The 118,427-nt window shown below is 44.2% G+C and overlaps 4 protein-coding genes across 5 annotated transcripts; all 4 read right to left on the bottom strand.

Annotated features, from left to right (window-relative positions):
• Window positions 1-1,953: 1,953 nt before the first annotated feature.
• Window positions 1,954-24,084, bottom strand: cacng8b (calcium channel, voltage-dependent, gamma subunit 8b). Of its 2 annotated transcripts, none has more exons than XM_069656867.1 (6): window positions 23,814-24,084; window positions 12,770-13,053; window positions 10,620-10,844; window positions 6,685-6,768; window positions 4,550-4,690; window positions 1,954-4,242 (listed from the first exon to the last, which is right to left on the bottom strand). In XM_069656867.1, the coding sequence occupies exons 3-6, from the start codon at window positions 10,840-10,842 to the stop codon at window positions 3,449-3,451; spliced, it is 1,242 nt and encodes a 413-aa protein (XP_069512968.1). In that variant the 5' UTR covers window positions 10,843-10,844; window positions 12,770-13,053; window positions 23,814-24,084; the 3' UTR covers window positions 1,954-3,448. The 2 variants fall into 2 exon arrangements, with proteins under 2 accessions (XP_069512968.1, XP_069512969.1); XM_069656868.1 differs by having other exon boundaries at window positions 12,770-13,050; window positions 23,814-23,832.
• A 2,240-nt stretch (window positions 24,085-26,324) lies between these two features.
• cacng7b (calcium channel, voltage-dependent, gamma subunit 7b) lies at window positions 26,325-39,008 on the bottom strand. The gene is made up of 6 exons (XM_069657061.1): window positions 38,786-39,008; window positions 34,495-34,690; window positions 34,024-34,110; window positions 32,970-33,110; window positions 30,166-30,311; window positions 26,325-29,536 (listed from the first exon to the last, which is right to left on the bottom strand). Exons 2-6 carry the CDS (start codon window positions 34,688-34,690, stop codon window positions 29,090-29,092), a joined length of 1,017 nt encoding a protein of 338 aa, XP_069513162.1. The 5' UTR covers window positions 38,786-39,008; the 3' UTR covers window positions 26,325-29,089.
• A 2,697-nt stretch (window positions 39,009-41,705) lies between these two features.
• prkcg (protein kinase C, gamma) lies at window positions 41,706-60,675 on the bottom strand. Its single transcript, XM_069655470.1, has 17 exons — window positions 59,609-60,675; window positions 58,383-58,629; window positions 54,786-54,817; window positions 54,589-54,671; window positions 53,562-53,673; window positions 52,278-52,406; window positions 52,023-52,179; window positions 51,586-51,787; window positions 50,911-51,105; window positions 47,614-47,787; window positions 47,251-47,342; window positions 46,696-46,758; window positions 46,391-46,529; window positions 45,268-45,348; window positions 44,989-45,096; window positions 43,686-43,826; window positions 41,706-42,905 (listed from the first exon to the last, which is right to left on the bottom strand). The coding sequence occupies exons 2-17, from the start codon at window positions 58,622-58,624 to the stop codon at window positions 42,744-42,746; spliced, it is 2,112 nt and encodes a 703-aa protein (XP_069511571.1). The 5' UTR covers window positions 58,625-58,629; window positions 59,609-60,675; the 3' UTR covers window positions 41,706-42,743.
• Window positions 60,676-70,833: 10,158 nt separating this feature from the next.
• LOC138584185 (glutamate receptor ionotropic, NMDA 2D) lies at window positions 70,834-102,724 on the bottom strand. Its single transcript, XM_069656360.1, has 16 exons — window positions 102,514-102,724; window positions 101,959-102,165; window positions 100,709-100,951; window positions 96,639-96,967; window positions 95,382-95,496; window positions 89,746-89,951; window positions 88,996-89,164; window positions 87,488-87,641; window positions 86,896-87,021; window positions 85,775-86,004; window positions 85,271-85,431; window positions 82,729-82,798; window positions 82,507-82,624; window positions 78,145-78,380; window positions 76,646-77,210; window positions 70,834-76,537 (listed from the first exon to the last, which is right to left on the bottom strand). Exons 1-16 carry the CDS (start codon window positions 102,682-102,684, stop codon window positions 73,998-74,000), a joined length of 5,640 nt encoding a protein of 1,879 aa, XP_069512461.1. The 5' UTR covers window positions 102,685-102,724; the 3' UTR covers window positions 70,834-73,997.
• Between the last annotated feature and the right edge of the window lie 15,703 nt (window positions 102,725-118,427).

Raw genomic sequence — 118,427 nt, 5'->3', positions numbered from 1 at the left:
AAAAACAATGTTTGCTCACCAATGACGAGCTGTGTGTCAGAGCCCAGTGTTAGGAGATCACTTTACAACATGCGTTTACTCAAGTAGGGTGTACTTTGGTCAAATCTTCTCTCCATCCCAGAGATAAGTATCTTACATTTATTAGATACAAAAGGCTATAGTTATTCGCAGTTGAAGATTTTACATAGATAAATGATAGATTAAATTTGTATCTTAACTAACAATGGTTAATATTCAATTTAAATGACTTAACAAGGGTTGTTTCCTGCTTCACTATGTGCCATATACAGTATGTGCACTTGCAGTTTTAGACTTAAAGGAGCAATTAGCCCCTGAAAAAAGCCACTGCCAGTCAAAGCTGGTGTTCTCTGTAATCGATAGAAGCAATAATATTTGAAATTGACGCCATAGCTGTGAAGAAAGTTGTACAAACAGCTCGTGGTTTTGCCCATTCTACAGTCCTACAACACCCAGCGTGCTTTGCGCCCCTCCCTCTGAAAGGAACGGCCCAGCGAGAGACACTGCAGTGACATACTACCATTTTTCAGTCAAGGACATTGATCACTGCAGGCAATGGCTCAGAGCGGTACAGAATCTGAAATACAATGAGAATATACCGGTGGATCGTCTAAAAAAATCTTCGGGTCTGCAGTCTACATCTCAAACCTGATGATTTACAACGGGACGTGACATCAGAGGCGGGCGTCCTAGATTGAGGAAGTGTAGTTTAGCAAGCTCCCTGGCCTCCGCCAGACTACATAAAACGCGTCATCTGGCGGAGGTTTTCCAGGGCCCATTGGAGAAGCGGATAGCCTCCTCCAAAGGCACAGAGCCAAAGTGCATTTCTTTCCTACCATAATGGCATAAGCTCTCCATAATAGCATGATAGGACTGAGGTTGAAAATCGGCGAACTGGCCCTTTTTCCCTTTTGCCCCTTTTCGTCCATGTTTCAAACTCAGATTAACAGCGAGCTTTAGCACACAAATCATTCTGCATTGTAAAGGTCAAACATCCACGAGATGTAACAACAAGCAGAACACATTTTTGAATGCAGCGGGGGACTTGAAGTAACATTTTAAATGCTGGGCTTCTTATAAGGGAGCATTCGCAAGTGTGGTAAAGTGCTATTTTGACTAAAAACAACAGTGACATCTGCTTATAATCCAGCTGTGACGGAGAATCATTATCATTCAATAGGAGACATACTGTATGTGTGTGTACCTGACATTGTAAGTCAAATACTCACTCTTGTTAAGCTTCTTCTTTAGTCTCTACCACATTCTGAGGGAAATATGTAGCTTGTTAGCAGCTAAAAGCTTCGCTATGCTAACCAGCTAATCGCTAAGCTAACGCTAATGTCTGTCTGTTGGAGCAGGTAGTGTACACTGGGTTTTAGCACTTCTTTTTAGCTGCCTGCAATGCCGCCAAATGTCATTAAGAGGAAAGTTTTGAATCAGAAAGCAAAACAATGACCTGAAACTCACTTTTAGCTTAAAGAAGCTGATGGGAGTTGTAGTTTTTTCTTGCACCACTGACTCACAAACAGATCTCGCTCTGCACTTCAGAAAAGACCCCCTCCTCTGTCTCGGTAAAGAAGAAACAAAAGACAGCAGTCTGTAAATACGTCTGTTATTGTTTTTTTTATAAACTTCGTGCAATACAGTGTTTAAGTTTATCACACATTTAGATAAACCATAATCATTTGTCTAGATATATCTATTCTCAACTACATACTATTCATATTGCCCACATAAATGCTATCTGTGTGCAGTTTGATCACATTATTCTTTTTCTCAAACGAAATCAAAGAAATGAAAAAACGTAGAGAGAATCTGGAAGCGTCTGGTTGTGTTTGTTTTGTTTCTTCGTTGTATCATGTAGCGGTGTGTGTCCATGTTTTCCACCCGGATCTGCAGTCACTCGGGGCAGGTTAGGGGAGAGAGAGAGGGGGGAGAGGGAGTTTACATGTGTTTACATTCTCATCAACATAAACAGATCAGAGTTCAGACTCAGCGGTCACGGGGGGCGGGGGGGAAGCACAGTGAAAAGAATCTTTGGGGAGGTTAACATGTTGTCTCTGTGGTCGATCTTTTATTGGTCGAGTGATAAAGGAAGGGGACACTGATCATGTGACCAAATATGGTCGCAGGTTGGGTGGACGTAATGGTGGCGCGGCAGGTGAAACCACCCACTAAGAGTCCATGGGGGGCACCGGGAACAAAACACTTGAGCCGAACCTGCCCCAAAATGCATCTGAACAGTGGTCCCGAAAAACATATCTATAGACTTTACAAATATATGTATGCGTAAATTACAATGTACATGTATCTTTTCAAAAGTTGTTCCACCGCAGTGTTTTTTTAAACCCTCAGAACCCACATATACATATTTTTTTGCCTTTGAAAATGATGAGTTGCATGTCTCACTTTGGGACTCTTCATAGAAAAAGATGATCAGGTTTCTTGTTTTTTTTTTTTTGCTCAGGCAGTAACTTGAACCTGAATCTGTACAAATGTATTATTCTATGTCATCTTTTTTCTGCGTCCTCCTGTCAGAGGTTTCTGTTAATGCCCAAGAACAAACATCTTCAACACGACTATAGCTACAAGTACTACTGTTACACTGATTAGAATGGAAAGAAGACTAACAGAGGCCCATAGAAAACTCAGACTCAGAAGAACAATGAAGTTGGACAGTTGTCTCAGTCACTCACATTATTGTTGCATTTCTTTCAGTATCAATATTGGAAGACAATTTACAGTATTCAAATCTGACTTCATGTTACAAATGGAAATCATATCATATGGGGGTTATAAAATAATCGTAACACAGGCCCTCATTCTCCCACATATTGTGCACACTCATGCTTGACACCTTGACACAGTTACACGCAGCTCACTGACAGTCCCAGCTGCTCTGCATGGAAGATTTTCACAGTAAAAGTCGTCGAGATCTAAAACCAGAGTGAAAAAAACAAAAACATGAAAACTTTATTCTGATTCCAAACTATAGTGTTTGCGAAACGGCTACGCCTGTAATAACCCTAAGAATAATCACAACAACAATTTAACACTAATGATGGTCGGGTTAAATTAGCAGTAATATTGCACAAGAAAAAAAAAGTATGTGAAACATTTTTCAGAATAGCCCAAGGTTAATTGCGTTTGATCATTAACAAAATAAATCATTTCTAGCACATTAAAATATCAAAATAGTTTTATTGTGAAAGTTCATTGTTGTTGTTATTATCACTCTGTTATTACTCTTCTTCTTTTTGCTCTCAGTGAGATCGAGTCGACTAGATAACAGTGAACATGGAGGGAGAGATTTAGCATTCTTTGCTACTTCCTGTTGAGCCTCACAAACACTGAGCTCCTCTCTATCTATTATTTCTACCCATCATCCTTCTCTCCCTTCCTTCTCGCCTCCCCCTGTCTCACCCTCTCTCTACACAGGCGTCGTCTTCCTATTGAGGGTGTTAGAGTTACTCTCCCTGTCTCCCTTCAGCCTGTCCAGAGTCCCCATCCCTCGCTCTCTGTCCACAGTGGATGAGGTGAAGGGTGGAGGGCCCGAGCCCACCGAGTTGGGCATCTGCGCGTTGGAGTTGGAAGAATTGGAAGGGTTGTGGGACTTAAGCGAAGGAAGTGTACCGCTCATCATCACCCCCCCTCCACCTCCGTCCTTTGGGAAGCAGTTGTGGAGCTGGTAGAGCGTGGCCCTGTCCACCGTTCCGTACATGGGCGGCAAACCCCCCAGTTTGGGGTCTCGGGACAACGTGTAGAGGGAGATGTCGCCTCCAGCCAGGGCCGTGTGCGAGCGAGAGTGGGGGTTGGGTAAAGTGGACACTGAGATGGGGCCCTGGGAGAGCAGCGCAGAGGGGGGCAGGCCGAAGTTCTTGCCCCCACCGCCCACAGGTGAGGGGTCTCGGGAGCGGGAGGGGTCCGTGGAGCGGGACGAGGAACGGGAGCGACGCCGGAAGCGGTAGCTGGGCAGACGCAGCATGGCGTGCGTAGTGCTCTTGAAGATGTCGGTGCGCGAGCGGCAGCGCAGCTCCTTGTTCTTCTCGATGTAGATGTTGACAGCCAGCACCCCCACCATCTCGGCCATGATGAAGGACAGACCTCCAAAATAAAAGGACCAACCGTAGGAGTACTGCCACTTCTTGTCCTCGTCCTTCTTAGGAGAGATGTCCCCCAGCGCAGCAGAGATATACACGATCACACCAATTATGTTACTCAGACCTGAGAAAGCACAGAAAAAGCCGGTATTTACAAAAGAGATAAATAAACTGCGACAGAACAACGTGCAGTACTAATAAACAAATCTGCCTGACATGATGGCTGATGACATTCATAGAAAAGGCAGCTGCCAAGATGAGGGTTGAATGTAAAAACCTCCATTAAACTGAGAGAACAGTCTAAACACCACCAGACACTCCCAAACAATACATAAAAACTGTTAGTAATATTCTCCAGACCACCTCTCACACAGGCAGACACACTCATCACATATCTACACACAGTTGCACACACAGTATTCCTACATTACCTGCAGCCACAAAGAGAATTCCTGCCCCCAGGATGATGTTCCTTTTGCTCTTATAGAAACGACTAGCAGCGATGCAGACCCCTCCCATCAGCAGCAAGATGGCACTGAGGATCGGGAAGATGTTGGAAGCCCTGACTACCCCTACACACAGGAAAAAACAAAGGTACACAAAAAATAGAAAATTAGAAGAGTACAAATATGTGTGGAATTAGAGTACATGGAACTTCTGAATAGTTAAAAAAAATATAACCCTCAAAAATTCTCATGAAATCAAACTCTATTTTTGATTATTTTCAGAAAAAGTATTAAATATATTTACACTCTATAATTGCCTCTCTAAATATAAGTGTTAGTCGTGGAGTCCCCCATTCCCAAAGAGATTCCAAATGCCTCCCAAAGCACGAGGATTCACAGGAAATTATGATTGCATTCAATCAAGTGTTTTAATTTAATACTACTGCTAATCCAAACATTTGAAAATCATAGCAGTTATTAAAGTTATTAAACTGAAAAAAACAGGGTGGCTTTTACTGTGAATAAAATGCATTGAACTTCATTCATAAAAATGCACCTAAAAAAATCCACACATAGTATGACCTAAATTAGGAACATTGTTAAAAACAGTTACAGAGCCAAGGGAGGAAGTAATAATTGTAAGAGAAAACTGTTTCTTTGACAAAAAACAAATAATTTCCCCTTGTAAATCTGTAACATGGTAATTGAATTTATTCTTGAAAGCTAACTTTGGTGTATCTCAAATAAAATCCTCGATTGTTCTCTTTTAATGTGGGTCTAGCAGGATCTTAAGCCCATCTTATGAAGTTCCAGTGACGCGAGTGATGATGAATGTTCACTTTACCTGCATGTTGTTCGATTAATAGGTTCGTATTGTTGCAAGTCTCGTTGATTTTGTGTTATAACATGAACAAACGTTACTCTAACACCGTCTTGTCCAATCATTTCCGTGAAATACAATAAATTAGCGCTAATCAGCTGATTATGGACCGCGTTACTTTTGTAATCGATAACAAACGAGGGAGAGTGAATGACGTCGGTGACAAACACAAGTGCTAATTGCAGCAATAAGCCTTCTAATGCTAACGAGTTGAAGGACATTGTGATGGAAAACTTTGGATGATAATGAGGACGACGAGGGGGACGGTGAGTACCAGACTGACCTGCATTAATACTGTAAGTTATTGTCGTGAGCTGAATTAAACTTCTTTCGCTGTGTGCTTCGGGGTAACGTTAGCTACAGCTTGCAGGCAGTTGCTAGCTAGCAGGAGTTTCCATAGTAACTTGAGACGAATCTGCTTTACTAAAAACTAAAGCAGCGCTGCAGTCGTGTTTGCCCAAGTATTTTGTAAATCCACAGATGCTTTTGTGGTGGCTTTGATTCAGATTCAGATTATTTGTGGCTTTTCCTGTGTACTTTTTGTATGCCATGATTTTTTCATTTATAATGTACGGAATCAGCTGTGCTTGCGTTGTAAACGTTCATATTAATTTTTGTCAACTCAACTAAATGTAAGTTGTGACACTGCAGTGAGGATGCAGATTATTAGCACAACGAAAATAAAAGGTTAAAGCTTCTAAATTTAAAATTAAAAAATATAAGTCTTATTAAAGAAATGTATTACTCAGTTCTAGAAACAGGATTGAATCAAATCCTCTCCATGTAGCCTTCAGTGCTTTAAGCAGGACTCTAACCACACACACACACACACACACACACACACACACACACACATTAACACTCCTCTCTCATCTAGAACAACTAGGCCACGGGAGAGAAAATGCCACCTAAATGCCAGCAAAATGCCTCTGCAACATAATAAACAGAACAGAAGCTTTGCTTTATGTATGCACGGGCACACATGAAGCATATCATAGAGCAGAAAGATATCACTGCAGGGCACTGAGCACAAACTAGGGCACCCCAGCTCCCCTCATATTCTGCACACATTGTCACATGTTTGTTTCTTGCAGAGAGAGTCTTCTGAGGAAGGAGCAATGAAAGCACAGATTAAAAAGTAATGTAAGGTTATTTTACACTCAAGCCTTCTCGCTCTTTTTCATAAGAAGACTTTCTTCTCATTCATCATCCATGCCAAGAAGCGCTGGTATTGACTTACGTAGGACGTACTCTGCACCATCATGGTCAAAGTCTGCATCCTCTGGGAAGTGGTTGATCTGAGAACACACTCCTCTCTTTACTCCTGAGATACGAGAGAAGACACAGGGGAGACCAGACACAACAAAAGTCACGAACTCATAACTGCAAGAAAAAAAAGAGCAAATATCCTCCTGAGAGACACACTGACTGACACTCGAGCAGAGTCGAGTCTTTGTTAGAAAATCCTAGCAGATGTTCCCGAGGATAAACTTCACAACAAAGGGTTCTTCCAAATGCATGTTAGTAACAACACATAAAGTAAACACATACACATGTAGATAGATACAAGTATGTGGACACACAGGCAGACAGATAACTACCCGCCGGGGTCTTGCATGAAGACAGACAGACGAACGGAGGGATGCACGCACGATGATGACAGCACATCCACTGTTGCTGATGGATGGACTGTGAGAGAGATGGATGGAAGTGATGGAATGAAGAGACACAGACGGAGGGAGAGACGGACAGATGTGGGGTGAGCTGGTCTCTTTCTCACAGCTCTTATAACTCCACAGGTTGGTCTGTAAAGAAACAGATGGAGGTACAGAGGAGGGGGGACGTCAGTTGAGCCACAGGGATCAGCGTTATCATCGTCAGACACAGGCTCAACAAACTCGTTTATACATTCAGGGTGCTTAGACATTACAGGGAGTTGCATAATTGGAAGATTTGGGTGCAAAGTAGGCAAGGTGCAAAGGCTTTGCATTAAGTCCCTTAAGTAGTCATAGGTGTGTTTTGGGGGCAACATGTATTAAACAAATAAGAGCCTGCACCTGGCGCATTGCTATTTATAACGCAGATTTGAGCCATTATATAAATAGATGGGGCATGGGTCACTTGACTGTATACCGGAAAAAGCTCTAATATTTAACTCAGAAGTACGAGGGCTGCTGTGTGTGACAAGCAGATTGGATGCACAACATACACTGCCAATCTTGATTTTAATAATGCGCCTTTTAAATAGCAGCGTAACACTGGTGAAAACGCTTTCTGCTGCCTCAAGCTAGCACCGATGCACCAAACCACAGCTCACTTTAGCACCAAGACATGCACGGCCGCTATGATAGGTGCACGTACATTAGCTACACATCATGGGCGCTGGGCCTGAAAATGAAAACTGTGTCTGTAGAAAATACCAATGACACTAGCTCCTCCTCCCGAAGTGCCTAACATTTTACTAAGTTGCCATATTATTTAGCTTGTTCTGCGCCACCTTAAGGTCCCGATCAGACAGAGTGCGTTTTAGCAGCTGGGAGCAGCTTTTTTTGTAGTTGTTTTCAATGAGAGGAAAGCTTTTTTGCGCCCTGTGTTTTTCCGCTCTTTGCGCCTTGCGTTTTTGGGGAAACGCTCTGAGCGCCTCGATGTTGAAAAACTTCAACTCAAAGCAGAAAAGCGCTCAACGTCATTGGCGTTTTTTCTGAAACGGTCATCATCCAGGCGAAGCTCTTGGGCCAGCTGGAGGTACTCGTTGTGATCTTACCTCTTTCTGAGGGTCTCATGTACCCACACGGATCTCCTATTTGGGAACAAAGCCAGAGCAAGTGCCCTCCGCCTGTCCATTTTTTTAATGTAGATATAACTGATCTATTGAACACAAAGTTATTTTTTTAACCATAGGCTTCAACAGAAAAGGCAGTGCGGTGCGCCTCGCGTTTTACATCCTGCAGAACGTACTCTGTCTGATCGTGTTCTGTTGTTGCTAGGTGGTACAAGGAAAGCTTTGGAGCAGCTCAACCAAACAGAAAAAATTAAAAGTAAACTGTAATTGAAAAGAAATTTTAAAAAAAATCCCCAAATGAGTCAGCTTAAATATATATGCACCACGTGTTGCGGTTCAAAGTGTAAAAAGTAGTTCACAAGTGGATAGAATCAGCTACAAGTAATAGTTAATCATTTAATCACTTAACAATAGAAAAGCTTGATAATGTATTAAAGTTGAATGAACAGTATTAATTATGATCTTATGATAATCTATTGAATGAACAATTTTATTTAAGATACTTTATGATGATAAACAGGTGCTTTTTAAGAGCTGTAAGAGCCTGACTAAAAAGGTAAAGAACTTCTGTGCAGTTGTATATCAACAAAAAAATCCTACAATAAAACATCATTGACAGGTTATTCAGAGCAGCCCCACCTTCAGTAGACCTGCAGAAGAGCTCGAGAGGAGGACAGGATGCATTCAGCATAATATGCCACCCACCCACAGGCATAAATCTTTCAGAGCTAGCATGTCCTGCATTTCCACCCCAGCTTCACCTCACTGCATCACTGCACGACTACTGAGCATCTTTTTCGGCCCAATACTCCAAAGACATCAAGGATACTTGACCTCTAAGCCATGCCAAGACACTGACATCAGCTTTACTGCAGCATAGTGGGAGAGAAAAGAGTGAAAGAGAGGAAGCTCCGAGGAGGGGAAGAAGCCAGTGAAAGATTAAATGTTTGGGGGAGTGAGACGAGGGGTAGCAAGTGGGAGACTGAAAGAGTGAGGCGATGGAGGGAGTGGGTGGGGGTGCACTGCAGCAGTGCTGCAAGGGCTGGAGCTTATCTCTAATTGGCTGCTTTGCTATCAGGAAGCTTGGAGATGAGGACAAATTAGCTTTGTACAATGACCAAGCACAGGATGGGCCTGAATGCTTTATAAGGAGAGCCAAGAGGTTTTCCTGGAGACTGAAGTCTGTATGGGAGCAAAGGCACAGATCGCTAGCTCGCACCAGCCCTTTGGCTGTAGCTGCTTCACTGTTAACTCCATCCCAGCCTTTACTGCTCGGTGTCAGCCAGGCAGTGTAATGTATTATGAATTAGCAGCTTGTGTTGCAGTGACAAAGCGAGGATTGAGAGATGGCCACTGCCAGTTTCTGTAGTTTCCTGCCAGTTGGAGTGAGAAGTCGTGTGCGAGGGTGAACGTGTGCCTTTTGTTTCAGCGATTAAATGACCACAGCCTGAATCAAACAGTGATTAATGGATTATTTTGAAACGAGGGTTTCGCTTCAGTTTCATGTTATTTACTGCAATTATGCACAATTGTTGCACGGTCTAACCAACACAAATGGAGGGTTTATATGTTAATGCTAATATTGATTACTGGTATAGAAGCAATAGTGCAGAAAACTACACATGGTGATCATTGGGAAATACGTTTTCTGATAGCCAAGTGATACAAGGTTTTAATTCCAAAATAATGAGCTTGCTTGTGTTAGAGCTGCTAAATGACATTACTCACTACCTCAAGTGACAAACAGACAAGTGTTAGGGATTACAATTAGGGGCCTAAGTCTAAATAGAGAAATGTCTCCATTAATGCACGCTCAATCTGACTTAATTCGAAGGAAACATTTACAAATATTATTCTTTATTTTATTACGCGACATTAGAAAATGAACGCTTGAAAGATCATTTATAGGGAATAGGCCAACATCAAACCACTCTCATGTCTGTATTAAAGCTTCATCCATCAGCAGAATAGTTTAGCTAAGCACAAAGAATAGAAAGAGGGGAAGCAGCTAGCTAGCTAACTGTCTCGGACAATTTGGGATTTTATCCCTCATAAATTCACATCCAAGTTTTTGGACGATCTTGGTAGTTGTATTCCGTTACCTCAGGACGGAGCCAGTCTAACTATTTTCTAATTTTTCATATCTTGACGTTAAGCTAACTGGCTGCTGGCTTTAGCTTCATATTGTTATTATAAATTTCCCTCATCTAAAACTTGGCAAAAAAATGAAATCAGCACTCCCAAAATGTTGAACTATTAATTCAATCTTCAGTTGCAACCTCGGGTCCTGAAACAAAGAGCTGCACCATTTCCCCTGAATTTTACAGCCTCAACTAAAGCACCCCCATCAGTCCAAATCCCACAACAGACCCATGAAGTCTCCAAGAACTTACCTTCAAGGCAGCATATCCTCCATAGTCCAGAGTGGGTGAGCGCCCCAGGATCCTTCTTGTCCTTGTTATGGGGATCATCCTGGGTGACGTTGGCTGTGCTGTTGCAGATGAGGGCACGGGAGTACAGCCAGTAGTCCGTCCCTATTGCCACCGTCATCAGGCCGAAGGCAGCGAATGCCCCCACGGTGGTGAGAAGGATCTGGATCCCCTTCTCACACACCATGCCTTCACAGGGAAAGGAAGGAGGCGAAGGAAGGGGAGGAAGAGGAGGAGAAAGATGGGCATTAGGTGTGCTGTGTGCTTTTATTTTGGGAGTTTCAGAACAAGACAGAATTGAATAACCGAGCAGAAATGTGTCCACACTCACACACAGAGTGCAGTTTATTGAAAAAGACAGCGAACATTGAGGTGTGATGATGAGGGGCAAGAGGAGGTGAGGCAGAGGGGGGACGAGGCGGATGTGGGAGGTGCATAAGTGGGTTGTGATGTGTCCTTGGAGGAGAGTTGGATGACTCTGCTGACTCCGCTTAACAAGACAGAATTGATGTGAAACACAATAGATCACACCCTCCCAATCTCAATGTACTCCATATTCATGACCCTGACACTGTTCTCCCCCTCAGAATCTGCAGGGCTGGAGATGAATACATAAACAAACCCACACACACACATAGAGGATGTAACATGAGATCACCCTGTACCTGTTGTAATTGTTAATAGTGTAGAGCTTTTCCGCTACCGATACCAGTATCCAAAATACCTGAAATTTTGCGTAAAAATAAAAAAAAATCTACGGATTTTTTAGGCCTTTGCCTTTATATGATACAGTGAAGGGTGGGGAGGAGAGAGTGGGGTAGAAATGCACCAAAGGGCCGCGAGTCGTTGTCAAACCGGGGGCCGATGCGTCGCGGACCTTGTCTCTGACAATGGGATGCCTGCTCTACCAATTGAGCTAAACCTGGGCACTGAAAATCAGCTTCTTTGAACAAAAATTCCTCCTCGCGCTCCAGAGCAGTAGCCTACACAAGTTGCACTTGTCTGTCACCATGGATTTATTATATCCATTTATAGCGTCCACTCGCAACTGGCAGCAAAGAAGAGATGATATTGGTTATTTTTAATCTGACAATGGCTAACAACAACAGTGCGGTGCTAGCAAACAACGTCATGTTAGTCAGAGCTAGCAAACTGTCATACATATTTTTGTGGGAAAGCCCACCAGTAAAACAAAGATGTGTACAGTTTGCAAGGCTTAACTTTCTGAGGGTAGCACTAGTGTCGCAGTCGAGGGATAGTAGTATAAGTCTAAAATGAATGAGTGTTTCACCAACAATACATTCCTCTTCACTCCAAAACAGTAGCCTACACAGCAAGTTGCACTGCTCAGCCATCAAGGACTTATTATAACTGCAGCTACAGTTTCATAGCAGCAAAAAAGAGCTGACCTGAGGTCTTTTGTCATGTATTTTTACAGCAAACAACAACAGTGCGGTGCTAGCAGAGAAGTTAACATTAGTCAGAGCTAGCAAAACTAGCAATCCTGGCAATATTTCCAATGAAAAATCCACTAGTAAAGCCACAATGTGTGCAGGTGGCAATGACTCAGTTTAAAGGGGTAGCACTAGTGGTGCCATACAAGAGTTTAGGCCGACAAATGTTAGATGATGAAATGTAAAAAAGTTTTTCTTTACTCAGATTGGAACTTGATAGAAGCCGATACAAAGATTTGGTATCAGAATCGTTATAGGGAAGGAAAGAAATGTTATCTCTAGTTTTAAGGAAGGTAATTTCTATAATCAGATTCTGCATATGAAAAGCAAAAGAGGCGCAACACATCGGCTGTAACTTCATCCCACAACTCATAGGCTATCATCTGACAACAAGTTAGCTGTTTATTAATCTTTATAACCAGACAAATACATACAAGTGCAGCTAACAACCCATTGTAGCTACTCAACTCCAACTCCATTGTTGCGTCTCAACTTGCAAGTCGGACTGTAAACAAAGAAAAGAGGGGGGTATGGAAAAAGAAGTCTTGGCCCCGAAATTCTTTGTTGCTTATCCAAATAACGCGCCCAGAACATAAGGAACATAATGTAGGAGAGGTCTCACAAACAGCTTTGCATAATTCACCAAAAGTTAACACTTACCTGACGGCGAGTTTCTATCCTTCGACTCAATTTTGAAATCTTTCTTTTCCTCGTCAGTGAAGAACGTGCTGTCCCCTCAATCCGGACAGCATCCATCGACTGTTTTCACCTGCTCCCCTCTCTCCTTCTTGCACTCGTTTTACTCTCTTTTGTCTCTCTCTCTCTTTCTTTCTTTCTCACTGGAAGGCTGTTGCTGGTGGAGGTTGTGGCTCGGACGGTTGTCCCGCTCTCTGTAGGTCCGCTGTTAGCAGAATACTCGCACCATGGTCACTGCTCTGCTGCTGCTGCAAAAAAGTCAAGAAAAAGACGAAAAAGATGAATATGCATGTTATTGACTAATGTAGTCGTACAAGGCTTCTAAAATACAGATGAAGCTAGAAGAGCCACAAAAAACACAACAGCCACAAGTTCCTCGAGTGGCTGCTTGTGACTGGCTCCAAACGCATCTCAATCCCCACGAGGCACCTTGTTAAATGTCCAACTTTACAGCATAATTAAACATGTTTACAGCCTGGTACAAACACAGTGTAACATGAACAAATATCAGATGCATGGCCTGCTGCTGGATTATTGTACTCACTGACTGCCCAAGAAGTTTGTGTGTTTTTCAGTAAGTGAGAATCTAGTTTTGTATTATAGAAATGCTAGCACTAATTAGCAGCTATATGTTTCAGTGCTCACAAACAGCTGTTCAAAACAAGTGGTTCACGTCACAATGGCTATGTCCACTTTTTTTTTTACAGTGTATGTGTTTTCCAAAATCTAACCCTGTTGTTTTGTGTTTAAGGACCAGTGTCTACTAACAGCGTATTCTGCACTGGCAGTGCATATGTTCTGTACAAAACCAATGCAGTTCATCATCTTCAGCGCTCAGCTTAACGCGAAAATGAACTCGGCATCAGCTGTTTTTGTTGCTGCGCTCACAGCGCTCTCAGTTTAAAATATTTCAACTTTTGGAACACCGCCGCGCTTGTCAATGTCACTTCTCACTCACTGACCAATCAACATCAAGAAGGGGCGGGACTTACAATATCATTTTTGTTAACAACAATGGCGGAAGAGAAGCTAATCTTTTCACTTTTTCGAGGGTACAATTTCCAGGTGTCGAGCTGCTGCTAATGCCAGGACTAGATTCCTTAACAATGTTTTACGTTTTCTTTGTAAAATTTCTTTGACTCAAAGTAATAATTAAAGACACAGAGCAAATTAAAACACACTTAACAGTCACTACTAAGGGAAGAGGAAGTGCTGCCAGACAGCTTTGATAACCTAGCAACAGTAAGCGCCGGTAAGAAGCGCTTTGAAATTGAGGCTGTGGATGCTGCCAGCGAAAAAAACACAGTTAGTGGACACGGGTCCTAAACAGACCTCTTACTGTTTCTCAAAAATCCCCTGACTATTGTTTCCATGAGGAGGAAGTTCACCTAGCTAAAAGTCAGCTAACCAACTCCTTTCTTGCACGTCCAAAACGTGTTAAATCTAAAAGCCTTAAATGACACCTGGGTAACCTTTCCAGGTAAAGTGTGGTATTTGGACGCATCTTCTATACGCAGTAGTTAATGGTAAGGATTGTGGTTTCGCCTGGGTGCAAAGCAGGACTTTAGTTTATGCAGTGCACACAATTTGACCCGTTAAAGTTTAGTTATCTTAACTTAGATTTATTAGACGGGGTTTCCTCACATTTGAAAAGATTCTATTGTAACCAGTTCTCGTCTGTCAGACTGAAATATCTCAACTATTATTCGACACATTGTTTTATAATGTTTTGCAGACATTCATGGTCCTCAGAGGCTCAATCATAGTAACCAGACTTCTTCCAAGCACGAATAATACCTGCCATTTCAGCTTTAACTGGAGTAGCTCAACCACTGTCGGATCAAATTGCCATTAAAAATGTGTTGCAGAGATTCATGTCCGCCTCAGGATTATTAGTAATCACTTTGGCGATTGCCTAACATCATCTTCATCATCATCAAGAATTATAATTTGTCTTCTACTAATTAGCAAATGTCGATGTACTCATTTAAGAGAGTGAAGATGTTATACATTAAATCTGCTTATAATCCAATGTGAGCATGTTAGCTTGGTGAAGTTAGCATTAAGCTAAAAGCACAACTGTCCCTAAGTGAATCCTCACAGAGCTGCTAGCATAACTGTAGACTCTGTGTTGTATTTTAAAATACACATACAGTAAGTAATTGAGCCTTTGTGACAACAGTTCCAGATACTTTTCTCAGGACTGACTGAATGAATCATCTCTTCATTTTAATCTACAGAAGCTTTCTTTAAAGGCTGTAGGACCATATTGCAACAGTGCTAAAACAGATTAGAGTAATTACAGAAGTGACAGCATTGCAGGCTAAAGACAGGATGACTCCAGAGCGAGTTGTGCTGCATCTAGCCTGAATAAGAGGAGCAAGAGGGGGAGGCAGAGAGGACCAACCCGACATTGTTACCATAGCAACATTGAATTCCAAAGTCTGGATCAGCATAGAGCGAGAAGGGGGGGAGGAGCTGGGGGGGGGGAGGAGGCAAGAGATAGAGGGAGAAAGAGGCAGAGAGGAGAGAGAACAGAATGAGGGGGAATATTTCAAATCACCAGCGTGAGGATTGACTCGGAGACCCAGACTGAGAGACAGACAGATAGACAGACGGACCAGTGCGGTAATGCTCTATCAATAGATTTGTGTGTGACTGCGGCGACACAGTTGCTCCCAGACACACACAACACACACAACACACACAAACACACACAACACACAACACACAAGACAACAGTTAATGTAGGGAGAATAAAAAGTATCCGCTCTGTCGTTTCCTTTCCTTGATGAACAAAGTAAAAATAGGACTATACGATAAAGCAGCACACATTATTCCACAAACATTATTAAGCAGACATAATGCAGTGCAGTCAAGTCTCTTAATATTTCATGATGCAATATGGCACCGTGATCAAAATAGGTTACATCCTGTTTGCATTGTGAGACCCAAAACAGAGCCGCCTCACAGACAGACGGAGAGATGGAAGGAGCGACGGTGTGTTTGTGTGTGTTTTACGTGTGTGTGCAGATTTGCTCTCAAGTGCACATGAGGATGGGTCTAGTCCGATCGTATTGAATCCCAGTAATGTTCCCCTCAGTGAGACAGTCAGCCTCGTATCTCTGCGTTCAGGCTCCTTATTATGTAAACTGTCAACGACACCACAGCAGTGTGGCTTATTTATACAGTGTGTGTGTGTATGCGCGCGTGTGTGTGTGTAGAGTGACCTTCCAACCCTATCAACATACTGCCTTTCCCTGAGGAAAGTACGTGTCCAGAAGGGATTAAGCTATCTCTGAGGCCTGAAACGCAGTATCTAAAGTGTGTGTGTGTGCGTCTGTGTGGTCTTTGACTCCAGTATTTAATGAATGACCTTAACAATAACCTACTAAGTTATTCCCCCTAGCAAAAAGTCCCCTGTGTAGGAGATCATAATTGTCATTTAATTATCTGTAATTTCTATTTTCCACCAATAATTAAGAAAGAGGGGAACGAGGGGAGCGAGCGCAGGAGAGCGTGAAGGAACAAGAGGGCAAGAAGAACGGAGGAAAGTAAGAGAGTTTAACTTTATCCATTAAACTAAGGAACTGTAGAAATATTATACGGGGGAAGGGCAGGTCAAAGGGGTAATATAGTCTTTTAAAGGAGGCTAGTCTGGCCATGTTGATGAAGCAAGAGAGGGTCTTTATATCAGCCCTTCTTTGCAGTGTAGTTAATGCTAAATGTACGTAGTGTGTAACACCCTGGGCAAATACTTAAAGTTTCTTTCAGGTAATAAATGAGGCACACTATAAAACAATATCATGATTAAACCGTGTATTATTATGTTGTGGTTTATGCTCATTTTTCCGTGTCTGTTTAAACACCAGTCTGATCCGTCACTGTGTATCTGTATTTGGGTTGATAAAGGAAGTGGGTGCAGTTTATACCAGACGACAAGTTAAATTGGGCAAATAGTTTTTTCTAACCTAATATTAATCGACAATGCTATTGTTATGCCTTCAAAGCATCAAATTCATTTCACACTGGCATAAAGTTCTTACTTGTACTTCTGTACTTTTCATCTCTCTCTCTCTTTTTAAACTTTATTTCAACTACACTAGGTTTGATTAATGTCTGAACCCTGCCAGTTTCAGGCTCACTGGTTTAGTTTATATTTTTTTTTGTTTATAAAATGTGTATGTATCAGGGACCGTGTGTAAAATACCTTTATATCATAAAAGAGAAAAGATGCTCTCTAATAGTATAGATACTGGGTGATTTCCATCCTTAGTCCCTGGGCAGGTAAACATAAGACACCATCACCCCTTTAACTGACGGAAACCTTTTTTTTAATGGAGGACAGATAAAAACTCCTGAGCTTCATTTGATGTAAAAGTTTGGGTTTGAAAGACATCACGTTCAGATAGCAGGTTTTTGTCTCACCTGACTCGTGGGTGACTACAGAATATAGAGATCACTTTTCAAGACTAAATAAAACAACACTGTAATGAAACCAAAGTCCAATGTTGCAAACAGAAAGGGCATTTTTATCTTGTGGCCTCCTCGATGATGTGAATCGATTTGAAGAAACATAATGTCCAACACACAGACATATCAATAATTGAGACGACTTCTTTTACCTTAAAGACAAATCTACCATTGCGTTATTTCCAGAATAACATATTCCAATGCAGTTACTAGTCTGTTTTCAGGTCTCGGGTTGTAGCACATAGGTGGGAGAATTTGTATAAAACCATTTGTGTCTCGAGAGTTCAGGTTGATAGACCTCTGCAGATCTTTCCGCATCTCTGCATGAGACAAGCAGCTGGAGACTGCATTAGCACATAACGCAACAGAATCTGCAGCTAAACTAAAACAGTCAAGTTGCTTTGTGGGTAATGTAGGCAGTCAAGTTGTAGGCAAGACTTTTGCAAAATTTTTGTAAACTGTCCATCTTGAACTTGACGATGTTAAAAGTGCAATAAAATCTGGTCAGTAACCTTTAACGACCTTTAACGTGCAAGACGTTGCTTTTTTGCAAAGTGACACCTTAAGCCACAATAATTGTTGTAAACTCTTGAATAGCAATCAGATCTGCAGGACGGTTGGACCTGATTCTATATGTCAGACCTTCCCCGAGCTAACGTACCCTTGCTGCAATAGCTTCGTAGCACGTTTGCACTAGTCATATGATTGTGGTCCAGCCGGAGGCCGATTAGCTGCAGCTGGATGTACCGCAGCTTTAGCTTTTGGAGCTAACTGCCAGAGGGACCATTACGGGACCAGGCCCTCACTTGTCAGAAAACTTCAGCTGTAATCAGATCTACCTGTGTGACTCATTCCCAGCGTGACAGAACACCTCGTATAAAATACAAGCTCACACACTGAGTTGTGGCTCCAATAAGCAGCAATAAATCACACGGGAGATTTGAATTTTGTAGCAGCTGCTCCATTAGCTATTCATTGCATAAATCAACTACCAAACTGCTTGTTGAATAAATGATGACATCGGTAATAAGTTTTTCCACACATGTGAAGGCAGTGGTCCTGTGTGGGCATGAGGGACTATTTTCACTGTAGATACACTAAACAGATCCTTCAGCTGCTGGATAACCAGGAGAGGAAGCAAAGTGAAAATGACATAAGCTAATGCTGATTGCTTGACCAGAAGGAGAAGAAGCTGCACTGGGCCTACTTATGATGACAGCTCTAAAAATACAAGCAGCGTATTCTATTCTGAGTGCTCGACGGCAGCATTAAGAAAACACGGCTAAATAATCAGAGCAGCAAGTCTTCGTAGCGGAGATGATTTCTCTCCTTAATCATGAGAGGCGGCTGCACACCTGAGCTCATCGCTGACATCCCACAGCTGCCACACACACACATGTGCTACTCCACACATGCACATGCATGCAAGCCCAGACACACGCAGGTGCACAGAAAAACATCAACATGCAAAAAAAACCCTTAGCATGCGGGCACACGCGCAGCCTCAAACCGCCACAACTGTCAAAATGATGATAATAAAATCATAAAATAGGTCATTTTTTTAAAAGGCACTTTAAAGAGCAGCAGCATTTCCATTAAGACCTTGTGAAGAGTCCACAAAGATCCACAGACCGCATGTGAGCGTGTCCCTGCCTGTCTGAGCAGAGCAGCCGGAGGAGGCAGTGACAGTAACACCTCCGTCTAAGAGTCTCTGGATGACCTGATGCTCATGAAACCTCAAACATATGCAGAAACACACGCGCACGTGCAACCATGCACATGTAGAAAGTCCTCTCTGACATCTAACTCAAGATCACCCTTAAAACTTTCTTACACAGAAAGTAGTGTGCTGTCTGTTTATTATCCTGCCATGGAAGTGAAGCAGAAAAGAAACTCTTGCCCAATAACAGCTGGGACTGGCTCCAGCCCACTGCGACCCTGAACAGGATAAGCAGTATAGATAATGTATGGATGGAATTGAATATTTGCAGATATCAAAGCTACTTAAAAAGACAGAAACCCCTGATACAGACAGTAAAGCTGTAACAAATTGTTATTTCATAATGATTAATAAGATAATTAATATCATAATCTGTAATTGCTTGTTTTGAATGAAAGTTCCAAAAGCGACAGACTGAGAACGACAGCAAATCTTCTTACATGAGAAACTGAAACCAGCAAATGTCTCACAGTATTGCTTGAAAAACGACCAAATAACAAACATATATAATTTAAGTATTTTGACATTTTTGAAAATACATTTTGTTTACTTGTTGTGAAAAGATCAGAAGATCAATGTCAATCTAAGCTAGCAGCCACTTAGCCGTAGTTTCTTAAGTCTTGGCTGGGTGCAGTGACTTCATGGAGACTTCAACAAAAGTTCTCCATAACGGCCGCTGGTTTAGCTCGGTGGTTAAATCAGCCGCCCGTGCACAGAGGCTACAGTCCTCAATGGGGCAGCCCTGGGTTCGGCCCTTTGTGGCATGTCATCCCCTATTCTCTCTTCCTCTTTTCCCAACACTATCCACTGTCCTATCAATAAAGGCAAAAAAAAAATCTTAAAAAAAGAATGTCTTTGTGAAGGTTCTCAGTCATCCAGGTCATGGTAATTTGAAGCTAAATGGACTTGGTTGAAGTTTTTGGGTCATTAGTTTACATGTAGTTTTATTTACTTGTTATTCAGTTGTCACTAATGACCTACAGAGGCTTATATTTCTCGTTCCGTCCACCAGTCAGTTAGAACTGAAACCTTTGGGATGAGAGGTGCAACGTCTTCAACCAAGTCCAGCTGCCCTTTGGGACTTGGCTTCGGACATAATACGCCATTGTTTTTCAAGTTAAACATAATATGAAATACAACCTGTTAATTAGTGAGCAAACGATGTGCTGGTAGGTTTCAGTACCGCCCTTAGAGTTCGGCGCATTGCTTCACATTATGCTAAGCTGAGCGAATAAATGCTCAGCAAGAAAGTGTTTTTTATAGGGATGCACGATATTGGATTTTTTGCCGATATCCGATATGCCGATATTTTAGAACTAAATTAGCCGATTAACGATACCGATATTTTTTTCCTGCACACCTAATTGCAGAGATCATCAACTCTCTTCTGTATTGGAATTAGCGTACAGTATAATGGTGATACTTTTATCACATTTGTTACAACGGTCGGGGTGACGGGTCTTGAGATGGTTAATCAAGTTTGTAGTGTTGAAAGACTTTGCCTTGGCTCCTCCTCGCATCACCGAAGCTGAGCAGTCATTGCAAATAGCAGCTTTGCTATCTATGTCGGACACTTTGAAAATCTTCCACACCGCGGACGTTTTGGCTTCTAACTCTCTCATGCTGCAGGTAGACACACGTGACGTCATCACGCTGCGCCGCGCAGGTCTTCTTCGCTCCGGGGACATTGCGCCGAGGTCGGGCATTTAATCAATTATGCAGCAGCCCATTATTTTATCGATTAATTATATCGGCTCATTTTTAAATCATAGTTCATTTTTAAGCCAATATCGGCCAATACCGATAACGTGTCAATAATATCGTGCATCCCTAGTTTTTTATCTTTCAATTCAAAGATCACTTATTAGCTTTCAACCCCATCCTAGGTTTTGTTTATGACCAATGACATCTGAGCAAGTCCTTCTGGGAAATGTGGTTTAAAGGAAGTGTTAATTTGTTATCTGTATTTTTATCAAATCAAATTGCTGTAACTTTCTTTTGGTCAACTAACTGCTCAGTCCACTAATCTCATCACTGCCGACACACATGTTCACAGCTATGTCATATTTATCATCTGTCCCCCATCATTTTCTATGATGCACCTGCAGCTCAGATGTGAATTTCAGCACTATTCCTTTAAATGTCAAAGATGCTAAAGAGAGTGTCTGATGAAAACAGTTTTCTGATACTGTACACTTCTCTGAGACTCTCTCCCACACACACCTCCAGCCTGTTGTGATGACTGTAGCAGCTCTGGTCACAGGTCTCACATTGTGTATCATCAGTCCAGTGTGCACACGCTCCTCTCAGACATTGTAGCACTGCTGTATGTTTACGCTGCACGCCTCTGCACAGACAGGTTACCTTGAATACATCACTGACACCATACAGTTCAATCGCTCTTACACGCCGGCTCTCTGAGGCTGCCGCTTACTTAAACGAAACACTTAAAAAACACCAAAGCTGGAGGCTAATGGATGAAGGGGTCACCGCCATGGAGACGGGAGTCAATTAGAAGACTTGGATGAAAGCATCGGCTCGCTGGAATTATAGGTAATGTTGATAACTGAGTCAGCAAAGGCCTGAGCTTGATCTGCATTCCTTTAGGTACAATCGCAGGTTCTGATTTACTCCATTAAACAAGCGCAACAAATAAGTGTTTTAACCTGTTTTAATTGATGTATCTGTGTCTGCTGTTTTCATATAACTTTCCCCCTGAGCGCCGCCTGAAAGGAACAGTGTAAAGCCTTACTGTGGACCATCAAGAAATGTGCAGCAAAGGCATTGATCCTCAGAACAATAGCTCCACGACAGAAGTGATGATGGCTGCAGAATTGTTCCTCCTCAAAGAGAAACAAGTGAGAAACAGATGAACAGTCCTGACCGCCAAAATACGAGGGAAATATCATCCCACAACAAGAGGAAACATTCAGAAGTTGCAGACTGTTTTTGATTATTCTGGACCGCTCGTGTCTATTAGATGATTATGATTTGGCCAGCGCTAAAACAACAACTACAGCCTGTGTGGGCTACGCACCAGTATTGACTGCAATGAGTCACCTTACAGCGTAAACAGCAGATCTTAGCGCCGGCTGAGGGGTTTTGAAAGTAATCCAAAATCTACAGAGACGATCATCAAGGCCGCGCACACATCACACACATAGTACAGACGGTGTTTACTAGGAGGGAGGCGGAGGGGCTGAGGGGGCGTGGTCAACAGATGGAGGGGCCGGCCACACCTCCAGGAAAGATTCACTGATCATTGATGAAGCCTGTGGCAGAATTATGATGCTACAATGCTACTTTTTAAGTTAATGTTTGGTGTATCACTGCACATATGTTTGCCTTGTATAACCTTTAACCTGTATGCTTTAAACTTATGATTTATTCTGTCATGAAAAGTCATAAACCTGCGGGTGTTCAGCAAACTTAAGTTGATGATTTAATCAACTCCACATGCTTTACAATGCATACGGAGTTGTGCCGAATAATAATGTGGAATTACAGTTCTTATAAATACTTTAAATATGATGAAATAAACAAACTTATATTTTACTATCAACCCCAATCCACAGATTGACACCAGCTCTTTACTTGTAAGTGAGATGATGCCCACGTCAGGAGAAAGTTCTGCATCACAGCCGTAAAGGAGCAGCTGCTGATGGACAGCTAAAAGCTACAGACCTGCACCCCTCCTGAAGAGATGCAGCACCTATACTTACAGCTCAGCTCAGAGGGGGAAAGCTTCTCTTACTGCAAGTGAACACATCTCGTTATTTTCACACGGGATGACTAAAGATCTCTGAGTAAACATCCTGAGTTGTACTTGTCGTGGGCTGCAGCCCCATCGCAGACAGATATAACTCACTATCTTGTTTTTTAAGAGTGCACAGGTAACTCCTGAATGCTGCAGTGCTCACTCCTTTAGCATCTCCATCTCAGCACATTTCTACCTTTCGCCCAGCTGTGATCTGAGCTGTGATGAAAAATGAAAGATTGATCGGGCGCCAGATGTTCGGTGCCCTTTTACCTCTGGATCTGCGAGAGCACAGAGCCCAGGTTGGCCGGTGAGAGGAGACAGCGGGCTGCATAGAAAATGAACCTCATAAGATGACATGATGATGTGGCTCAGGTCCAACATGGAGCTAAGACGCTGGCCCTGCACTGAGAGGAGTCCAGCAGCAGAGAAGCAGCAGCTGTGCAGACATACGAGCAGAGATAAGGGGCTGAGCGCGTGCAAAGGCTCGAGTATAGTGATGCAGACTGCGGTGCATTCATTAATAGAGGAAGCTACACACATCAGCCTGCCTGCAGAGGCTACACGGTGGAAAATGGACGCCTAGCATCAAGCGGCCGGTACAGAGGAAACTCAGTGGACTGGGACGCAGATGCACATGAAGACACGCAGAAATAAGTCCTGATTGTGGGACCATTTCAGCACATACAGTAAACATTTTAGTCCCTACACCTGCAGTTAGTGTGCAGGAAAAGCTTCAAACGAGCTATTATAAGGCTTTCATTTGCATAATAGACGTTGCAGACGCTAATTATAGGCCCGCGGAAATAGGTGGGAAAACAATCATTCAGCATTTAATCAGAGAGGAGGCAGAAGACTGAGAATGATTATTTTTGTTCAGTTAATTCCCCACTCTGCTCTGTCAGTAGTGGTCTAAGTTACAGGCAACGTGAAACAAATCAATGTGGCGTGTAAATTACACAGGATGAACGGTGATCCGTTAAGCTGCAAAGTGAAAACAACAGTGACACAGTGTAATTATGATCATTAGAAAAAAACAAAGCTCGTGGAGGTCTTACCTGCAGGCTTTTATCTCACTGATTCGCAGCGCGTCGCACTCCCATAGAGGAGGAGATGGAGGGAAAAAAAAGAAGATAGGGGGGTGGACGGTGGATGGGCTGAATAACGGGTCGATCGAGGCAGAAAAATAAATAAATAGAAAAAAAAGGGATGATGGGAGTTGATGGCAATAAGAAGCACGCGAGGGACTGGAGTCTCAATGATAAAAATCCAAATCAGCCACTTATGGAGAAGGCTTGAACGTGCATGAAAGGAAACGGGCTAATAGAAAACACGTCACTGAACACGGATTTGTCTACAGAGGATGTGGCCGCTGCTTGTGTGTACTCGGGGAGAATGCGTCTCCCCCCCTCCTCCTCCTCCTCCTCCTCCCCCCTACCCTCCCCTCCCCTCCGGTTGGACGAGCGCTCGCGCCTGTCTGCTCCTCTGTCTATATTTCTTCCACACTGAGCGCGCGACGCAAGCAACTTGTCGCATCCCACCAAAAAAAGCTCCTCGCTGATGTGAACGATGACGGATAATGTCAGAATCGACATGAAATCTACCAGAATATGTCGCGCTACGAGATCACGGCGAAGGTTTAACCCCTCACCCACCTTACCCTCCCTCCCCCCTCTCCCTCTTTCGTATTGAGGGAATTGGTCTGGATGTGCTTATTGGAGCGTGTGCCGCGCGCGCGGGGGGCTGCGCGTTTGTAAGTAGCCTATTAGCCATGACCAGGTTAGATATACAGTATGTGTGTGCGCGAGCGTGTGTATGTGTTATTGATGCGGATGTATACTTTTTTTTTTTTACTCGATAGATCGCCAGTGGGACACGTTTCCTCTGTGGTGTCGGTGGTGGTGATGATGCTGATGATGATGATGGCCGCGCTGGTAGTTCTGGGAAATGCAGCACGAGCGCAGCCCTGCAGAGAGAGAGAGAGAGATGTTAAATCATGGAGTCAGAGATCCACAGGTCAATATTTATGTGCCTATATAGACAAATATTCAGCCGGGGCTGTATAATAATTATGATAATTGACTATCATTACTATCTTTATTTATTGCCATGACTTTATAGATGAGTGTTTGTAATATAGACTGAATGAATGATGTCATCACAGATCTATAAACATGGAGCTGAGCTGCTGGTGGCACAGAGCGGTCAGGGTGCACAAAACTGAGCCGACAATGACCTTCAATAGCTTTAAAAGTGGCTTTACTGCCCACTTCACCTCTCTCTCTCTCTCTGTTACACACACACACACACACACACACACACACACACAGTGAGGGGTGAGCGAGAGCTGCAGAGAGCTAATACAGAGTGACAGGTCTTTCATGCAGTAATGGTGATGGTGAAAAGAGAGATCCACTCAACCCACACTGACACACAAACACTCATATAAAGTCAAACACAGGCGCACACACAGACAAACAAAAGAAGGAAACAGAACCAAACAAACAGACACACACACACACACACACACAGGCCCGCACGCACGCACGCACACACACACAAACACACGCACGCACACATTATTAAAGAAACGTGTTCACACAACAAGCACAAGTCTCAACTCAATCTCAATTGTTTACACCAGCAGTCAGGATTCATTCATCAGGAGAGATGCTCACATACACACATCGCACACACACACACACACACACATCTCAGTTTATGAAGTAAGACAGCTGAGTGCTCACGCTTTTTATTTTTATTGTTATTGACCTGTGGATGTTTGATTTACAAACGCAACACCTCTCACCCCCAACTCTCTGCCTCGTACACACTGACACACACACATGCACAAACAGACACACGCACATTGTTTCCTTTTTGCATCGTTGCTCTCAAGTTCTGATTAGTTCTTAAAGTTAAATTTCAGATTTTAAAAAAACATATTTTTATGATGTATTTATGTTTTGCAGAACGTTTGAATGTCGCCTCTTTTTACTGTCATTGCTCTCTTTATGTATTTCTACATGAGGTCACCTACATGTCTCTTTTTTGTCTCTTTTTGACCTTGACCAAAAACACAAGATATTTATGGAGCCTTGTAGACAAAACTTTCAGAGACAACTGCTGCATTTACTCCCCTTAAAGTGACATTACCTTATCCCACAATTCAACCTCTTATTTCAAAGCTATCTGGAGTCAGGCGAGTGATTGTAAACAATATAACCTCTAATACAGACACATATAACATCAAATGCAGTCATGCACACATATGCACATATACAGACTGATCAATAGTTGCCCTCCGGCTGTGGTGGCTCTCCGTGACTGAGGAGGGAGCTGGTTAACACCCAGTGGTTCACCGCAGTGCAGTGTGCACCCACTTACAATGTTCCCTCCATCACAGACCAGACAGAAACACACACCACGATTCCACATGAGGGCTTATTATTCAATTATGTCCTGATTGTGCTTTTTTTTAATAGTAAATTAGATTAAAAAAAAGATTTAAAAGCAAGAAATAAAAGGATGCAAAGTTAGACTCAGGTAACCAGAGAGGGCAAACAGGGTGAAATGATCCCATGTTGGAAGTTTTATTCATGTTTAGAGGAAAGTGATCGACACATGTCAACACTTTCAAGAACAGTGATCTTATCACAATTTCTATGTAATTATATAACTCAAGATTATACAGCATCAGTTCCATTAAAGCATCGAAAAGCATTTGTTTTGTTTTTTTCTCTACAAAGATGGTCGTCGTCATGTGCAAGAAGTCTGGTCTTTATGCAGAAGTGAGCGCAGCTACACCCCTTTTTACGTGATCATGTCGAGGCAAAGGAAGCCGGGGGTAGAGAGGGAAAAACAGAGAGGGACAGAGATGGAAAAGGAAAGATCTGCCGCCGTTTAAGAGGCACTAAATGATGATTGAACAAGTGAAAAATGGAAATGAGTTAGTAAATGGAAGCGCCGTCACAAAGGTCATGATGGAGTCGGCCGGAGTCTGAAGGTCAGAGAGCTGCATGTACATTTAGATGTCTACCAGTTGGAAAAATATAAAGCGGGAAATTCATCTTCTTCAACAGCTGCTGCCGAGATGCCGTCGAGCAAGGCACTTAACCCCCAAACTGTAACAGCAGAGCCAACATTGAAGGCCGCAGTCACACCGGGCTTCACCTCAAAAATGAACACATAAACAAAAAGCAGTGTGGTGCACGCTCAACAAAAACCCTGCGTGAAAATATGATGATATCTGCACGACATCACGCTAAATTCTCCCCGCGAGTCTTTATGAGCTTCATCCCACAGCAGCGTGTTTCCCTCTCTGCAGCATCACAGTGATAATGAAAACCAGCCAACAGAGATATACGTCGTATCTCTGCGCATGATGTGCTTTAGAAACAAACAAAAACAGTCAAAGTTAGAATATGAGTAAAGTTGATTTCACACTGAAGAATATTCTGCAGCTTTTAGATACTGCAAAGTATTAAAGAGTAACTGTATTAGGGGCATTATGGTTCTAGAGCATCTGAAAATATAGTCTTGTTTAAAGTGCACAAAAAGAAGGATTAATCATCCTGTTATATCCTGCAGCCTGCTACATTGTGATGTCGGAGGACGTGCGACTCTGACCCACCTGATACCTGCACAAACAGTTATTCAGATGCACTAACTTTACTGTGCAGGATCTTTTTCTGTGCACAAACATTTAGAATTGCAAAATACTATCATTTCTCTATTCTATTATTGGAACACTGGCGCTATTTTGCTGATAGATTTATTATTTTAGTCATTTTCCAGGCACAACGCCAAACACTTGCTGGTTCCAGCCTCTCCGTTCTGAGGATCTGATGCTTCTCTTTGTGACATATTGTAGAAAACTGAATGACTTCGGACAGCATGCCAATTAATACAAACATTTTGAATGCATCACTTTACCTTTAAGACATTACGACAGGCATTTATTACTTGACTCAAGTTATAGATAGAGAAAGAGCAGATAAACTAAATTGTTAGTTGCAGCCCCAAACACAAAGGAGCTCTGTATCATATTTTCATGAGAGGATTTTTCAGATACTCTAGAAACCTTTGTTGTGATGCACTGACACAGACTGTGAATGTTGGAACAAAGCAGCTGCTCTACTTTAAAGCAGGAGGACCTGCACTTCACAAACAGTGGTATTTCCCTTTGAGCACTAAGTGCAAACGTAATTTAAACTTTTCTTTAAAAAATACTTCTAACCCGTCTTTAAAGCATATATTTTTGTTCCTCCTAGCGTCCCCCATCGCTCCACCTCTGGATGAGCAGCAACCTCAGTCCCTCATCTGTGCTGCACCACCGCCCGACACCGCAACGAGGAAGCGAGAGTGCAGGAAAAGGTAGTGAACTGGTGGTGGGTTCAGGGGCTGGTCTAGGGTCAGTGCAGACCAGCGGCCAGTAGGGGGCATCAGACCCCTGCGTCAGTGTCGGGTGGTTCCTCCTTTAAACCAGCGAGCTGCTGCATCCAGGGCGGTGTTGTAATGGTCGTAGTCGGCCTGTTGCGGAGTCTTCGTCAAAAGCACAATGAGTCAGTCTTGATGTGATTTGTGCCAAAGCTTCATTCATAATTTACAACAGCTATACACGAGTCATCGTCATTATGTGCAGGTTTCTGTACAGGAAGTTAAAAATCTGTCTCTTAAACAAATATGTAAAACATCATTATTTTCTTATGATATCACAGAATATCATCCACTTCTGTCTGTTTTTTATATAAAGGTTAACAACATTCACATACAGTGTTCTCAATTCAGAATGACTATATTGTTAACTTATAATTAATATTATTAATACTACTTTGACATTGCGAGTTATGAAACTGGATTGATGATGTAAGAAATTGAGAGAAGACAAGAATATATTTTACCGTCTTTGGTAAAAAGGAACACAGTCCACGTACTGGCATGAATTATGGATGTATAAAACTATGTGCATCCTCAGTCTTCAGTGATCAGTTTGCATACAAATTTCCCGCAGCACTGCAGCATCTTGGTTTTATACCGCAGCACCTCGCTCGCCCTGCCTCCCTCTCCCTCCCTTATATCTCCTCTGTCACTCAACCTCACACAAAGTCTTTCTAGGAAACACTTTTTCCCTCTTTTATCACCTGAATTCCTCTTTTTCTTCTACTCTCGTTCTGTCCGTCACAGTTTCTGTAACATCGCCTCTTAAATCTTCTCTTTCGGTGTTCCAGAGCTACATTTTATTAACGTTTGATCCCCTCTCCCTCCTCTTCGTCTCACGCCATAAATGTACAGTTTACATGATAATGAGGAGTCAGTGTCTCTCCGTCCCTTCCTAACAAGGGGAGGCGCTCATGTGCATGTGTGTGTGATAGTGAGGTGGAGGTACAGGTGACGGAGGCATGGCCATGGGGAGAGCCTGGCCTTGTGGGTGTGAGGAGTGCGACCTGGGCAGGGTGTGGGTGGAGGGGTATCCGGCTGACTGCGGGTAGCTCCCTGCGGAGGAAGACCCAGACGGCGGGCTGCCCGGGCCGCCCTTCTGGAGGTTGCTTTTAGGCGGTGCAGGAGGCGCCTGGTTGAGCTGGATGGAGATGTCGCTGGAGGCCTCGGAGGTGCTGCGGCCTCGTTTCGGCGGGGGCCAGGAGGATTCCGGGTGGAGGAACTGGCCGCTGTAGTCGCTGCTCTCGGACAGACGGGGGCGGTAGAGCGCCGGGTGGGGGCGGTACATCTCCTCCTCGGCGTAGCGCTTCATGAACAGATAGACGGACAGCACGCCGGCCCCCTGAGACGGCGAGGAAGAGGAGGAAGCAGGAAGAAGAGGAGGAGGAGATGAGGGGGAGAGAAGATGCGACGGAGAGAGAGAGAGACAAATATATTTTCAAAGAAATAGATCCAAGTGATGTCAGGGGAAATTAGACTGAAATGACTGATAAGCCAGAACAAGGTGGAGAGGTGTAAGTGTGTGCGTTTGATCACTGAGGATTTACAAAGATGAAGGTGAGCTTTAAATTCTTTCAGCTCAAATAAAACAGATTGAACAGGAAAAAAAGAAGGAGGGGGGGAGCTGGGTTCACACTGAACTGTCCACTGCACCACATTAAGAGCAGCGCTGCTGATGAGGGGAAAGAGGCAGAAGGAGCAGGGGGAGGAGAGGGATGAGGAGCTAAGGACTCACATGATACTGCAGCACACATGGATGCACACACGAACACGCACACACCCTGCAGTTCTGCGTCACAACCGCTGCTACCTCACATCATCGACTAATTATCTTACCTGCTTGCACACACAGCATGCAATACTCCAGGGGAAAGAGACTTATGCTATAAAAATTAAAATATAATCTTTAATTCTCCCAGCCTAAGTTTTTATCACTTACACACACACACACACACACACACACACACTGACCTCTTTGAGTAGGAAGGACGAGGCAGCGAAGGCGAAGGACCAGCCGTAGTGATAGTTGAAGAACTGCTCGGGCTCTCTGGGTCGGTTCATCACCTCGTCATTAATACTGGAGATGTAGAGCACCAGGCCCACCACCAGACTGAGGCCTGCACACAGCACGGTGACACGACAGCGAGTCAGAGAGAGGAAAAGTGACAAGGTCGATATACAGCAGTGTGACCAGGGAGAGTGATGGGATGTGGAGTGAGCAGGAAAAAATATTATAAAGTGGTATCATTGATAAAAAGATGAGAGAGAGAGAGAGAGAGAGAGAGAGAGAGGTTTGCTTCATAGTAACAGATGGAGATAAAGATGAGTGGCCCTAAAACGTTTCCCTGAGGATAAAAGAGACGTCTTGTTTTAGAAGAGTTTTTGAGTTTTTGAAAATTGGACATAATACCTTCTATAATCAGGATAACAAAACATGTGATGTGTTGTATGTTTGTCAGCCTTTTATTCTCCTCTAGTTGCATCTCATGTCCCTTTTTTAATGTGTTTGTAAGTTTGGAGGGAACGACTCTGTAAAATGTGTCGTGGCTTCCTCCGACTCCCCAAAGCAACTTTCTCATGCAAAAAAAACCAACACATTTTACTTAAACTTTACTTTCAGTTTTTTTTTTTACTAACTTTTTTGTTTTGCCAAATTAACTTTTTAAAGAAATCTCTGCTAATGTTCAGTGGCAAATTATTTCAAGCATAGGAAGCAGAACTGCACAGAAAGTGTAATTCAGGCACCATTAGCACTTACACTACTACTACATTACTACATTACTACATTTAATCGTCAGTGAAGTGATCTCATCCTGCCTCGTGCTTCATGTCACCCCTGAACTGAAGCACCTGAAGCGTTGAACAATATCTAACCAAAACTATTAGGATTTCTTCAGCTAAAATAAGCGCTGTGAGGGCTCTGACATGACTACTGAAAGAGCTAAGTGCTGGATATTAAAGGTAAAACAAATTACATTTTCAAACGTGAAACATTTTGCAGGTTCTGATTTAACAGTTTGTGACTCAATCGCAACAAAAAAAATCAATAATTTTGACAACAATAAGTTGTCAGACGCTAAAGTCAGTTTGCTGTTTGTAATTAATTGTATACAGTATACTGTACATGTCATTTCCACAATACAGCGTTGCCTGCAGATATCCATTCATCTTCTAAACTAACCTCTTCTCTTCAGGTAGCTTTAAAACAATTGTCATATTATCGTTTAGGTAATTTGGGTCCTTCCTGAAAATAACATGAGAGACACGTTTAATGAAAGGAAGAGATTAAAATTGAAAGGCAGTAAAAGTGTGACTGATTGGTTTTGCACAGTTTTTATGACAGTTAAGTAAAAAGCTTCATGCAGCGTTCGCTGTTAGTCAGTGAGTTAAGTTAATCAGCTTTTAAAAACTGGAAGAATGACCCCGTTCACCCACAAGCATCACATCCAACATTAAAACCCCCTCCTTTAAGTACACTCTTATGTTCTCCACTGCCTCAGAAATAATAAATGCATGAGATACGACATATGGCCACATCGAGGAATCAATATTCAAAGAAGGCTTCATGCTGTACACAGCAAATATGATTATTTTTAGCTTTCACTGCAACACTCAAACGCACCGCAGCGCTGTAAAGGGCTTATGTCCTGAGAGGTTATGTTGTCGATTTTAAAATTGATAAGCGCGCATGATGCAGAAACCATGCTGCTGTCAATCACGCAGCGGAGGTACATCTCTATATGAATAAGTAATACCAGGAGGACGAGGGAAACAGGCATGTGAGAACACCGAGCGGAGGTACAGGGAAAGAAAGTGTGTTAAGAGGAAGAGAAAAGGAAGGTTTGCTTTTTGCTGCTGCGGTAAATTCTGTAATATTACCAGAACATGAACGACACAAACTACTAAATATTTACAAGACCGCAGCTTCAGTGAATCAGCTCGTAGTCCACAAACACTCCCAACAGTGAGAGATTATACTCTGAATGAAGGAGTGAGTGGGAAATGAGAGGGAGGAGAGCTACAGAGAAAGAGAGGGGGAGAGATGGGGGGGGGGGGGGAGGAGGGTGAGGAAGGCAGTGTTAGAGCGAGAGAGGCTTAGTGCAGCACAATATCCAACCGCAGAAAAGCAATTTGATACACTTGGCCCTTGTTATCACCCTATTATCAAAATACCTCATAAAGTAAAACACTGCGACACTTTCAGCACCAGCTATAAACATTACATAACCCCCACCGTTACATAAGGCTTATTATTCTGCTACACCCTTTATCAGCTAGTCCCCGCTACAGCGAGTCAGATCCGTCGCAGCAGAGTCTGTTTGATGTTTCCTCTGAGCTCTGCAGCGCTGCTTCCCTCTCGAAACATGTCAGTGAAACCGCCTTCAGAGGACGGGAGCGCCAGTGTGGCTCCTGACAGTCAGCAATGAGGCCGAGAAACGGGAGCGTTACAGCCACCTGCTGTTCAAGGAGGTGTACTGCACAGACGCAGGGAATCAAGCTGAGAAGCCTGCTCATACTACTGCAAAAGAAATCATGTATCCTCTTCATAAAATATCTTTTTCATATCATATACATAAAAAAAAAACTAATGCAAAGTCAAAGAATCAGAAACTCTCCCCTTACAGCCTTGAAACCTCATCAAGTCACTTTTCTGACACCTGCATCGCACACTAAGAATAGAGCCGTGATGGAGCGACTCCATGTGTCACACAGGTCACATCAGGCAGCGGTAATCAATCACAGAGTGACAGCCGGACATGAGTAATGGGTCCCACCTGAGAGGATGAAGAAGATGCCGGAAACAAAGGCCAGGATGGTGCGCTGAGGCCGGATGTGTCCGATGTTACTGATGACGAAGGCGGTGAAGACGAAAAGCAGCGACACCATGGGGAAGGGCGTGGCTGTCCGCACCATCTCTGCAGGGAGGAGAGGTCACAGAGTGAGATGAGCTGAAGGTGCAGGGAGAGGTTTCCGGACTTTAAGTATGATACGGTATCTTTTCTGACAACAGTCTGGTTTCACAATGTTTAGACTCATTTCTTACTTTACTTTTTAACCATTGAAGCTTTACTTTAACTATGTGATGCAAAGCAAAGCAACATGTCTGACAACCTAAAAGAATCGAGAGCTTCTCGGTTATTATTTCATAAGTGAGCTTCATTGTAAGCATGTTGCATGAAAGAAAGCAAGTGGGAAACTTGATTCAAAATGTTGTTTGGTTCGTAAAGTCCTTATTGTTCAAAAGCAGAAGATGCTGAGGAGGAAAAAGTCAGTGAAGTAACTCTTGTGTTTTGAACTTAAGCTGCTCTTTTCCCTCCTAGACAAAACTATTTTCTGAAATACATTTTTCAGTTTACCTTTAATTTAATCAGGCTATCACTGAAAAACCAGTCGTTTTATATGAGCATGATCCTGCTCTTCTTAATGACGTATGACTATACTAACAACTGTAATTAGATTCTGTAATCAGCTGATCTGTTGATTATTAGTTTGGTCTATGAAACAGCAGAAATGAGCTTCCTCCATCTGTTTCCTTCAGTCCTAGTTTTTCTTCACACACCTTATTTTGCTTGACACAACCCAAAATCCACAGATGAGCGATTGACAGTCAAACAAATCACAGCTGAGAAGCTACAACAAGAGTTTTGGCTCTTTTACCTTTAAAAGTGGCTTCAGTGGTTATTTGATAACAGTCCGCCTGCTAGTTGCAGCTCTCTAGTATTATGTTAATATTTCAGTACCCGCAGTCAGCCAGCAGGGGGCCTCTGCAGTTACTCTGAACTGCAGCTCTAACACAGTCGATGATCTGCTGTTACATGTTTTACTCACTGAGGATGTTTGCAGTGTTTTCCGTGGTGATCTCTATTTCGGGTTCAGTGAAGTACTCTGACGCAACACATCTCCCGTTTTCTGATCCTGTGAGGAAACACACACACACACACACACACACACGCACGCACAGAGAAAGAGAAAGAGAGAGGATGAGATGTTGGGGTTTGATTTCAGATCCGAGTCAGTGATGCATGAAGAAAGAAAACACAACAGAAAAAAGCGTGAGGGTCTGTGCCGTCGCGCTCACAGGTAACGATCATGTTTTGTGACAGCTATGATTCTCGCTTTCTCTCTGTCCTCCTCTCGCTGCTCTCTCACTCGCCTGGTTAATTCTTTATTTCTGTGTGTGTGTGTGTGTGTGTCCCTGTGATGATGTGGACACACGCTCTTACATGTAGCAGCACTATTTGCAGTGTGAATCTATCCTTCAATTTTTGAATATTCACACATGTCGTCGTGTCGTCCTACCTGCCACAAAGCAAACTCTCCAGAGGCCCGAGTGCAGCGCCATCTTCACCTCCATGCTCTGGTTCTGCTGCAGGATGATGCCCTCCACCATGATCAGCCAGTAGTCCGTGGACACGGCCACCCCCACCAGCAGCAGCCCGCAGGCTCCAAACACCGTGGACAGGATGGTCAACGCACGGCTGCTGCACGAACTCATCTGCAGGGCAAAGGGAGCGAGGGAGGGAGGAAGGGGTGTTAGTAGGGAAGAGAAGAAGAGTAACGCGTGAAAAAACTGCAGAGAAGAAGACGTAGGGAAATACAGAAGGGGTCATGGAGGGAGGTCATTAGAAAAATGGGGAGAAACATGTGATGTGCACACATGCAAACAGCTACAGGCCGTCCTCCTGTCTTTTTTACTGCTAAAGATAAGTGAGTGACACATCCAGTGGCATCCAATCCTGTTAAAGGTTAGAGAGGAGCAATAAATGATGACTTCACAGTAAGCAGCTGAACTTAAACTAAAACTGAGATGGATCATAATCACACACACACACACACACACACACACACACACACACACACACACACACACACACACACTTTGATCAGGACAGGGAGGAGGGGTCGTGTGTGACTCACACATGGTCTTTCTGTGACTTAGTTCTGGTTGACTGGGAAAGACTTCACAGCGGATCCTCTGAACGTGCCGCCTGCATGCTAAAGTTAGCTTACCGTGCACGTGTTTGTGTGATTGTTCAGGAACCAGCTTGGCTTAATTTGAAGCGGTAATGGAGAACAAAGGCAAACAGAGAGCCGGTTCTGTGTTGCCTTAAATCACCCCACTTCGTTGAGGTATGCAGCTTATCGTGCATTAGACGGAGAGGAGGAAAAGGATGCGTGAAGTTAAGCATCACTTAACTGTGTTTGTCCCCCTTTGTCTGAGGTTTACAAATGTAGCACACTCATACGTAAAGAGGTTTAACCTAGTGTACTAATCTTAAATGATCAACATGTCTCTTGTATGCTGTGGCTGGTCTGTCTGTGTATAATTATCATGCTGTTCAAGATAGCTCCCAGTTGTGGTTGTAGCTTTAAACGTTATAAAAAGGGTGAACATTTTTTAAATAATTATAAGATAGAAATGATCTTGGCCCATCAAAACCATGCATGTGCAGCATTTAGCATGTCGTCAGTACATAGACTGACTTTCTCTCTGCATCTAAACTCTACAGGGTTCTGCAGGAGGATCATTCATTACTGTAAATGTCACCTCATATCTTCCTCTCTACAAGTGTTAGCTTCACTCTGTCTTTAGTTGTTTTCAGGATTTGTGTTTGTATCTGAGTATAACTGACTTTTTATTTCTCTTATGTGCCAACTTATCCAGGTTTATACACCTGGTGCTCTTTTAATTAGGCACTACTTGCATAAACAATATGGCAAACTCCAAAGCTTGGCCTCCGATGATAGCAGCTCTCCGTGGCTGTTTTGTGGCTGCATGCTCGCTGTGACCATCACATTGTATCTCCCAGTGTGTGCAGGTAATTAAAGTACACTAAAGTCACTTTAAATGAGATGTGACACTGCAACAACTGGCAGGAAGAGCCCAATTAGGGTCATGAAGCACCGTGCCTGCTCTGCAGCACACACTGACTTTCAGTCCTCACTCTTTCAAAACTACAACCAGCAGATTTAAGACAACTTTTCCAACATCACACACACACTGAGCCGTGTGAAGAGGCAGAATGGAGCTCTTACACCAACATGTGACCCAAAGTTGTGTATATTTGTTGTGGCAGGCGACATTTTTCACTCCTCGCTCGTCCAGTCGAGGTGATCATGCAACTACTCGAGCTTGACCGCCTTTTTCTTACAGTCACTGAGACGAGTGAAATCAGGCGTGTTCTCCTGCTGATGTAACAGCTGCTGCAAAACGTGTGTGTGTGTGCGTGCATGTCACTGTGTGCTGCGCTGGTATTTGCATACTTGTGGCCTGCTGGTTTGTGTGTCATTAATAAAATGCTCACAGGGCTGCGGACGAAGATGAAATGTGTTGTAGTTTCTGGTATCATTGTGTGTAAATCCAGGTTCTCCACATGCTTTGTCAATGCATCATTTAATCTAACAGACATTGAAGTTCTGTACCTTGTAACTGTCTCATGGATTGAGCATTCTCATGCTTTCTTTTATTTCCTGTATACCAAACTTTAGATTCTTTGCCGCGCAGATTTTAGTAAAGTAGCAGATGAAGTAAATCTAGTGGATTAAGCATGGCCTCATCGTATCTGGACAACCATTGTGCGACCTCTGACCTCTCTAAAGTTGCTCCAGTTTTGACGCAGCACGAGGAGAAGATAGAGCTTCTTTTGAGCTAGCTGGTGTCAGAGGTTAACACGTCAGAGAAGTCCTCCGAGATATGACAAGTTGGGCCATGGCGAGGCTAAAAGACGTCAACAAAGAACAGCCAAAGTCGCTGATGGGTCGAGCAGATGCGAGGGAAGAGCCAACCGACCAAGAAGCAACCACCAAAGATCCGGTCAGACAAACAGGACAGACTAAAGATGTCAAATCCGAGCGATCGAGGGGAAAAGTTACAAGATTTACACATTTCAGGAGACAAAAAGCCAGCCACATCTGAGACACAAGGGGACGACGGAAGATTTGTTTTCAGCTTGTTGCTGCTCTGACTCCAATCTCCCTTCTTTCCCCCTGCTTTAATCAGAGGTTGTGACCGGCCCAGAAGTGCCCATTTTGCTGTTGACACTTGGCGGCTGCTGGTGGCGGCTGAGAGTTTGATCCAGCGTGATTGAGAGACTTTGAAGTAGTCTCCCGTAAAATCAAAAAAAACAACCCGCTGAAATGAAAGAAGGCACAAGAGGGGAGGATACAAAGCTGACCGGGGGAGCAGAGCGGAGGAGAGGAGTGGGGCTCGGGGATGAACAATCACACCTCACAGCGGTTGGAGGACGTGCCGGAGATGTCAGGAAAGAGTGTGAATCAATTGGAGTTGCAGCACAGCAGAAATGAGTGGATGTGCCTGAGTGGCTCTTCTTACTCGTTCAGCACCACGGACAGCTCCCTCATCTCTCTCACAGAAACACAGATGAAATGCAGGCTGCAGGTTTATAAAATGGATTTGGACTCAAGTGAGAGGAACAAATCCACCTCTAAAACGCTGCTCAAATCATCCCGAAAGGTTCTCCAAAGATCGGTGGCCACTTTCGGAAACGACTCGGAATTGAGATTGAGCGAAAAAATTCGGTTAGCCTGATAGATCTGTGATAACAGTCCCATTTTAGCACTCCGAGACAGGCCCCTCAGCTCCCTCACCCAGAAAGTAATGAGCCAATCGGATGGGTTAGATAGGAGCCACAAGGGGGACAAAAGGTTTAATTCTGTGTAATCTGTCACAATCTGCAGACTGACATCACCTCCAAGCCTCACAGGGAAGAAGACACAGTGAGAGAAAGAAAGGAGGGAGTGATGGATAAGAGGAGAAAAGGAAGCAGCAGGAGGACAGAGGATGAAACTATGTTAGGAGAGGCTGGAAGAAGACTTTGCAGGGAAAGACCTTGGCCCAAAAAATGGAAGGAGTACCCAACATGGACGCGCATGCGGGACGGGGACGCGCCCACACCTGTGCTAAACTAACCAACCTTGACTGTGCAGCGTCTCCAAAATGAGCCTGAGAGGACGATGGAGTCACTCAGTGGGAAATAAATGACTTCATAACGACTAACGTGGATATCGTGACTCAATGGGTGGGTTTGCTCATCGTTTCTCGGAGCATTTCAGCTGCGCAGACACACTCCGGCTAACTCGAAACCATTTTAACGGAGCAGAGCGGAGAGTTGAGACATTTTTCTGTGAACTACATGTATGTGAAGCTGTGGAGCCTCCGTCTATCACAGGGCTGACTGAGGCAGAGATGTGCGCATAGGGTTGTTTAGAGCCCCCCCTCACTGTCACACACACTCGCACGCGGAGTTTGGAGATGATAAACAGAGCAGGGAACATGTGAGCGACTCACACGGGGACAGAAATGAGATAAAATGGAGAAAACGAAGCTTCCAGGTAACATGTTAACGTGATATTTCTGAGCGTTTTTCAGACGTGGACGAACGAGCTGTCTTTACGCTAACACGACATGAGGACACGTTATGAATGCTGCTCATTTTTACAACACGTTAAACACACACACACACACACACGTATAATAATACATGACTGAGTTAGCTTGAAAATGCGTCATTGCTACAGTAACAGCCAAGTAACACACACTATAGTTATTTAAGAGGGGAAAAATACTCACCCTGCCACGAGAGTCGTGCGCACACGTCAGTAGCCAAGAAAGCTCACAGCAGGGAGGCTCGCTGGGTTTTGGTTTCTCTCCCTCTCTCTCTCCCCTCTCTCTCTCGCTCTCTCTTCTCTATGTTTTCCCTTAAGCCCCCTTACCCATCCTCTAAATCCCTCACTCTCCTCTCTCTTTCACTCAATCTGTCCCAGGCACTGCGGTGGATCGGTTTCAGCAGCGAGCTACTTTGGCTACAAGAGAGACACAGCGAGGAGAGCAGGAGGGAGAAGTGCTGGAGAGAGAGAGAGAGAGGGAGAGAGGGAGGGAGAGAGAGAGAGAGAGTTGGGGGGAGAGAGTGTATGAGAGATGGAGGGGGGGGGGGGGGCGTGCTAAAATCATTTCTCATCTTATATATCTTAAATTATTTCATTATTATATGCAGCATTGTTGTATAATGCATTTTGTGCATTACATATATTGTTGTGTAGTGCATATACAGCAGTGCAGTAATGTGCAAACACAATTTAACATCATTTTATTATTAAATTCTCTTCATTTTTTTCTCTCCATTTACTTGTGTCTTATTATCAGCCTGTCAATCATCTATAAGAGACAATTAATTAATTATTTATAACCATTTTATGTCTTTTTCCTTACAGTTTATAGTAATTTAACTTATTTTCTCGGGGTTATATGATGCTTTGGCAATACTGTACTTACTAATGATCATGGCAATAAATAAAATTCAACTTGAATAATTCATGAGGGAAACAGAGTTTAAAGGTTGCAAACTTCAGCCCACATGGCCGAAATATTTACAGCATTAAGTATGAAATAGAAGAAGTAGATTGTGTGTTCTCTTGTTGGAGTTCATTCAAGTTTGACATTCTCCTCTAACCTCACATTACTGCAGAGTACAGAAGAGAAGCAGTAAAATGGCACAGATAGTAACCTCGCTGTCTTCTTCTCTCTTCTTCTTCCTCTTGCCCCCTCCTCCTTTGTCTCCTGTGGTCCATGTCCCTCGCTCTATTTTTAGCCGGCTGGTGGAGGGATCCTATATTTTTAGTAACGATATCAATAGTCTACAGCACACTCTGACCTCAGGGCATGAGCGAGAGAGAGAGAGAGAGAGAGGAAGAGGGAGGAGGGAGGGAGGGGGGGTGAGAGTGAGACAGTGAGGCGAGATAGGAAGAGAAGAGAGCGAGAGGAAGAGGAGGCAGCAGTGAGGAAGAGGGATGATATCATGTCACAGTGACAGTGAGTGATGGGCTGTGCGCACACACACACTAACACACACAGGAGTGGAAGCTTCAGTTACACAAAGGCAGATACTGTCAAGGTTGGAGTAAAGGTTGTGTTGAGGAATTCAAAAGAATCAGGAAGTAGAAGAAGAAACCCAGTAGAGATTTATCCTTTCAAAAAGAGAGGCTTTTATTTTCCTAAAAATACCATATTTACGTGTGGAAGCGCTCACAGACTATTTAAGGGCCTCATCTTGCATTAAAAAAAGTTGTCTACTTTACTTTAGTCATCACAGGCATAAATATGAATCTCATTAAAACATTAAAAAGTCACTTTCTTGACATGATTAGTTACTTAAAAATACGAGGCGAGTTTTATTTTGAAAATTTGGAAGCGATGTTTGAGAATAAACATCTATATCAGTTGAAATCTGTTTAATTAAAATGTGTGAAGACTAAGCTTAAGTGCTTCTGCCCTCTGTTACATCCCTCTCACACTTCCCCAGCCTGAACGCCACCAGCAGACACATATAAATAAATATATAAGTGATATAAAAGGAATATAAATATGAGCGTACGATACATCATCATCCTGAAGCAGAAGCAGGGACAAGACAAGACATGATACTGTTATCAACAGACACCAGCGGGGGGTATATCAGAGAGATAATAGCAGCGGCAGTAAATCCTGACTGTATGATTTATAGAGTATGACATAAAACAATGCAGTAAAGGATTTACAGTGCGGCACAGACAGGAAGTACAACCACAGAAGAAGAAGAAGAAGAGAGATGAAGGGCAGATAGAGAGGTAGAGAGAGAGAGGTGGAGAGGAGTTGATGAGATTTTAATGTGAAGGTCAACTTGTTATAACTGAGATCTCTGTGGGGATAGTACTCCCATCATGATGGTGGAGGGGGGGAGGGGGGCGGAGCTGAAGGGGGGGAGTGAAAGTGAGATGCCTGAGAGGTGGTTTTGCTGGTTCGACAACTACAGTACCAGAGTAGAGGGGTCAGCATCTTCTGTGTGTGTGTGCGCACATGTTTGCACTTCAGAGCGTGAGTATGTGTGAAAGTGAGGAAGAGGGAGCGAGCGTGACAGGGAGGCGTGTGGAGGAGACAAAGCGAGAGGCTGTGCATGTTTGTTTCTCAGCAGCTTCACACAAAAACACTTGGCTGTCGCTGTTTCATGATTTTTTCAGTAGAGTTTATTTCGATGCTCGTTTTTTTTTTTCCAGCACATGAAAACAGGAAGTTAGCTCCAGTAACAGATACATAAATGCATAAATCATCTATTGTGTTATCTATTATTGATTTTTATCATCTTTCCTATTGAAGTGTTGTGTGTTGTGACATTTTGACGTTAACTGCTCTGACCTTTTAGAGTTGGCCGCTATTAAAGGGACACACACGTAAAAATAGATGTTGCTCCTCTGGATGGGAAATAGTTAACAAAAGAATCATTAGGAAAACAAATCATAAAGATGCTTTAAAGGAAGTCAAACATATTACTGAGTGAAATGACCAGCTGGTTTGTGAGATAAAGGAGCTGAAATGGATTATTAAACTGGACGTCTGCAGCCACCTGCGCTGCTCAGATAATGTTTAATGACAGCGCTGCTATTTTTTTTTCCATGTATTGAACAGTCTCAGTGAGCCTCGCTTTTAATTACCCCCAATCAATGCTGCGAGGACGTCATTACACAGCAAAAAGCTTTATTGTATACACCAAAAAAAAAAATCAAATTCCTGTGCAAGCTTCTTCTTTCAGCTGGATAAAAACATCATTAGGAGGCATCTTCACTCAGACTGCGGAAACATATTTCAGCGCTCATTAAGGAGCACAATTTCAGCACACTCAAATGTGGACAGGCCTGATTTCACAGCTTGCTCAAGAATTATAGAGAAAATAGTAACACGTGAATTAAAATGATGCAGCTCAATCTGCGGCAGTAATGTGATAATAGAGTAGAGCGGAGTGGACCTGGGCTGGGGGGCAGCGCTGCTGCCTGCATTAACTGTCACATTAACTGTGCAGGCCGTGTTGTTTCAGGCTCTCAGCTGGTCATCTGGGGTCACTGGTGTGACGTTTTAAACGATAGGTCGGACCAGGCCAGAGGAACGTGACTGAGCTGCTACTCTGATACAAAAAAAAAAAAGGAGGCTACTCACTCAGTTTGCTTGATGCTGAATCACTCTACTGTGTAGAAATTCAATGTTAGACTGGAATAAACCTGCTAGGAAACATTTGCAGTCACTATGTAGATAAGAGAAAGCTGACTTCAGAGGGGTTCAAAGTAAAGGAAAGAGTTGTAAATAACCTGGTTGTATAGGTATACAGGTATATTTTCTTGGGTATTCTACACTATAGAAAACTAGTGTGTCAGAGCAAATCATTCTACAAACATTGCATGCAGAGAGATTCATTTACCAGGTTCAAACTACAGAACTCCTCAAGTCACTCTATTAAGTTAAGGAATGTCTTACAAAAAACTCTAGGATGCAAACCTACAGAATAATACCTGCTGTGTTGAGACATGTTCGGTGACTATCAAGAGAAAATACATACATCAAAGAGAGTGCATGGATAGAAAGGTGTCTTGGCATTGTCATGTAAACAGGATTTGGTTATGAGAGGTGTCTTTAATAGTCAAATTCTTTGTTATAAAACTACTATAAAGGGAGACAACATGGGGGGGTCAGGGTACACTTGGAGCAGGGATGGTTGGAGCCGTTTTCAAACAGCGGTGAGAGGCGACGGGGCAAAGTCTGGGTTCAGGAAGGTGAAGCCCTCAAAGTCTTCCTGGTTCATAGCTGCTAGTATATCCGGGTCGGAGGGAGTGAGCGCCGACGGAGCTGCGGTGAAGAACTTGTCGAAATTTTCCCCCTTTTTCCCGCCCTGAAGAACAAAGAGAGAAGATTAACATGCATATCCACCACACATGAATACAGATTGTATACACACCATCATCTTCCCACAGAGTAAAATAAGAAGAGTCAAACTATAAAAAGACTCCACCTCCGTTTTTCTCTTTCTCACCCACACCCTCGTTCTCTCTCTCAGGAGCTCTCTACCACACCTACTGTAGGAAGAAAGCTGCTCACGTCTCTTTTCCTGCTCCTTTACAGTGTGTGACAGCCGTTCTGCTGGATGATATGAATCTCATTTGGCTAATGGGCCTGGCCTCTAACCCCTGAGCACACTCCGCTCACCTCACCATTGGCCAGCAGGGCTGCAAACTGGTGTGTGGCGGTGCTAATGATGACATACATTTGCATATGGGAGGAGTAGGCAGGGACCCAAGGCCAGCGGGTCCTGTCTATTATGACTGCTGTGTCTCTGTGAAGCAGCAGAGGTGATGAAAGAGAGAATACAGAGGGGAACGAGGGAAAGAGAGGGCCATTTGAACAGAGAACAGAAGAGGGGATGAAAAGGCCAACATAGTGTGGACAGCGGAGAGAGGGAGCGTGCAGGGAAATGAAGGAGAGCGTGGGAGTGCGAGAGAGAGGAGACAGATGGAAGAAAGTGACAGCTTCAACTCCCTAAAAGTGTCCTCGGAGAGACAGAGACGGAGAGAGGGGGAGATGGGGAGCAGAGAGGAGAGTGACAAAAAGAAAGAAGGAGATGGAAAGAAGGAAAACAAGTCAGAATAGTGTGTAGTCCATCTGTTCCACTGACAGTTCTGGGTTTGAAGGGTGTCTGCAGCTCCAGTCTCTCCAGACGGTCCCAGTCAATCCAGCGGAAGAATGGATGTTCCCTGATCTCTCTCTCTGCGTCTTCTCCTCCACCCAGACGCTTGGCCGGGTGCTTCGTCAGGAGCTTGGAACAAAATGAGAGAAAAAGTGGGAAAAGAAAAGGAAAATATTCTGTTAGGCACCGGTGAAACATTTCTGCTTATGATCTGTTTATTTTAACGTTAAAGTCAAGTAATTTCAGTCAGTAGAATTAGTTATGTGTGCACTTAAAAGGAATAGCTTGACAGATTTGGAAGAACACTTAAAGGCTTTGTTGCTCAGAGTTAGATAAAAGAAGTTTGTATGATAAATAACCAGCAGCCTGTTAGCTTAGCTGAGCATAAAGACTGGAAACATAGCGAGCCTGGCTCTATCTGAAGATAAAAAACTAGGCCTATCAGCCAATCTAAACTACTATTTGTTGTTTTTTAATGATGTTAATTGTCAGGAGTATTTCTCAGTTAAGACTTGTGCCCCTTTCCCACTACAATTAGCGCGTTGATGCAGGTTTTTCAGACCTGTGAAGACCAGCTAATAACTGCTGATTGTCTCTTTTCCCATTGCCAGTGAAGTAAACTCCTTTTAATCTCTTTTCTGCTGCGTCACCGTCTGACGTCACAAACGCGCCAGGAACAGGGTTAGTAAACAATAGTACGCACAAAGCGTGTCGACACAGGTTTTGTGTTCCCATCAGTGCCGAGGCGATGATTACCCGGGTGTGCTGCGGAGTCATTTGACCCGGGCCTGAATGCCGATTGTAGCCGAGCCCATTAAGCAAAAAAGCCGGGTGTTAGCTGGTTTTTTTGACCAGTGGGAAAGCGGCTTTAGAGAAGTCAGGAAGTAGTCTGGCACCTAACTGAGAGATAAAGTGTCAAGTAGTGAGCCTCTGACGTGTTGGGAGAATGATTCTTCCTTAACACAGGGCCAGGCTCGCTGTTTCTCCTTTCTTCCAGTCTTTATGCTGAGCTTAGCTTATAGCCGTTAGATTTAACATCAGATCCATTGGTCAGATATGAGAGTGGTATCACTCTTCTGATCCAACTCTGGGCAGGGAGCTAAAGAGACACATTTCTTAAATTGTTGAAATGTTCCTTTAAGTAGTTAACAGTTTGCTTGGTCAGACTTTGCCCTCTTTTTAAATATAATTAAAGTATATTTTACAAATTGAATACATATTAATTTCACTTATCTTAATTGTCTGCGTGCTGGAGTTACACGGTTTAGAGGAAAAACGAGTGGTGACTTACTCCCTTGCAGATAGCGACGGCTTCACGAGAGAGGCTCTTGGGGTACGAGACGCTCTGCTCCATGATGGACTGGAACAGCTCCTCCTCGTCAATGCCATCAAACGGTGGCTGGAAGGGAAAAGACAGAGAGAGACGGAGAAAAGAGGAACCGTGAAGACCTGAGAGCAAATTGGAAGCAAATATATTGAAATTAAATTCTTTCTGAAGTCTTTTGAAGTGATTACAAAGGACGAGTACTGGAGGCTTACGCTGTAGGTCTATTGTTAGGAGGAGTGTTACCTGTCCTGCCAGCATCTCATACAGCAGCACTCCATAGGACCACCAGTCGACTGCTTTATCATAGGGCTGATACGCCACAATCTGAAAAAGAGGGAGAGAAAAGGTGAGGAGATACGGGGGGGGGGGGGAGAATGGCAGTGTGGAGATAAGGAAGTAAATGTAGACGAGTTTTAGCAACCGGCTGCTCGGATGATGTGCAGCTCGCAGAGACAGCAGAGAGAGAGGGAAAGGGACAGTCAGGCATTAGGGAGGGTTAATGTTCAAATGAGCTCATAATTATCAGCACATGACTTTGGATTTGTTTGGGTTTGTTTGTTTCCCCGGCGTGTGTGTGTGTGTGTGTGTGTGTGTGAGCAAGGGGGGTTAGGGGGGGGGAGCACGAGGGAACAATTCCCAGCCCCTGGGGAAATATATTGTATCTCTTCCAAAATGGCAGATGCAGGAGAATCAATGGGTGTTTACATAAGAGAGTCAATACCCAGGGGTGCCATAGCAAGGTTTACACATTCAAAGACGTGCACAACACCACGCCACATCCTCTGTTTCCCTCTCTCTGCTGGCTCTGTTCAACACAAGTCCAAAAAAAGCTGAATGTCTCCTTTTCTCTTTGTTTGTGGCTTTAACACAGAAACACAAACATAGCTATTCCAAAGATTTGTAATTTAAACATTATACAGCATACAGTGTTATATTTTGCACCGCCGCTGTTTTCAAGCTGAATTTGCAGCATCATCGATTAAACCCTTTTGAAATTCCTGAGTTAGTTTTCATTGGTTCGTGCTCCTCTCCGAGGAGTTGTTCACCTTAAGTTACACAAAACTGCCAATACAAGGTCTCTGAAGGACAATGGAGATTACTATGCAACGTTCTGATAGCAAGAGCACACACACTGCTGCTAATAGAATCATGGGAAGTTAATTATTCAAAAATGCTGACAAGGTCAAAGAGGACCGAGGAGCCGCAGCGAAGCAACGCGGCGTCTCACAGCGATGCAGAGCAGGTCAAGCAAATGAAACGGGGAAGACAGGGGTGAAACGAGAGGAAATGAGGGATCTGAGGAACAAATGAGGGAAGTTCAGGAGTTAGTCTGGACCATGAAGGCAGAGCAGAGGGGTCGGGGTACCTCAGGGGCGATGTAGTCCGGGGTGCCGCAGAAGGTGCGTGTGGTGTCACCCTCTAACATGCCCTCCCTGCACATCCCGAAGTCGGCTATCTTTATGTGGCCATCGCTGTCAAGCAGCACATTATCCAGCTTCAGATCCCTGAGGAGGAAGCAGACACATCACAGAGGTATGAATCATTCTGATAGATAACATCTTTATAACAGTCATTAGCTCCAGAAGACATGATAAATCTGTGTCACGTCTGCATGCTGCACTGTGACAGAGCCAAACCAGGCCGTGGCAGACGAGCGGCCCACTTCTCTACCTGTAGATGATGCCTTTGCTGTGGAGGAAGAAGAGGCCGACCGCTATCTCTGCTCCATAAAACCTGGAGGGAGAGAGACGGAGAGGAAGAGGAGAGAGAGAGAGAGAGACAGATGGGGGGCTCACAACTGGTTGCTTTATCTTTCAGAAAATTGGCTAAGGTTTTCAGCGAGCAGGGAGGGAACGGAGCTGAAGAGGGTGATGAAAGGGAGAGTAACCAAATAGATGAAAGGCAGAGTGATGAAGAAAGAGATGTGGAAATGAGCAACAGGGTAAGAATTAGTTTTAGATGATTGATCAAAGATTATTGATCAGATGAACAGCCAGGGGGAGGGAAAGTGTGGATGAAACGATGAGATTAGTGGGAGGAGAAGTCGGGGGGGGAAGAGAGGAGGGCTGGTACTTGAGTTGATGACTTTTTATGCGTCACTGTGTATAATGAACAAAGCAAAGAGATGAGTGTGTGTGCGAAGAGAACACAAGAAAGGCAGGAAATGAGACGCCGCAGATGAGGAGTGTGATTAAAGGAGAAAGAAAGGGGCTTTTGACTACATACGCTGCGTGAGGCTCTTTGAACTTGCCGACTATCTGAATGTGAAACATCAGGTCTCCTCCGTTGACATATTCCATCACATAATACAGACGGTCCTGCAGAAACACACGCACATACACGCTCTCCATACATAATCACCTCTGTGTCCGTATTAAAAAAGCAATCTGTTAAAACCTCTCCTCCAGGACCGAGGGCCTTGTTAAAGAGAGCGAGCTAATTATTTAATTTTATTAATGAAAATTCAACTCCTGGGAGGACTACGCAGCCAAAATGTCAGGCAGGTTTATGGACATTTTAATGGAAGTTATCTCTCTCTTACCCTCTACACACACACACACACACACACACACACAGACCTACACACACCTCGGTCTGGAAGGCGCAGTAGAGCGATGTGAGGAAGTGAGGGCGAGCGGAAAGCGCCAGAACCCTCCTCTCCACCAGGGCGCTCTCCGTGTCCTCGTCCTGGAAGAGAACGTCTTTCTTCAACACTTTGACGGCGAACAGACGCTCGCTGCCTCGCTCCTCCGCCAGCAGCACCTGTGCAGACACGGGGAGAGGAGAGGGAGTCACTGTAACAACAAAAATAAGCAAGAGTTTTAGAGGAGCTTCTGCATGTAATTAAGCTGCTATAAATAAACACACTGTTTATTTATAGACAACACACACCGACTGTTTGGCGTGCGGAGAAGAAGATGACGATGAACTGCTAAAAAACTTTTTTTAAAGTGACAAACAGGGACACTTCTTTATCCATTGCTTTGACAGAAAGTGCATTTAAAACCACTCCAGCTTCTTTTCTAACTCGAGATATAATTATGCATGTGCTGTACTGTAACTCTGCCAGTACAGAACATTTTTTAGGTCATTGTGTTATGAGTGACAAGGTGCTCTAGTTAGGGAACATTAGTTCTGCTGTTTTAATAAAAGTGCTTTTGAGGCACATTTGCAACACTTAGGGATTAAGTGTCCCCAAATTTAAGCCCTCTTGGCCCTACCCCTGGTTCTGGAGCGCCCTTGACTTGGCAGTGGCCCTTTAGACTTCATACATGTGACATGGAACAAACTGCACCGTCACTCCCACATCAGTGCTTACACAAAGTTATCCTGACATATTCATATATCTTTGCATTAATATTAAACAAATATATTCCAGTACATTTATGTGTAGATTGCTAAGACAGCTGCAGAGGGACGGGAAATACTGGAAGGAGAGCGTAGGGGAGGAGGTGCAGCAAAGGACTTGGGTTTCCTATGACGTGCGTGCAGTAGTAGTGTAGTTTATTCACACTGCAATTATTCATGATTTGGGTAATCCCAGTAACATTTGCATTCTTGAAACTTGATGAGCCCTACAGTAGTTGCATTTATTATGCACTTTTTTCTGTTGGAAAAAAAGGCTGCTAATTGAATGAACTGCAGAGGGAGTATTTCCCTCTGATGCACTGCTACCTGCTGGTCATTTAGCTCTACTATCATACTGTCGGGTTTTGTGATGTTGACATGCTGTGATGTTTTGATCCGTCTCAGGTCCAAACTGCACCATTCATCATTAAATAACTGGTTAAAGTTGTTAAAACATTTTGGGTTGTGATTTGTCATGTAGGAGGCGGTGGTGGGTCCTGAGGCGAGACCAGTTGAGAACCACTGATCTAGACTTGGAGCGCCTGCTCAGCGTCCTGTCCCCATCAATCTTAAAACGCTACATGATCATTTGCGATGATATGGGTGTCTTCTTACGCTGCCTCTAATCACAAAGCATTATGGGAGTTTTCTTCTGACACCTCATTTGGACTGTGAGATGACCACTACACCTCTATTTGCAAAGAAATAGGACGCCCTACCCTCCGCATGAGCTCTCAGAACGGAGGGGTAGGGCTAAGTGGGAATACTGAGATCCCACATTAAGACTTGTATTACCGTAAAGTGCGGTGTATAAGACACGTTTTTTTTTTCAACTAAAAAGTGGGCTGCGTCCTATATACCAGTACTTCCAACATACCAGTATAAAATGCAGAGAGAGGTATTTTATTGTCAGATGGCTACTGCTACTGTAGCTGCAGCACCGATAGCTAGCAGGACTGCAAACTCGACATGGTGCAAACAGATGGTAGGCTGTAATTTGTGTGTGTTTTTAATGTGTTTTAAATGCAAATAAATGAAAATAGTGTTGAAATAACTTATACACGTTTTTATTTATAGCGATAGAAAACCTTTTTCCCTCTAGGATACCCCCAAAACAGACTGCGTCCTATATTCTAGTGGGACTTATATTCCAGACTTTACGGTAAGTGCTCAGTTTGAAAAAATACATACGAAAAAAACAGTTAAATAGTTCAGTAAAAGAGTCCTGTGCACATTTGACCAAACTTGGTGCAATAACTCAAACAAAGTTTAGCCGCTTGGTGCCTGAAGGTTCCAACAAACGTCATGAATGGACGAGTGAATTGTTTTTATCAAACATTAAAACACATTCAGTGGTTATTTTAACACGCCTTTGAAACTGGCTGTGTAATGACACTGTGATTTTCCACAATGATAGCCATACGACCCAGGTTGTACAGTGGGAAGATACGGCAAGGAGCACAAAGAGCACAGAAAAGTGCTGATAACGCCGCTGCTTAAAATTGCCCGTCCAAACTGCAGCGCTGTGCTGTAATGGTCACTCGCTTGCTGGGGGGATCTCATTTTACTTTCAAATGGTGATGAATAGAACAGAACGTTACACAGTTTCATTTTTCAGAAATCAATGTGACTACACAAAGGTGCAGGAGGCTGTGTGCGTGTGCGTGCGCCGTGTGTATTGATGAACTGCCAGTCACTGTGAGAAATCCTGCCGTCCTCTGCGTCTCCTGCTCTTCCTCGTGGTCTCAAAGTAGCTCACATAAAAGTGGGACCCATCACCCTCCAGAATATTACAAATCTCACGAACACAGTCACATGTACTGTCTCTTCTTTTCCGCTCATGTTATCCCATTTCCTTTTGGTCATTTTGTCACTTTCTGCAGCACAGTAATCCTCTCCCTCTCTATCTCTCTCTCTCTCTCTCTCTCTCTCAATCTCTGACTGTCTCTTTCTCACTTCCCTTCAGTCAGCAGCCCCGGGGTCTGTCTCTCCTTTCTTGGGTCCTTTTTTTCCCTCATCTTACGTAAGTCGAGTCTATTTCTCCTGTCCTCTGTAGACTCCTCTGACAGTTATGAAACAGCACAGGGGGATTTCAGAGGAGGAAGAAGGACTCAATACTCCATTCTCTTCATTATGCCTCATCTGCTGGGGAATTAAAGAGAAAATGGAGACCAGAGGCTTGCTTGAAATGAACACCTCGCAGGAGGACTGTCTGCGCCTGCCTGTGTGGCATGTAGGAAGCCGGGCCGAGCTCACGACTGCTGACAGCGCTGAAGACGCTAAGGGTTAAATGAATCATTTGTAGGAGAGACAATGAGCATGTTAGTAAGAAAGAGGATTCTTTCCCCTGCCTTGCTCTGCCCAGGAGCTGCTGAAAGAAATGCCACATGAAGGTCAAGTCCATCAATAGAGGAGATCATTTAAAGCCAGGAATAATCTCTGTTGTTTCAGCATGAATGGCCTCTTTGATTTCACAGATGTTGGATGAGAGGTGCCGATTGTGTGTAGAATAGATGACATTTGGTCCGCTGTGTTTACCTTGCCAAAGCTGCCTTTGCCGAGCACCATGAGGAAGTTGAAGTCGTGGATGCCCACTTTTACTTTGGCGGGGCCCGGGGCGTGGACAGCTGGACAGGTTGGCACGGGGGTCGGGGACAGGGCCACGGGGAACCCTTCAGGGAGCGGGACGGGTATCACCTGAGGCAGAGGGATTGTGCCGTCCGGTTGAGGCTCCTGGAGATGCAAGGTGGGGGAGATGAATGGTTGGATGCGCCTCAGTACACACACACAAGACCTGAACACCTCACGTGCAAACTTCCTACCCCTGGTTTATGATTAAAGTCAGGCAGAACAATCCTGCACCCTGGTGGAGACAGAGGGTAACAGGGACAGGAGGGGACTCTATATAATTTATTATCTAATTATTTAGCTTCAGCACCAGGCATTCATCTTCGGGTTTTTTCCCCTCACACAGAATTGTAAGTTAAACATCCTCTCTGACCCGCTGTGAGCAGTGGCAGCTGTTGTTTATTAGATGTAGATGGAATTATAAGCTGATAAAGGTCGTGCCAAGACCTTAGAATAAATGGTCAGTCTCAAGGTAGAATAAAGGGCTGCTCCACTTGAGTGAATAGAGATATAAATATTCCCACTGATGCTTTTTTGTCACCCTGAGGACCGACTGAAGGCTGTTTGTGGAGCCTGCTTTCCTACCTGCAGGTCTGGGTCTGGCACAGGGATGTTGTAGTACTCTCCCTCATCCTGAGCCAGCAGTTTGAACCAGCCGCTGATGGGACGCCGGAAGATCTCGCTCACTCCAAAGGACAGCGCTCCCATGAAGTCGTTCCTAGACGTGCGGTCCCAGTCCCACACCTCCACAGACAGTCGCCTGTCCCACTGGTGGCCGCGCACGGAGCTGGAGAGACAAACACGAAACAGAGCGTTCACTCACTGTGTCAGCAACAAAACGATGCACAAAGACACAGAAGGGCGCACATATTTAGGGGCCATGAACCATAACTTTAACGTCCGTTCTTCATTATTTCGGAGTCCTTTTATGAGTGAGTAATTACAATTTCCAGGACGTTTAATTTTTTGCCTGAAGCTTATTTTGTCCCATACCCGGGTGAACTTTACATTCAAGGACTCACAAGGTGAAACTCTCATTCCAGACGGGATTGAGTGTTGAGCGGATGGTCTTGGTCTTCTGTTTGCTGTGGCTCTTTGGGTCCGGAATCAATTTCAGTTTCACATACGGGTCCGACAGGCCGTTCGGATCCATGGGCATCAGGTTACGAGCCTCCCTCACTGGAGAGAAGGTAGAATAACAGAAAGTACAGAGAGTGAAGTCCTTCACTACCAGAGCAATAAAACAACACTTCCCATAATCCAGCGGGTTCTCCGACCTGTGACGTAGACATCCTCCGACTCTCCTTTGATGGTCAGGTGGATCCTCCCTCTCTTCTCTGTGTGGTCTTGGCCACAGAGGCTGGGAACACTGGTCTCACAGCGTCGATGGACGTTCATGTCGCAACCTTACAGATTCACAAGTATGAACACATGCATAGGAGCCAGCATAGTAATTACAACCCAAGTTTTTACATAGGATATTGTATAAACTCACATTCAGTCCCCAGAGACTTATCCTAACTTTAACCATAACAAACACGTGCTTTTTCCCTGTTCCAAACCTTATTTATCAAATAAACAGTTGGGAAAATACACGTATTCTCTTTCCTGTCTTAATTTAAAGATACAATCTCAGATATTTGGTGTAACACAATGGTGATTGAGCCTATGTCCCACTGATGAAAACCATATGCAGTATTTTGACTGGGTGTCTGTGGCGACATTTGCAGAAGAAATCACAAGTGGCGCCCAATTAGCGACGCGTTTTCCATCACCCAGCAGTGCTACCCAGAGATGGTAGGCGGAGCTAAGCAGCTGCACTTCCTGTCTCTCTATGACTACAAATACAACTTCAAAAATAAGTGAAAATCCAAAGAAAAAGAAACAAATTGGACGCTCAGATGAAGACAAACAGTCTAAAAAGGAAAGCGACCGTCAGAGAGGAAAATCAAGAGTTACAACCGTGGACGCCACACAAGTAGCACTGTCTGGATATCTGGGATGTGTGCTCCCGCAATTACCGTTTATCGCCACAGGTGTCGCCAAAGAGAACGAAACTGAAATCTTTGAGATTATAACTTTAAATAAAAAGATTGCTACAGCTGTCATTTTGTACCTGTTATTATAAGCAACAGACATGTGGTTAGCTTAGCTTAGCTTAAAAGACTGGAAACAAGGAAACAGCTAGCCTGACCCTGCCTAAATGTGAAAATAGTTCAGCAAATTTAAAAGACCCCTAGTTAAGACGTCACATATCTTATAGGTTCAAAATCCCCAACAAGTGGTTACAGTCAGTTATGTAACGGACTGTTTCTTAGCCAGTTACTTCCTGCTGTCTCCGCTGGTTGCCAATCTTCACATCAAACTCACAGCAAGGAAGTTAATTTGATGTATTTTCCACAAACCACTGATGTGATAAAATACTAATTTTATGGAGACTAGCTTCTTTTTCACACTGGGAGGTAAGACCCCAACTGTGAACCGACTCTTATCCCCACAAGATGATAAAAACAAGTCCACACACACTGTTTTATCTCACTATAATATGCAGTGAAACTCACAGGTACATTTCATGCCCTGGTGTATGAGGCCGTACAGCAGCGAGCCGCAGTGGTCGCAGAAGGTGGGACTGGAGTAAGTTTGGACCTTAAATGTGTGTCGACTCTTCAGGTCCTGCAATACAATGGAAACACTTAGAACTAACACACACACACACACACACACACACACACACACAGAGTGACCGTGGATAAACTGTGAACACACACACATAAACACACATGCGGAGTAAGATTTGTGAGGAGATGTTGAGTGGGGTATTCATGGACAAGCCAATTAGATTTCTCCACTGGGAGAGGACATATAAATGAGAGAGCATCTCTGCAAGGCTGTGTGTGTGTGTGTGTGTGTGTGTGTGTGTGTGTTCTGTGCAGAGAGGGATGAATCATTTTTATCTCTCTTCAGAGCATCGAACCCCACACACCACCTTCTCCCAAACTGTTTTCCCGGTCGTCCCTCTGAGCCGCTATTTAAAAACCCTGTCACCCTGTTTCTCATCCTGTGTGTGTGTGTGTGTGTTCCTCTCTCGCTCATCCTTTCTAACTCAAACACACACACACACAGTCCCACAAGCACACATGTTCCCCTTGACCTCATTTCTACGGCAGTTTATTTGGCCAGCAGAGTAAAAATTGTGAGGGGAAGACAAATCTCTCTGAAATCCTCAAAACACCACGGAGAGGAAGACTGAGACAGTCTGCTGCTCTCTCCCCTCCTTGTAATTCTCCCGTCTTATCAGTCCCCCTTCATCCCCTCCACCTGTACTTCCCCCACCCGCTATCTCCAGCTCCCTGCATCTCCGAGTCCTTGTAGCATGACATGACATGAGTGCAGACGTCACACGCGGGACAAGGCTGTGCTATGCAAGGATGTATGGACTGACAGATGAGTCACACACACGAGCCGCTGGCAGCTGGCGGAGGGCTTCATATGACGATGACGACGGTATAAATCATGACTAAAACGGAATGCATAATGTAACACGTATGAAAAAGTGGAAGTGCTATAAAAGCTGACACGTCTGCTCACATCTGGATTTGGGCCCGCCACGGAGCCAGGACAAGTGAAGGTCACAAACTCGTGACATCTTTTGTGGACCACAAAACTGCAAACTAGAGGGGGGAAAAAAGAGAACAAAAATATCAACATAAATTAATCGGTCACAGAAAATCACCCGAAGAAGATTAAACTCTGCAGAAAAATACAATAAGCGGGTTTATCTTTACCTTGACATTGGAATCCCTGCTTGCCAATGCCCCTGAGTGAAAAAAGCACATGGATTAAGACACAAATACAATCTTCTCTACTTCTCTTTAAGGTGAAATATTTTGCTTGTGAGACTGTTTCCCCGCCAAGAGTACAGATAATGCTGCCAAGACAGATACAGAGCTGCTGCATTATTCCTTTTCCTGTATTAAAACCAAGACTTTCAGGCACAAGTCGAGAATAAACTCTGTCTAATCAAAAAACAAACACCGCTACCTGTGTAGACTTGATAAACAAAGTCATTATGTGCGGATTTGAGTATCTTTCTCTATGAGCCACACTGCTGACCAGGTCAAGTGGAGCAGTTTCAATTATTGTCTCTCTCACACACACAGGCATAAACACAATTCTCCTGTTTCCAGAACTGCGGTGTTGGCTCGTTTCCAGTATCTCCTTAGAGCTTTAATTGAATAATTAAAGCCATTGATTGAGTAAAGAGTCCACTCAGCGGCCTGCCTGCTGTGAATCAAGTTTTGATTAGGAGGTTTAGAAAGAGAAGATGAACGAGACGCCGCCGAGAGCTCCTCCACAATCATACTGGAGAGGCCCAGGGGTTCATAGGAAACTGACCATAATCACTGATCTAAAATCAGTTCACCATCTGGCTGAGGAATAATTAAAGGCGAGGTTGCGCGGGGTAATCTGATCCTTGATCAGCATTCAAACGAAGTCACTCTAGGCAGCATGAGGTGTGTGTATATTTCTGACCAGCAGAGAGCATGAGAGAGCCAGAGATGGGTTCGGAGAGGATCGGCGGTGTTGCTTTCTGGCCAGATATCACAGGGAATTCACTGCTTTTTCAATTTAATGATGCATTCAAACACCTCTCCAGCACAAGCCATTAAATAAATAGGTGCCATAAAAAAACATCAGAAAAACTCTATTATACTGAAATGAATCCCCAAAACCTTCTGTGCTATTTATATTTATTACAAATTACAAAGCTAGAAAATAAAACATATTCTGAAAAAACACAGTGACAGTAGGGAAAGCACACGCGTAAATGATGGCTGAGTCCCATTTAGCTGCTTCAGTAGTAGGGTCTTGATATTGTGAAAGCTGACTCACTTTCACACTGTCATTACTGGGAGTCTTGTATGAAACTGAGCCATGAATAATGTGGTTAGTAACACCTGTGTGTTCCTACTACGACAGGTCAAGATGTCTGCTGTGTTTTCAAATCAGTTTCAAGTGTACCGCTGTTTTTTTTGGGTTAGATCTACTTTTCTAAACGTATGACCCTTGAGGCCTCTGGAAATTTGGATTAAACTAGCAAAAATGCTCATATAATGTCAACTTTGAGAGTCTCCTTAATCACTAAAAAAACCTCAATCATAATGGACGTTAAAAAAAACTGTAGTGAAAAACACATTTTGCCAATTAGACCATTTCCCAAGACTGTGTTGGCGTAGCAGATCATGTTTTCACTGACATCTCTCTGACTCCGCCCACATCCATGCCGCATGTGACAATCAGTGTTGGGCAGCCTTTAACTGCATGTTTGTGTTGTCTGAGTCAGAACCAGAGGACGGAGCAGAAGCTCTGCCATCTGAAAATTAATCAATTGGTCCCTGAACGAGTGAGTTACAAAATGCTTTGCCATCCACATCATAGTTAGCAGTTAGCATACACAAATGTTAGCTAACTCGCCTCTACTTGATCTCAAAGCTTTAAACGCAATGCTAAATGATAGCTCGATAGCGCTAGCTAGTGCTACATTATTACAGCTAACACCTGGAGTCGAGGCTAGACCCCTCCTGAAGAGATATAAATCATGAACTGCCCAAACTTAATGTTGGCAGCCAAAAAATAAACAACAGCTGCTGTCCACACTTAACACCTTCAGCCATCATACTTTGCCCAAGGAGGACGCTAGCGCAAATAGCTGCCATTTTACTTTTTCCTGTGATAGGGCAGACATTAAATGTGTAGTTTTCATGATGTATACCTTAGTTTTCGATGCCCACTATTAGGTGCATAAACCCTAAATGACATAGAATGGATCCCTAAAATGGATTTGGGTTAGCAGGTTTCTTCCACAGATAAGATTTCACGGTGACATTTATGTAAATGTATTTCTCCTCAGACAATTCACTCAATCGATAACCGAAGAAGACACAAAAGGAACAACCAATTCCCTTTTAGTGCCTGTCTTAAACTAGATATTTACATTTCAACTATCTTTCCTTAGTCCTTAATTACTCCACCAATCCCCACAGGGGCTTCGACACCCAGGTTGAAATCCTGCGTGAAGGAAGAGAGTTTTTACCCTGAGCTAAGTGCTGCCACCGCGGCCAAGACAGCAGCCAGTTGGAGAAATGTCCTGAAAGCTACCCAGAGGCTGCTGGCAAACGCGCCGCCCTGCATCCGACATACACCCCGACCATATGTCCAAACACACGCAAGCACACACTCACACAAAGACTCACACATACACACACTGCAACGGCTTCACTGGAGGAAAGAAGCTCACTGCTTTATAGAGGACACAGTTCTAACATAGAGGCCCATGTGCTTTCACATCACAGGTATATGTTGTAAAAATGTACAGTATTAAGGCACTGTTGCTTTCATGGCTATTTCTAGTTTGCAGATTGGAATAAGCAAAAACATAACTTATATCTCCAGTTTAACGGGACGATGCGTTTTTCCAAGTTTCTTGCTTTCCATTTCTGTCAGGATTTATCCCACAATTACCAAATTGTTTATGTATCTTTGGAATTTGGAGAATTTTCCAAACCAATAATGAGCAACAACACTAAATCCTTATGTTTCATATGAATCATTCTGAAAACATGTGTTTTTACTGGACAGATTTGACTGTAAACCTACTGTAGGTCCACTTCCCCCTTGGAGTAACTGTAACAATTATAAACATACAGTATTTACACATTAGAAATTCAAGTCTTTAAAACAGATGGCATTTTAAATTGAGTTCTGGTGATGAGTTCTTTGGTGCTGCTGATTTTACAGTTCCACTATGTCTTTTAAGGATGCCAAGATGGCATGACCCAATGGAAGTTGAAACTGAGCTGCATTATGGGACATGATCCAGCATTTTTGGAGCTTACCCCACACTACTAATTAAAAGTCAGGACATAGTTAATTTTGAACGGTCTTGTTCTGATCCTTCCAACTCTATGGAAGTAAGTTCCTCATAAATAGAGTACCCCTTTAAGATCTGAAAAATGCCTCCTACACTTCTGCGTCTGTGTTTGAGCTTACTTTTTTAAGAAAAGGAAAAAAGTGTGTAAACTGCAAACGTTTATCTCCGTGTGTGTCTGCGTATGTGTGAGCACAAAAAGTTCCTAAATTAATTCCTGTATAGTGTGGGCTGCATGTGGAGGTGAGGTTATGTGATGGGGTCAGCGTGGTGGCTACAGAGTGTAGGCTGTTTCTCCAGCAGGAAGCTGGAGCTGGTGGAAGAAAGAAAACGTGCAAAGAAGTCAGAGTCAGATGGAGTAGTGGGATGCCTGAGGAGGCGGCTTATGAACTAGCAGGTTGGTTTCTGTGTGAATGTGCAGCAGTGTGTGTGTGTGTGTGTGTGTATGTGTTACCAGATAAAGTCGGTGCAGTGGCTACAGAAGGTGGGCTGTTTGAAGAAGCGGGCTGTGAACTGATGGTCTTTCACTTCCACAATCCTCTTGTGTTTGAGCGCTCCCTTCCTCTGGAACACGGGCACCCTGGGTGGAGGGGAGAGCGGCGAGGGCAAAGGGGAGACACCAGGGGAGGTCGCCGATGTAGGGGAGGCCAGTGTCAACGGTGTGAGGGAGGGGGGAGGGGAGACCGGGGTAGACATGATGCCTGGAGGATACAGTAGAGAGGGAGGGAGTGGATGATGAGTGTCAACAAGGAGGGTGTAGGGTTGTACAGGAGAGAGACCTTGAGCGTAGGAAAGGGAGGAGCTGAGGAAGCAAGGACAGAGAGGAGGAGGAGGAAGGATGGAGAGTGTAATGGGTCATGGTTGAGACAGGAGTTGTATTAATGCCACATGGGATGTAGGGCGGGGAGCGGTGGAGGAGTGACGTGATGGAGAGAAAGATCGAGAAAGGGAGACAATGGACCGGAAGTGCAGAAGAAGATGGAGGGAGCTCGGCGACAGGTGTGAGGGTGATGGAGAAAAGAGAGGTGTAATGAGGGAGACATGGAGGTTAATTCACATACGGAGACAGAACCCTCCTAAGAGACTCTGAGACGCTAAACGATTAGTGCAACTCGCTGTGTCCCACATACTGCCTGACCATCCTACACCCCCCTTATATCTCCCTTGCAGCTATGAATACCACCCCCCCGCCCCCCTAGTCAACTCCTGTTGCCATGTCAACAACACCCCCACCACCTGCTCCAATATTAGAGCGTGTATCCTCTCCTGACTTCCTCCCTGCCCTTATTAGCAATTAGTCCCATTTCTGAAGTAAAGTTCGGACCAGATTAAAAAGCACCGTGTAATCTATGGAGAATCAGCCTGCTGCAAAAAAAAGTGCAAAACTGCAAATATTAGCTGGAGAGATTTTGGTGCGAGAGCTGCTAAATGATAAATAAAACACCAACAGAGATTGAATGAATAAATAAGCAACCCCTCAGCCAAAAAACATGTTAACTAAAACGGGATGAAAGGATGCTGTCTCCAGAAGAAGCAGGAGTAAATCAATCAGGAGGTTAAAAGAGGAGAATGGTTGGAAAAATGGCAGTGCTCTGGAATTACTAAAATAATGATCAGAAGAAAAATACGCTCTGAAAATGTTTGCTGACCCATACAGCAGAGATGAAAAAGACACAGTACCTGAATTTGTGGTGATTTTGGAGGAAAGGTGCGACCAAAGGGCAGCTTTCTTCTCTTCCTCTCCCCCTCTCTTCTCTTCGTTTGGCTCACTTCAAAAGAAGGGCTAAAGTGTCACACCTGTAGCTGGTCACCTCAGAAAGAAAGAGACAGAAGAGAAGAAAAGAAAAGGCAGCAGCAGTGCTTTGGCAAGCGAGCAGAAAAAGAATCAGCCAAAGTAAAGAGAAAGAAAAACCCTATTACAACAAAAAAAAAAAAAAAAAGGGAGCAACAAGCGTCTGGCGAGTTTCAAGCTTTCTAGGAACCAAAGATAAAAGAGTGAAGTGGTATATCCGTTAACCCAGAGGCAGGGTGAGGAGGAGGACGAGATAGAGAGGTGGTATTCTCTTTCCAAGATTGGTTCTCTTTTTTACCAAGTAGAGGACGAGGGATGGAGAGAGAGAAGAGAGAAAGAGAGAGAAGAGAGAGAGAGAGAGAGAGAGAGAGGAGAAAGATTGAGGGGACTAGGCAGAGATTCATTTGGAAATCTGGGTTACTTCTCTCAGGAGAGGGTGAGGGAGGTAGAGGAAGAAGGACGGATGAGACAGAAGCTGCCATTTTGCCACCATCACTACAGTATGGACAGACAAGCGCCAACTGTCCCTCACTTCCTCTAGTGCCAGAAGGAGAGAGAAAAAAGGAGAGAAGAGAGTGAGAGAGTCTGCAGTCTGGAAGAAAAGAACAGCGAGCTTCAGAGGAATCCATCAAATGGCTTGTTAAGCAGAGCTAAAACGGGGAATAAACAGTTAGAAGTCTTGGAGTTTGCAGCAGATCCAGATGACTGAAGGATCAACAGGCCTGTAAAATGAACAACTCTGTTAATCTTTTCTGCAACAGTTAACAGTATGTTCGCTGCATTTCCAATTTGTTCTGAGATCAGAGCAAGTGGTGAAATGATAACGCAGCTCCACTGTGCACTGAAACCAGGTCAGCTGAGCCTGATGGGAAGAGTAGTTTCCAAGGGAGAGGGGAATGTTTGTCCATTGATTGCCCACATACTGTCAAGGCCACACACACACACACACACACACACACACACACACACTTCACTGACTTCACAAATACGATCTTAAAGGTATAGTTCAACATTTTATTCACTTTCTTGCGGAGTCAAATGACAAAACTGAACCACTCTCATGTCTAGAGCTGGTTAATGTAGTCCCAGACAGCAGGTGGTTAGCGTAGCCTAGCATAGAAAGACAGTATAATAAGAGAGACAGCTCACTTGGCTCTGTCACAGGGACAGATTAACACGTTACATCCTGTTTGTTGTAAAAACAACAATTTGCTGTTTTTCAGGGGGCTATGTGCCAGACTATTTCTTGGCTGGAACCAGTTGCCAGGCAACAAACAGAGACTTGGACTACTATAACGTGTTAATTAGTGGGCTTAAGGGGAGCTGGTAGACTGGTTTATTTTTTTTACCTTTGAACGGAGCCAGGCTATTTGTTTCCCCATGTTTATAGTCTTTATGCTAAGCTAAGACAACCAGCAGCCACAGCTTTATATTTACTGCAGAGACTTGAGACAGTCTTGTCATTCAAACCTCAGCAAGAAAATGGGTAGGGGTGTTTTTCCAGAAATGCAAAACTCAGTGGTTTGTCCCTGAATGGGAGTTGAGTCCCCATAAAGCAAACAAGCGCATCTCCCCGCAATGTGAGTAATACAGGAACACACACAATTAATCACACGCCACATGTATGCACGTGCTCCACGGACAACCTTGGGTGACGAGAGCAGAAGGCGGGAGCGGGGACGCAGGCAGGCAGGGGACGAAGGGGTGGATTGGAGTGGGACGGAGAGACTGGAGAGGGAGCGAAGGGTTGAAGGTCTAATTAATGGAAATGTAGGTTATTAGTCTCCTGATGAGGACACTGGCAGAGAATTAATTAACAATTATAATTAGCAAGATTGTTAGAGAGCAAAATGGTGTCAGCCAGCAAGATAAGAGTGAGCTTGTGAGCATTAATGTGTGTGTGTTTGAGGCTGTCATTATGTGTGTTTAAAAAAAAACAGCTGTGCGAACATGCCCTATCTGACAATGATATATGTCATTTCAGCATTAGTCATGCAGAAGTAGCAGCTGATTGGAAATGATAGTGCGCCTTCCTTCATACAAACCAGACCTTTCTCTACAGGACTGCCATTTCTGTCTTCATTTTCCAGCCCATAATACCCACACTCTTTATCTGTCTTATCTTGGATGAGTCATGTTCTCGTTCTGTTGTTACAAATAAATGAGGAAGTTGTCGAGAGAGGGAGAGAGAGAGAGGGGAGCACACAAATATGAGCTGCAGACCATGCACTCGTCAGTAATCAGGGCATTGACAAACAAAGCACATAAACGGCTCACAACACTTCCCCTTCATGCGGTGTGATGAGTAAGCACTTGTGGCTTTAAAGGGTCTGTATCAGTGTGCGTTTGCATGCATATCAGAGCATGCTTTCCAGTGTTTGATTCCGGGCCATAAAAGCGACTTGGTGTGCAGCCAGAGAAATGATACATTGAGGCTGTAAACCACGAGGATGTACACACGCGGCGGAATGAAAAACACATAGATTCAGCCGCATGATTAAGAGCAGCGGGACAAAGAAATAAAACAGACAAGAGGGCGAGATACAAGAAAATATATTAATGACAAGTGAAAACAAAAACTGTCAAATGAGGATAAATCAATGAAGACAAACTCAAAAAGCTGTCTCAATGTATCACCATCTTTACAGATATCCCTGTTATCGGAGAGAACTTGAAGCTGTTGCTACCATTTCTGGTCATGAGCACTTTCCATACCCCGGCCCCCCTCCCCGCTTCTCTCTCAGTCTACAGATGGCTATCTTATTATTTCTGACCATGGCTTAATGAAACAGAAAATTCTCCTGCGATGGAATCTTTTTTGGGGGGAGCAATCAGCACTTCACCAATTACACGCATCCATTATCGCCTAACGAGCGCTCACTCGCATCAAGCACCGGCTTCAACCTGGCTGGCTGGCTTGCTTTCTTTCACCTCCAATGAAATTAAGGTAAATTGACTTGCCTAACTGTTGTTTGTGGAATCGGGGGAGAAGTGGTGTCTGAGGTAATCATATCTGCCAGTTAAATGTGTCTCTTTAGAACCGATTGGCTGTGTTTGCTGGTATTGGTTTTCTGTTGGGGTGTGCTTCTATTTGCTTTTTTAATGAAGAGTGGTCCGCAGTGTTTTTGGAAGAGAGTAGCCAACCTCCATGCCAGTCAGATGAGACATTTGGCAGGCGACTAACGGCCATCAGCATGGCCTACAAACTCCAATACTGAAGCAAATAAGCCTGCTTTCCATATTTATTTTACTGCTGACCTGCCTCTCGTTGCAACAACAAATACCGCTTGCATTAAAATAAAAGATATGGACTAATGAGAGACAGCCGTGTAAAACAAAACTGTCACAGAGGTCAAAGATTTTTAGTTTGTAGGTGAGATAGACGTACATAAAGTGGTATAAGGCTGCGTCTTTAAATGGTTTATGGTTTGTTTGCAATTGCTGATATTTTGGTTGCTTAAGCTGCATTTTCCCAGAGCAGTCTGATTCAGTTCAGCTTCAGTCCACTTCATTACACATTAGACATTAGGTTAGTTTAGGCTATTCTATGCATTTCCATTCGGAAGTTGTGGATGGTATCAATAGTAGCACAACGCCATGTCCCAGTTTTTCTTCACCCCTCTGCTAAGGTACCTAGCACACTGGACTAGGACTTGAAGGCAGAGCTAAAATGACTTCCCTTCTTGCATGACAGAGGACTCAATGCCAGCCAGGCATAACTGGACCAATTGGCAACAGGGAACACAGCACTTGGATGGCTTTTTTTCTCAGGTCCGGCTCTAGGAACCCTGAGGGTGAACCCCCTTCATAACCCCAGCTAAAGCTCCGGAGGTGTAAATCTCCAGGCTCCTGTTACTTTAATATCACTCCCTGGCATCTAGCTTTCACAGCATTCCCACTGAGTCCACCACTGCCCCCAGGCTAAAACACCGAGACCTCCCCGAGGCCCAGAGGATCTTTGAAGAATTCTCTTGTTGTGTTTTTGCACAGTAGTCAGCGAGGCCAGTGGCACTTCTTGTTCTTACAACATAATCATCTCATTGGTGAGTTAGTGGTCAAGCTATTCCTCTTATAGCTCCTCCTAGAGGCCTGGAGACTTCAGTTGTGATGATATGCAGTTGTGTTTAGTTACAATTTTAACTGATCTGGGTTGTTGTTTTTACTTTGAATCGTTCTGGAGTACATTTCCTTATTTGCAGCAGCTTTACATTGTTTGGGATTTCTGAAGGGGTGTCGTTGCTAAAGACAAACCATATATCTCCTCATAGAAATGTTTTGTGAAATGTTTTACTGATTGTGCAGCTGAATCAATTTGGACACATCTCTGACATTTTATCAGGTCTGCCAAAAGTTGCTTATTTACACATCCAACCGTAAATGAGCAGCACAACCGTTCATTAAGCGTTGAGTTTTTTAGCTAACCGATGAATTGAAGTCCAATAATCACTTTCCTTTTATCTTTGTTTTTTTCTCCACTAACTCCTGAGGGAAATATCTGCCTCTTTAGCTTCTAAATGCTCCACAATGTTCAGCAACTAATTACTAATTGTGCCGGTCTGTTTTTGGTGCTGAGCAGATAGCATACAGTGTACAGTTAAGTGTCTTTTTCCCACTGAAACAGCTGTCTGCCGCAAATGAAAAACTACGCTATTAGAGCAGTGAGAGTGAAAAAAACAATAAAGTTGCCGGCGGTAAAACCAGAAACAATGAGCTGAGTGACACTAAAATAATGTGCAGAGCTAACAAGGCCTGCAGAGTCAATGATTCCCTGGGTCCATCACAAATAATTACTCATGTGATCCATTTTTAATATTCAAATATTGATTTCTTAAATCTTTATTTCTATTTTAATCATAACAGAATCTGTTGTTTCATTAGCTCTGATCTAGGTAAATAAAATAACTGTTTGGCTGATTCCACTGCAGGTGAAGTTACAGGCCTGGAGTATAATTAGATTGGGACCGTGGCCAAGCCAATAGATCATCTACTAACATGAGCACCACAGGCATGTGTGCCGAAGGTATTACTATTCACAGTATGTGCAAAATACTAACAAGAACTGAAAGCGTCAGCTGTAGGCTGCAAAAGCTTTCATACTGCTGCAGGCAGGAAGGAGAGGTTGTGAACAAAATGTGCTCAAGGGGAAGGATGAAAGCAGGAGGGCAGGAGAATCAGGGTAAGAGGGGCGATCGGATAATGAGGCGAGGGGAGAACAAGGTAAAGTCTGTGGATATCTTAATCTTCATCCCAGTTTTCTAGGATGAATTCCCTTTGGGTAGATGGCATTACACACACACACACACACACACACACACACACACACACACACACATGCACTCGCTCCTACGAGATGAGGCAAACAAGGATGTAGTATGAATAATTATTGTGTCCTAGATGTGGTGGTGATATTGCATTAAACACAACGTGTTTTATGTTAAAGACTGTACGCACACGAAGCTATTTATTCTCATCACTTTACACTCCGGCAGGAGAAGAAATCCCAATAAAAAGATTACATTGTAGCTGCAGTTTCAGTCATTATTTTAATAATAGAAAATGCATTTACTTTTTAAGCAATAGAGTTAGGGTTAAATTAAATCTCCAGCTACTCAAATGTGTTTTCTGATTTTCTCTATATCTGTGAGAAATGGACTCCAGGTTGCAGCACCTAAACACCTCCACTATGACTTCTCACATTTATAGAACACATTGAATAAATTGATTAATGGCAATAACTACATGACTGGTTAACATCTTTTTTAAATGATCAAAAACAGTATTCTTGACATGTTTTCCTTTGCTGGCTGTATGAACTAGTTTTTAGCATAATGCAGTGAAAAAGCAAAAACAAGCTGCTTCAGTAGCATTGCTCAAAACATCCACAAAGAGCCAAACTGCTGCTACTTGGAGCGATAAAAAGCAGGCAAACACGCAAACACACATGCGACGGTAACAAAAGAAAAACGTTTGTGCCCATATTCTCTCTCTCACACACAAAAACACACAAACAGTGAGGTGCAGGCCGTGGGTCAGTTGGTTCATTTGTCCCTGGTCGTGGTCCAGTGTGGCTCATGTGGAAACAGAGGAAGCGAGAGATTGGCTGTTAAGCTCGGGCAACAAAATAAAAAAAAAGCATGAGATGAAAGGATGCTTGGGTGTTTTTTCAACTCCAGAGATCAAGCCGATGAGTTGTAGAACCCTGCGGCGCTGCACACATGATGAAAGAAACAGCACTGTCCTTTCACGTGTACTGTACGTGTGTGAGTGTAGAGTATGTAAATACACATATAGATTGAGTTAGGAGATACAATTCGAACACATGAGAAAAACAGTGACAGAAAGGATAAGAGAAAGAAACAATAGAGAAATGATCAATAAAACGCAGTGGATAGAGAATCCAAAGGGAGGGCAGAGTGATTTTAAGGAAGGGATAACCAGAGATGGAGTACAGCAGAGAGTAAATGAAATGAAAGAGGAAATAGAATTGAAAGAAAATAAAAACAGAGAGGTGAAAAGAACCTGTTATAGGCAGAATACTGAGAAAGACGGAGGGTGATTGGTGTACGAACGTGAGGGCAACTGCACTGCACAGCAAGAGACGCCGCTCGTGTCGCCGGAGAGAGACGGAATGAGAGAGAGACAAAGACAGAAAGAAAGCGAGAGAAAGTGTTAAGCCCTACGCCGCAGACATGCGTTACAAATCCCCAGGGACCCGGTGGCAGATCAGTACAGGATCAATCTGCTGCACCTCAGCAGGGACGCAGCACACTCCTTTCCATTCCCACACAGCGCTCACGAGCGTGTGTCACCGTACTGTATGTGCGTGAATGCCTGCTTGTGTGTGTGTGTGTGTGACCGCGGAGCTGGAACAGAAATGACTGAGGACTGGGAGGTGAGGAGGGAGACGGAGGGGAGAGGATGAAGCAGGTGGGAGACGGCGGGAATTAAAGAGAGATATATAGCTGCGCAGGGAGCAGATAAGTCAACTGACCACTAGAGACCATATATATTTTACACCGTCAAGATAAAAGCAGAGTTGAGAAGCATTTAGTGGAGGTAAACTTAATCAAATAAAATGGCATTCCTGTATTTAATATCCATAAAAAGCTTAAAAGAAAAATGCTGGCATCTTACTGTACCCAGCGCGAAGATAAATTACAGAAAACAAAGCAAGTGATGGAAATCCCACACGGGAGATTAAAGATCAGTTTTTCCCCTTTCACTCTCCCATCACAGCCATTAGAGAGAAAAGCATAACACTGACCTCAGATCAGTGTTTAGGGACATCATGATCCAACTGCCTGTAACTCGATCTTATTAGAGCGTTAAGTCATTACTGCATGTACACACAGAGGCCTCACAATGCAATTAGCCATTAGCCCATCACACTGACAAAGTATTGCTAATTAGCAGATCGCAGGCGCACAGGGAACAGAACAAAACATATTTAATATCCCCATCAACACCCTCGCAGAATATCATGTGTCAGGTGCTGTTTAGAGGTTCTCTCACACTTTGCGGATTTTACAGAAACTTGTATTTGTGAATAAATTTAAAACTAGCTTTTGGACGAAAAAAACTATTAAAAATTTCTCATATCCACACACACACACACACATATACATACACACACAGAAATCTATAATGCAAATACCATTCAAAACAGGTTGAATGGATGGCTTCCCAGAAAGCTACATCAGGGCCATGTCTGTTTAAAATTCCGTTCCGATCAGCAAAAAACAGATCTGTTTGTTGTATTGGTCAGGCGGCTCGGACTTGGCCGCTGTTTTGCGGAGGTTGAGAGTTGAGGCAGAGTGTTAGGTGTTTCTCTCTTTGAGGGTGAGAGAAGTGGATTATGTTAGGTCAGCTCTGGCCAGATCAAAGCAAAAGTCTGACAAGAACCGAGGAACCTCTGAGTAATATATTCAAGCATGCATGCACGCACGCACACACACACACGCACACACTTTGGCAGAGGACTGCCTGTCAGGAGGCCAAAGAAACTACTCTTTGAGCTCTCCATAAATTTACTTTGAAGGACTTCTGACTGGGTAATAGCTTGTATGGAAAATACTGCCACACAAGAAAATACAAACTCACACACACGGAAACACATGAGCACGTAATTCACAAACACATCTCAAAGCCCCCTTATCAATAATCGCATCGTGACAAAAGAATGGGAAGGAAACACAGCACCACCGACATTAATTAAAGAGAATCAGATTTTATGAAGCAATTCTCAGGAAGTAAGTGCAGCACTGACCCTCCAGCCCCACCCCAGACAGACAATGTCAAATAAACTAACACATTTAAATTAGGGCATAGACCAGACCAGTCTGGGCTAGGAGCAACATCACCCAACTCGCAACCCGCCTTAGCAACCCTTAAGTAGGCCTATAGTGTTGGCGAGGTTACTAGAGCAGAACTGGGCCTTGTACAATGCTGAAAACACACACACACACGCACACACACACACTGGTTTCTGTGGGTATATGTGCCCTGTCACTGCGGTGGGGTTAAGTTTTTCTCGGTGCAACATGCAGACCCCAGACCTGGTTAGTACAACGTGTGGCACTCCTGTGTTTCCTTGATATAATTCACGGCCGATGCAGCCAATGAAGACCCTGTTTGAATTCTGGAGCACCACACGCATTGCTTCCCAGGTACTGGGCTGACAGAGAGAAGGGGGATGAGCTTGAGGCTGCACCAGGATCTCAGGCACTAGACTAGCCTGGAGCACGCTGCACTAGGCTGGACTGGACTGTTCAATTCATACTATTAAACCAGAGAGGAAATCGGATCAATCCAAGCAGATTAGGACAACAATGACATCAAAAGAGGAGCATGTCAGCACAATAAAACAAACTAAACCTGGCCACTTTAAACAAGATGGATCAGAAAAGACAGGACAGTGCAAAGCAGAGTGCAGGATAATACATCAAACCCCAGCCATTGTTATTGTATAAACTTCCCGAGTAACCAAATCTCTAATTTTATACAAAAACTGCATTTTTAAGAAATTAGAGCGACTCGTGTGCGTCTGTAGTCTGCGCTGTGTGTGAGGGTTTGCAAAGCCACACATTTGCCTGTGTGGGATGATCAGACTACTTGAAGCAGTGCTTTAGATTGCAGCTTAGTGAGGGCTAGAGGAAGATGAGGATCATTGGCTGAATGATGTACGCATTGTGTGTTAAATATGCATGCACAGGGAAGTGAGTGTGTATGTGTTTTTCAGAAAAAAAAAACAGAGGGGAGGAGAGCAATACAGAATCATGCTGCAGTGGGTTTTTTTAATGCATGATCAGTGCACAACGACGACTGTATAAAAGATGGACGATGAGTCTCCACTTCGATGAACCGCCCCTTCTGCTACCCAAAACACACATTTAACTCGCCAAAAAAAAGGTCTGTCACATCGGCAGAGTCAACAGCAGAAGAGCTTCTTGTGTTGATCTGAAGCTGATGCATCATGGTCATGGAAAGCTCAATGACTGTAATGTTAGTGTTAGTTATGTCTCCTCTCACCGTTCCTCCTCTACAGAATGCTGAAGGAGTTGCATTTGTCAATAGAGCTGTCAATCATGGCGTTAGACAACTTTTTACAGCATCAATTAACTAATTAAAACTAACTTCTCAAATAATAGAACACTTGATGATTAGACCAAGCTATGATGACAGAAACCATGTTTGAGAAAAACTTTCACATGTACTTTGAATTTATAGTGTGTCCCCTCTGCTAACATGGAGGAGGCAGGCTGTATGACCTATACTGCAGCAAGTCAGCAGGGGGTGATAGACAGGTTTTGGCTTCAATTTTAGGGAGCTGCGAGGTCCACCTTTGTATACAGATGCACATGCAGTACACATACATGACATGCACCCTCTCAACATAAAACACACACACATCCAGGACTTGAAACAAACACTGAATTGCACTTCTGTCCTGACTGGATTGAGGCTATCAGGAACACGAAGCTTTTGGGATAACATGCATGGCAGCACAAGCTGATGATTTAAACATTAGGTGATCATCTTGATATTGACACTTTAACATAGCCACTTCAAGCCAAACCAGTCCAGTCCAGATCAGCGCAGACAGCCGACAAGTCACCGCCATGCTGCCCCTCAGCGCTCCTCTAAAGTGGGGAGCTTTAAATATTTTCCACTGATTAAGGTGAGGACCGAGCAGAGGGGAGCATAGCAGATCTTTGACCAGTGCTTTGGGGAAAGTGAAGGACATTGTACTATATTACCCAGCAGGCACCAGGTGGTTGCGGTGCAGAGCCATGAAAATGCCATGGCAACACCATAGCAACTGTGGCCTCATTTGCTCGCTGGTGGTGTGGTACAGCCCAGACTTGCTACAGTGGCATGGTCGTCAGATACACACTTCAGTCACATCAGTAATAGTAACATTGTTCATTAATTATTTCATCAATCAATTAATTGATCATCATCATCAACAATCAGTCAAAAGGAGCAAGAACACAGTATCTACTGGTCTCTGTTTTTTGCTAAGTGAGAGACGGACAGAGGAATGAGCTGATTTAAAGAGGAAGTGAGCAAAGGAAAAAGGTATAATGGATGGGTTAATTAACAAAGAGATGATCACCGTATGATCGAACTGAAAAAGAGGGGAGGTGTTCATAAGCTTGTAAACCAGGAGAAAGAACTGAGGAGGAGCGCGGGAGAAAGCAAAAAGAGACAGCAGACTGTGTGACAGAAACATACTGATGTGTAAAAGCAGCGAGTGACAAAAAAGTAATGTTAGGTAGTTCGAGAGGAGTGACAGACTGATAGCTATAGTAGATACAGATGAATAGAGAGTTTAGACTTTTACTTGTCTTTTTTGTCACAGGCACTAATGTCTTCACAGTCATATAGGAGGAATCGAAATTCAAAAATGATTTCAGTGTCTAGAATCGCTACAAAGCTAAAACATTTAAAACTATTTCATCTAACACTTCCTCCAAATATACCAAACTTAACTAATATATATATATACCTGTATGTATATATATGTATATATTTATTTGTACATATATATTTCTTTATAGATAAATGATAGAATTCAAATGATAATTGAATACAATAAAATATCTCAGTTAAATCACAGTATAACATGGTACATTCTCAAAAACATAGTATATTTTAATATATTCTTTTTTTCTCAGCATTAAATAAAAATAGATAAACAAAATAAGCCAGAGGGTTTTTAAGAGTCACTTCTGTTCATGCAGTCACAGACTTAAGTATTAGCGCCTCAATAGAAATCAAAGATGCTCAATGACACACCAGGTTTAAGCCCTGTTGATTGGTTGAAAATGACTGTGTTCAACCACACAGAAAGCAGTCAAACTTTTGCCGTTGTTTCTACTGTTGGGGTGCAGAGTAGAGCGAGCTTACTGCCACGCTGAAAGGTGGCTGCCCTGGGTCCTAAGCATTTGCTACAATTGAACTACACAACCCTCCCGCCACAAATCTTTGAGGTTTCATTCAGCTAAACATGCAATGATTCTGGGGCTTTCCAAAAAGATGGAAAAAGGCAAAAGCATTTCTCTAAAAATCACAGATTGTTTTAAAAATAGCCCCACGCAGACCTAGAAAAAAGCAATCCATGTGCAGATAAAAGGTACAGTCTGCCTTAACTGAAAGGCAAAGGAGTTAAAAGGGGAATTGAGAAGGTCAACTAACTCTTCGATCTGTGACGACATGCACAAACACAACGCACAGTCCCTCACATAGCAGGTCAACCCCCTCTCCTTCTAGCCATTATCAACAGCATCCAAAAAGCTACAAAGTCTAAAAGTAGGTGTTCTTTTGCTACATCATCATGTCAAAGCTACATTCAACTACAATAGAAGAAGAGCTGGGCTGTGGCTGGTCTTAGTGTGAGAAATGAGGTGGATATGTTGACCTCGTGAAAATGGAGGGCGTATGCATTGCAATGTTGGCAACATTGGCACAGTTTACACAGTAGATGGCTTTTGGCACAGCTCACAAGAGGTACAATGCTACAGTTCACTACTCTCTCTTGAACACATAGCATCTCATATTCATATCGGTCAGCCAGAGCCAGCTGCTGTGGACTTTAACTCGTTTATTATAATCACATCTGACCAAATTAGATGGAACCTATTGCACCTACAGCGAAATCATTGAAGATGTGGTACATCTGTCTCTGGCTGAAACATATGACCTCATTTTAAAACTAGAGGGAACACAATTACAATGCAAGCAGCAAACAGATGTGCCATTGCATCCCTGTCACATTGAAGGTGGGAATATTGCTCAAAGTCAAACAGTCATCTGATAATCTGGATAACAGGAGTTATTACTGACTGTGTTCAGTGAAGTCTCAGCTATTATATGTGCACCTAAAATTGGAACTCGAAACATTCACAGTATAGCATTCAGTCTTATCTAATGAAAGGAAATGTAGCAGAAAGTTTCCTCAGCACAAGTGTCTGGTGCTTTGTCGTTAAAACATTGGTTAGAGTGAATTGTTATGTAGCAACATGAGCTAACACCAAATGACTAGTTTTCCACATTTCAGCAAAAATATGTTTGTTGTGATTCGCAGCTAAAACTGTGGCATGCATGTCTGAAAAATACAATAAGGAATTGTGCTTCATATAATCCATCATTTACAAACTCTGCCAAGGTACAATGTAACAGTAAATATCCTTAGAGAGCTCCTACAATACACTGCACTTGCTTTCAATTCCCTTACTTCCTCTGAATAAATCCTGACTGGCCACTTTCATAGAAATAATAAAGTTCATAGCTGCACGCCTCTTCCTCTGCATTATGTAGCTACAATTATTAAACTCACCAGAAGCCTCTTCCACTAATGTTTCCAAAGCTTATTTGAATATTATGCAGCCATCTAGTGCCAATTACAGGATATTGCACCAATCATCCCCTTCATTCACTTACATGATGGTGATTTATGCAATGTTCACATGTGGGAAGAGATGATGGGGCTTTATCTATGAAAATAAATTACTTGAATTTTGCTTAAAAGCTCTTGAGTGGAAAATTGGCACTGCAATTTAATCATTCCCACTTCCAATACTAGCCACATCCAGCCTCCTCATGATTAAAACACTAACACAGTGAGAGAAATATATTGATAGAATAAAAAAGAGGTTATGGGGAGAAAAGTCTGAGTAAGAAAGAAAAGAAAAGACAGACATAAAAGAAAATCTGCTACATGTCTTTTTTTCTTATTGTTATTTCTCTTTTATAGTTCAGTTTGTTGTTCAAACACTTGGATACTCAACTGTGTTCGAGCCCTGGTTGGACCAGAGGTGACATGACAAGCTCCAACAAGGAGGAGGAGAAGTGGTTCCTGTTCAATCTGATTGGTTAAAAGGGTCTCTAGTAAAACATGACATCACGTAGATGGTCCTGGGGTAGAGCTAGATGGGTCTGATGGTGTCATGAGGTCACTGTGGGCAAATAAACAGCACTGTCCTCACTGCCCAGTGAAAGGTGATCAGGCAGACAGAGTGCATGAGAGAGCTGACTGCATTGCTTTTCATATCAACTGATTTACAAAAGGGAAGAAAAGGGGCAGTCTCTCTGACACCAAGAAGCAGTCCACCAATCCAGTTCAAAAGCCAACAGCCAATGTGGACATGGAGCCAGAGTCTATTGACCAAACACTGGTCTCTTTTTGGGAGAGGGTGGGTCTCTCCTCATCCCACCGAGGTGTGTTCTCAAAGCCAGAGGGAGGGAGACGTTTTGAGCATATATCTTCATGTGTGTGTGTGTGTGTGTGTAAGCTAGTGCATGTGTGTGTTTGTGTGTACAAATATGACATCATTACTCACAAGTTGGAGACTACTCTTATCCGTAGTTGTGACTCGGGGAGGGGAGGAGAACCGAAGATGACATCACAAAGCTCAATTCTGAGCGAAGAAGAAGTTCAGGAGCTGCCGCCCCCAGTGATGCAGTCTCGCCTTCACTCTCGTCGTCATGGGAACCATCCAAACGGATGTAGCTCACCCTTGTGTGGCGTCTCACTGTCGCCTTCACTAGAACGCGCACAATGGAGCGGGTGGCGTTAGCATCGCTCTCACACAGAGTAGTGTTAGCATTGGAACTAATGTCCATATCCGTTCCCGCAGTGATGGTCGCTAATTGATTACCTATGGACACCAAGGCAGCCATTTCTCTGCTGTCATCCCTGGCTGCAGCTGCCATGGCGTCACGGTTCTCAATAGCAGTGGTGCTCGCTCCCACGTCTCCCTCTCTCCTCTCCCCCTGTCATACCTCGCTCTCCAGGCTGGAGAAGTGGGCCGACCCTCGGCGTGAGCACAGGCTCTTGGCTTTGAGTGGCAGGTGGGGGGAATAGAACCTCCGTGGCTGTGGCACTGAGCGCAGTCTCTGATACTGGAGTTTGGCACTGGCTGAAGCCTGAGCCTGGCCCTGGCCTGCCATCCCTACCCCTGCTGGTGGTGAGACGGAGGATGAGGAGGGCGGAGGCGGTATGGGCATCGGGAGCGAGGTTGGAGACATGGACGGCTGCTGGGGCGGCGATGGTGAGGGTTGTGGCGGGTGGTCCGTGGGCTGTGTGCTGAGGCTGAGGTTGGATTGGCTGCCTGATTTGGCCTGACTTGGATCTGGTTTGGGGGGCAGAGATTTGGGGCGAGAACCCCCGCTGAAGCTGTGGCAGTGGGGGAGAAGCTCTTCCTGGCTATGGGAAAGCGGCATGGCTCCTCTCTTGGAGTGGGAGGTGTGCGGGCGGCTGTGGGGGTGTGGGTAAGGATGTGGTTGGGGGTAAAGGCTACAGGAACACATAGTGGCTCGACCTGCTTCTTCCCCTCTGTCCCTGGCTCGCCCTTTGCTCTTCCCTCCTCCACTCTTCCACTTTTTATCTCCCTTCACAGGGATCTTGTCCATGGACCAGTATCTTCTAGGAGGAGGGAAGGCCGCGGGGGGTGGTGGCCACTGAGAGCCGAGTCCTCCACTCCCTCCACCTGATCCCCAACCTACTCCTGGCCCTGAGCCCCAGAAATCAGCACCAATCCATCCCTCTGCCCGAGTCCCTAGTAAGGAGTCATCTCGACTATTGATACTGCCCCCTTTCTCTCTGGAGGGGTAGGTACCAAAGAACCAGCCTCCTCCTCCTATGCCTCCTATTCCAGTGCTGCTTCCCCCTGCACCTCCTTCCCAGTATCTTTCAAAACGGCCAAACTCCCCTGACGAGCCCTCATCTGAATAACTGTCCTCTGCCCTGGCCCTGTCCCTCTCTGACTCAGACACTGCCCCCCTACCTGCTCTCCTCCCCCTCTCCTCCACCCGCTCCCTCACTCTATCCCTTTCTTCCTCTTCCTCATCATCATCATCATCGTCTTCGTCATCCTCAGAGTCCCACTCATGGAAGGACAGCCCTTCTCTTGTCTGTGCTTTTTCTTTTTCATAATGCATTAACAAAGGACGCCGCTCTCCGAGTCTACCGCTATCCTCTCTGTCCATCCCTCCGCTTCTTCTCCTCTTGGAGGATGGAAGGAGCGGGTGAAGGGATGTCGGAGGAGTGTTAGAATCACCTCCTCTTCCATTTACCCAAAATTTGACTGATGCAGGGAGTTTGTTGAGGTTAGGGTAGCGCTTACTGGGGGTGTGATGTCTGGAATGAGGGCGTGAGGACTTGGGACGCCTCTCCCTGCTTCTGCTACTGTCCTCCTGTTCCCTGTCATTGCCCTCGTCTCCTCCTTCTCTCCTGCCTCTATCCCTCTCTCCTTCCCATGAATCCCGACCCTTCTCCCCAAATGAGCTCCGATACTGGGCAGAGAAGGAAGAGTAGTCCTGTATTCCTCCTTCCCTCTCTCCCTCTGCCTCTCCTTCCCTTTCTGGCTCTACATCTCCCTCTTCTGGTTCAGAACGTCTCCCCCCAGTTGATTTCTTCCTTTTCTTTGTCTTTAATGCCTCCTTCTTCTTCTTCTTTTTCACCTTTCGTCGTTTCCTTTCTCTCTCTCGCTCCCTTTCCCTTTCTTCTCTCTTTTTCCTCTTTTTGTTCTTTTTCTTTTTCTTCTTCTCTTTCTCCTTCTCTTTTCTTCTCTTCTTTTCCCTTTTTTGCCTCTCACTATCTCCACCAGCTCCACTCCTTTCTCTCTCGCTCCAGCTCGCCCACCACTCTTGAAGCTGAGACAGTTGGCTTCCCCCTCTGTCTCTCTCTCGCTCCCTTTCTCTGTCACCCCAGGATGTGCGTGGTTTCCTTGGGGGTATGGGTGGTGGCAGACGCCCATGGCTGAGGGAACGAGGCCGGATGATTGAGCGTTCCCTCTCCCTACCCCTGCCAAGGAGGAGGCTTGACTCTTCCGTCAGCTCCTCATCGTCATCATCATCCTCTCCATCTATTCCTCCAGTCCTGTCTCGTGTGCTCCTGGAGGAGCTGTAAGAGTAGGTGGGAGAGGTGGAGCGAGAAGATGAGGCAGATGAGGACGTGGATGTGGATGAGGTGGTTGACGAAGAGGTCGATGAAGTATAGTGCAAGGATGCAGAGGGCGAAGGAGGGGTGTAAGAGGGGCTGAGGGGTACTGGCACAGGAAGTGAGAGCGGGGGAGAGAGGGGGCGTGCCCTCCTCCCTCCGCCCTCCCTCACTCCATCTCGTGCTCCTCCCCTCCGCCCCAGGGGCAAAATGTTCTCATACAGGGGCCCTCCAGGCTCTTTGGGCTTCTTGGGCCTGCGTTTCCTCCAAAAGGATGAGGGGAGAGGGGGAGAGGGGTGTGGCAGCGGGGGTGTAGGAGGCAGAGGGGCCTGACTCTTAGAAGGCAGTCTGGGAGTGCCCAGAGTTTTAACGGCCCCTTTCCCCTGACTTCCGCTGCCACCTCCCACCACCCTCTTCCCCACCCCGTGGTCCATGCCCTTCTCTGAATAGAAGGCCACACTGGCTGGAGGGGGCTGGGGGTGGCCCCTGGGCATAGTCTTGGGGGTCTGGGACCCTGCCTGCTGCTCCATGCAGGGCCCCAGTCCCTCAGGGTCAATGGGACCATAGTATCTCTTATAACCATCAAGTCCCCCACCCCCTCCAGCAGTCGAAGCCCAGTTTGGTGGGACTTTCTGAGCAAAGGGTCCCATGTCAGTGATGGCTCCCCTTACAGCCATTGGGTTGGTGGCTGTAGCCGATTTGGGCAACCTCCAGCGATCCACCACAGCCAGTCTACGGTCTGGCCGGGGCAGGAAGGTGGAGCAAGGGAGGGGTGCACCAGAAATGGGGGTGTTCGAGGGACCCAGTGCTGTCCCAGAATGCACCACGGTGGGAGGAGAGCCCGGTAGAGGTGTTTTGTAGACGGGCTGGGGTTGCTGCTGCTGTGGTGGTTGCTGCTGTTGCGCCATGGCGATGGCCGGGTTGGTCATAGATGTTGAGACAACATGTGGCTGCGACGGGACTGTAACCATCGTGTGGTGATGGGTTGGCAAAGATTTAGATCCACCTGGCGCTGTTTCATCCTCAAAACTGCAGCAGCTATACATGCCCTGAGGAAAAAATCAGAAAGACGGAGTCAGAATGATTTTTTTTAAGTAACATGGAATGAAATAGAAAAGGCAGTATGAACTTTCTATTGATTTATAGATGTTACTTTTGAGATAAAGGTGCAGGAATATATAAGCAAAAAATGTGGCAACACATTTGTGATCCGACGCAGCAGACTGCAGATATCATGTTATACATATACTGCAAAGACGACATTGTATGACTGCATGTTGTGAGAAACAGACAGAGGGTAAAATAAGAGCGGATTGGATGAAAACGGAAACCATAAAACAGCAATCTAAATAAATTCCGATTTACAAAAGAAATGCAAGATTGCTGTTTTTCAGATAAGCATCCAGTCCTATTAATAGAGCAGTTGTGCATTGTTTGGTCAGTAAAATTGCATACATAAATGCATAAATTACAACCACAGTGGTGAAAAAGGAGAAATCCTTATCAGTGTAGCTACAATAATCTCATGCATACGGTCTCGGCTGTTTCTGTCAAGGTCACTGTCAAAGGAACAGGATATCCAGGGTGTGAGCGCAATTGAATTTCAATTAATCTCCTGAATTGACTGAGTGGAATTGAATTGACCCTGGACCTCACACTTTCTAACACTTACACTCGGTAACAGATAAGGACACCAAGGCAGGAACACACAAGCTTACATAGGTATGTGTGTGCATAATGCTACATGTATAGCATTATGTTCCAATTACACTGTTCTGTCAAAGTGTGGGATGTTTTTAAGAGCGCAGAATTGTAGAACATCTCTTTGCTTGACATGTAACATGGTTTTAGTGGGGTGAAAGTTCAAACATTAGCGGTGAAAATATGGATGTACAATTTTCAGGAGCAAAAACAATTTTGCAAAACACTTTGAGTGTGACATTGCAGACAAACACTCGCACACACACAGACAAAATCGCTTACCCTGCTGATTGCCAGGAGGAAGTCCAATTTGCCAGAACTGGTGGCCATGCAGTGGCGTAGTTTCCAGTAGACCAAATGTTCCCAAGCAAACACCAGCAAACTGAGACCCATAGCCACCAGCAGCATATAGAAGACCCCAGCCATGTTGTCAATGTCCAGTTTACTGCTCATCACCTCAATTTTGTCATTATGGCAGATACCTGACAGCCAGAGGCGCTCCAGCATCTCAATCTCATCTGAAGAGGGGATGGGTGGGGAGGGGAGAGGGTGCAGGGATGAGGAGGAGAAAGCAGGTAAAGGGAAAGGGTTGAAGTTAAAATGGTGTAGAAGTAGAGAGGGAGGAAGAAAGGAGAGAGGATGGACATTGGAAAAAGGAGGATTGAAATGCACAGAAAGTAAAATAAGACAGAAGACAAAACAAGACATAAAGGGCTTAGGAAGGGATCATGTTGGATACAAGGAAAATTAAGGTTCAGAGCATTTCAGCGCTATAAGGAATGGACCAACCGACCGACTGACTAACAGACAGATAGAACTATTGATAGTGACAAGTGACACAGGGAAACAGAAAGGCTAATAATAAGCACTCAAGTACAAGTCTACAGTATTGCTGGCTCCTTGCCAGTTATCCAAGGTGACTCTTCAAGGTCAGAGGTCAGTATACAAAAAGCAGCACTGTGTCCAACGTAACAAAGAGGAAAGGGGACTGAGACAGAGAGAGAGTCTAAAACAATGAAGTAGCACTGAGAAGTAAAATGGCACCGACAACCTAATCTCAACATTGTAACCCGGAGTAAATGAGCAGAGGAGGAGGAAGGGATACCAGGAGCCACAGTGAGATGGTTGGAAAGGTTGAACAAGCATTGAAGAGAGGGAGAGAGGTAATGAGAGAGTTGGGAAGAATATTTTTAAGAAAAGAGAGAGGGAGCAGCATTCTTTCTCTGTCCACGAGCGCGTCAGGGGAAATGAGACAGACACAGAGACACAGAGAGTTAGTGGGAGCTGCAACCAGGGAAGCATAGATGGAGGACGAGTGGCTGAGATTGTGTCATTATGACAAACAGCAGGAACACTCCTCATCTTGAAGAGGATGAGAGCAGAGAAAGGAGGGAAAAATGTGAAAAGAGAGAGCTGATAGGATAGGACAGAGACAGAGGCAGAGGGAGGAGATCATAATCATTTAATTGTGCTGGAGGGATGGTCAGGATCTCCATCAAGGTGGTAAGCTCACTGGGATTCAAGATTCCCATCGGTTAACCTACCAGGAACCAGGCAAGACTGCTTCACCAACCACTCTGTCTTTTCATTTAGGATCTCGCTGGCCTAATGAATCCAAGCTGCCCTGCTAAACCTGTGATTGGCTGCGTGGGTTGATGGTGTAACCATAGTGATGGACAGCCAGAAGATGCAGCCTATGATTCATGGTGGAATAAAGAGGAGTTTTCTCTCACGCAACTCGTAATGAGAGCTTTCTGCTACACTAACAGCAATGGCAGGATGAGCAGCACTGCAATAATAACCTGCACACTACAGGCTCTGATGACTAAAGCGGGGTTTAAAAACAGACAACTCACACATTCACTCGCAACACTACACCGCTCTGCAAACTCAAGCTCCAGCTTTTAATTTGTGCCATCATTAGCTGTGCTTGCATAGCTTAGATGAAACTGACTCAGTCATCTGTGTGATCCGGCTAATGTGTCTCCTGTAGAACATCATTAGCCAATCAGCTGTGGCCCTCCAGCTAAAGCAACACATGTACACAGTGCTGCAGCCCACTGGCAGACCCAGGTAAGAACTCCCAGTCACAGATTCACTTGTACAAACACACACTCTGGGACACAAAGGTCTGCTTTTAACTCAAGAGTATCGGCCCAAATGAAGAAGATTTATTGCCGTCATTGATGTTCAGTGATAGCTGTATGTCCAAACTGGAGCCTGATGTGAAAAAAGCAAGTATCTTAGTGAGTGGTACAGATAAACAGGAAGTCTCATGTCTGATCTCCACTCCACAAGCCCTAGCTGAATCCTTTCTCTAAGCCGTAAGTCTCATCTCCTGGCTTCCCTGCCATTTGACTCCCAGTGATTCATCCTGTGCTCCCTCTTTTACCACCTGACTCTTTCTCACTGCGCCTCTTTCTTCCCTCTCTTAGACCTTTGTGAAGGCAGTTGTCTCTACCTCTCAGTCACAGCCAGCTCAGGCCTGCCAAATCTGACAGGTGTGTCAAATCCACACTCCACCTCTGTCGTTCCTGGCAGGTCAGGTCAGGTAGAGCTGGCACACTACAAACACCGAGCTGGCAAGCACCACAAAGACATTATTCAATAAACGAAACTGTATTTGTGTGTTCTCATGTGTGCCTGTGTATGCAAACGTGCAAGTGTCTGCGTGCATGCTCTTGGATTTTGCAGCGTGCCAGATGTGGCACGTAGCCAGACATGTCCAGAGACGCTGAGCTCCACAGTTGTTGTTGAGCAGTAAACCATGACCCGTACAATCCTCTCCTTTTATCACAACATGACAAACCTCTCGGCTTTCATTGCGAGATTTCTGAAAAACAGCCTGCCAGCCAAGAGCTGCAAAGCCAGCATCACACATTTTTTTTAATATCCACTCACTAAATAATATATTCTTGGAATCAAAATCCCGATACTATGCAAAAAAATAGAAGGGGATCTGATAAAAGGGAAAAAGGGAATCTTGCTACTCAGCAGTTCTGCCTTTATCAAGAAACAAGTTGTAGCGAGATCAATGGGCCGTCTTTCAGAGCTGCGGTATGAATCACCGGAGACTGCAAGAAGGAGAACAATACACTCACAGGGTGACAAAGCAATGCCGGACATCTATAGTGCCCTTCTGTTCTCTAATGCAGTTGTAAAATGATATGACTCAACACGGAAAGGTACAATACTGATGTAACGCTGTGACACGATGAGTCCAGCTGAGGATGTGATGCCGGGTCCTTGAGCCGCAGGGCAGATTGTTGAGATGCAGCCTTTGAGGGCACGCTGAATACAAACCCCTCCCTGCCTCCCTCTCTTTCTCCCTCCACATCCAAACAAACTAATCCTCTTCCTTAGTAATCCACTTAAATAATGCCTCCCTACAACTAGAACCCTCCGCATTCAAAACCACCCTTTAACTACATCCGCCCCGCGTACACAGCTGATGTTAAGGGCTACAGAGAACAGCAAGGACAAGGGCATACACCAAGACTTTAACAAAACAACAGACATAGCATGTCAAGGCTGTCTGGGCTCTCTTGTTTTTCCTGCACGCAGACACACACACACACACCCTTTCCCAGGTCCAACTATTCAGCTCCAGACGCCAGCCTTATTTAATAGATCTTGGCACCAAATTGGCATTATCAGTGTGTAAGCAGCTAAAGTGTCTGTGCGCCAGAAACAGCTAAAGGGCTTTGTCCGCCACGCCATAAGCAAAGCTGATTTAAAACAGGAGGAAAAGCCAAACAAGCCGCATCCGATTGAGACAATAAATGTGTGTGGCGGACTGTGTAAAATGACAATCAAGAATTAGTGTACTGACAACTAGTGCTAAAAACAGATTCCTTCCGGAACCGTCCTCCCATGGATTAATCCGAGACACAAGTGTTTGAGGCAGACAAACAGCTTACTCATAAAGCTCCCCAAACTATCAATTATTCAATTATCTGATCTGTTTCCTATATCTGTTTTTGCTTCAGCGCACCTTCTCCACATCTCATGTTCAGGGTGTTTTCAGGTGTTTCTCTGTGGTTGTTGTTTTTTCTCACACTTCCTCTCTCTCTGTGTCAGTCTCAGCTAATCTGTAATGAGTGTAAATCTGTCACAGCACAAGTTGCGATGATCCTTTTTTACAACATTGACTCAGAAAAATAAATCCTTTTTTTTTTTTCCTTTTAACAGCCAGAGCAGAGAAGAGCGGCAGAGAGTGGAAGTCAGACAGACTGTATGGAGTAGAAACAGAGGAGGGAGGATGTGCAGAGTGACAAACAGAAAGATTTCTGCAATGCTTGAGACAAACAAATGATATTCCTGTTGATCCCACCCCCACTTATAGCCAATATGGAGACCTGTAAACATCTGTACTATCACCATCAGCACTCTCCTACACACCATTATTCCCTCTGTCCCAATCAAAACACCTTACAGCCATCGCTGTGTTCACCTTATTTCCCCCATCCACTACTCAACCTCCTCTTATTCATCTACCCCCTGTGTCCTCAATCCATCCCCACCTTTGTGCTTTTTTTCTACCGCTTTTTTCTCCTGCCATATTACCCATAACCTTCCCTTTGCTCCTCCACTGTCCTAATTATTTTCATCCCTCCCCTCCCCTCCCCTCCCCACAGTACTCACCATCTCCCACCAGCTGCAGCAAGGCCAGGTCAAGAGGACGTTTCCAACGTGAGTTTTTGTGCAGGGCGATACCGTAGCCTGTGGTGGCAAAAACCTTCCCCGAGCCTATGGTCATCACCTTGTAAAAAGGACAATGTGCAGACGTTTAAGAAATTGACTGAGAGGCAAACATATATTGATCCTAGTGTGTGAGCAAAAGTGCCGGAGTGAGTTAGTCCTCACCTTACAACCTTCGTCCTTCCTGGCCATATAGTTCAATACTGCAGCATCATAAATAAAAGCATCCAGTTTCCTGTAAAGGGATCAAGGGAGAATTCATTCATCATTTAATGGGAGGGAGGAAGCAGAAGGATGGAGAGAATGGCTGAGGCAGGGGAGGAGGTATAAAGGTAGATCTCTGCTCTGTACCTGGGAAAGAGAGTAGAGGTGCAAAAAAAATGGCTGACAGGCGCAGAGAATGATAGAGAGGGCATAAAAAGTTAAATCATAACAAGAGAAGAGAGGAAGGGTGGAATAGTAAAGCAGGCTTTGCGGAAAGAGTGAAAACACAAGGAGAATAAAATAAGGCAGATATCGGGGAAAGATGTGTGAGTAAGAGGGAGCGGGAAAGTGGGGGAGGGGGGGATGGGGATTTATACGGTGCAGAGAGCACAGTGACAGGGAGAGAGAGAGAAAGAGAGCGAGGGGGGAAAGATTTACACACTTCAGGGGGAAAAGACATGGGATAGAGCCAGAGAGTGATGAGGATTATAAAGTTTAAATACAGACACACCGAGGTGCCTCGCAGAGAAGGGAGCAAGTGGACAAAAAAATAGGAGAGCACAAAAGAGAGAAATGGTAAGATAAGAGGGCAGATGAGGACGGAGAGGAAGGGAAGGAGAAGCACGGAGAAAATGAAAAAAAAAGACAGCAGGAGAAGCGCAAAAATTTCACATTTTTGTGCATGCTAACACTCAGTTATAATTGTGGTGTCAAGGCAATGGGGAGGGAGACACGGTGACAGAGGATTAGGATGAAGTAAACTGGGATTATCCAGCACATGACGGGTGATAGAGATTCCACAAAAAAAAACTGAAGAGGGAAATGCTGCTCGCACCGTGTGGGTGGGGGTGAGATAGCAGTAAAGGTAGAGAGAGAGAGAGAGAGAGAGAGAGAGTTAAGGTGAGGAGAATCTGTGCAGGAAAAGCAGGAAGTGTGACAAAATATGTGAAATGTTATTCAGAGTTGAAAAGAATGCCACTGTGTTTGATGGGCTGCTAGTGCCAGAGTAACAGCTTCTAAAGCGAAATAATAAACAGAGATAATGGGTGATAACATAACAGGGTTAATGGAAATATAGTAAATACATTTTGTAGGCTGATTCTTGATTGGATTGTCATTTCTGTTCAAAGTATGTCAACATTGAGGCAAACCTGCTGCAGAGAAGAGTCATTTTCTTGCTAAAACAGAGGGCATTTTGAACATCTACATCTCTGTGAGAGCCCGATAACGTCATCTTCTCTTACAAGATTGTGTGATAAAATTGCTCCCAATGAGATCTGATTTTAATTTGGCCAGTAGTCAGATTTTTTAAGTTTCATCATATTTCATCAGAGGACAACACACAAAAAAATCTCTTGACCATTTATTGGCACTACATGCATTTGCACTTTATCTGAACAGCAGCAGACGGGGATTTTATAGCAGAAAATGTTTTCAGTATCTAATGTCATTCTTAAATTCTTATTTACCATAAATCAGTGTATAAGATGCACTTTTTCTATAAAATAAAAAAAAAAGTATTAAAAACAGTGGGCTGCGTCCCATATACCGGTGCGACCAATACACCAGTATAAAATGCAGAGAGAGGTATGTTATTGCCCTGCGTTATTTTACCCAGACGATGGCGCTATAATCAGTTGTTAAGTGGTGACGTCACACCTCCGCATTAAACTGTTTCCGGGTCCGAGCCGCTACAACGTTTTTACGTATTTACAACAAGCCTCAGTGCTGTTTTGTGTTTTCCTCGCTGTTTCATGCAAGGAAAACATGCACCGCCATGATGGGCGTTCTAGCCGCTACCGCTAGCTGCAGCACCGGTAGCTAGCAGGATTTCACGGTGACAGGGTGAACACAGATGGCTGTAATTTCTGTGTGTTTTCAAAGTGTTATAATAACATATAAACGTTTTTATTGTTAAATAGCTATTTCCCTCTGGGATCCCTCCAAAAACAGACCGCGTCTTACATTGCGGTGCGACTTATTTTCCAGATTTTACGGTACATTAAGTCTAATCATGACATAATTTATTTGATAAATCACAACAACCTAAGACCTATACACTTATTGAAGCTAAAACAGATTTGTTGTGGCTGTTGGACGGCAATGCATTGATGTAACTTTTTCATTAGCAGATTTTTATGTTGGTTCGATTTATCACACAATAAACTCAGACAGACTATCTTGTCTCCTTCACAGCAGGCCAATTCTGTGATGTAAAGTGAGTCTTTTGTTTTCTTTTTAAACTCATGGATCTATGCTCAATAATGAGTTACATTACAATCTTGGTTGTTGTCTTGCAAGCATGAAAACAATGTCAAGCAAAGAACAATATAGTTTTATATTTGCCTGAGGAAAGTTCAACGACTTTAACAACTTCCTTAATTTATCATACAATAATTTGCAAAGCTTGCCTTAATGGAAACTCAGCCACTGGAAAATAAAAAGACGATGTAGCGAGAGACAAGATAAATGTAAATGTGAGGGAATGAGCAAACACGCATACCCGGTCTTGAGGTTGAGTATAGCGTCTTCCACTCCCCTCTGGTTGTATTTGCCCATGTACTGGTGCATGTCTGGGTAGTTGGAGCGGATGTTTTTTTCGGTGCTCCCGTTGGGCACTGTGCCAAACTTCAGAGGTGGGTACTGCTCCTCGGGATGCTGAAACTAGCGGAGCAAAGGGTAGCGAGGGAGGGAGACAGAAGGGGCATGAGACACACCAGGCTGTGCAGCAATCTGTCTGACCTATTTCTGTCCACTTTCCAGACTAACTTACACACTCCATGCACAGTCAAATCTTTAAAAGACGGCCGTTTGTGGACTTAACCGTCTTTTTTTTAAGTATTCAAGAACTGTGGTAATTGAGCAACATTAAATGAGATTTTATTCATTTCTAATTTCCTGTGCTTGAATCAATTTAAACATTCAAATGCACGGGATTTGGCTCACTCTAAGACTTTAATTCTCCTTCTGCTTTCTCCACTTAATCAGTATTCAAGCAGTGAGGTACCTTTTTGTCCGAGAGGCCTGACACTGTGTCAATGTACTCCTCCTGGATCATGAAGGCAGCCAGGTTAGCAGTGTAAGAGGCAAGAAAGATGACAGCAAAGAAGGCCCAGATCAGCACCATGATCTTGCTGGTGGTTCCTCTGGGGTTCTCCACTGGCACTGAGTTGTTGAAGACAATGGCCCACAAAAGCCATACAGACTTCCCTATTGTGAAAGTAGACCCTCCAGCCTCTGGCCAAAACATGAAGAGGGAAAAAGAGAGAGAAAAAGGAGGAAGATTTTCGAGCGTAAGTAGTGTCTGTAACATGGAGTTTTTTATAGACAGCAATCCAGCCAGCACACGGCACAATAGCGTATTCAGTAGTCTGACTGCAGATGACGCAGCCGATTCAAATTAAACTTCCCTGAATGATCTGTAAAATGGGTTTGCTATATATGAGAATACCTAGCAGGCTTTTTGACACCAAAGCTCATAAGGCGGCGACTATACATTCCGACGCTGACAGCTCTCAATTCAGCCGCTACGTGATCTCACAAATAATTAAACCGCATGGTGCAAATCACCATTCAGAGGGCTCAAACACTCCTGCCTTTATACGACAGGAGTAAAGGAGGAAGGAAGGAGAGAGATGAGAGTGAATGAGAGGGGTATATGGGGGGATGACAGAGAGGTAAAATTATGTAGAGCGCAGCAATCATGCAGTAAAAGAGGTGAGTCGGGCCGGGTATTGGACCGAGGCATCAGGCGTACTGAATATCACAGGGGTACAAACTATGCTGTTGAATAATAAATGACTGCTTCAATATCGAGGATATTTGGATGCAGTTCAACACACTGGAGGTATAATTTCCTTCTCACCACACTCCCAGTTAAGGATTCAGGGCAGCACATTCAAAATCTCCATAAGAACATTTTGAATGTGACAACTGACCAATCAGAGAGCAAGGAAACAAACTTAAAAGAAGCAGAACAGCTTGCTCACATACGCAAAAATCCAATTTTTAAACACCGTTCAGGAGTGAGTTCAGTGTTGTCCCATTTGACCCGTGCAGCAACAGCAATGGACTGCACGCACCATCTATCAGGCTGAGAAAGACAGACAGCTTAGACGCATCACTCACTCTTGCCAGTCTGGAGACTGCGGTTGTAGCCCACAGGGCTGAAGAACTCAAAAATGAAGACGGTCACAGCAACCACGGTCAGGCACATGACGAACATCATCACCCACACTGCTGGACTGTAGGGCTCTTTAAAGGGAAACAAAAGATTTCCATAAGAACATTATTATTAAACAGCTTTGCACTGCATTATTAAATCTGTATTGATACAGGCATTACTACTAATAATACAAGGGACAAGAAAGTTTCATAAAAGTGGCACATTTTCTTCTATATAAACAGAGATGAGCAGTGGAAATCGAAACCATTGGAGAACACATATTCTCCAGAAGTCCATAAAAACTCCCTCTTTTTTTACAATCATCTCAATGCAGTCTATAGGCCAATAACACTGCTCTCCCGCTGGAGCCTTGAGTCTGCTGACGGAGTGAAACTAAGAGTTGGGAAGACACAAGCAGCTAAGAAAAAGTAACGGCTAATCTAGATGTAAGGACCAGCAGCCAAAGACTGGGGCTTTTTATGCAAACTCAACACTTTACAATTAGATTAGATTCTGTACATCAGCTAGCCGCCTCACATAAACAGAGCCTCTTACCTAAGAAAGCGGAGGGTGAGACAGTTCCGTTGCTACGGGAGACCATTACACTGATCCCCGTTTCCACAAAAGGGACAGAGAAATCCACAACCTCTGATCTCTCCTCATTGATAGTCAGCGAGCCAATGGCCATGTCCGCTCGCTTATAGACCACCTAAAGGGAGAAAAGAATCAGTGTTAAGGGAGAAATGTAATTATGAACTATTCCTGTAGAGGTTCAAATGAATAGAGCCGATGTTTTACAGTCTGCATAGATTAATTTCCAGGTGAAAAAGTGACATTTCTGCCCCCTGACCCTTTGTACACTCGCAAATGTGCTCGCATGAGAAAGGCCAAGGATTCAATCTGGTACAAATACTGAACACTTGTCTCTTGTGCATCTCTTTAGCATACAAAATGAGCTAAGGCCCGTCTCCTCGCTGCCACCATCTAGAAAACCTGAAAACCGCTGTGTCTGCTGATTGTAGAAGTGAAATGTTAATCTACATTAGACATGGCACATCCGCTCTTCAGAGCAAATCAGCAGAAAAATGAAGCGAAGCGGAAAGCAAAGCACCCCTCCCCTCAACTCTGCCAAGTCTCTGGATTACCTGATCAAAGAATGGCAGGCTTTGGAGCATCTGATCAAAAGACAGACATTAGTTTGAGAAAACAAAATTCACTTGGCCTTTTGCATGTGAAAATAGATTTGAAAGACAGCTCTGGCCCCCGCTCAAAATATAAATGATAGAGCAGGAGAGCGCAGGGAAACGGTTTTGGAACCTGTGACAACTGGCATTCGGCAAGTTCCCTTTGGGACAAAGATAGAAACAGTGGGACGCTTCAGTGAAACAGCAGCCCCCGTATCGATCGCAGTACGCCTGTAAGCATGTGTGCATGCTTGTCAGTTTGTGTGTATCTGCTTTTTTTTCTGCCAGCATCTCTGTCTGTCTTGATACGGGATCATGAACCTCAGCGAGGATTGCCAAGAAAATATCAAGGACAAACGGCAACTAGCCAGGGGGCGTCTGACAATGTGTGTACATGTGTGCTTCTGTGTTTGTGTACAAGGATAAACATACTGTAAACGGACAAACGGACGAATCAGATGGACAAGTTGTCAGTTTCATCTGTAGGAATGTGCATTCTCTGCCCTCTATTACGACGTCTGTTTCCGTCTGCACATTTGTGTGTTTGTGCATGTGCTTGTGTGTATAATAAATGACAGCTGTCCGATTGCTGGCAGTGGTTAAGTGGCCATAACTCTCGCAGCGATTGATGTGACACAGCGTTTAACTGGTCACCCAGGACGCAGGAGCACAGGCTGGGGAATGCTACATTGCAGCTTGTTGACTGAAAAATGCAACACAAGTATGAAGAGGCACAAAATAAATACACACACAAAAACCCATTTCACACATACGCAAGTGACACGGGACCGACATTGAGAACACATTCCTCACAAAGGCAGACAGGCAGAACCACAGGCCCCAAACCCCCTTCAAACACACACATAAACAATGACTTGCCTCTCCAATCATGCCGTTCCAAACCCCATCAATTTTCTTCCCATGCTTTCCATTGGTCACTAAGTAAAGGTCATAGGTGAAGCCGACAATCTTGGCCAGTCTCTTGAGGATGTCAATGCAGAAGCCCTTACAACACTGTTTCATGGGAGCCACACCTTCGTGGATTGCACTGCGGATGAGGCACAGAAAAGAAAACATAATTAAAAAAAATGTAATCTGATCGGATTAAAAGCATCCTGATTGTTATATAACTGTGTGTTTCAACATTGCTTGAGTTACTAGAGGAAAGGAAGGGAAAGAAAAGCCGAGGCAAGAAGAGGAGAAAAAAGGAAAGGGCAGGAAAAAGAGCAAAACAGGAGAAAATGGTCACAAGAAGGAATATTGTGGCCAAGCCCTTAGTGACAGGTTTGATCGACCAGAGTAGGATAGTTGCTGTCATCCCTTCAGAAGCTGATGAACCATAAAGCTCCACTGTGGTCATATCTGATTCCAGACCCCTGAGTCATTCCGCTGATCCTCTGGAGAGCAGTCTGTTATTGATTAGGGTCGGGGACTGAAGAGACCACAGTTTTGATAGGTGATTGATGTCTCCTCAATTGAACGGCATCATGAGAGACCAGGAACTCCATTCATAACAGAGATTGAGCAGCGACTACTGATTACCAGTTCTAGGTGAATCATTATAATGTTGAATAAGATAATAATATTAATCTATTTATTGGGGATTGAATTAAAGTAAAGGATGCAAACCTGGCATTAAGGGGTCGTCTGCAGGGCACAGAGTCACGGATGCAAGTCCCGGACGCAGGGTCTGCCAGCTCCACGATGACAAATGGCCTTTCCTCCAGCGTGACAACTCGCAGGTGCTGGGCATCATCAGGTGGTTTAAGGAATGGCCCATAGCGGGACCAGGCTGGGTACCGAAGCCTTAGCACGCCGTTCTCCCACCAGCCTACCTGGGGGAACAGGTAAAAGAAAGATCAGAGAGAGGTGGAGTAAAAAAGCCACAGATTTCAACCTTGATGAGTATTTCTTTTCTTTCAATGGAAATCATTTTTGTTTAAAATTAACAAAACCCGAAATCACAAAATCCTACTTTAAACAAAGCAGGTTTCAAAAAGACAAAAGTCAACCTAATTTTGCATTGTCTCAAGGTCTGCAGGTGGTGTAGAAAAGATGAATGTACTTAGTGTTTTAGTAAAAAAGTATTACATGTGATACTTTTTTGTTATACAAGAGTAATTGCAATAATATCTTGCACTTCCACTTGTGTTTAATCTTTGGCACAGCTGGACACATTCAAATATAAGACAGTCAGGACCCCTATGGTAATATAATAAATGAGCTTTAAGTGTTTCTATCCAGTAAAACTTCAATGTTCATCTTACATTGTATTTTTCAACCTATGTCAACGTCTCATGTTAGACTCTTTTAAATGAAACCTTTTGTTGTTGTTTTGTTAAAGCATTGAAGGATATGTTGTTTATGACAGAATCAAATCAATCATTACATTAGAGTTACTATCTTGCTAACTACATTTGAAAGGGTCTACTTGTTTGCTGTCTAAAAGAAAGTTATAAGGAAGGGCTTATATCAATTTTATATGTTTGTATATAGCTAAAACTGTTAGCTTTTTGCATCAGCTAGAAGTGTGAGGCAGTGGTTAGCCCCAGAGGACGCAGTTATTCACAGTCACATATCATTCCCCCATCGACACTATAGGGGGAAAAGCCAAAACATTATTTCGTACCTGTTTCACAGCAGCAGGTTGTATAAATAAATTTATTTCTGAGATCCCGCATGTCTACTGTTTGCCTGTAAGATATTACGTTTGTCTGTCTTGATCTGGCTACCAGTTAAATCTACCACAGAGTGCGCCTGCGCCCGCCGCGGTTTGCGTAGAAATAGGGAAAAGACAAGGAGCATAGTCCCTGATCATATCGGTAGCTTTTATCGCCTAAAGTAAAAACAAGTGAAAGGGAAGGTATCAAAGATCACGGATATATCTATGAGGAAGTTGAATAACAGGCAAGGTATTACATTTATGACCGCTCTCTTAACGGTTGCGTAGGGATTGTTGTGTAACCGAATCACGGCCGAGCGTAAGAAGTGCTGAGGTCCCAGATGCTGTTACGACTGTAGCGCGGTTGACGTTAGCTCCCGCCAATTTGGTTTGTTTACATTGTTTTCTAAGCTTACAGCGGCACAGCCAAGATTCATGAATCACTTGGTTATGTTCAAAGTTGGAGTTTGTGTAAACCCTGAGGATTTACTCGAGGGCGGAGCTTCAGGAGTGCTGTGTTAAGCTACCTGAACTCAGCGAGTTAGCTGCTGGTGGTGGTAAGTAAACACCTTCTATTGTAGGCGGACTAACCTTGATTTTACACTGTTACCGTCAGTCAACACGTTAATTAGGGGGAGGTGACATATCGGTGAAATGGCTTTGGAGTTGTTGAAAAGTAAATACCCTAATATAAAGTGACCCATACCACTGCTGCTGAATAAATGAAGGTAGGCTTGTACACTTAATGATGAATTAATTGAAACATTAGACTAACTTTCCCTATACTAGATCTGTTGTTTGTATTGGAAAACAAAGCCAAAACGTTTGACTGAAATGAATCACCAACACAGGCAGTATTGACACTTATTACACATTTGTGTGAGAGCTACTGTAGCATGGACAATTACAGTGACTGAAGGGCTGCAAGTGATGTGTTTTGCATACATATAAGGTACGGATACAGATGGTGCTAGTCATGCAATGCCAAAACAGCTAAAGAATAGAAAAATGATTAGTGGAGTGTTTTATGTTGCCATTTTTTAATTGGTGCCATTGTCTGATACCACTTAAATGTTCACCCATAAGTATGCATAATTACACAATGTGTGTATCTATCATATATACGTATAAGAAACTTTAGAAAACCACAGTAAGAAGTTGTAATATGAGGCGTAAAATCAGAACAGCGATTTACTGTTATGGAGTAAATTAAATTTAAAATTACTGTCCATTGTATAAAATAAAAAAATACTATTTTATTAGGCCTATGTAATGATGACAACTATATTTACACACATTTACGTTTTCACATGGAAAGAGGGTATGCACATTAACAACAACATGAACACATCATAACATACATCACAAACTATGGCCTTAAAATGAAAACAGAGGTGAATTAAAACTGACTATCCTGTAATAAGCTTTATAAAGGTTGTATTGGCTGCAGGGTATGGTTTACGGATTGTATTCTGTTGTACAGGTATTATACAGGTTATTGTGCCCACTCGTTATTTTTTGAACACCAGGTCCTGAATATTCATTGTTATGTGGGCTGGAAGCAATTACCTGACACATTTGTGCATGTGCAGAGGCTGCGCTGATTGATGGGTTTACAGTGGTGATCCAGATATGTTTGTAGTAGTCATTTACCCTGGTGTCAAATCACACATTGGACAAAATAATAATAATTTACATATAATGGCTTTGAGTAGGACGAAAGCTCACAGATTCATGCATACACAAACAATAGGCTTTACTGAGGGAGCCAAAATGATAGAGTCTATTCTGCAAGGTCTCTTAGCTACTGAATAGCCTCGACCTGAAGTGATGGTTTGATTTCATGTGGTCTGATTTAAGAATGTTTCTAATGGAAATGCTTTTTAGAGGTTTTTACCAATTGAATAAACACACACTCAGAGGGTTTACCCATGAAATCAGATTTCATTTCTGTATGATTCATAAAATCTGTTTTGGAATGATGCCCTGAGACAACACTGTTCTGTGTCCACTGTTGACCTGAAAATGTCTGTCAAGGCTCCCTTTGGCTGTATCATTGTTTTACCATTCTCTTTGCATTGTTTATATGCGCTCTGCATGTGTTAGGTGCTGGTGGCTGGCATATTCAGACGTTTTGAAAGCAGCACCAGGCAGAATCACACCTAAGAAAACTCCGTGCAGAGGGTTTTCTTTTTCCAACCTTCCTCGAGCAGCATAACTTGACACATCTTGGCACGATCGCCCGATAAAAGTCTTGTCTACCTGCTGTGACAAGTGTATCTGAGGCAACATACACAATCTCAAATGTGTTTGCAAATGGTAAGCTCATAGAAACGCATACATAAATATATCAAGATATACAGTTAACATGTACACGCATATTTTTATATATATATAAAATAAGTAGAATGCGGCTGCTGCTTAAGCAGTCCACTAAGGTAAAGTAAAGTTGGCAGCTTCCTGCAGCCTGCCTGTCTGTATAATGCAAGAGCTGGCAGAGGGAAGACGAGGAGGTGGCAACAATGACAGTATTTTCGACTGCACTCCGACCGCAACTCGGCAACACACATTCAATCACAGCACACTCAGGGAACACAGACAGGAAACAGATAGCGCTTACAGAAGAACACACTACTAACTATCAGACAAATAGCCAGAAAAGACACACACACACACAAATGTCAGAAAAAGAAAAGCCAAGAACCACTTCTTCAGACTTTTCCAATTGCATGAATATTTTTGGGGCAGAAGAAAAAACTAGTTTGGAGGAAAAGTTTTAGTTCTAGGAAGCACCTCATACCAGAGCGTTATCCTTAAGCAGACAGCATTAATAAATGTTTATTAAACTCCAGTAATATCCTGGAACATCTACCTCCGTGTGCTGTATCTGGAGCTGAAACAAGCCATGCTAATGCTGGACAACCTTCAGCACTAGTCTGCAGTGTCTCAGTAAGCTAAGCTGGGTGCTCCCGGGCTCTAGGTAATGGTGCAGTCATTGTAAAGAGAACATTAAATATTCAGGGAGAGCCAACAGCGTGGATGTGCATAATAGGCAGATACAGGCGTCTTATCCTCATTGTGGGTGTTTGTGTGTGTGTGCAATAGGGTTTATGCAAGAAGGGTGTACGCATATGTGTGTAGACATAAAGTAAGTGCCCTAATTTGTGCACACACACGTGGATGTTTGTGTGTGAGTGTGTTTGTGTGGGTGTATGTGGGCGGGTTTGTACCCTGGGTTTGCACAGAGTCGAAGGACAAGCGCAGGAGCTTCTAATTGAAAGGGATTTCAGGGATATGGCAGGAGTCAGCATGTTACGACACGCTGAGACTGGACTCTGGTGGGCTGTTAAAACCAGCAGGAGGCTGAGAACCTTCAGTGTGTGTATTTGCGCTTATGTGTGTGCGATCTAATGTGGGGGTGCATCAGTATTTGTGCGATGTTAGTGATTATGTGCAGTTGCAGAGTGTGTGTTGTGAGAGTGCTGTGTGACTCTATGCATGTGCAGCATGGCGTTGAGGTGCTGCTGTGTGGTTGAGAAAATGAGCATCGTGCTCTCCACTGACCCTGACAAGGGTAAAATCTGTGCGTATTAAAGGGAAAATATCTCCAACAGGTGACAAGGCTGCGTATTAAGGATTTGTGAACAAACCACAGCTTTATAGAATATGCATGACATGCCAGGGGTACTGGTGCTTGCTAGACGCCGCATATGGTTATGTAGACAAGACACTCAAACACGCAAAACAATGCTTTACAACCAGATGGTAATGACACCCAGAAATCTGCAGCACTGTTTAAATCTGCATTTCATTTTATGGTTAAAGGCCTGAAGACACAGGCAGCAAATACTGATCAACAGAGCAACAGAGCAACAATGCTTTCTGCACAACGGCTAATAACGAAACGAATGAGCTGGGACATGAATGACGTGTAGATATTTGAATCTAAATCATATTTTAATGATTTTTTGAAATTGATTTATTGATCAATTGCCACATCCCTCGGCACATGGTCACGCCCCCACTGCAAGATATTCAAACCACAATGATTTAAAACATAAAAAAAGCAAATCTTGTTATAAATATTGATGTGTGTGTGTGTGTGTGCTTTCCTAAATAGCTATTCAGTAAATATCAGAGATTTATAGAGACGGCAGAAACTGATCAGCACAGACGGAGCCGACAAAGCACACACGGTCAAATGGTCAGCAGCCAGCTTCTTTTCTCTGCCTCAGGCACAAAGAGTCATGGTGAACTTTACATGAGAATGAAGCCCTGAGATCTGACTCTCCTCACTGTCAGGTTTATGTTCTTATTTCTGATGCAAGTGCAGCTCAGATATGCTCCTCCAGCTCACATGGAGAGGTTAAGACTCAAAAATGTTCCTCTAATCAGCATAAAACCTGCTCTGGGTTCAATTGCTTCAGGCACTTATGTCCTTGCAGTCGTTCACAGAGGACAAAATTACAGTTTCTCATGAATACCGAGATTCAAACAGTATGTGAAGACACTAATATGATGTTAATTCAACTGTTTCATGTGATTCAACAGGAATTAAAGCAAGTGCACGATCAGACGTAAAGAACTGATTTCATATCCTTACATCTTCCCATCCGCGTCCAGGTGTCCAGGAAATCACATCCAGGAAGGGGTTGGAAAGGTAGCCATCAACACTGAAGGAGTAGTCTCGACCACCAAGTGTGATGTTGCTGAAATACCTGCATGATGAGGGATGGAGACCAAAGGAGAAGGCAAACAGTAAGTAGAGACATGAAGCAAATTATTTTTGTAAATGAACTGTTTTTTTACGGAGATCAGGAGAAAATAGAAAGGTTGTTTTTGATTCAACACTCAGCCTGCCCTATTTTTTTCCCACTTGAAACAAAGTCACAACACCTCTACGGTGACGCTGAAGGCTTGTCTATTTATCAAATCTACAGAGAGATGATCAGACACGCAGAAACGTCAGGCCCTTTGAAGTGAGACAAATGCCGCCCTCTGAATCGGCTGCGAGCTCCATAGTTTGTCTGCTAATCACACAGGACAGACCCTCTAATTGTCTCCTCATGTCATCTCGCTGGCTTCAAAACATAAAAACCTGAAAGCTTTTTATTTACATGACAGAAAGCCTCATATGGAACAGCAGCTTGTAGTTACAGACAGTGAACAGCAGGTAGCAGTGCAAAAAAAACTGTAATGAAAACATCTTCCTCCTCTGCTGTTGGAGATACTTTATCAACAAAGAAGGAAGAAGCCATTTATCATTTCCCTTTAACAGCCACACTATTTGTTCTGTGCTTCATTTACAAAAAAAATACTGCAAATGAACCGCAAGTTTCTGCATTTGCACACTGACTACACTTGAAGTAGTTCATTTATTATCATGTGTACAGCGTGTGTGTGCATCAAGAATGACTGGCGTTCAAAATGAACCCAGATGATAACCAGAACCACTTGTGCTACCTGTTAGAGTGTGCCGCTGCCTGTTTGCACAGCCTACGAGGAATATATTAAAGCCGGCTCATTAATATACATGAGACATGGTCCGCTTGCTACAGATGCTGGGGTAATTTTGCCAACTCACAACTACACGCACCGACGTCTATTTTGCATGGATGATAGCCAGCTCCGAATTCAGATATCCCCCCTGTGCCTGCTCTCTGACACTGAATCAACCAACTCCACCCATATACCGTGCAGCTCATTCTGGCGCAGAACCAACTCATTTAATAGAATACACCTTATCATGTCTCCTTTTCTGCCTTTTGCACAAGATCAGTCTGCAGCCTGCCAGCTGCCTCGTACTAACCCCACAACTCCTCCTATAGAGCCTTCCTCTTTTCCTCCATCTCCCTCTCACCTCATCCTGCCTCGAAGTCTTTGGGTTTGGTTGGCGTCCGTCATGCAGTTGGTGACAAAGTTTGGCCCTCCCGTAGTACCGTAATCCTTTCGCATGGCTACTGCCCCATGAGTCAGCACAGACACACCCCGAGCAATCCTCCGGCGAGGTTCATCCCTCCACCCCTGGGGCCGCACGGCAAACAGAGCCCGGGGCAGGCTCTCCATGCCCAAACCTGAGAGAGCCGGCCCCACCGCAAACCACATGTGCGAGGCTCCGGCCTGACCGGCGGCCCAGGCGGCCCGGAAGACCAGCTCGGCCTCCTCCTGGGAGCAGTACAGCAAACGTACCTGGTGGTACAGTAGGAAGGCAGGGAGGGAACAGGGACGAGGGGAGACACACACACACATACACGCTAGTGAGATAAGGAGGGGACAGGGGAGACGTGGAGAGAGACAGAGGGTGGGAGAAGTAAGGGGAGAGAGATAGAGCTGGAGCAGAGGTGCACCTGAATGGGGAGGGGAGGAGGTTGGATGGAAAAGGCCATATCGAGAGAAAACAAGGAGGCAGGGGAAGGTAAGAGGAGAGATAGCTGTAAGCTGATGTGATAAGGTTCAGGGGAGTCGGGCGAATGATTCCGAGAGAAGCCGACACAGAGAGAGGGGAGGCTGCATGGCTGAATGTGATGTGTGCTAACCAGGGGTTGAAGGAGGCAAAAGGGTCAGTACTTAATGAGCTTGGGCAAGTTACGATTATGAAGTGTAGTAAAACAAGAAGGGGGGAAAGGAAACTATAAAAGGTGGAGCGGGGAAATAGAGAGGGAAGCAAGGGAGGGGGGTTAAAGACCAAACACACCTGAGGGAAAACAAGGGGGAAGAGGTTAAACTCTGACATGTGTTATTAAAAGCAGGGTGGAGAAAAGAGCCAGAGACAACGGGCGATGGAAGGGGGTTAAATGAGCAGATGTTGAGGAACAATCACAGTGGGAAACAGAAAATCACTCCGTGGAGAATGGAAAAGACGAGGCCGGATGGCAGAGGAAAGAAAATTATGATATCTTTTTGGTGAAATCAGACCTGGAGAGATATTTGCAAAAAAAAAAATGTGACAGATAATGGAGTGATTCTGGAGGGAGAGAGAGAAGAAAACATTAAAGAGAGAGAAGTACAACACAGAAAGATAAAACAGTGACAGTGCATGGGCTTTCTGCTGCAAGGGTTGGGGTACGAAGGGGTGAAGAGGACGGGAGGAGACATTGACCAAAAAGGGTTTTCAGGGGTTAGAGGGGAAATGGAGAGAGACGGAAGGGATCGACATGAAGAAGATGGAGCTGAGCTGAGCAGAAAGATGAGAGGTGGGGTTAAATGCTGACGAATACCAAAGAAGAAAGAGGGTGAGTGCATTAAAAATATAAGAAGTACATAAAAAGTGCCATGGTGGAGAAAAGAAACAAAGGGGCATTAAAGGACAAAAAAAGGAAGATGACTCTTTCATGGAGGAGACGGAGGAGGAGGAGGAGGGGAGTCAGAGAAACAGACTGAAAGCACATTTTGAGAATTGCGCCTTCATTGAATTTTGAACTGTAATGGTTTGGCAAAACAATCCTGCCTGTATGCCAATAAACCTCCAGTGAATTAGGCGGGGAATGAGAGTGACAGAGGGAGGAGGAGGAGCGAGGGACGGGGGGAGGAAGAGGGGCGACAGACAGAACGAGAGGGAGACTGAATTAAGAAGGGAAGGAGAGAATCAGAGTTATAAACAGACACACACAATATCTATAGACGGGATGTGGAGAAAGAGAGGAACATACAACAGAGAGAGAGAGAGCAGAAGAAATACTGACACGGCAGAAGCTGGAGGAGGAATGGAGAAAAAAAGAGAGGCAGTGAGAGATTTGAGTAGAAATTGACCCAGAGACCCGCATCAGGCCATTTACAATGCAGAGGACATTACCATATGAGGCAGAGGGAAGAGAGAGAGAGAGAGAGCATGTAATGCAAACATACACTGCATCACTAAGCAATCAAAAGCATTTATTAGCCCTGCAGTAGAGAAATGCTAAAGAAGGGGGGTTGTTGTGAAAAGCAAGAAGGTTAGAAAGCAAGCGCTGCGAATAGGCAACCTGCTGCAGGCAGTATGTTATATTAACAGTGACACAAGCAGAGTAGAGTCTGAGAAATCCAATACACATGCGCACACTTACAGATACAAACACACACAGTCACACACACACATACACACAGAGCTGCAGTGGCCATGCTGGGACATTAGCGATGACATTGAGACCCAAACTAAACCGAGCCAGCTGAGAGCAGAGTCTGTGGCCGGTAAAGACATGCAGCAAGAGGGATGGACGAACGGAGCGAAAGGAATGAAAGATAGCCAAACAGAGATGGAGGTTAACAGGAAAGCAGCAGAGGAGAGTGAGCTTGTCTCCAGGCAAAGAAATGCAGGAGGGGAGGCAGGGGTGGTGGGGGGGGAGCAGCGAGTGGAGTAAGTGTAGGAACACAGAGATGAGTGAAAGATTGAGCAGGAGGATCATGGGGTCAAAGAGGTGGTTGAAGGAAGGTTAAAAAAGAAGATAAAGTAAGTGCAGAGGAGTGTGGACGGGGGAAACAGTAAAGAGGGGCAAAGGAAGTGAGAATGAGAAGTTTATAAGAAGTTAGGAGAGGAAGGAGAGCAAGCTAGAGGGATCAGGCATACAGTATGTAGGAATGAAACACACCAGAGGTACAAGCTAAAACCACAAGTCATTCTGCTCATTAATGAATCAACGGGAATTTGTAATGAGTTGATGCTGTTCCTCCGATACACAGATATGTACGGGATGTTCATCTCCCTCAACAAGCAGCAGCCTGCCAGTTAGTCACTTATCACTAGTCCCGCATAGCCAGACCTCACGCCTCCACACTTATAGTGCAGACTCGACAATCCTGCACGAAGGACAGAACACTGTGGGTACTTTGTAATTATTTAAACCAATCACAATCATCTTTGGTGGCTCTGAGCAAAGATGCAGCCACTTGCAAAATAGTGAGGGCAGGGGGGGTTATTTTAGTGGAACATTTGGACATGGGGAGGCGGGCCTTAACATAAGCAAGGTTGAGACTCTATAAACACAGAAAGAACCAAGCGGGCTCATCTTACACACAAACCAGCCTAAAGGTTGCTGCGTGGAGGTCTTTGTTGTTTTACGTAGCGCAGACGGCTTTTCAAATGGATTACTCATTGTAAAATACACGTCTGATGTCAGACGAGTCTTTACTAACAATCGGGCTGCCAAAACATTTTCAAAACATAAGTTTCAAATATTGCACAAAGCTTTTTGAATATTGCCGTCTGATCGAATGATGCAGCAAGAGTATGTCGCTGAGTGTAAACAGTATAAAAACGACAAGGTAAAACAAGAGTGAGCCTCAGATGTTGGTGTAATGATGGAGAGAGCTCTGGGACTTGTGAGGGTTTAAAAACTTCATTCAGTTGGTATTGTTTGTTTTGTTTTCTTGATCACTACGTTAAAAAAACCAAAAGCCTGATTATGAATACAACCGGGTGTTTTAATTAGCATTTATCATAACGCTGAGATTGGGTTGCTTGTTCAATTAGTGATCGGGACAGATGTTTCTTGCTTTGGTTGTTTCTAGGTTCTGTTTGTCTTTCTGTGTGACTCTGTTATCTTTGCGTAATTAGCGCAACAAAAATACAACTAGGAAACACAAGGGCATGATTGGTGAAAAGTTCCACTTTAATGCTACTTTATATGAGGAACGCTGTATATTAAGTGGTTAACTTCTGTAGCATGTTGCGCGTAACTCTTCCTACAGTGCCGCTAATAAACCAGGCGGCACATGAGGATGACTCGTGGTTTTTGTTGTACCGTTGAACTCTTTATGCCTTGGCAGATGGGGGGGGAGAGAAGAACAGAGGGATAGAGGAGAGAGGGGAGAGAGATGTGGAGGGACAGAGGGAGAGACAAAGAAGGAAGGAAAAAGCTGGGAAGCCACCTGTTTGTCAAGGGGGCCCCCAATTATACTTGCAGCACTTCCTCCCCTTTCCTCCCCCCTCTCCCCCCTCCCTCCCCCCTTTCTCACCTGCGCCTCGTTCTCCTTCAGCAGCCTGCGCGTGCGTGCCCCCCCAGGGTCGTCAGTCACGTTCAGGATCACCACACTCTTCTTCTCCCAGCCGATGAACGAGCCGTCCGTCAGGCCCTCCACCACCGACAGGAAGTCCTGGTAGCCATGGTGACGCGTGGACACCACGGAAAAGGCTGTCCAGTCGTACTCCTCCAGCACCTCAAAGATGACCTCTAATTGGAGGGCAGTAGAGGAGCTGAACTGGAGAAAGATGGAACCTGATTCCTGATTAGGGAGAGAGAGCAGCAGATTTGGTGTAAAACCTCACTGTAAAAACATCCTCTGTTGTTGTACTGTGTTTAAAATGCAGCTACATCACAGAAAGTAAGTAAGAAACAGCATTTTCACTAAACCCGCTACATCTTGCCCAACATAGAGGCATCATGGGGCTTGAAGTTTTTATGGAGAAGCAGCACTCGTGCAGCCGCAGGGCTACAACAGCGAGGATTGTTGCACAAATTCTCCTATGACGTCCAGAAGGGAGTGTTTCTAAAAGTCTGTTCAGGGGATGGGAGGGGATGAGGACTAGGCGAGGGTACATCTTCAAAGCAAGTTCATCAAAGTGCTACAATTTAATTCCTCAAGAGTAAATGGTGAAAACAGTTATTTGTAAGCACAAATGCAATGCTTTTTGTTGCTGTTTTTCCCCGTTTGGTGGTGAGAAGCATGTGACACTTGTTTCTTTGGTGCATGCATACTTGCACACAAACATAGAGCACACACCCGCATCCCTATTCACTCACACACACACCCATGTCTGCTCATTGCCTCCCTCCCAGGAACATCAGAGGCAGAGCGACAGCCCCAGTTGGTGCCATTTACAGATCAAACACTGCAGAGTTTCAGCAGATCGGCGACCCTGACCTTCAACTTCCCCTCCGTCCCACCGGCACTTCCCCAAACCTTTTCTTCTCTGAGAGGGTGTATGACTCTGTGACATTGTAAGTTGTTATGGCAATGTGAGCAGCTCTCCCTTTATACTCTGTTTATAGCGCTGTCAATCCACACTGTACAGCAAACTCCTAATTAGCATTGTTGCAGTCGCCAGTCCTCACATTTGGACTTACACAATCACACATCTGGGACTTCGGCGCGCTTGTATTCCTCTGATTCTCTCCACTCGGTCACACACACACACACACACACACAAAAGATGCAAACACATGTTCTTCACTCTCCCACCCACGCTTCCACCTCCCTCCTCCTACCTGTGGCATCCTCCCCAGCCCCGCTCCCCCTCCTACAGCCACTATGGGCAGTCCTGTTTGCGCAGAGACAAACTCCAGCATGGGGGCCAAAGGACCCCAGGCAGTGCGTGGGGGCCTCTCCTCTTCATAAACCAGACCCTGCAGGGGCCGCGCCGCCAGCAGCTCACACAGCTGGGACAGCACCGTCTTAGGACTACTGTCATTCACCTGGAAGATGATAGAAGGAAGGAATAAAGAGCGGAGTGAATTATAGAGGCAGGGATCAAGACAGAGAGACAAATAGAGTTGAGCGACTAGGGCAGTGTGTCTTGACTTTGTGTTATTCATATGGAAAGTGTGCGTACTACGCATGATATGTCTGTGTAACAATACAAGCTTTGGTCAAAGAGCAGAGCTAGACGCCTGCTCTCATTCAGCACAACCCACACAACGGCAGCAGTGTGCGGCCCATTCAGCTCAAATAATGGGAATGAGTATGAATAATGGATGGTTATTGTTATTCGCTTCCTTCAAGTAAGGCTGAATGAGCAGGAGGTTGAGGAGGCAGTGTCCAACCTGTAGCCAGATGACGTTAGCAGAGCCCCACTGGGTGACCACGCTCTCCCCCAGGGAGCCGTACACCCGACCGAAGCCAGGGTAGAGCACCCTTCCTCCAGGCCCCGCCACCGCCGCCTCCGCCTGCACCGTAGCACCAGCGTGGATCACGGCGATGTTGAAGTTCATCATGGCCCCCGCATCACGCTCCCGCGGACTGGGCCGGAGCAGGAGGTGTGGGGAGGCGTCCACCAGACCTGCCCACTCTGCCAGGACCAATAGGAGAGAGAGAGTAGGTATGGCGACCATGGCAACCTGCCGAGGGGGGGAGGCAGATATATATCGCACTAAGAGAGGGTGCCTGAAAGAAAGAGAGATAGCGAAGAGTAGAGGAAGAAGGTGAAGAAGAAGCAAGAGAAGAAGAGATTAAGTTAGACTCAGGTGTTTTTTTTTCTGTAATGTCCGGTACAGAGGACATCAAATCAAATCACGAGAGAAAAGAAGGGACCAGAAGAAGGACGAGGCACGAAAGCAAAAATAAGGAGTTGTAGACTGAGCGTGAGAAGAAGAAAGACAAAAACATCAAAGATCGCATGCAGGCAAGACAGTAATGAATTCTGAATACAATCATGAGCTAATAAAAGTTAGCTGGGATACAGAAAATACTGGACGAGGAGTTCGGAAATGCAGTGGGGGAAAAAAACAATAGAGGGAGGGAAAAGAAAGCAAGACAGAGAAGATGAAATGGGTGCTATTTAGGCTGCAGGCTGAGAAAGAACAATATGAGGAAAAATAGAAACCGGCCGTTAGAGGGAACGAGGGCGAGAGGGAGAGAGAGTTAATAGCAGACGGAGACAAAGATGGGGGCGGAGGTGGTTATTGTGCTGCATGAATGATAACAACAATTAAGATCACTGTAAACACACTCGCCCTCACACAGCTGCAGCGACGCGCAGACACATGCATGCAAGGTTTTGAGTGTACACACACGCGCGCCCAGACAAATGCATGGCTACACTGCGCCCGTGGTGCAGCTTAATGATAGAGCCACATGAGGGTTAATGCAGAAAAACGCAAACATACACGCACACACAACCAAACAGAAAGATAATGACTACCTGGGAGATAGCAGGGTTAATACGTGAGCCGCACACACACACACACACAAAAACACAGCACATCATTTTCAATTTACTTCTGGTGCCAACTGCCCTCCCTCCCTTTCTCCATTTCCTTCTCACTTTCTCCTCGCTCCATCTCTCTGCTCGGGCTTTTCATATTCCCATCTCTTCTCCCAATTTTCATGGCTTCAGGTACCAAACACAATCGCATTGATTAACAGACGCCTGCTGACATAATATTCCCTCCAAAGTCACTCTCTCTCACTGTGCCGCTACTCCTTTCCCTTTCCTCCTCTCTTATGTTTTTCCTTCTTCCTTCATCCGACCCTCTTGTCTCTGTCAAAATCTGCCCATTCTTTGACCCTGATGAGTCTTTTAGTTGGAAAAGAAAAGGAGGGAGGGGGCGGAGAAGAGAACAGTAAGTGGTAGAACAAGAGAAAAGGAGCAAAGAAGGGAGAAAGCTGTGAAATGAGCAAAATTGAAAGGTACAGTGTGTACAGTTTGTATGACTGTGATGGACTTGCTGATTGATTGAAGGAAAGAGGTAAAAGAGTAGGAGACGAGGAAAGGAGAGGGTAAAGTGAGCTGGGATGTTGGGAGGTGGCGTAAAATATGTGAGGAGAGTAGCAGGAAAAGAAATATTGATTACCGGGATGTGTATACGTGTTTGGCCTAAACAAATACACTGCCAAGCCTCCTGTTTTGATTGACAGGACTGAGTGTGTGTGTGTATGTGTTGTGGGGCGGCTTCATAGAAAAAAAGAGGTAGAAAAAAGAAGGAGAGAGCGGTGGAATGAGACGGAATGAGAGGGCGAATGAGGGGAGGCGGATAGATACGGGTAAGAGAAAGAGATGGAGGTGTGGAGAGATAGGGAGAGACAGACCTGTTAGTAGGAGAGAGGGAAAAGGAGAAGGTAATAATGAAGGGGAGAGCGAGAAAAACAGGGCTTTGTTGTTTTTTTTTGTTTTCTTTAAGGCGAGGAAGATGTGGCAGTAAGGAACGGGGAGGACGAGAGACGGGGGGAGAGAAAATGAGCGAGCCAGAGACGAGCTGCAGGAATACGGTACATCATATCATTTGGAGCTGTTTTCTACACTGCTGAGCACCGAGCCATTTACTGTTAGGCCTGTCACTGTATTTCACTCTCATGAGGTGTTTACGTTGTGTCCTTCCATCACAGAGAGCCTTCTGGGAAGTGTGAACACAGCGTATTATAGTGTACAGCGTATCCACTTTCCCTGCAGTGTGCACCTCTGCCTGGTATCGCATGTGCAACGTCTCGCTGAGGCGCGCTGCAATAACACAAAGTACAAGTAAATCACAATCACATCTAAATATATCTTACTATACAGTTCATTATGTGGTCCTATTCTGCAAACTGAATCATAAAGGCGTGCAGTGAGGGCGCTCACAGTGAACACACACACAGGGCAGAGGAGAGAGGGAGAAAGAAGAAAGAGATTACACTTTCATTAGATTTTCTACCATAAATGAATCTTTTGTTAAAATGCAAATGTTCACATTTTAGTGTGTTTCTTCCCCCTCCAGCTTTACAAACGATCCCGTCTTTAAAGCGGCTGCTGGTTCAGTTTAGTGTATGCTCGCATATATATTTGGCAAGGGACTGCTTACAACCAAGGGAATGTTTAAATTGAGATCAATTAGTCAGAGAGGTTGTCGAGGTCTTTACTCCCCGAACAGGATTCAAGGTAAGGTGTCGATTAGTTACAGAGGCATGAATAGTCATTTCTTAAACGCGTTCGCTTCATTAGGAGCAGAACCGGAGTCTGACCATCGCACAATAATGTGTTGTTTGGAAGATGAAGGATGTTTGAGACAGAATTATGTCCATCAGTAAGATAAATATTGTAATGTATTCTGGTCTTGGAAGCACTGACTACAGAAGACTTTCAACTTTCATAAGAGTTCTTTCTTTGATGTTTTGAGTCTTTAATGCTTTGAATCTGCCTCAATACACTCACCTTCAATCATTAATTGCCGACTAAATCGTTCTATCAACATTTACACTTTAGTGTTTGTATTGACCGTTGTTGATCTCTTAATTTGTCATCTCGGTAATGAAAGAAGCTCACTGTATCTACGGTACAATTATTTTTCCGCTGAGCCTGTTTAGTTTGTCTTCTTAAGCAAAGAAAGTGGCATTTACAGCAGCACAGAAGCTGGCGCTCATGCCAGCGACTGTTAGAAGCAAACTAAAAACACCTTGAGGAATATTTACCGAGCACTTAAGAGCAGGAATATTCTCCGGCTGACAGAGACGGCTAATCAGGAAGATGAGAGAGAAAACATCCACGCAGGCGAGCCAGCCTCCTCTTTCTCTTCCAAAAAATTGCCAGTACTTCTCAATCAGGAAACATCTCATCATATCTCTGCGTTAACGTTTCATTTAGGCTGCTTAATGCGCTCGATGTGATTCCACATGATTACCTGTAGGACTTAATGCTTAGTGTGGGCGCAGCTTTTTGCAACAACTTCTTTACAGGTTTGAAAAATATTAAAACAGGTTTGGAGTTTTGTGTCGCTGAAGGCAAATCAGCTGCTTTGAAGGTGTATTCTCTGTAGAGGATTACACTGAAGCCTCAGTTATTCCTGCAAACACCAAAGAGAGAGAGAAAAAAACTTGTATAGCCTCTAAACAAAAAATGAAAAATTGATTCTTGGTGTCAGTGTGATGGTGGGAAAACAATCCCAGTGTTTTAGAGTTTAAGATCCCCTCTGCCCCATTAACTGTACATGCTACAGCTGCAGCGAGCGCCCGCGGTGACTCTGGAAGAGCGAGTACCAAGAGAGGAGTGAGCCGGTTGCTGGCATCCACACCTCTCTGAGCCCCTCTCTCCCGCTGAACTCCAATGGAGGCAGCGTGCCAGACCCGGTGCCGCATCGTCTCTGCTGGGGAGATGTGAATGGGGAAGGAGTCTGTGGAGTCTGGAGTGTGGAAGTTGTGGATATGCAGTGTTCGGCGTTGTGTTTTTTTTCTGCTGCTTCATTCCAGTCTGTCATGCAGAGTAATGGACCTGCTGCCTGCTGCCTGTGGCACCGGCTGCACTGAATCAGCCCGGGCAGCTTTTCCAGCGCAAACAAAACATCTGAAATATATGCAGGTTTAAATGTAGTCTACTGTACACCATTAGAAGAAATTGCTGCGTCTCCGTGAGTCACTGTAAGTGCCTGGAATAAGAAACCCTCCCCTGAAGAAGAAGAAGACTCCCATTTTTTTCTTCTCCTTTTTTTCCATTTGTCCACATCTGAGACCGCAGTGTGTCGAGAACACTGCTGCATGTAGCCTCTGTAATTTCCTTGGTTCCATAGCTGCACCATAGTGAGAGATAAGATAAAGTGCCGGCACAGTGTGGTGCCCACAGTGTGCATATATGTGAGTGTGTCAATGTGTGCGTGCGCGTGTGTGTCGTGCAGGGTAATATGGCAGTGTGGGGGAGCGGAGGAATGAAGAGAAGAGTGCAGCTGGAGCTCAATGCTCCTCGTGTTAATTGGCCCATACTTCAATCACAGCCACTGGAGTGTGTCCTCTCTGACGGAACATATCCTCTCTCCCTCTCTTTCTCCCTCTCCCAATCTCACTGTCTCTCTCTCTCTTCCTCTCTGTCCTGCTGCACTTGTTCAGCCACTCATCCACTCGCTAACACACTCCCACATGACACACACACACACATGGACATGAGAACGCTTGAAGACACACTCCCTAACTCAGTCTGTCTCACTCGCTTGATTTGGTCACTTTTCATTCATCCTTTCATTCATTCAGTCACCATCTCACGTCCACTTACTCCTCTTTCTCCGCTCTCTTTCTCCAAGAACTCCTTGCCTGTTCTCCCACAGCTATCCCACATTCACAAGTCTTTGTCCTGCACTTCTTTCACTCTCCGCTTCCTCCCCTCCCTCACTTCCTCCCTATCTCTCTCTTTCTCTTTCTTTGATCCCTGTCGAGAAGAAGAGCCACCAGGCAGACGAGCGGCTCTTGTTCCCATTGTGCAGAGTGTGCAGAGTGAGCGGCGAGTAGCGCAGCGTGCAGCAGCAGGGCGTACAGTACTGTGTGTTTTTACTGCATGGCTGTAAACAGCAGTAGTAAAGCCCGCTGCTGCCGCTGCCGCTGCCTCCCTCGGACTTGATAGCTGTGGCTATCATCAGCCTTTCTGGTGGCAGAGTCTGAGCCATCCATCAACCCCTTGTGACACCAAGTCCTCGCTGGGAAACGCAGCACACGATATTCATAGATTACACATGCCACAGGCTGATAACCAGATCAGAGCCGGTCGCTTTCATGAACGTGACACCATTTTTTATGTGGAACAGTTAAATTTGAGCGGCTTGCTGATAGCAAATAAGAAAAATAAATTGTGCTTTACAAACGTGCGACTTTTGCGCAGGGGGTCACAAATATCCGAAGGTGTGCGGTTTATCCGAGAAGATTAAAATGACTGCTCTTCTATCAGCTATTCTGTTCAACAAGTAAAGACTGGAATGATTTAAAATGAAACGACACGGTCGTACCTCTAGGCCGACACGTTCTTTACTCTATCTGTGAATGCAAAGACTATTATTGTGTATGAAGTGCAGTGTTACAGGAGAGGGGAGGGTGACACCTCTACTGACTCTGCATGACACCCGCTTTCAGTCTCCGTTTGTCCTTTCTGTGTTTGTAACCTTTTACAAGAGCAAAATGAAACAGTCACCTTGACATCTCACTTTGATGTTCCTTCACAGCAAAACGCCATCTTACTCTGACATTTCAAGTCCCCTTAATTTCCATGCGGTCGCACAAAAACGCCTTTCTCGCTCCAAAGGTTCAAAGTATCGTGCCTTTAATTCAAAGATTTTTTTTCATGGTTTCGGATTAAACACTTCTGCCGAGAGACGGTGTCAATTAATTGGACTTCACTTCCGTACATTGAGGAGATAAATTTCATTACTTGAATGGGAGGACACTCCTTGTTTCTCTTCCCTCTATGGATTGATGGAAATGAGATGGAGCTGACCCTGGACCCCGCCTCAGTGTGGCGCTGACAATTCTCTGACCTCATTTGTGAACAAAAAAGAAAATGTTTAAGTGGTAAACCCGCTGTGGTTTCTGGCACATCAAACACGCAGAGCAGTGACGGGAAATCTCATCCTTTTCCTGATGATCGTTACTGAAATATTTGACGTTATAAATCTCATCTCTCTCAGCCAAAGCGTTCGGCTCAGGGTGTGTAATTACTTTAGCGGAGAATGTGCTTAATTTTACTTTAATATAATCTCACACGTGTCGGGTAATTGCGGTAATGCTCGAATATGAGCTCGTATAACCCGAGAGGAAAAATCAGCTGTTAGAAATAACAGCCTGTCAGTTGTTTCGCTTTGCTTTGTAACACAGCCCGGGCTTCTTGAATTATTCACTTTATGTGTGTGTGCATGTGTGTGTGTGGGAGCGTTATCTCTAACCTCCTGTCATTCATTTAATCCTCGGGACATTGCAAACTCACACATACACAATATTTTGAGATATACAGACGGCATAAACAACATAATTTGTGTGTGAATGATGTGCAAAATATTTCAACACTGTCTCTATTTCATCTTCTCTCTCCCTTACACACACACACATACACACACACATCCATTCAGAAAAACATCAGCTACAAATGGTTTACTTCCCTCACGAGTGTTCAGACATAAATATCTGTGAGGTCAGTTGCTTTCATGTGGAAAGGCTGGTGTCTGGGGATCGTGCATCAGAAATCCACATAACGTAGTGCTGGGGATTAATTTACCAAGCATAACTCACCTATATTAAGTCCACTTGAATGAGTACGAATGGTTTTGTAAGGAGACTACACAGTTTGCGCGGCCACGGCCAATGCTTGTTTAATAGAAGTGCTTACTTTCAGGCTGGCCAAGGAGAGGGAGTATTTCATTTCTCCAGCTCGACACCTGACATCTAATCCAGCGAGGAGCAGAGGTCCACCGCACTGCTTCCCAGCCGGCCCCCTCTGCTCCCAATTGACTATAATACCACATAATTTACTGGATCTAATGTACATATAAATTGTTTTCCATAGTTGCTTTTCTTCCTGAACCCTCTGTCAAGCTGTCCTTACAGCACACCACCGGGGGATTATCTTATTATGTTTGTTTTAAAAGGAATAATTCCTCACTGCTGAACCTTTTTTACAGGCATCCAGAAACGGTGAGCGCTTTGTGGTTTGTTGAAAATAGCTTCACTCTCACAGCTCTATCAATGCAGGCCAATCATCTAAGAATAAACCTGCATTCATGCTGTGCATTTACATAATGTACGGTACATTCATGACGCGTCGCTGATTGTTGTTTCTTTTTTTTTTTCAAACAGGCATTGAGATTGAAATCAGGTACAAATTGGATGAAAGATTTCCTGCAGATGCGATGAGACCGCAGAAATAAGTCGGGGAATATACAGAATTAAGTGGAATCGTGTCAAGGCACGGACCCAATACTCTGTTTTTTACACAATAACATTAACCGGATTATTTTCTCATCCCATCTCGAGCCAGTAGTCGCAAAGCCACCGTGTTGCTCGACTCTGCTTGCACCAGCGCTTCCATTAATTCCCTCATTGATTGGCCAGACACTGGGATCACCTAGCCAGATCTAAATCAGTCACTAATTAAAAGAGCAAGATGAAAAGCAGCCGACACTGCAGCCCTTCAGGACCCGTAAGGTGAAACATTCTGTAACAAGTACAAACTAGGAAGCAGCTGAAGACTCTCAGCAGAAAGAAGCAGCTAGCTCTGCATAGTAATGATTCACGATCTTATTCAGAGCATAAACAGATTAAACTGGTGTGGGAAACCTTCACTGATACCTATCACGCCTTTGCACAAGGTCACACACAGACAAGTGCACGCACACAAGCAGATATGCATGTTTATGCATCACACATGTATGTGTGCAGATACTGTCACACTTCCACATACACACCCACACATTTGACAACATATTGAATAAACGAGAAAAGGTAAACTAGCTCCTTTCAGTAGCAGGTGCCACATGTTGCTGGAGTCAAGCTGGATTCTGTCTGCTTAAAGAAATCTAACGCTGCAATGTTATTTTGTTGTGTACAGGTTTGAGCTGCGTTCACAGCACATCTGGCTCTGCCTCCGCTCATAACCAAAGGTGTTAAAAACACTTCTGTCAGCCTATCCTATAAACGCTGGTGGATCAGTTCGGCTCAGGAAAAGCACTCCCGCAGACGGCAGCCCAACAGGGGGAGAGGAATTTGAACACTGAGACCACTGAAGGTTTTTTTTTTTAATGGAGCTGCGGATGATTCTCAGGAGTAAAAGCCGGTGAAAGGTTAGTGAAGGGAATGTCAAAACCTCACTGTGTTGTCTTCACACAGACAAACCAAACAACCCGTTAATCCTGTGATGTTTGTTTCACAGCAGCAAAATATCCATCTTCCATTCCTGACACGTGAAGCAACACTATCTCATCAAAGAGGAGTTCATTCGTCTGAGAAGGCCACATTGTACAGAATGTAATTACGAGCAGACAGGAGGGAAGAACTGTACATGACATGAGATGTCAGAAATTACTGACAGCTATGATTTTGTGCTGCAGGAAAAAAAGGTAACACAGAAAGGTAAAAATGCAAGTGGCTGCAAACTCACCATCAGTTGTATCTGAATAAAGTCCTGTGTGGACACTAATACAGTAGCTTATTAAACAAGCGTAAGCCTCTGTCCTCATTAACGAATATTATGACCAAAATTGTCCTTGACAAAGACGAGATGTGACGAGCTAAAACGAGATCTTTGCTAACAAAAACTCTGACAACACAGATGTTTTTTCTTTTACAAGACGAGATGGGACTAAGATGTCAGCGATGACATGCAAAATCCATGATGTTTTAACGGCTCAAGCTCCAGTTAGAGATAACAGCTATCACAAAGGTAGTTGAATGAACTTTCTGTGTTTCCCAGGCTTTCTTCTGCAGGCTCTGTGCGCGCTGACAGAAAAAGTGGCGTTTTATTGACGCTTCTTGCACACAAAAAAGAGCGATCATCGACTGCCTGCTTCAGTCACACTGTTTAAATGAGAAGCAATGATGAAAAATAATCTTGCTGTGTCCTCATCGTTCTTTTACTGTATGGATCCATCCATGAGACAGACAACCTTTCGCACTCACACCCACACCTATGGGCAAGTTAGAGTCACCAATTAACCTTACAAGCATGTCTTTGGACTGTGGGAGGAAGCTGGAGACCCTGGAGGGAACCCACGCATGCACGAGGAGAACATGCAAACTCTGCACAGAATGGCCCACCTTGCGCAAACCGGGTTTGAACCTGTGACCTTTTAGCTGTGAGGCAACAGCGCCAACCACTGCATCAAATTCAAATCCAAATTAAGTGTTAATTTTACCAGAAGCAAACTGGTTAAAACAAGAAGAGGGAGATGTTTTGACTAAAACTGGACTAAAATGTTTTGGGTTGTCGTCGACTAAAACTATTACATGTAAAAATGACTAAAATGTGACTAAAATAAGACTTAGACTAAATCTAAAATTGCTGCCAAAATGAACACTGATATTTCGCTCTAGGCCTGTGACGGTACTGAATTGTTCCAACCACCGTGAAACACTAACGCCCCCTTGTGGTTTGGCGGTTAACTCCAGCCCGCTGCTGGAGTATGTTTTTGTTTCCACTACAGCGCGTCCCTGTCCGCTAAAACATCAGCGACATGAGTGAACACAGCATGAGTGGTGGAAACAGGAGTTTTTTATCACTATTAAGTTCATATTGTTTTTTGTTTAAATTAAATCAGTGGTGACGAGCTAGTTGTTGTTGTTGTTGTAGCGGCTAAACTAGCATGTCACGAGACTGCACACAGGCTCGTCTGCACCGATTAGATGTGCAGAGGGTTGAAACAGCGGTGCTCTGTCAGCCATGTTTCTTTTGCTGATCACTGTGATTTTTAAAATGACTTTGTTGTTCATCGTTCTGTATGGAAAGATGAGGACGTTTGGATCGTGAGTTTACTGCGTCTTCAGATTTTAATGTGTCAGAGATGCTGGACGTGTACCGAGCAGCATCACTGGGTCTATATTTAAAAATAAGAAAGCGGTGATGTCGGTCACGTGGCCCACCCTGCGGTTGGCGTCACATAACCGCGTGTTGCAGTCACAGCCCTGTGTAGCACACGAAGACAGCTAATTCACAGTTAAGTTAATTTATCTGCTGTGACTTGATTTTAAAATGTGTGAAGTTGGAATAGCAGGAGGTTTCCCCTGTCTCACCGCTCTTTCATGCCACAATAAGGCATGAATGCAGCATTAGCAGTGTTTTAGCACATCAATGATGAGTCAACACTATCAGGTCTGTGAAATCACACAAAAGAGCAAACCACACACAACAGCGTGAGACATGAATGCCTGTCCATACACATTACCAAAAAAAAGTGCATCTTTGCAAAGTGACAATGTAGTGATGGGAACTGTAATCAGCAGTCAGATATTTGGGAATAGATGACACAGAGCATGCGGTGCCAACGATTGATCTCCTTGCTATTTTCCGTCAGTGTTTGGTACAAAAATGTGTGAATGAGTGCGTCTGTTTCCCAAAGCTGAAGCCTTTGATAGAGAATATGCCACCGTTAGCGCTGAGCACATCTCATAACAATCAACTTGATGAGCCTGATCAGCATCAGCCAACCAAGGTTGGGGACATTTATTGGCTCATTCGAAAAAAAATAGATTTGAATTGCTATTACAAAATTGAAAAGAGAGCATTCATTCCTAATCACCTTTCAAGAGATACACTAAAGAAGGCTGGGATGTGAAAAAACGTCCAATTTGAATAATGAAACCTCACAAGGCGAACTGAGAACAAATTAATCCCGACCCCGAGTCGGAATACCTGCATTCCCAGCATATTGTACATTTGGTTCTTTTCACTGTCAGAAACCAGGAGAGGATCCGTCTTAAGAAGCTGGAGCTATTTACATGCAAAGATGAAGCACATTAGCACAAGCCTGGGAACATCAAACTATCTCCATCACAGGCTTTCTTCCATCTCTGCGCTGACATTCCCTCTTCCTCCCTTGTCTTCCCCTTCTTGCTGTACTGTAGATAACACGCTGTGCAAATTCCATTCAGGTGCAAAACGCACATATTTGCATTTGTGACAGCTGTAAAGCAGGCACCTGTTTATGAAGGAATTTCACATTCAAACTTGAAAGAAAATGGAGCAAAAACCATTTTTACATGAAGTGATAAGGCAGTAAAACAGGTTCAACTTTGCACCTGGTACCTGCGCCCATAAATCCGGCACAGTCTCTCCAGTACAAAGCCTTCTATAAATGCCAGCTGCTGGGATCTCTGAGAGCAGAATGACAAAGGGTTTTAACAAAGCTCCCCTACATTCAGTCTCACAGATCAGCACGCATGACACAGCAGCCCAGGGTGACATGCGACATGGGCTGCAGACACGGGCTAACGTAGTTTTTATAAATGCCCCCATTTCCTCTTTTTAATAACCACTTATGCTGTCACTTCCTGCCCCATCCATCATCGTGAAGGAGCGCAGCACACTGCTGCAAAACGCTGCGCCGCGCAAAACATCTTGCACATGCTCTTTCATTATTTCACCTCTTCCTCCAGTGTGTGCGTGTGTGAGCTATCAGATGTATATATACAGTACAGCGTGTGAATCCCATGGGGAAGGTCCCAAGGTCCGCTCTCATCCAAAACTGTGACTGGTGTTTGTGTGCAATATGCCATTCATTGTGTGTGTATTTCCGCCTTGTGTGTGTGCATGTCTAACTGCATACCCATGGGTCTCTGCCTCAGCGTACTTTCTGAGAGTGTGTGTGACTGTGTGTTGCATGCAGCCATGTGAAGCTGTGTGCCTGCTAGCTGCCTCCAGACTTGTATTCCCAAAACAAGCCGCAGGGCTTTGGCTCAGGTTTGTGTGTGCGTGCGTGTGTGTGTTTGTGTGCACCTGTTTGATAGCGACTGTGTGCAAGGTGTGCAGGCTAACTGCCTCACTGTCGTGTGTAGGTTCATACCTGTGTGATTTTGTGTATGTCTGCCTGTCTGTCTCCCTCAGCACCTGCTTGGTAAATGACTTCCTGTCACTGCATCCACACTGTGTGTTTGACTCTCTTTGCTAGCTCTGGTCCACAGTTGAGCTGTTGTGGGACCAGGGGCGGCACCTGAGGGGTTGCCAAACCAAAGCATCTGCCACCTTACAAAACACTCAGATAAAGAGTTCAGATGATGCTTGAAGCAGATGATTTCTATGTTTCTACAGCATAACAGTTTTGTTTTAATATGGCAACTTCAAATTAAAAAAATGCTTTTTCATCGCACCTTAAGCAGCACTTCTACCCATCAATCAATTAATCAGTATTTATAGTCCCAGCTCCCAACAAAATTACTTATGACTCTTTGCACAAAGAGGACCAACAATAATCCACCAATGAGCAAGCACTTGGCAACAGTGGCAGAAAAAAACGTCCTTTAACAGGTAGAATCCTCGAGCAGAACCAGACTCACTGGTGAAAAGCTGTCTGCCTCAACCCAGCGAGCGGTTACTTTAAGTCAGTGTGTGAATAAAGCATTTCTCTCCCTCTGAGAGACTCAAATGATGCAATATTTTTTTTCTTTGTTTAATTCATTGAACCGTTATTTTTTGACTTTTCATCAAATTATTGTTCTGCACTTTGAGACATGACAGAACACATCAGCAGAGATTTGCTGCACGTTCAATAATGTCTCCAAGAAAATGTTTGTTGCTGATGTCGACAAGCGGACACTATAAGAATAGAACTATCATTAAATATAACTATGACTAATGCTGTGTTCAAATAGGATACTGCATACTGCGTTCAGCAGTAGTATGTAGTATGGAGGAGCTTTTCAAAGTCATTTTGCAGGATGCTGCCGGGCGCCAGTTTCCGGTTTTGGACAAAAGCAAAGCGCCGCTTCTTTAGCTATAGCGCCCCCTTCTGCTGGAATGCTGCTGCTGTCCGCTGTTTTAACTGCTGTTGTGATGTTCCAGCGCTTTGCATTGTGGGATACAGTAGGCGAGGTGGTCTGGTCCGATGCATACTGGAGATTTTCTCCGAATCAGTACTACATCCAGGTATTTTTGGCATACTGCACATTTGTTTGTATACTGCAAACTACATTTAGATTTAGATTACAATTATTTATTTATTTATTTAATGTTAATTTGTATAAGGACAAGTATGAAGCAAGTAAACCGATGCCACACACTACAGCATTTATAGCCTTGGCTAACTTGCGATGCCCGTCCCTAGATGGGCCGTTTGTTTGGTTGATGACACGTCAAAATGTTCCATCAGAATGTCCTGTTTGGCCTGACAAAGATATTCAGCTCAGCTCATTATAAAAGAGAAAAAGCAGAAAACCTTCACATTGGAGAAGAAAAATATTTGGCTTCTTTTTACCGTTAAAAATATCTGGAAGGATTCATCAAAAATCTAAATCATTGCTTATCAATATTCTGTCGAGCAACCAACCAATTCATCAACTAAAGGGCCCCAGATGTCTCCACTTGACACACATCAGCAAATGTTCCTGCCTTTCTCACTCTCAATTTTTACACTTTTGGAGAAATAAAAATGTCTTCGGTCTTTAAAAGAGGAGGAAAAAACTGTCAAATGGTTTTGATAAAAGTTTATGATGTAACTTTGCTGTTTTCTCCTTTATTAATATTTACTTTCATTTACTTATTAAACGCGTGATCACTTAAAAACAAATGCAGTCCTTGAATGAAAAGGGACAATAGTGTGCAATTTAGACTTTAGTTTAATTTAGTGCTCAATCAGATAAACTGTGTCCCCTGCTGATCTTAATGGAGGGCACTCTGTCCTGAAATTACAGGATTTATCTAATGAGCACTAGTCGGAGATGTTACCGTACAAAATGCTGTTTGTCGTTAATGAGTTTTATTATTTTCATTATGTAATATCGCTTTCAGGAATTTGCCTGCACACGTGCACTCTTCTTGGCTTCTCGCCGCTGCTTCAGGCCAAAGTGAATATGCAACACGTCCATCAATAAGGCCTCGTGCTTAGTGACCGGAGAGGAATGTTGGGCGAGGGGAGGACTGTAATCGCTCCAAAACTGCAGCCTCTGATCTCGTTAAACACTAATTGATGTTTCTATGTTAACGAGCTTTACCTTAATGAGTGGTATTAAAAAGAACAGGGCTTTCAGGGGGTGGTAGAGGGGCTTTTCGGCGGGCGTTGGGGTTGAGGAAACTATCCACTAATGTTGCATCAAACACACGATGAAAGGGGAGGCAGGAGAACGAAAGGGAAGGGGAAACTGAAGAAACGGGGGGATTGGCAGAAGAAAAGAGAGACGGGGGGGAGCTAAGCTTGAAGGTTTTCTCTGCAAAAGTCGATGAATCAATGAGGTGAAATTGATGAAGAGCAGGGGGTTGGAGACAACAAGCGCACAAATGTTGACTCTATTCCCTCTCATCTGGGCTCCTGAGCCTCCCAACCATGTCCCCCCTCTCATATTCAATTCCAACCAGCCCTCTCTGACTCTCTCCTTCGTTATGCTGCCTTCCAATCTCTCACCCCGGCTCTCCCCACATAGCTTCTCTCCACCTCCTCCTCCTCTTCCTCCTCACACCTTCTCTCATCTCTCGCTCCCTCCACACCTTCTGTCTCTCTCATCACCCCCCCCCCCCCCTCCCCTCCTGTCTTACCCCTACTCACAGCTGGTACAGTACAGATCTCTCTGGGCAACTATACGACGGATCTGCTCTGCTGACACTGAAGGCAACACTTTACGGGCAGCAGTGCATGCAGTACGCTGCTGCAGTGTTCCGCCTGTGTGTGGATTTCACTGGGAAATATGATAAACTGAACGGAGCATGTCACCTGTGGGTGAAAGAGCTGATTGAAATGGATATCAGGAAGAGAATTCAGCTGAGAGGCGCCAAACAGCCCACAGAAATGAGCAAACAAACAACACATTAATTCCAATTTCCATCTGGATAAATGGCCTCACAATGCAGGCCAGTGTATTTGATCTGGCACTCTGCAGCAAATCAAGAGAAGCAACACTGTGCTTTTCCATTTTCACATGTCAACAGCAGCATCTTCTTCCTTGGTGGTCTGATGGTCCAAGGCCTTGTTTTTTTGTTGTTGCTGCTGGTGTGTGTTTGCACCTGTTATCCTCCTCTGCTAAAGTACTGCAAGGCAAAAACAAAAGTTATCCAGGCACCCACAGGGAGTGCAAATGTAGAAATCTACCTACAAAGTGAAGTCTCTCACACACTCCTTCACCCAGCTGCAACAACAACAAAAAAAACACCACCGCCTGCTCCAGCTGTCTGAGAGTGTTTGAGGCAAGTCAGTCCGGTGGGGAAGATTCCTCGGTGGCAACAGAGGGATAACTGTGTGCCGCCATACGCCCAAATGTTCAGCGTATCGGGATATAAATAGATCAAGAGGGGAAAAAACTGATCGGCAATCTTGCGGGCTTAGCTTTGGCTACATGAGCAGACACACACACACACACACACACACACACACTCGGGCACTAACATTGACCACGCAGCCTGAGAAAATGAGCATCAACAGATATGATCACCTCAATTAATACATCCGCAGCAGAGTGAGGAGGAAACTGCAGCCAGCGCCGGTGTTTAAAGACTTAAACGGAACCCAAACTCTGTCGTTATTAATAATGCATAGAAAATTCCTGGCAGACAAAATCACAGCCTAAAGGTTCAGTCTATATGATTAATTGAACTGCCGGTAAAATGAGT

This window comes from Semicossyphus pulcher, unplaced genomic scaffold (genome assembly GCF_022749685.1).
Source record: "Semicossyphus pulcher isolate SPU_LCO1_2020_fin unplaced genomic scaffold, fSemPul1.0.p SCAF_9, whole genome shotgun sequence".
Taxonomy (NCBI): domain Eukaryota; kingdom Metazoa; phylum Chordata; class Actinopteri; order Labriformes; family Labridae; genus Semicossyphus; species Semicossyphus pulcher.
This window is presented reverse-complemented; position numbering and strand designations above follow the sequence as displayed.

Bases quoted from the DNA above. Each gene is read 5' to 3' on its own strand.
- cacng8b (XM_069656867.1), bottom strand. From the start codon at position 10,842: ATGGTGTGTGAGAAGGGGATCCAGATCCTTCTCACCACCGTGGGGGCA. The intron at 6,769-10,619 runs GTAAGTTCTTGG...CTCGTATCTCAG, and splicing joins GAGGATATGCTGCCTTGAAG to GAGTAAAGAGAGGAGTGTGT. The intron at 4,243-4,549 runs GTAATGTAGGAA...GTGCTTTCTCAG, and splicing joins AATTCTCTTTGTGGCTGCAG to GTCTGAGTAACATAATTGGT.
- cacng7b (XM_069657061.1), bottom strand. From the start codon at position 34,690: ATGAGTTCGTGCAGCAGCCGTGCGTTGACCATCCTGTCCACGGTGTTT. The intron at 34,111-34,494 runs GTAGGACGACAC...GTTTCCTCACAG, and splicing joins GAGAGTTTGCTTTGTGGCAG to GATCAGAAAACGGGAGATGT. The intron at 29,537-30,165 runs GTCAGTGTGTGT...TCGCCGTCTCAG, and splicing joins CGTCCTTCCTACTCAAAGAG to GGGGCCGGCGTGCTGTCCGT.
- LOC138584185 (XM_069656360.1), bottom strand. From the start codon at position 102,684: ATGATGAACTTCAACATCGCCGTGATCCACGCTGGTGCTACGGTGCAG. The intron at 86,005-86,895 runs GTGAGTGATGCG...TGTTTTGGCCAG, and splicing joins CAGTCTCCAGACTGGCAAGA to AGGCTGGAGGGTCTACTTTC. The intron at 77,211-78,144 runs GTAAGCGATTTT...TTTTTTCCTCAG, and splicing joins TCCTCCTGGCAATCAGCAGG to GGCATGTATAGCTGCTGCAG.
- prkcg (XM_069655470.1), bottom strand. From the start codon at position 58,624: ATGTCTACCCCGGTCTCCCCTCCCCCCTCCCTCACACCGTTGACACTG. The intron at 54,818-58,382 runs GTAACACATACA...TTTTTCACTCAG, and splicing joins CACTGCACCGACTTTATCTG to GGGCATTGGCAAGCAGGGAT. The intron at 43,827-44,988 runs GTAAGTCACCAC...TTTTGTTCCAAG, and splicing joins CCGTCGCTATCTGCAAGGGA to CTCCTGACGAAGCACCCGGC.